The 134,801-nt window shown below is 40.2% G+C and overlaps 5 protein-coding genes and 1 pseudogene across 7 annotated transcripts; 4 read left to right on the top strand and 2 right to left on the bottom strand.

Annotated features, from left to right (window-relative positions):
- Positions 1–2,796: 2,796 nt before the first annotated feature.
- Positions 2,797–3,967, top strand: LOC122638708. Its single transcript, XM_043831562.1, has 2 exons — positions 2,797–2,800; positions 3,564–3,967. The coding sequence occupies exons 1-2, from the start codon at positions 2,797–2,799 to the stop codon at positions 3,965–3,967; spliced, it is 408 nt and encodes a 135-aa protein (XP_043687497.1).
- Positions 3,968–31,687: 27,720 nt separating this feature from the next.
- LOC122640519 (disease resistance protein L6-like) lies at positions 31,688–33,098 on the top strand. Its single transcript, XM_043833732.1, has 2 exons — positions 31,688–31,849; positions 31,997–33,098. Exon 2 carries the CDS (start codon positions 32,055–32,057, stop codon positions 33,081–33,083), a length of 1,029 nt encoding a protein of 342 aa, XP_043689667.1. The 5' UTR covers positions 31,688–31,849; positions 31,997–32,054; the 3' UTR covers positions 33,084–33,098.
- A 582-nt stretch (positions 33,099–33,680) lies between these two features.
- Positions 33,681–34,297, top strand: LOC122640913 (disease resistance protein RUN1-like). The gene is made up of 2 exons (XM_043834196.1): positions 33,681–34,102; positions 34,188–34,297. Exons 1-2 carry the CDS (start codon positions 33,728–33,730, stop codon positions 34,233–34,235), a joined length of 423 nt encoding a protein of 140 aa, XP_043690131.1. The 5' UTR covers positions 33,681–33,727; the 3' UTR covers positions 34,236–34,297.
- Positions 34,298–50,416: 16,119 nt separating this feature from the next.
- Positions 50,417–54,641, top strand: LOC122639534 (annotated as a pseudogene).
- A 5,511-nt stretch (positions 54,642–60,152) lies between these two features.
- Positions 60,153–112,499, bottom strand: LOC122641111 (tRNA dimethylallyltransferase 9). 3 transcript variants are annotated; one of them, XR_006329810.1, is made up of 12 exons: positions 112,140–112,499; positions 111,947–112,000; positions 111,269–111,311; positions 110,482–110,602; positions 101,988–102,186; positions 97,812–98,037; positions 84,655–84,749; positions 76,513–76,607; positions 63,192–63,267; positions 60,649–60,788; positions 60,382–60,563; positions 60,210–60,233 (listed from the first exon to the last, which is right to left on the bottom strand). XR_006329810.1 is itself a non-coding variant. In XM_043834433.1 (11 exons), the coding sequence occupies exons 1-11, from the start codon at positions 112,428–112,430 to the stop codon at positions 60,500–60,502; spliced, it is 1,392 nt and encodes a 463-aa protein (XP_043690368.1). In that variant the 5' UTR covers positions 112,431–112,499; the 3' UTR covers positions 60,153–60,499. The 3 variants fall into 3 exon arrangements, 2 of the variants coding, with proteins under 2 accessions (XP_043690368.1, XP_043690367.1); XM_043834433.1 differs by having other exon boundaries at positions 60,153–60,563; positions 110,482–110,590; XM_043834432.1 differs by having other exon boundaries at positions 60,153–60,563.
- A 3,941-nt stretch (positions 112,500–116,440) lies between these two features.
- LOC122638709 (secreted RxLR effector protein 161-like) lies at positions 116,441–117,380 on the bottom strand. Its single transcript, XM_043831563.1, has 2 exons — positions 117,270–117,380; positions 116,441–116,938 (listed from the first exon to the last, which is right to left on the bottom strand). The coding sequence occupies exons 1-2, from the start codon at positions 117,378–117,380 to the stop codon at positions 116,441–116,443; spliced, it is 609 nt and encodes a 202-aa protein (XP_043687498.1).
- Between the last annotated feature and the right edge of the window lie 17,421 nt (positions 117,381–134,801).

Consider the following 134,801-nt stretch of genomic DNA (forward strand, 5'->3'; position numbering starts at 1 on the left):
ATTTATAAGCTGCGGATAGAATACAGTAACTTCAAAAAGCTACTGGATACAATGGGTTTTGGGTGGAATTCTATGACAAGGATAGCCACAGTTGATGATGAGTCAGTCTGGGATAGAGCAATACAGGTAAACATATATAGACATTATTTATGAAAAGTTTAGATATAAATAATCATCTACAGCATTAATTAATTATAATTTTTTATGTAATTAATCTTATTATTGTTATTATATTTTTCAGTCAAATCCAATATGGTCTAAATTTAAGAAAAATGGATTATCCTATTGGCCAGAGTTGTGTATCATCTTTGGAGACTCGTATGCGCTAGGGAACATACGATCGTGCAACACCGATCCTATTATTGACATGACAGAGGGTAATGAAGATAATATAGATAGAGTGTATACACCTCCCCCCACTGAGAGATTCCATGATGATATAGATGGTTTTGAGGAAAACGAGAACTCGAACAAAAGACCCCGTGATAGTACACTGCCAGCCCGTAGAAAAAAGAGTCTAACTAGAGATGCAGTAACTTCATTGAACCAACTTGGTAGATATATGAATTGGAAAATGGAGAAAGCGACGAGTACTTTTGCCACATCTCCAATTCGAGGTGCTCGTGCTACATCAGAATATAGTGCTAGTGCTTGTCAAGCTATACTGGACAGCATTGATGATGCTCCTAAGGACCAGTATGTGAAGGCTATTGATCGTATGTGTGTTGATCCAGTATGGAGGGAGATTTTTATTACAGATAAATCTGAAAAAAGGGCTTGGATACTTGATGGTTTAAAGTAGTGCCTGTAGCTTTGCAGATGATGTTTTATTTGATACTATTTGAACAAGTGTATTTGTCTTTTTAATTTTTTTATTTCGTACTTGGATTTATGTTTGAATGTTGAGATTGTTTAAGTTTTACTATATAGTCAATATCTTCAGATAATTTAGATGATTCATCCAGTGATGAAGATATCGTACTTTTTCATACAATTCCGTTGTTGAGTATGTTGATTCGTGATAGGGAACCTTGTAGAACTAGTATATACCAAGGCTCTGTGTTTGTTAATGAGATGTTGAATGGGCACCCAACCATATGTTATGAAGAATTTAGGATGGAGAAGCATGTTTTTGAAAACCTATGTTCATGGGTGACTCATAGGGGTTGATTGGAGGACACACGTTATGTACGTGTTGATGAACAAATTGCAATGTTCCTTTGGATGGTTGGTAAAGGTGCAAGCAATAGGGATGTATAGAATAAGTTTCAATACTCGGGAGAAACAATTAACCGTATTTTCTAAAATGTATTGGTTGTGATGCGGAACTTAGCTAAGGAGAAGATCAAACCATCAAATTTCAATCGAGTATCCAAAGAGATTGACCAGAATCCCAAATACTATCTGTACTTTAAGGTAAACTTGGATAGTATATATATGCTCAAATCCCAGACACTGTCAATTATATTCATATGCAACTTCTTTTTTTTTTTTTGGGTTTTTTACAATTACCACCCCAAAATCTTTACTATCTACTATTACCCCCCCAAAAACTTTCAAACAACTGTTACCCCCCTCTGTTGCATACTAATAACTAACTGACCCCCACCGTTACATTTCTGTAACGGAGAGGGTTAGTCGTGACAGTGTGCCGTTGTCACGAATTTTTTAGGACCAAAATAACCTTTTGGGGTTTTGGGGTGGTAATTGTAAAAAAAAAAAAAAAAAACCCATCACCGTCCCTTCTCCTCCTCTTTCTCGTCCTTCTTCTTCTTCTTCCTCCTCTGCATAAAACCAGTTTCATTGGATCAAATTCTTTCTAGAACAACCTTTACAGAAATCAAATAACAAAAATATGGAAAGAGAAATCTCTCTCCCTCTCCCTCTCGTTTAAATGATGAGATTTCGTTTAATTTCTTTTAACTCTCATGAAAAAGTAGACCTACCTACCAAATCCCATTCAGCATTGAGCATCTCTTTTCTGATCCTATCTTGTAACTACTCGTCTTCCTCACTAAGTCGGTCAAATGCCCACGAAAGGGTTCGACTCAATTGGTACTCAAGAGTTTCTTCCTCATATAAATCCTCTCGTTCCTTTGTTCCAGTACTCCTTTCCATAAATCCTCTCTCTCTCTAATTAAAAGGGCACAAAACACATAAAAGAAGCAGCAGCAGAACACATAGAAGAGAGATAGACAGATGGGTCGTTCTCTTTGCTGTGAGAAAGCCCACACCAACAAAGGTGCATGGACCAAAGAAGAAGATCAGCGCCTCATCAACTACAACAGAGCCCATGGCGAGGGCTGCTGGAGATCTCTCCCCAGAGCCGCAGGTAACCCATTTAGGATTAACCTAACCCAAATCAGCCAAGCTAGAGAAAACCCATCGTTACTTCCTCTCTAACTCTCTTTCTCTCCATTTATGTGTGTGTTTCAGGTTTGCTGCGTTGTGGAAAGAGTTGCAGATTAAGATGGATAAATTACCTGAGGCCTGATGGATAAATTACCTGAGGCCTGATCTCAAAAGAGGCAATTTTACTGAAGAAGAAGACGAGCTCATCATCAAACTCCATAGTTTACTTGGAAACAAGTAAGCCCCCTTCTCTTTCCTTCTCATCAATTCTTTTCGATTACACATTTAATTGAGAATCTGAAAGCACTTCCAGTATGAACTCATTTGGGACTTTTTTCAAATATTTAGATGGTCTCTAATTGCTGGTAGATTACCCGGAAGAACGGACAATGAAATCAAGAACTATTGGAATACCCACATCAGGGTACTCCAGACGCCACTTATATGGGTGAGAATTTAATTGGGTTTTTCAAATGGGCCTGAAAAAAACCTGAATTTTCTATCGGTCCAAGGTTTTTGATTTTGGTTTGATGGCAGCCACATTTTGGGGTTGGGGTTGCAGAGGAGGAAGAAGAGGAAGAAGAAGAAGAAGAAGGAGAAGGAGGAGGAGAAGGGACGGTGATGGGTTTTTTTTTTTTTTTTTTTTTACAATTATCACCCCAAAAGGGTATTTTGGTCTTAAAAAATCCGTGACAACGGCAAACTGTCACGACTAACCCTCTCCGTTACGAAAATGTAACGGTGGGGGTCAGTTTGTTATTAGTATGCAACAGAGGGGGGTAACAGTTATTTGAAAGTTTTTGGGGGGGGGGGGGGGTAATAGTAGATAATAAAGATTTTGGGGTGGTAATTATAAAAAACCCTTTTTTTTTTTCACTTTTTCATTTTGCTTCTGTCTTAGGATTGCATTGGTGCCATAGATGGTACTCACATTCATGCGATAGTCCCATGGGGAGATCAAATCCGATATAGAAATCGGAAGGGGATTACTACACAAAATGTGATGTGTGTATGCACTTTTGACATGCGATTCACATTTGTGTATACGGGCTGAGAAGGAAGTGCGAATGATTGCAGAGTCTTTGAAGCAGCAAGGAGTAATCCAGATTTGAGATTTTCTCATCCGCCTCCAAGTATTTTTGGGAACCATTTCAGTCATACACAATATATTTGTGTATGTTGTGTAATAATGTAAATACTTCTACTTGTAGGAAAATATTATGTTGTCGATTCCGGATATGCAAGTCAAACTGGATATCTCATACCATTTAGAGGTGAGAGGTACGATCTACCAGACTACAGAGAGAACAGGAGAAAACCAACAACAGCAAATGAATTATTCAATTATAGACATTCATCTCTTAGGAATGTCATTGAACGTACATTTGGAGTATTGAAGAATAAATTCAAGTTGTTAAGACAAATGAATGGTTACTCCTTGCAAGACCAAGCTCACATTGTGCTAGCATGTTGTGGACTTCATAACTTCATCAGAGATGAGCATATTGCAGATGAAGATTTAATGAGATTAAGTGATGACCTAGCAGAGGTAGATCCTGATGAACTTAACCCCGTTCATAAAGACTATGTCCCTTCAGTATCACAGATAAGTTAGCGTTATTGGGCTAGAGAGATTAATGAAACTAGGATTCGAATTGCTAATGTACTGGCAAGGGAAGTTGGAATGTCATAGTTAGTAGATAGATGATTGTCTTATGTAATAGGGAGTTTAACAATTCTTTCTATGATTGTGATCATTTTTTTTTATATATTATTTTATCTTAATCATGAGAGTTTATTTTTCATTTCAATATTAACTTGGGAGTTTATTTTATCAATTCAATATGCTGTATTTATTTTTAATATTATATAGTTTATTTTAACATGATACAAAATATACAGATAACTTCTAAAGTGCCATCACACGCATTAACAAAATGCGAAATATACAGTAATGATTGTGTTATTTATAAAATAAAGCAAGGGAAGAATATGGGAATGGACTTTTTCAAATGTCCAAGGCACTGTGATTTTTTCATGTAGGTTGAACAACTAAGATTTTTTAAATGTGGAGAATATCAATGTAAGGTTCGAACTGTGAAAATAATTTCAAATAATGGACGATGGTTTTGGTGTTACCCTAAATTGGATGGGGTAATGTTTATTGCCCTTCTTAATAAGTAAATTTCATTATTCTACTTACATATATATTCAACTATGTTAATCATGTTTAATTTTTCAATAGGCTAACAACCGTGGGTGTGGTATGTACGCATGGATAGACGAGACAACACCTAGCTCTTCCATACAACATACTCCTCCTACGTCACCATGTTCGAAAACATCAACATCTACGCTTCCTTCTCCTGCATCATATTATATGAAATGATATTTTGAAGGTAAAATTAAAGGGACAGAGGATCATATGAAGAGCTTGAAAGATGTTCTCAGTGCAATGAAGAAATTGGAGTTAAACGAGAAAGAAGATTGATGCAATTCATATGATTTTGTAATAAATTAAAAATACTGTTTGAGGATTTAGAAGATTGTAGTTTTAAAAATGATATTTTTTTTCTTAGGCTTTAAATTTTTATGTGTAATGCATCTTCAGATATTGTCATCATGGTGAATGTTTTCATTTTAATTTTAAATAAGTTTAATCAAGTAATGACATTTCTATAATAATTCATTAATTTAGTAAAAAGTATTTCAAAGCAGATTTTACCAAATGAATTTGTGTTGTTTTTCTGTTCTATAAACGTTTTTGGAATAAGTTTACCAAACACCATTTTAGAGTCCAGAAACATATTTTCAGCACAGAAATAGAAAAAAATGATAAAGATAAAAAACATTTGTTCTGGAACAGAAGTGTTACCAAACGTGCTCTAAGAACTTGGTAAAAGGCCCAAGGTATTGATTAACATCACCACTTTTTCCATAATACTCTCCACCCTTATCAAATCTGACAGACTTTATATTTTTATAATGAAAAACTTTCACCTCAGCCTTAAAGAATTTAAAGGCATCCAGGGCACTTGACTTATCACGCAGCAGAAAAATATACCCATTATGCGACCAGTCATCAATGAAGGTGATAAAGTACTACTGATTTTCAAGTATTGGAGTTGGAAAGGTTCCACATATGGATAAGGTCCAAAACTCAATCACACCGGGAAGCATCCTTCTTCCTGGAAATAGTCATATTCCCTTTGATGTAGTCAATACATATACTCATGTCCTTAAAGTCAAGGTTATTCAGTATTCCTTCCTGTACTAGCCTGTCCATTCTCTTCCTAGCAATGTGACCTAGCCTCTTATGCTAAAGCAAAGAGGACTTCTCATTAAATTGAAGGCGTTTCACTCCAATATTCATAATCATAGAAGAAGCTAAATTTAGTCAGTAGAGACCCTCAGACACATAACCACATCCAAGATAAACAAAATTATAAAGTAATGTGAAGCCATTCTTATTGAAATTAGCAAAATAGCCATCCATAGTCAATCTAGATACTGAAACCAAGTTCTCCTCATTGAGGGAATGAAAACTACATTCTTCAAATCAATAAAATGTTCAGAATTAAAAAGCAGTTTAATAATTTCTATGGCTTCCACATCCACTTACGCTCCATTTCCCACGAACATGCTCACCTCACCCTTGCTTAACACCCTCCTGTTTAGAAACCTTTGCAAGAATGAATGACGTGAACAGATGAGCCAGAGTCCAACCACCAAGAATCCAATGATGCATCAATAAAAAAAGATTTAAAACAAATATAAGAGAGATCCATACCTGTGCCCTTCTTCTTCTCTAAGAAGTTCTTTCTCTTGTAACAATCCTTCTTCATGTGCCCTTTCATCTTACACCAGAAGCACTCAACATTCTTGAAATTCTTTTACCTTATATTTTCTGTCTTTCACTTACCTGCCTGATGAGTCTTCTCCTTAGCATAAGGAGTATATCTGCTCTTCTTTGAGAACCTTCTGCCATTTCTGTGGGATCCCTTTGAAGATGCACCCTTATGATGATGGATGAAATGAGCACATTTTTTACTTTATTCCTGTTAATCATCCCTTCCTCCAGAGTTACTACTTTAATCATCTCATCAAGATCCCATTTGTTTTGCAAAGCATTATAACTAGAGCGGAGTGACTTATATGCTTCAGAGAGTGTTTCAAAGCCAGTGTCACCAGGAAATCATTATTGAACTTGATATCTAGTCCCCTGATCTTATTTCCTAGAGAAATCATTTCAAGAATATGCTCCCCGGCACTGTCATTACCATCAAACTTGGAAGAGGTCAGCTTGCTTATTGAATCCCCTGCCTGAGCTTTCTTTGAAGAATCAAATTTAGCCCTGATGGCCTGTAAATACTCCGTGGCAGTTTCAGGAATATCAACACTGTTCTTGATTGTCTCAGTCAGTGCACTCTTGATTACTACTATAGATTTTCTATTAGAAGTTTCTCTAGAAGCATGTTCATTTTTCTCAGGTGAAGTGCTGGAAGCAATCAGGTCTGTAGGTTTCTTTTCCTTAAGACAGAGATCCAAGTCCTTGAGGCATAAGTAAACTTTCATTTATTCTAACCATCTCTTGAAGTTATCACCAGTCAGTAAGGGCATATCTAAAACACCAGTACTATAGGATTTGGAAGACATCTTGGTTGATAAAATTATCTAATTAATTACTAGTGTTTATCAAACAAAAAGGATAATAATAACTTAGTATTTAATTAATACCAAATTCCATGCTAGTTATAAGAAGACAAACTAGCTGATAAATAAGAGTTATAACTATGTCCACATTTCTAACCTATGGGTCTTGAAATGTTATGATTCTCTCAAAACTTTGATGACATCACCTTTGGTTGATCAACCACCTACTTGTAAATCCTGCTTCATAACCTTGATGACATCACCTTTGGGTGATCAATCATCTACTTTGCAAAACTGCTGGACAACTCTAACCTTAAGAGGGACCACCGCCTTTGAGTGACTAGTCACTTTTAAGATTAGGGTTTTTCCTACCTTGTATGCATTTAACTTACTTTGATGACATCACCTTTAGGTAATCAACCATCTACTGTGCTGCCCTTATTTTAAACCATGGATCATATGTGTTACAGTCGAAATGGACCTTACCACTTTGGTGGGTTTAGTCTTATTCTACCATAAGCTAATATGACCCTATAAACCGTAGCTAAATGGGGAATTTACATTCAGTATAAAAGAATTTATAATTTTAACCATGCACACATTCAGTTTTGTACTCCACACTACGTATCATATTAGCCTAGCTACTGTTCTATGCTCATTAATGTTAAAGAAATAACCCAAAACAGACATTAAAGTACTAGAAATGACACAAAATCATCGATTTAGAGCAAAATTGAAACAAAAACGATGCTTTTATAGTCCCAAAACAGAAAAACCAAAACAGTTCTGGAATATTTTTCTGTTTTGGAAAAGAAATATGCTTCGAAACAAAAACTGAAATAATGAAACTGAAATCAGTATATAAACTAAACCAAACTGGTTTTTATTTCTATTTTTTTTTTATTATTCAAACTTGACCATCGCTAGTCAACAGTCGAAGATGCTGCCGCCGGCAACAGATTCTGGTGGATCATCGACAGACCCGATGGGTCAAACTTTCGGGTCATAGATCGGGTATTCGGGTTAACAGGTCGGGTCATTGGGTTGGTGGGGCATTGATTGAACCGAGTCAAAATAGGATTGTCTTTGAACCGGTTCAATTAGACCATCCTGGACCGAACCACTTGGGTTCAAATATTGGGTCATCCAAACCAGCATGACCCGGTTCAGTTTTGAGCAAGTCAAAAAGACCGTTTCAAAAACCCCCTTTTTTAGTTTTTATTTTTTAAATAACAAACATTTAGAATATTCCTTGGAATATTCAATCTTCTTCAACAAATAAACTCACAACTCATAACTCTTTATCGTTTTGTTAGAAATAAGCCACAAACAACAGCAACTGTGGTGACGTGTACCAAGCCATCGTCGGCCACGCAACTACCCGATGAAAAACCAACGAACTCTGAAGACCTTTCTGGCCATCTAATGCCTAGAACATCCCTCTCCGGTCGGCTAAGAATCCAAAACGGCCTTTGTTTTTTTTTTTTTAAAAACTGTTATAACCGACGATTACCTTGTTCACTGCAGGCCTTGCCATTTCGAAGACCAATTACTAGCCGAAAAATCCCACCTATCGATCGAACCTTCTTTCATATTTATTTATTTATTTTATTTTTAATACTTCTGGTTTGTAGCGGTATCGGCTCAAACTCTTTTTTTTTTTTTAATTTTAAAAACTTTTAAAATACTGAGACTCTAAGAGAGAAATCAGCTTTAGAAAAATAACTTAATGGATTCAAATCAAACATTGGTTTCAAATCCAAATCAAACTATTATCAACGATTCAACAAAAGTAAAAAATACATCGATTCTAACATGTAAAGGTTTGGCTCTGATACCATTGTTAAATTTAACAATCATTCACATAATAATATGATCACTTTAATCTTCACATGGATAAAATACAGCAATGATAACAATAGAAAGTGGAACAATGTTCATACCTATTCCTCTCATTTGTAGAAGATTCGAGCATTAAGAATAGATCTCCAAAGATCAACCCTCTTTCTAGTTAAGAGTCACACGCTTTATCACGCCCTAGATGACTCCTGTCTTTCTCAAAACAATGATATCCCTTTGTCACTCCGTGAGTAAAGTTACAAAAATGAATTGGGTGACGGCAGGGACCTAATCCATTCCCACAATGGACGGTCTGGATTAAATTTCCTTTTAAGTGATTAATATGGGCCTAATAAATCAAGTCATAATAATTGGGCCCAAAATCCAACGGTGGGAATCAACTTCTTCTTGCAATTAGCCTTCAAATAGTTATTCCACATGGGTCCTGTAGCTTTAATACTCTCTTGCTTAGGTTTGGAAGGATGCTAAAAAAACTTTTGTTCCTAGTGTTCCATATCTGCAAATAAGGGCATGCCCAATTTAACATATATTCATTATGATTTCATACTTCCTTAAAGAGATCTAGTATTTAAGCAAAGGTAATCTATAAATATGGAAAGTTTAAGTGGCTTGTCTGAAAGTCAAACTGAGAACATGTCCATGGTTTTTCAGCATGGCTTCAGTTGAAAATTGCATGAACTATAGATACCAACATTGGATTCACATATAAGACATATACCATTGATTACTAGGTTCCTTTGTGCCAAAGATTCCATCATTGCTGTAGCATTAGGACAACATTTCAACAAGTGCTTCGGCTTTGGGTTGATTGGGAGCTTTTCAAATATCCTTCCATAGGTTCAGATTAGAAGACTTGGATCCATTAAGTTGAGAAGATTGAAGAGCAGAGTGAATAAACCAAATGATGATATATATTGTTCGCCTAATAAAGTTTTGAAGGTTAAAAAAAATCAATATTTAGAAAATAATTTTAAGAAGACTAAACAGATGATAATACAAGTACTGTAAGAATCCAATGTGAGCATTGTGTTCTATCTCTATCACATGTTTTCTTTTTATTTTATTTTATTAATAAGAACACAAAGTAAGGTCTATGGAGGTGTTGATAATTTCAGCCTTGAGAATCATCTATAGCCACATGAATCTTCATGAGTTATATTCATGTCTGTATCTATAGTGAAATCTCATATTGTTTGCACTTGAGCATATGGTAGGAATCTTCATGAGTTATATCCATGACTGTATCTTTGGATTGTCAACTTACCCCTAGGACTTGAATGGATTCAATTCAGATAGACGTGCTATTTTGGAACATCATTGATTTGTGTTCATGAACTCTTGATTGTTTCTTTTATGTTGAATGAAATTTTTATGATTTGATTCTGATCAATTATCCTGATTCATGAAGTCTGTTAACAACACTCATATATCCTACTTTAGTTTGTGTAGAAAAGGCATTGGAATTTAATTTCATGTCCTAAATTGCTACTGTGAATGTCTCAGTATGGTTAGATGGTGATGCAAACCAACTATTTGTTATATTGTTTACATTAGTTAAAGATGACCAATGTGGATGATGAAGATCTTCAGAATGACCCTAAGGTGGGCATGATTTTTAATACAAATGATGAGGCATATCTTTTTTACAATGCCTATGGGGGAAGGATGAGTTTCAATATTAGGAAAGACAGACAAGTCAAAATTAACTTTGAGGAGGTTTTTTTATAATAAACAAGAAGTGAAGAAAAATGACTTACGAGTATCTGAAACAAAAATCCTCGAGAAGAAACAAAAATCAATTGTCTTACATGGATGAGAATTAGAATAATGGATAATAGACAATATTGGTGTCATGATTTTGTTGAAAATCATAATCACCCTCTTCACACACCGGCTATTTCATATATGATGAGGTCACAAAGAAAAATTTCAGATGAACATGTTTTTAAGATCGATTTGGCCGATGATTCTAGTCTTATACCTAAGGCTATATTTGATTACATGGGTAGGCAGGCAGGTGGTATAAAAAACCTTGGGCACACCAAACAAGACCTAAAGAATTATCTCTGGACCAAATGACAACGAGACTTAGTTTACGATGAAGCGGAGAGTTTGTTAAGGTACTTTGAGAAACAAATATGAGTAAATCCTTCTTTTTAAATCAATGCAGTTGGATAGTGAGGAACAGATTACAAATATATTTTAGGTTGATCTAAGGATGATTATAGACTATGCATTGTTTGGTGATGTGGTTACGTTAAACACTAAATTTGGCATCAACAACGAATACATGCCATTTGGTGTATTTATTGAATTTAATCATCATAGGGGAATTATAATATTTGGGGCTGCGTTATTATATGATGAGACTACTGATTCATTTAAGTGGTTGTTTGAGACATTCCTTGAAACACATGGACATAAAAAATGATAACAAATTTTACTGACCAGGATGCTACAATGGGCAAGGCAATCCAAGAAGTGTTACCTGAAACATGGCATAGATTGTATACTTGGCACAATATGCAGAATGAGATCAAACACCTAGGTCATTTGATGAGGGATGGTTCAAGGTCTTTAAGTGATTTCAAGGTTTGTATGTTCCAATACAATGATGAAGTAGAATTTGAAAAGACATGGGAGAAACAACGTATTGATTATGAAGTGAATGATGGTTCATGGTTAGATCGTATCTATGAGCTAAGACATAAATGGGCTAATATAAGGAAAACACAACTTAGTGAAAGTTTAAATGAGAGTTTAAAGGGCTACCTAAGATCCAGTTTGGACATTCCTCAAATTTTTAAGTATTTTGAAAGGGTGGTAAATGACAAACGTCACAATGAGATGATGGCAGAATATGAGGTAATGAATAAAATTACAAAACCAAGGCATTACAGTCATCCACTACTTAAACAAGTAGCAGAAGTTTACACTCCTAAAATAACGTATTCCACAAGGAGTTCAACTAGGTTGGGGATTGCTACATAAAACTGAGAAATGAGAGAAGTGTCTTTCGTGAGTATGTAGTTGTCGTGGAGGATGTGGATGGGAAATTTAATGTCGTATGTAACCCATCTGAGCCTATGATTGTTTCCAGTTGTAGGAAATTTGAGATGTATGGTGTTATATGTGCCAGGCTCTCAGAATTTTAGATGTACTAGATATCAAGTATATTCCTGCACCATATGTTTTGAGGGATGGACTAGGGCAGTGAGGAATATTGAGGTGAAGGACAATCAAGGGAAAATAGTTGAGGACGATGTTCAGTTGGATTATACACAACATTACAATGTTCTTTTTTCCTTTGTATGTTAAAATAGCTTCACAAGCATCGACTTCAGCTGAGGGATACATTTTGGCTCACAAGAATGCCCATGAGTTGTGTAAAAACTTCAAGATATTCAATGCAATGACCCAAAACCAGATGACAGTGGTGAGAGTCCCATTGTGCAATTAGAGAACAAAAGGTTGAAGAAGAAAAACAAAAGCCACTGTGGAAAAAGAATGAAGTCTAGGGTTGAATTGTAGAGTACCATAAAGAAAAAAGCGAACACTCCTAATTCTCATTCCCAAGGTGCTCATCAAAGTCAACCAAGTGTAATCTCCTATCTAGTACAATTGGATCCACCTTATATATGGCATGATTTAGAGAACACATCTTCCTTTACGATACCATTAATGGTATATTTTATGCAAAAATTTGACATTTCTTTATACATATTTCTTTCCCTCCCATCTTAATTGCATTATTGTGGTTGTGTAAGGACATATTGGTTATTCACAATCTTCAATGTACTCCTCTCAAGGCTTAATATCAGTGCTCCACCAAACTCAAAGCGAGGAAGGAAATGGCACAAAAAATTTAGTAGATTTATTGTAAGTTTTCTTTAGAATGTGAATTCATATCTTGACAATGAAAGTTTATATAATGTCTAATTGAGTGCAATGTCTAATGAAATGCAGGCAGAGATTTAGTGGAATTTGAAGTTGGCTAATGACAGATCTCTCAAGTTTTGTGTTTCAATTAGGGTACTTTTGAAAATATGTGTATTGTTGACCTATATGTGAATACTTATGTAAGCTTGGATCTTTATTTGAACAATTTCTCTTCAAATTATGGGATGTTTAAGGTTTACTAGTCAGGGGTGGGATAGTGGACCTTGTTTCTAGGGCCATTACTCGGGGTATTTGGCAGGGCACAATGAGAGAGAATTTTCGATAACTATGTTTTTCTAGTGTATTCAATCTGTAAAGAATTAAAAATAGATCTATATGCTATAGGTTTGTTTTTTCTTGAACATTCAAATGTATTCAATCTGAAAATTTTGCATTGTTGGTGATGGAATGGTTAAGTTTATAGATGGAGGTTTGTTCTTTCTTGAAAGCCATTGCTGTTCTTGTTCCTTTTACTGCATAGGAGGCCTCTTCTTTCTCTGTACCAATAAAGAAAGTTACTGGGAAGACTGGAGAGGATTCTTGGTGGGGTAAATACCTCCTGCACATTTTCACAAATGGGTTCTTTAACCCCCACAAACTATTGAATGGTTTCTTGTCGGTTTTCACATCAGTTTGAGGTAGTCCTAGACATTATAATTTACAGACATAACAAGGTACTCCTTAGTTCTATAATTTTTATAGATAGAGTGTATGATATGTGCTTAACTTGGTTCAATTGGGTTGAGAATATAATTGCTAACTAGGGTGGTGCAGATGGTTAATGATATGGGAGAAGGAACTTGAGTGCACATGAGGTGTTGTGCAATAACTCCCCCATGTTAGAAACAAGAGTTTTGTACTTTCCCTTGAAGCATTTGGAAGAATCGAACAGCTAAACCGATATGAAGAACTTTGGCTGGAAATGAAGTCAAGGAAACAATTGAGGTACACTGACCAATACAACCCCATTACATCTGTATATTGTAAACATGGGCTTGTTGATAAAGCATCGGAATTGTTCAAGGAAATGGAGATCCATGTGTGCAAAGCGAATGCAATAACCTATCGACATCTCAGACTCGGTTGCTTGAAAGCAGGAATGGGTCAAACAACCACTACCAGAGGCTCGTCTGGTTGCAAATAAAACTACATTTAAAGAAAGGGAACTAATTTGAAAAGAGGAAATTTTAACCATCTACACCAAGTTAAGCACATATCATACACTCTTATCTACATAAATTGGGTTGTAGATATGTTCTCCCATATCTACTAATTTGAAAAGGGAACTAACTTGGTGCATTGGGTTGTATGATATATTCTCCCATATAGTGGTGGATTACCTTGTATTTTTAACTATCTATTTCTTTCTAACAAAGTTATATTTTTTCACTGAATTTTCAAAGCTTTGTTTTACTATATAGTCAAAACTAGATTACTTGGAATTAAATCATCTCTCCTCTATCAATTCCCTGTTATAATAGGAAGAAATACCTTAATAAAGTTCTAATTATGAGGATTTATACAAAAAGAAGTTTGAAAACAACATATCCCAATATATCCTTCCCTCTAAAAAATATAACTATTTATTTATATCCACTCCTTTTAGAAGATCAAGAACATCCGTCAGTCCATTAAGTTGTCCATGCACGTATCCTTCAATAAATTCGATGGATTTTGTTTGCTTTGCTTCCGTACCCAAGTCTGTAGTCCTCCCACTGTGAGATGAACTTCCCATATCTTATGTTGAAAAGGTAGGGCCCCATCCTCTGTCAATGAGTTGTGTTCAATCCACTTGAACATTCCACATCTATGGTTGCTATCCTGCATGCAAGTTAGACTTAAAAAAAAGAAGAGTATATTCATAGACTAATAGTTACAAATAAACCACAAAAAATATTGACTATTGGATTCATGGTCGTACCCTCTTCGATGTTGGGCAGCACCAAAATGGTCACTTCTTTGAGTACCTAAGTGATACATCCAATATTCATCGGGCCAATCAGTGGCCGCCACGTGTCACAGGGCGACCCGCTCCAGAACCAAGGGAAATGAACCAGGGTCCCAATACCCGAGCGCGGCCAGCACCAAGGCGTGGCCTCCACTCGGGCGCAGCCTCACCTAGGCGTGGCCAAACCCAGGAGGCCTCTCACCTAGGCGCGGCCACACCCAGGCGCGGCCTGCACCCAGGCGCGGCCACCACTCAGGCGCGGCCTCACCAAGGCGTGGCCACACCCAGGCACGGCCACACCCAGGCGCGGCCACACCCAGGCGCGGCCTCACCCAGGCGCGGCCACCACTCAGGCGCGGCCTTACCTAGGCGCGGCCACATCCAGGCGCGGCCTCTCACCCAGGCGCGGCCTCACCCAGGGGTGGCCTCACCCAGGCGCGGCCTGCACCCAGGCAAGGCCACCACTCAGGTGCGACCTCACCTAGGCTTGGCTACACCCAGGCGCGGCCTCTCACCCAGGCGCGGCCACACCCAGGCGTGGCCTCACCCTGTCGCGACCACATCCAGGAGTGGCCTCTCACCCAGGCGCGGCCTCACCCAGGCGCGGCCACCACTCAGGCGTGACCTCACCTAGGCGCGGCTACACATCCGGGCACGGCCTCACCCAGGCACAGCATCGTGGGCACAAACGTGAGGTGGGGGCCACTCACCTATGACCCGATCGTATCGCTATAAGACTCATGTCACCACCAGGACTCTAGGCCACCGCTTAGAAGTCACGTCATCCAGACGGATTCAAGCACCAAGGACGTTATCACCATACGCGGGTATCTATCCACCAAGGATCTTGATACCACCAGGACACTCCCCCCCGCAGGGAGATGATCAATCAAGATAGAGCCCCGTCACCCAGGGCCTCTATCCACTCAACGGCACAATTGCCATCAAACTGGGACTCTCCACACCGCCATACGCTACTATAAAAGGCAAGGTACATAACCCCATAGGGGACATCTAAACTCATACTGAATAATCACTATTCATCTATTTGCGCCAGGAGATCTAACTTTGGCATCGGAGAGCCCTGGGCCGGGACCACATCGGTTCTCTCTATTGACCCCTTTGGTCCACTTGCAGGTGACGGCACTCGCAGGACCGCTCGACGATTTCTTGACGCAACAGATTGGCGCCGTCTGTGGGAACGACGCTAGCCATTACAGCTACTAGGCCGCTCCCATACTCATTCAATGGCACGAAGGAAGACTACCACCACTAACAACCGAGCAAGGAATGGATCCCCACCCCCAGAGTGCTCTCGTCGCAGAGCCAACGACCAGGACCATGTCCCTCTAGAAGAAGAGATCCCCCTTAATGACCAGTTCGTGATCGCCGAGCCCAACAATGATGAGGCCGACGATGTGGTGGTGGAGGTGACACCTGACCCCAATGCTCCAGCCACTGTGGGTCAGATTAATGACCTGCAACGACAGATCCTCGATGAACAATGACTCTTTCGAGAATACTTGACGCAGCGTGCGACGTCTCACCATCGAAGGACTTCACCATCAGCAAGGGTGGAGTCCGTACCTCGACAAGAGCCGAACCCTAGGAGATCATCTCCCAGGGGCGTGAGATCAGAGAGACTAGCGCGACGAGCGACCCCCACTCCCAGCGGGGGGAGCCTTCCCAGCATCCCAGGAGAACAAGGGACCTCTCGCCACGGTCAGAACGTGGGAGGACGCCAACACCCAGGGCGAGGGTGTCTAGCCCGCAGAGATCAATCCGGAGGTCTGTGTTCGACGAACGACTGGAAGTAAGTCACATACCACGATGAAGCCGGACCTACAGAGAAGAAAGCCCCTCACCTTCATGACAGGATTCATCACGGCGTGACCATTCCCCATCCCACCAACACTCAAGGCGGGAGGGGACATTCAGGAGAGAGCGTGAACGGGGTCGCAGCGAACGTTCGGCCAGGCGTGGGGGGCAGACACGGGACGAGGAGCTCGATCAAAGACTCCGCGACCTGGATGAGAAGCTGAAAGGGTTGAAGAAGCAGACCAAAGGCGAGATGCATTCCATACCCGGGCAACACCCCTTCTCGGCAGAGATCATGTCAGCCACACTACCTTCCAGGTTTCGACTACCCACCTTTGAACTCTACAGTGGTACCACTGACCCCAATGACCACATCAACTACTTTAATAGCATGATGACGCTGTATGGGGGGTCGGACGTGGTCTCCTGTCGGGCATTCCCGGCATCCCTCAAGGGAGCAGCCACATCATGGTTCTCCAGGCTACGATCGAGATCTATAGGCTCGTTCGCAGAGCTATGCGAACAGTTCGTCACCCGCTTCCAAAGCAGCGTCAAGCAGAAGAAGACCACCGTCAATTTATCGAACGTGGTACGAATCCGGGAATCTCTCGGGGAATACGTTACAGTGTTCACCAAAGAGTCCCTGGAGGTTTGAGACTTGGATGACCAGACACAGCATGCAGCCCTAGCAGGAGGTATTAGGGACCTGGACCTGGCACATCATGAGACCAGGACTATGAAAGAGCTCTTGGAGCGGTGCAACGAGTTTGCAAATATGGCCGAGGTACTACAAGCTAGAACGAAAATAATCGAGGCCAAGCCACAAGACAACAAGAGGTCAGCACCTGATGATCGCAAAGAGGGTAAGAGGTCGAGGACAGAGCACCGATAAGAGAAGGGCGACCGCCCATCTAGGAGGATAAACCGCCGCCCAGAGAGAAGTGAGAGGGCAAGCACCCCCGAGTTCACACCACTGAACACCACCAGGTCCCAGATACTCATGCAGATCCAGGACCGTGACTTACTCCATTGGCCACGACCCATGCTAGTAGGACCAGAGAAGCGGAACCCTAACAAATACTGCCTCTTCCACAAAGAGAATGGGCACGACACAGAGGAGTGCTATCAATTGAAGAGGGAGATAGAGCAACTGGTAAGAGCAGGAAGCCTGAACAAGTATGTGAAGGGGAGACGTGACAACCGCTCAGGCCAAGGAGATAGAGGTCGCGACGGAGACAGAGTGGAACCGAGACGAGAAGAGAGAAGAACAGATCGAGAGAGAGACCGCCCAGAAGAGCGGAGAGATGCAACAGAACCTAGTGGCACCAAGGGACCTCCTATCCTCACCATACTTGGAGGACCGGGACAAGAGTCCACCAGAAAAGCTAAAGCTCATGCCAGGTTCGTGGGAGTAGCAGAGAAGCCCAACAAGATAGCCAAGACCGAGGCGGTGATCTCCTTCTCGGATGAAGACTTGGAAGGACTAAACTTCCCGCATGAAGATGCCCTGGTAGTACAGGTGGAGGTAGCCAATCGACCTGTACACAGGGTACTGATAGACAAGGGGGCGTCTGTTGACGAACTCTCCTTAGACGCCTATCGACAGTTCGGGTTCGGGGACGACCAGCTCAAACCAGAGCCCACTTATCACCATGCATTCTCAGGTGCCACCGCCTCCATCAGAGGTACCATAGAGCTACCCGTCACCTTCGGGGTACACCCTCAACAAGTAACCATCATGGTGAATTTCATGGTAGTCAAGTCCGTGGTGTCCTTCAACGGCCTCTTAGGGCGACCTTCACTGATAGCCCTTAGAGGAGTCATATCACCACTTCACCTGAAGATGAAGTTCCCCACCGAGAATGGGGTAGGCGAAGTCCGAGGAGATCAGAAGAAAGCAAGGGAGTGCTATGCCACCTTCATGAAAAAGAATAATGGCAACACCGTGGAATGGCACTCGCCTAGAGAGCATGGTCGGTGACCGGAGAGATGAACCGACAGAGAGAAGGGGAAGGCCAGTGGAAGACCTCATCGCCTGGCCCCTCAGCCAGGAAGACCCCTCCAAGGTCGTTCAAGTTGGCTCGCTGCTAAACAAGGAACAGAAAGAAGGGCTTGGACACCTCCTCTAAGCGAACATGGATGTCTTCGCATGGTCGACCTCCGACATGCCGGGAATACCACGTTCCATAGCAGAACATCGACTACATGTCGACCCAACCAGGAAGCCTGTTCAACAGAAGCGTCGTAACTTCGCCCTCGATCGACAAGCAGCAATCAAGGAGGAGGTCGAGAAGTTAAGCCAATCAGGGTTCATCAGAAAGGAGAAGTTCCCAACCTGGCTCGCCAACGTGGTCATGGTACTAAAGCCAAATGGGAAGTGGAGGATGTGTGTCGACTATACCGACCTGAATAAGGCATGCCCAAAGGATGAGTACCCACTACCCAGGATCGACCTACTGATCGACGCCACCGTCGGCCATGAGATGCTAAGTTTCATGGACGCCTACTCCGGATACAACCAGATCCTCATGTGTGAGGATGATGAGTCTTACACCGCATTTCGGACGGACAAAGAGAACTACTGCTACCACGTCATGCCGTTCGGGTTAAAGAATGCAGGGGCCACCTATCAGAGGATGGTCAACAAGATGTTCGAGGAGTAGATCGGGCGCAACAGGGAGGTATATGTGGATGACATGCTCGTAAAAAGCATCCACGCCAGCCAACACCTGACCGACCTAGAGGAGGCATTTGCAGTACTGAGGAGGAACCAGATGAAGCTAAACCCTGCAAAGTGCGCCTTCGGCGTAACGTCAGGAAAATTCCTGGGGTTCATGGTCTCAGTCTGTGGAATAGAAGCCAACCCATCCAAGATCAAGGCCATCCAAGAAATGGCACCTCCTCGAACGGTCAGGGAAGTGCAGAGGTTGAATGGAAGGGTCGCCGCCCTTTCCAGGTTCGTGTCACGATCAGGTGATAAGTGCTAACCATTCTTCAAAACATTGAAGAACCTCCGAAGCCCTAAAGATTTCACATGGACGGAAGAGTGCCAGAAGGCGTTCAAGAATTGAAGGAGTACCTAGAGAGCCCACCACCGCTTGGGCGACTGTAACCTAACGAAGAGTTGCGCTCTACCGCCGCCACCCTGCCGCGCGGTCGTAGATCGTCTTGAAGGAAGAGGACAAAGTCCAGAGGCCCATCTATTACGTCGCCATGTCCCGATCGATGCAGAGACCAGGTACACTAGGATCGAGAAGGTAGCCTATGCATTGGTAATGGCAGCCAGGAAGCTACGACCATACTTCCAAGCCCATACCATCATAGTCCTCACAGACCTACCCCTGAAGAAGATACTGCACAAGCTGGATGTCTCCGGGAGATTGATAGCATGGGCGGTGGAGCTAAGTAAGCATGACATCAGGTTCCAACCAAGGATAGCCATCAAAGGCCAGGCTCTTGCAGATTTCATTGCAGAGTGTACCCTGTCTGAGATCGAGTCAGAAACAGGAGACCCGGAAGAGAAGGATCACGGATCATGGGACATGTTCGTGGACGGGTCGAGCAATGCGGTAGGAAGCGGCGCGGGTCTCATATTAACCAGCCCCGAGGGATTTCGTATCCAATATGCTCTCCGATTCACCTTCTAAGCATCCAATAATGAGGCAGAGTACGAGGCATTACTAGCTGGACTCTGGGTGGCCAAAGCCATCCAAGTCACACACCTATCCACCCGGAGCGACTCCCAGCTCGTGGTGAATCAGGTGAATGGAGAGTACGAGGCAAAAGATGAAAGGATGGCATCATACCTAGCATGTGCTCAAGCATTGATCGAGGGTTTCATGAAGTTTGAGATGGTTCGAGTTCCCAGGGAGGAGAACGCCGCCGCTGACGCCCTATCCAGGCTAGCCAATGAGGAACTCCAAAATTTGGCCAGCGCAGTCTATGTTGAGATCCTGCATGTGCCAACGTATAAGGAAAAGCAGGTTAACGAGATCATGGAGGGACCTAGTTGGATGGACCCTCTACTCAACTACCTCCAGACCGATGTCTTACCAGAAGACAAGGCCGAAGCAAGGAAGATCAGGATGAGAGCTGCAAAGTACACCGTCCTAGACGGGGTACTGTACAAGCAGGGGGCAACAACACCACTACTCCGGTGCCTAGGACCCAAGGGGGCAGAGTACGCCCTAGCCGAAGTCCATCAGGGGATATGTGGAAGCCACATGGGGGGACGAGCCCTAGCCTACAGAATCCTCCGCCAGGGACTATACTGGCCACGAATGCAAGAGGAGGCCATCCAATATGCCAAGAAGTGCGAGCAATGTCAGTTGTTCGCCCCAGTACCCCATCTACCCGCCACCAAGCTGACATCAATCCTCAACCCCATACCTTTTGCCATGTGGGGACTTGACATCTTAGGCAACTTCACTGCAGCACCGAGAAACAGAAAGTACCTGGTCGTCACGATTGACTACTTCACCAAGCAGGTCGAAGCTAAACCCTTGGCCAAGATAACAGAGACAGAGATGGAGAAGTTCGTCCGCGACGACGTCATCTACAGGTTCGGGGTACCACGGATCCTCGTCTCAGACAACGGCAAACAATTCAACAACCCCAAATTCTAAGCATTCTGTCACAGCTACAACATCGACTATCGGCCTGTGTCGGTAGTATACCCACAGGCCAATGGTCAGGTGGAGGTCACCAACAGAACACTACTGGAAGGAGTCAAGAAAAGGCTAGAGGGAGCCAAAGCAAAGTGGGTCGAAGAGCTACCAAGCACCCTGGGGGCATACCGAACTACAGTACGGACGCCCACAGGAGAGAGCCCCTTCCGCCTAGCATATGGCACTGACACATTGGCGCCAGTAGAGGTCTACACCATGTCCCATAGGGTTCTGCACTTCAACGAACGTACCTATCTCGACGGACTACGGGCGAACCTAGACTTTATAGATGAGGTCTGTGAGAGAGCACTATTAAGGAACGTCGCCTACCAGCAACGTACTGCCAGGTACTATAATGCCAGGGTCAAGGAAAGGCTATTCCACCAGGGAGATCTAGTCCTACGGAGGGCAAGTGCATCACAGCCACTGAAGGTAGAGAAGCTGTCAGCCAACTGGGAAGGACCCTACATAGTCTCCAAGCAGATACGTCCAGGGACCTCCTGCTTGAAGACTCCAGGGGGCAAGAAGGTAGACCGTACCTGGAACTCACTATACTTGAAGAAGTACTATCGCAGAAGTAACAACAGCGGAGTTTGGCACCACCAACAGTAGCAGTAGATGGCATTACAGTTTCAAGGATGAATTGAAAAAAAATTCGGGAATACTTGGCTTCTTCTACTACTCAACTGAGGCTTCATGCCTAAGGCGACATGCCAACACTGAGGCTTTATGCCTAAGGCAACATGCCAACATTGAGGCTTCATGTCTAAGGCGACATGCCAACACTGAGGCTTTATGCCTAAGGCAACATGCCAACACTGAGGCTTCATACCTAAGGCGACATGCCAACACTGAGGCTTCATGCCTAAGGCGATATGCCAACACTGAGGCTTCATGCCTAAGGCGACATGCCAACACTGAGGCTTCATATCTAAGGCGATATGCCAACACTGAGGCTTCATGCCTAAGACGACATGTCAACACTGAGGCTTCATGCCTAAGGCGAGTGTTGGCTTCATGCCTAAGGCAACATGCCAACACTGAGGCTTCATGCCTAAGGCGACATGCCAACATTGAGGCTTCATGCCTAAGGCGATATGCCAACACTGAGGCTTCATGCCTAAGGTGACCTGCCAACACTGAGGCTGTGTGCCTAAGGCGTCATGCCAACACTGAGGCTTTATGCCTAAGGCAACATGCTAACACTGAGGCTTCATGCCTAAGGCGACCTGCCAACACTGAGGCTGTGTGCCTAAGGCGTCATGCCAACACTGAGGCTCTACGCCTAAGGCGTTAACCAACCAAGGTCCGAGGATCACCAAGGCACGACGCCACTACCAAAATCCCATGACTATCAAGGGTCAGAGAGTATCAACGCGCAAACAATCACCAGGAGACAATGCAGTCAAAGAGAAGCAAAAGCGATCACAAAGAAAGAGTCAAGTACATACAAAAGCAAGCATCACAATCCAAAAGTTATCATCCAAAAAGTCAGCATCCAGAAAGAACATCTATAAAATCAGGAGGCATCTAGTGGAGTAGCAGCCTCTGATCCAGAAGGAGACATCATATCAGCCTCAGCCGGACGAGCAACACTCTCCTCTGGTAAGACCGCACCCTCCTCTGTCACCACAATATCATCCTCAGGAGAGACACGAGCCACTATAGCAGTCTCAGGTAGCAGCGTAGTGACCTCAGGGAACCTTGAGAAGTCATAATCACGGGTCTTCTCCAGAATGCGAACCACCAAGTCCGAAGAAGTCAAGACGCTAGGAATGAAAACCAACTTACTCCTAAGGTCACCAATAGAAATAGAAGCTTTGGAGGCCCTACGACCCCTACTAGGGGTGGAATCTCTAGAAACCTCCTCCTCCCCCTCACTAGCAACAGGGGAAGGCAAAGAAGAAAAAGTATCCGCGAGGGAAAAAGACTCCTCAAGGGATCCAACCACGACCACAGTCGGATCAGAGTCATTAGGTGATGACATGGATAAATAATGAAGCAGACTAGCTACTTGCTCAGAGCAACGATCTCCCAGACAAGAAGCTAGCAAGAAAAATGAAATGAAGACCACCTGCAAAGTATAAACAGCTGATCCATCACAGACAAGAAGAAGGAGGGTGGACAAGCATGAGGGTCCATCACACCCACGCCGTGGCCACTATAGGCGCGGCCTCACACCCACAGGTACAGCCATCCCAGGCGCAGCCTCACACCAGCAAGCGGCGGCCACCTAGGCGTGGCCTCACGCAGGCGCGGTGACCCAGCTGCCTCACGCCCGCAGGCGCGACCACCCCAGGCGTGGCCTCAAGCCCCACAAGCGCCGACGACCCAGGCGTGGCCTCACGCCCCACAGGCGCGGCCTCGCTCCCGCAGGCGCAGCCACCCTAGGCGCGGCCTCACCTAGGCGCAGCCTTGCATAAAAAATAAAAAATAAAAAAAAAATAAAAAAAAAAAAAAGAAGGAAAAAGAAAGAGAAGGGGTCGAATTTACCTCAAGGGGAAGGCGATCGCACGGGGAGGCAGGCACACAACGACGCGGCCACACCACTGACACGATCAAGTGACAGAGACCACCAGAGGCAAGGCACTCAAGCCAAGCACCACTGAAGCCCTCCTAGCAAACAAGACGCCAAGTGAGCACAAAGCAAACATAAGGACCCAAAATCAAGCAAAAATGGATGCTAGGCTAGGTGACCCAAAGACAAACACATGATGGGCACCAAAAAGAGGACAAAAAACAAGAAAGAGGAATGAGAAGTGAAAGAAGAGAAAGTGAAGGAGAAGGACATATGTCTACAAAAAACAAAAGATGAAAAAGTGCAGGAGGAAAGGTTTGAACCCCCAACCTCTCCTACCTCATTACTAGAGTTACAGGCAAGCCCCGTAAGGAAAGTCTATTTGCAGCGGACCCCTCACTATGTAAAGGCATCTACTCTCTTGGACATCCTATCCCAAGAGAGTGGGGGGCAAATGATACATCCAATATTCATCGGGCCAATCAGTGGCCGCCACGTGTCACAGGGTGACCCGCTCCAGAACCAAGGGAAACGAACCAGGGTCCCAATACCCGAGCGCGGCCAGTACCAAGGCGTGGCCTCCACTCGGGCGCAGCCTCACCTAGGCGTGGCCACACCCAGGAGGCCTCTCACCCAGGCGCAGCCACACCCAGGCGCGGCCTGCACCCAGGCGTGGCCACCACTCAGGCACGGCCTCACTAAGGCGTGGCCACACCCAGGCGCGCCACACCCAGGCGTGGCCTCACCCAGGCGCGGCCACCACTCAGGCGCGGCCACATCCAGGCACGGCCTCTCACCCAGGTGCGGCCTCACCCAGGGGTGGCCTCACCCAGGCGCTGCCACCACTCAGGTGCGACCTCACCTAGGCGTGGCTACACCCAGGCGCGGCCTCTCACCCAGGCGCGGCCTCACCCAGGCGCAGCCACCACCCAGGCACGGCCTCACCTAGGCGCGGCCACATCCAGGAGCGGCCTCTCACCCAGGCGCGGCCTCACCCAGGCTCAACCACATCCAGGAGCGGCCTCTCACCCAGGCGCGGCCATGCCCAGGTGCAGCCTCACCCAGGCGCGGCCACCACTCAGGCGCGACCTCACCTAGGCCCGACTACACATCCGGGCACTGCCTCACCCAGGCACAGCATCGTGGACACAAACGTGAGGTGGGGGCCACTCACCTATGACCCGATCGTATCGCTACAAGACTCATGTCACCACCAGGACTCTAGGCCACCGCTTAGAAGTCACGTCATCTAGACGGATTCAAGCACCAAGGACGTTATCACCATACGCGGGTATCTATCCACCAAGGATCTTGATACCACTAGGACACTCCCCCCCGCAGGGAGATGATCAATCAAGATAGAGCCCCATCACCCAGGGCCTCTATCCACTCAACGGCACAATCGCCATCAAACTGGGACTCTCCACACCACCATACGCTACTATAAAAGGCAAGGTACACAACCCCATAGGGGACATCTAAACTCATACTGAATAATTACTATTCATCTATTTGCGCCAGGAGATCTAACTTTGGCATCGGAGAGCCCTAGGCCGAGATCACACCGGTTCTCTCTGTTGACCCCTTTGGTCCACTTGCAGGTGACGGCACTCGCAGCACCGCTCGACGATTTCTTGACGCAACACTAAGCTTGCATTATCCTTTACCACATGTACACATGAGCAGATGTTCCACCTACATGACAAATCCATGGATGGAGCACTTGTAATATTTTCGTCCATTGTTCTTGGGTGTACTTGGCGTTGTTATGAAGCAACGGACTGTACAAGCCACGCATACGACCATACGATCCAGATCACTACCTCCACCCATCTAATTTAAGAAAATTGCACAAATTGATCATGCTATACTATTTCAGCCCATGTTTTATTAGTGTCTCAAAATTGAATATCTTAGGACTTGGACTGGATCTTTTCAAAAAAGTTGATTTATTTTCATTCAACTAAAATCCACTTAGAACAACTAATGTAATAACAAAATCGTACAAACAAATATCTATTTGAAACTTCAAGTACAAGAGGTAAAATAACAATCTCAACTTTAGGTTTTCAATGTTCACAAAGGCTCCGTCTAATAGCAAGTAAAAGGAAAGGAGGGAAGTGAATTGATTTGAAAAAGGAAAAAAGGAAAAAAGGAAGTTTTGTAATTGAGTTAGGGTAAAATGAAAGAGAGAGAGAGAGAGAGAGAGAGAGAGAGAGAGAGAGAGAGAGAGAGAGAGACGGACACTCAAAAAAGATCGTTCACATTACCTAGATCTGGCGGTGGTGAGCCTCGTCGGAATCCCTTGAAGAAGAGGAGTAATGGCGATGAAGAACAGAGAGGATGTTGATACCTGGTCTTCTTGTTCAGAGGGTTGGAGGTTAGAGGAAGGGATCGTCGTGGGTTCTTTTGGGTTAGGGAGTAACCTAACTTACTAAGGGTAAAAATTGCTCATATGGCTTTCAGACCGTTGAATGTCACTTAGTCCACATGGCAGTATCTAAAGGAGGTGCTGGAGGATCCAGCTCCAGCCACGGCTGGAGGAGAGCTGGATCCTGGTTACACCACCCCTAGGCTAACCCTGGTAAAACCATTAACCAATCCTAACCTAACCCTGGTCACGACCAAGCCCTTCCTCACTCTCCCCTTCGTCTCCGAGTGAGACTCCATCTTCCCCACTGACAACACATAAGACTATTTGGGAACATCTTCTCCGACGATATTGCCATCTGTGGCTCTGCATCTCCCCACGGGGCCTCGATTCAGCTGCCACCATAGCAATCACTTCTAGTACCATTATGACCCCGCTGTTATCAGTGCTGCAACCCCTCCATTATACCCCTGCAAGTACCGCTCCTCTATGCCTTACTGGTTTTAATTTTACTGTTCCGCACTTCTTTTTTTTTCTTCCATTTGGACTGTTCGTCTGTTCGAGGTGATCCTCATATTAGATTTTAATCCTATTATAAAACAATAATGGGACCCAAAAATCCCTGTTAAATCAGTTCTAACTAAAACTATTTGCAACGCCAATTTGGGTCTTCTAATTCATGCTGCGAGGAGGAAGAAGTGGAGCCAAACTCCTGAAATCAAGATATCATGTTTTTTTTTTTTTTTCTCTTTTTCCCCATTTTCAATTCAAGCTATAGGTTTCAAAACTAGTTGCAGAGCCAATTTGTTGTCCAACTTTTTTTTCTCTCCCGTTTTCAATTCAAGCTATAACTTTCAGTCACCTATCCCATTTTATTTCACTACCAACCTCATCAATTTTCTAATTTTTTATTCAATCCGTCAATCCTTCTTATCTCTCCCTTTTTTATTTCAATCTTTAGTGTTTCTTCTATTTTTTGATTAAATTCCTCACTTCTTTAATTTAATCTCTCCGTCATCTTCATCACAGAGGGAGTGAGGAGGTTAGGAAAAACACGGGAGGATGGAATTAGGGAGAGGGAGAGTAAGAGTGCAAGAGGGAGGGCATGTTTGACTGTTCCGCAAGGGGGTGATGAGGATTCTCTTTCTCTCTCATTTATGTGCTAGGGGTGGGGGTTGCGAAGAGGAACGGGGAGAAAGAACAAAGGAGGGTGGGGACTGGGGAGGGGTTGTAGAGGAGATGAGAGTGGGGCAATGTGTTGGGGGAAAAAATGGTCAAACCGGTTTCCCACCTGTGTGTAGGATACCGGAGGAAATACAACAACACATTCTATTACGAATAGTAGTTGTGAATAGTAACTATGCGGGACCCACGTGTACACAAAAATGATGACGTACAAAATAGTAAAAACAAACTCAGACACGAGTATTTACGTGGTTCGGCTATGCCTACATCCACGGGTGTAAATGAGAGTTCTTTACTATAAGAGAATGGAGAGAATAGCAGTACAAGTAATAACACTTTGGATCTTGACCCAAACCCAACCCTGTATCCAACACCGGATACCCCTTATACACCCTCACCCAACTCACACTCTCCAACACTTGAAGAGAATACCCAATATACCACAAGTTCTGACCCACTCACAACTCACTTGTTCACCTCTTGAACTTTATGATGTTCAGTGTATAGAATTCTTCTCTTCTTCCCTATTTATAGGGAAAACCAATTGAGAGGGAGACTAAGGTGCTTCTTGTAGCACCGGCCTTGTACTCCCCATGTGTAAAACACCAAATTGGTGGTGTGTTGACACATGGTGAAGGGGTCGGCACCCCCCCCCCCCCCCTCTTTTCCTTCTTTGCATTTAATGGCCGAATGGGACTTTGCCCTTATACAAATCAAGTCTTTAGACTTGCCCTTATACAAATCAAGTCTTTAGACTTTCCTCTCTCTCTCTCTCTCTCTCTCTCTCTCTCCCCGCTTCTTCTTCTTCTTCTTGCATTTATTTCTTTGACTTATCCTCTCACCATTTTCTTTGATGGTGGAGTGTGTGTGAAGAAGAGAGAAAGAGAGATTGTCTCTCTTATGGGTCCCTCCATGTGAGGAGGACCCCAACAAACTCCCCCTCCGACTTACAAGGAGGAATCTCTCACAGCTTGCCATGTCAACATCTGTGTATCCATACACAGGCTCGTCACCATGACGATCACCAATCTTCTCATATCGTAGGAGTGCCTATTGTAGCTTACTAATCCTACAACATGGTTTTTTGACTCTACAAATGATTTACAAATTTCATTCTTCAACTTGCGCATCCGCAGTGCGTGTATCATTCTGTGTACACCATCGTCAATGCCCGTACCATTCTGTATTCTCCACTTGTTTGCAATTTTGTGTACACTGCCCATATACAATTCTGTGCAGCGCTAGTCCCTCAAACGAACATCTCTTGATCGTGGTACAAATCTAACTTCACAGCGATCACTTGTGCTTCATCATGCAATTACTCTACTTGCATGGCTTCAACATTTATCGGTATTCCGATTTACCTTCATATACTGATGTGGTGGAACTCTGGTAGGCGGGTATCATCATCGCCATCGACACCATCTACATCTCATCATCTTGTTGTACGTCTCTCCCATCATTAGTTTTATGGGTGAGGATCTGGAACAAGATTAATGAGGCATTTTACGAACACTTGAGGTCTGAAAAGCACTAGATAACATCGCCGTCTGGGTAGACGGCAGTGGTGGTTGTATTTCCATCTGTCTTCTCCTCTTGCTCCTCTCTCTCTGTATCTCTTTTTAGCTTTCTGCACTCCCTCTTCATATGGCCCTCCTTTTTGCAGTAGTGGTATATAATCCCTTTCCTCGGTTGGCTTTTGCTTCTCCCCCTGTTCTCTGTAACAAGTGCTTCCTCATGAGGCTTGTTCAAAGATCCCCTTCTTATCTCTTCATTCAAGAGACTTCCTGTTACTTGCCTCACTGTGAGTTTCCCGTCTGGTGCCGAATTGCTAAGAGACACCAATCAGGTAATGAACTAAGAAGTAATAGGGCTTGCAATTCATAGTCAAACACCATTTTCATCGAGGAGAGCTGGTTTACAATGCTTTGCGCCTCATTCAAATGTTCTGCAACTAAGCTTTCTTCTTTGTACTTCAGGTTCACAAGCTTCCTTAACAAGAAAGCTTTGTTGCCGGCTATCTTCCTTTCGTACATGTCTTCAAGTTTCTTCCACAGTGAATGTGCTGACGTCTCTGTGGATACATGGTGGAAAATGGTATCGTCCAGAAATTATCGGATAAATCCGACGACTTTTCGATCCAGGATCTTCCAATCAGCATCAGACATTTTTTCGGGTTGCGCCGTAACACCCTAGACGGGTGCGTACAAGTCCTTGCAGTAAAGCAAGTCCTCCATCTTCGCTTTCCAGATCATCCAGTTGCCTCCACTCAAGCTGACCATCTTTGTTGAAGTAGTTCCCTCCATTGCCATTACACACGTTCACATGAACCAGGCTTTGATAACACTTGTTGGGGAAAAAAATGGTCGAACCGGTTTCCCACCTGTGTGTAGGTTACCGGAGGAAATACAACAACACAATATATTGCGAACAGTAGTTGTGAATAGTAACTATGTGGGACCCACGTGTGCACAAAAATGATGACGTACAAAATGGTAAAAACAAACTCAGACACGAGTATTTACGTGGTTCAGCTATGCCTACATCCACGAGTGTAAATGGGAGTTCTTCACTATAATAGAATAGAGAGAATAGCAGTACAAGTAATAACACTTTGGATTTAGACTCAAACCCAACCTTGTATCCAACACCGGATACCCCTTGTACACCCTCACCCAACTCACACTCTCCAACCCTTGAAGAGAATACCCAATACACCACAAGTTCTGACCCACTCACAACTCACTTATTCACCTCTTGAACTTGATAATGTTTAGTGTATAAAGTTCTTCTCTTCTTCCTTATTTATAGGGAGAACCAATTGAGAGGGAGACTAAGGTGCTTCTTGTAGCACCGGCCTTGTACTCCCCATGTGTAAAATACCAAATTGGTGGTGTGTTGACACATGGTGAAGGGGTAGACACCTCCCCCCTTTTTTTCTTTCTTTGCATTTAATGGCCGAATGGGACTTTGCCCTTATACAAATCAAGTCTTTAGACTTTCCTCTCTCTCTCTTTCTCTCTCTCTCTATCTCCTTCTTCTTCTTTTCTTCTTGCATTTATTTCTTTGACTTATCCTGTCACCATTTTCTTTGACGGAGGAGTGTGTGTGAAGAAGAGAGAAAGAGAGATTGTCTCTCTCATGGGTCCCTCCATGTGAGGAGGACCCCAACACAATGGTGTTTTGCGAAGAAGGAGAAGGCGAAGAAGGAGCATACAAGGAGAGAACTGCTCGCTCCTTGTAGAGGACCTGAGCCAGACTCGGAGACGAAGGGGAGAGGGAGGAAGGGCTTGATCGTGACCAGAGTTAGATTAGGATGAGTTAATGATTTTACCAGGGTTAGCCTAGGGGTGGTGTAACCAAGTTGAAAGTTAATTTGAAGTTTTTAAATTGTGACCGTTGGATATGTTTCCTCCATGTATCATCCACCCAGGGTTACTGCCAGGGAAATTGTAGATCAACAACTTGAGGGGAGAAAAATCTGGTCGGGTGTGGGTGGATTCTGACTGGATTGATTAAGCATGGGTATGGGATTTGTGTGTGGGCTTGAATTTTGGTGGGTAATAGCTGTTAGATGAGGGATAATGGAAAGAAATAATTTAGACAAATCAGGAGGTAGTGTTTGGTGTAATTGTCCTTCCAAATAGTTTGAAATTATGGAAGGTGTGAGATGGTTATTCATGTTAGATGGGTTTAAGGAAAGAGATAATGAGGAATGGGATTGGTGGTGCAATTCATGGTAGGATAAGTGATGGGTGGTCTGGGTTATTAAGTAACCTGGATTAGGTCCTAGTTCCCCGTACAGGAATACTTTTTATTTCCTCTGTTGCCACTTTCTTCCTCGTACATTTACATTTACAGAGCATCAGGAAACAAAACCGGCACTTTTTTTCCATTAATCATCTATCATCTTCAATCATCGTAAACCAATTCGCACACAAATAGGGAGCTCCTTAACAGATTCTTTATCGTTCATCATCTACCTTCTTCAATCAACACAAATCAATTCGCACACAAATAGAGCTCCTCCTTTACAGACTCACAATCGCATCTATCTATCTATCTACACCTGCTATCTTCATGGAGCCATGGGCTGGATCTTCAAGTACTTATGACGTGTTTATCAACTTTAGAGGCGAAGACACCCGCAATATCCTAGTTGGCCACCTTTACATGGCTCTAAAGGATCGTGGAATTCATGCTTTCATTGACAGCAAAGATCTGTGGAAAGGGAAAGATATTGAGCCGGCACTTCTTGAAACAAAAAAAACCCCAACCCCCGCGGTGCCCGCCAAAAAAAAAAAAAAAAAAAAAAGGGTGGGTCCCCCCCCGCCCCCCCCCCAAAGCCGGGAACCCAACCCCCCCCCCCGCATTTTCCCCATCTTCTTCAAGGTTAAGACATCGGACATCAAGAATCAAACTCGATGTTTTGAGATTTCACCTCAGAGACATGGCAAGGAGGCGCCTGAAACCCTACAGAGATGGAAGGACACTTTGCGAGCGATAGGAGATAAGAGTGGATGGGTTTTCAACAACGGGTAAGTCTTAGTCCCTCAAAAGTACTTTTTATCATTTCAAGTAAATTTCTACAATTCTAGTAAAAAATAAATATATCCTAATAGTAAGTAAGATTTCTTCCAGTTATGTTGTGACTTGTGACTTCTTTTTCTGTGAACTAATTACAGGGATGATTAATCAGAGTTGGTCAGGTCAGTTGTTCAAAGTACTTGGATACGATTGAATATGGTTCCCTTGATAGGTGTTAAAAACCCTGTTGGATTAGAATCCCGCATTGAATCTGTGTTATCTCTACTATTAAAAATCAGTTCTACGGAGGTTCAATTCTTGGGGATATGTGGTCTAGGTGGCATTGGGAAGACAACCATTGCGACAGCCGTATACAACTGCATCTTTAAAGACTTTAGTAAGAGTTGTTTTCTTGAAGACATTAGAGAGCAAGCATCACAACCCAATGGTATAATTTCTTTGCAAGAGAAACTTCTCTACAGTATCTCTCGAGAGGAAATAAAAATATGCAGTTCTAAAGAAGGATCAAGATTGATAAAACAAAGACTTGGAAACATAGATAATCTTCTCATTCTTGATGACGTGGGAGATCGTACCCATTTGGATGCATTGGTTGGTGATTTCAATTGCCTCGGTTCTGGAAGTAGGATAATAATAACAACCAGAGATCAGAGTGTTCTAAGTGGAATTCCTGAAAATAATAGGATAATATACGAGCCAACAGAATTAAATGAGAAAGAGAGTCTTCAACTCTTCAGTTCCTATGCTTTTTCAACAGACCAACCTCCCGATGATTATATGCAGCTTTCAACTGACATAGTACACACTACAGGAGGGCTCCCCTTAGCTTTGGAGGTTTTGGGGTCTGATTTATCAATCAAAAAAGATAAAAAAATATGGAAAAGCTTGCATCGGATATTAAAACAAATTCCTCATAATGATGTCTATGGAAAGTTAAAGATAAGTTATGATAATCTTCAAGATGACATTGAGAAAGCCATGTTTCTCGATGCTGCTTGTTTTTTCATAGGTTGGGAGGAAGAAAAAATAATTTCCATATGGGAAGCTTGTGGCTTTGAACCGAGATACCGTATAGATCGTCTCCATAGAAAATGTCTGTTAAAGATTAATAAATCGAAAAAATTGTGGATGCACGACCAGATTCGAGACATGGGGAGGGCAATCGTCTACAAGCAAAGCCCTATGGAACCTAGTGAACATAGCAGGTTGTGGTCTACATCATGAAGGTATTAAATTGTGGTAAGGTAAGAGATAAAAACCTGAATTATTTTCTTTTATGTTTCTTTGTTCTTTTACTTGGTTATTTATTTTTTCTATTGTAGGGGAATGAAATGGTTGAAGGCCTCGTTCTTAACTTAAGTCCGTATGACAACAATTGTTTACACACTAAAGGCTTTAAGAGGATGCCCAAACTAAGATTACTTCAAGTTGATGGAGCAGCCTTGAAGGGGAGCTTTCATTGTCTTCCTTCCAGTTTAAGATGGCTGAGTTGGAACAACTGTCCATTGGAAAAACTACCTACCGATTTTTATCATCAAGAACTAGTTATGCTCGACTTAAGTTATGGTTTCTGGAGACAAGCTTGGAAGAACTGGCTTGGACATAATGTGAGTAGTATTTTTCTTTTTCTTTCTCTTATTTTATATCCGAGTATTATTATTATTATTTTTTGATATTGATAAACACGCAAACTACATGCTAGTACCCAGAAAGGTTAATTGAGACCGCAGAATGACGGATATACACAATACACATCACACTCACACACCCGATGTGAGACTAAACCCACACACCCAGCGCAAACAGCACAGCTTATAACTGAATATTATTGGACATTAATATTTTATATTCATCTCTTTGTTTAACAGATGTTTCAACAATTGAAAGTTCTGAAACTCAGTTGGTGTGTGTCCCTGTCTGAATGTCCTGACTTTTCAGGAGTTCCTCGCTTGGAGAGGTTATATCTTGATAATTGTTTTGATTTGGTTAACTTGCATGAAACCATTGGAAAGCTTCAGCAGCTCGATTACTTGAACTTAGTCAATTGCTTTTCACTTGAGAAACTCCCAAACAGTATTTGTAGGTTGAGTTCTCTCCAGAAATTTATTCTCACTGGTTGCCACTCACTCAACGAGTTGCCTCAGTCTATTGGTGATCTAAGAAATTCTTTGGTTGAGCTTTACTTGGACAAAACAATGATTAAAGCACTGCCTGATGGTGTTGGACTGTTGAAGAAGGTGGAGGTATTGAATCTTTCATGCTGCCCAGCGGTAGTAAATCTGCCAAGATCACTGGAGAATATGAAGTCCTTAAGCCACATTCACCTAGCTGGATGTGGCAGACTTCGATACATACCAAAGCTTCCCTCGAGTTTAATTGAACTTCGTGTTCTTTGCAAAGCATTGGTAAGCTTACCAGACATGCAAAACATGAAAAAGTTGGAGTTATTTTGCTTTGAACAATTTCGTGTAAAGGTGATGCCCTTTCCCATACTCTCCAATGGTGGGAGCCTTGTGCACATGGAAAGGCTTAAGACATTATTTTTACATTATTGGAACCGTAATTAACAACTGTGAAATATTTGAAAATCAGTAATTAGTTTCCCTTTTTTTTGTTTTTACGGCCTGTGCTGTGCAGACACTAGGCAGTGCGCAATGACCGCCTACCCCCACTAGGGCAAGGCGCTTGGGCAGGGGTAAGGCGGTCATTGCGCACCGCCTTTGTGTTTGTGCAGCACAGGCTGTTGGGGGCAGCCGCATATTGTAGAAGATCTGGATGGGGTGGGGGGGGGGGGGGGAGATAAGGGAGAGGGGGGGCAGTAGGCAAAAGCTTACAATTACTGTTAGGGTTGCAATTTTGGCCCTGTCGGCCTGAACCCGCCCTAAGCCCGAATAGGATCTGGGCTGAGATAATTGGCCCTGAGGGAGGGTTAGGGCTGGAAATTTCTGGTCCTAAGTTAGGGTCAGGTTGGGCCAGGGTTGAGACCTCGGGCTAAGTCTGGCCTGGCCTGGCCCGACTTGACCCTATTTTAAGTTGTACTATAAAATATATATTGATATAATATATAAATTATAAACTTTAAACGTAAAATTGATAATTTTCTCTCGGATCCATTCCAGCCCATCCATTTTCTTCCCCCTCCCCATGATCAGAGCCAATCAGGTTCAGCCCGGCCTGATCCTGAGGGCGGGTCAAGGTTGGATTTTTCAGGCTTTGAGTCAGGTCGGGTTGGGCCTGGGCCCAACTAAAGGGACTTAGAGTTGGGCTAGGGTTCTATAAAGTCTGGCCCAATCCGACTGTGTTGCAACCCTAATACCAGTTATAGTTTCTCAAATTGATCATTGACATGTTTTTTTCCATAATTTCCTCTTACAGGTAAAGCGTCTGCCGGATAACATCCCTAAAGTTTTTAGACAAGTTGGGATACGTTTGCAAGAGACTGGCAAAGGTTCGAGCTGTAAATACATGATTCCTGATGATGAGATCTATTGCAAGTTAATCATGCAAGTTTCTTTCACTGCCTCGGTACATAAACACATTCAATTGAATGATGTAACGCATTCAATACAGAAAGAAATCATTCTGGAAATTGAAGCTTGTATCCATGGCAAAGATAAAAAGACCTATTGCGAAACTAGGTTGATAATTGAGGGCATCAAATTGACAGGTCGACATTATAAACTCTACCTTCACGAATTCGAAGGGCTTGATTGGTTTGGTTTTCAGCTGGAAAGCAGAGATGCTATTGAGATATCACGTATCAACCTAGATTTTGCTCATAAATATGAAGGTGATGAATGGATGATCAGGGTGACACAACTGAACCTCTTCCTAATAAAAGAGGAGCATAACTTGGACTTGTTTAACTATGCATACCTCAATGGTAAGAGACTTGTTGTTGTTGAGTTTGTAAGACATTGATTGTTAAGTAAGGGCTACAAGAATATAAATCAACACAAATCCCTCACACTTACTACCCAAAAACTCGAACTTTTGGGATAACCAATTGTTTGTGCAATGCAATGCCCAACCGTAAAATCATGGGCAGTGACATCTTTTTATCTTTTCAAGTGTTGAATGGATAGTTAGATTCTAAAGTGTGGTGCACTGGGCATTCCATCGCACTTGAAATGATAAATTTCGACCTATATGCAATATTCTATCAAATCTTGTGTTTTTATTTCTTTATGTTCTCAGTTTGATAAATCAGTTACTAATGGTCCGTTTTATGTGAGGCAGACACCATCATTCCGAAATTCTACTGGCCTGGCGAAACATTGGAAATCGAGAGAGAAAGGTAATTCGACAAACACATGAGACTTAATGCAATTCTACCAACAAAAAAGACTTAATGCAATTGGTATTGTAATAATGCTGTCCTCTGCATTTCATGAATGTTGGATGCTCTTTCTTCATTTATTTTTTTTCGGGTAAATTACATGTAAGGTGCCCAATCTTTGTGAAAAGGTCATTTTAGGTTTTCAATTTTTTTAAATTGATTGTTGGTTACTCGTGACTCTAAAATGATGTAAATTTCCAAATTTATCCCTTTCAACCATACCTTTACCTCCACCTCCCCAACTACTGCGGCCATCACCATTGCTTCAAGCCCCTCAAGCCCTGCAACTCCACCCCGCACCATCCCGTGCTGCCCTCCTCTGTCCCCCACCCCACCATGCTCCTGTCCTTGCCCCGCTAGAAACAGAATCCATCAAATCATCAAACCGGATTGCAATCGTGAGTTCTTTTGATGTTTTTTTCTCTGATTCATTAAATAGAGAGAAAATTTGGAATCCAATCAGTGTTATTAATAAGTCATTGACCTCTCTGCATCATCTCCATTCCATTATTGGGGCTTTTTTGATTCCCACTCCTATTTTAATAGGGTTTCAAAGAACTCTTATAGAGAGATTTGGTTCAGGTTTGGTGACCTGTTGTGTTGATTTTGGGGATTTTGCTTGCTTGTTGAAGATGGCTATGGCTGTTGAAAGATATGAAGGAACCGAAGTTAAAGCTTTCGGTGAAAATCCAAAATATGATACTCAGTTTGCTGTTGTATTGTTAATTTTCAAGGTGGGTTTTCTTCAATTCTTCTTTGAATTGTTTTATCTAAGGTAGGACTACAAAAAGGTTATTTGCAATTTGTGTTGGATAGATATATAAGATTGGCCATTTGTTTGGGCAACCTAAACCCTCCACTAGCTTACACTTGTGTGCTGTGGCAAAGCAAGATTCAAACGCTCAAGACGGACACCAGCGGAGATGAATTGAGAAAGGGGGTCAGTTCCCGCCTTGCTTACATCTCAAGTCTTAATTCTACCCCAGGCATGCCTACTGACTGAGCCTTTCTGAGACTTAATAAAGTGGTGGTTTTGGAGGCAACTAACGAGTATCATTCAGAGGCAGAAACAGAAAGTAGTCGTTACCTGCTTCGCTAAGATTTAAACTGGGACTTAAGTGCTAAGATAAGGCAGTAGTTGGGGAGGTGGAGGTGATGGTGTAGTGAGGTGTGGGGCAGTGGAGAGCAGCGCGGGATGGGGCGGGGTGGGATCGTAAGGGTTGAGGGTCTTGAGGCAATGGTGATAATCGCAGTAGTTGGGGAAGTGGAGGTGATTTTGTGGTTGAGAAGGATAAATTTAGAAATTTACATCATTTTAGAGTAGGAGTGACTTAAAAGACATCCCAAACGTCAATTTAAAAAAATTGGGTACTTAAAATGATCTTTTCACAAAGATTGAGCACTTGAGGTTTCTGTTTAATAATGGTGAGAAGATCGAAATCGAAACTTGTTTGGTTTGTTTTTTGTAATTATGGCTGAGTGCATTAAATGTTTTTGTATTTTGCATTTTCTCTTAATTAATTTTTTAGTCACTGATAAAAAACAAAAAAAACAAAAAAAAAATTACATGCACCTCCTAATGTTTGAAACAATAAGAGAACACCTCCATAGTTTTAAAATTTACATATTTTTCCCCGATGACTGACGATGTTAGTAAGATATTAGTTTTAAAAAGTAAAAGACAGTTTTACCTTTTTTTAACATTAGTGACTAAAATGAAGTATCATTTTACCTCCAAGCCAAAAATCCCTGAATCGATTTTTAGGGTGTAGCCACACACAATCTCCGGCGAAGGTGCAGAAGACCAAACCATTTCGGACAGACCTTCCCTCTCCTAACCACCCTCTGGCGAAGATTAGTCTCTGTACCGCCCCTCTTTTTCTCTAATTTCTTTTGTGAAGTTCAAACGCCTACACCTCCAAATCCAACTGAACACACATCCCTGGAACCATTCACCCCTGTAACCATTCCCACCCTTGCTATTCCAGCACATCACACGAAGGATCCACCTTGAAGATGGGAGGATCCAAAACGGTCCAAATCCCATGGTTAAGAGATTGAACTCAACTAACAAAATATCAAAATATTAATAATGGGTTCTGTTTGAAAGACTTTTTTTTTCTTCCTAGTTTTTGCTTATTAATGTTTGTGTCTAATCCTGAGAATTTTGGATGGTGCAGACTCGAATCCACCCATATGGCTGTAACTCCTGTAAGTATTGTTGTGTGGGAAACTTTGCCACCTCCAGTGCCTGAGGCGTATTTCAATGTTGATCCTGATTTAGAGAATCTATTCCGGTCGAAGACGACTGCAGATGCCATCTTCTTCCCTCCTCCAAATTAAGGAACTGGATGTTTCTTTGTTCTACTGTTATTATCTTCTGCAGTAATGAAGGCCTCCATAAGGACTGAATTGAATTTCGTTCTCTTTTGTTGGGCCTGTGGGGTGTTATGCCGAACTTAGAGTAAAATCTCTCTCTCTCTCTCTCGCTCTCTCTCTCTTACACACATACCGTAGCATGGCAAATAAATGAGGAGGGAAATTGCATCTCGGAGGATTAAATAAAGGTTAATGAGATAAACGGCACTTTATCAGTTTGTTGGTACGTTCCCCTAACTTTGCTTAGAAAACGTATCCCATCAATTAAATAAATAAAGGTCAATGAGATATGGAACTACAGTGGGGTGAATCCTCCCTTTCTTTTCTTCAATATCGCTGGCTTGTAGAGTTATAGTAGCAGCAGAGTAGAGCTCCCTCACTAGCAAATCCCCGACGATGATAGGAGGTTCACAGATCGTTGGAGAAAAAAGAGATAGATGGAGGAAGTTGACAATGGAACGCTAGATGCGGGAGATGTATTTGGGTTATGAGTTAAAAGTAATATGATCATTTTCAAATGTTTAACTACAACTAACGGTTTGAATTTAACGAAAAGGGTTTATTTGTAAGCCCCACAATCATCTAGGGGAAGTTCATGTAAATGTTGAAACTATGGTGATGCTCTGTTATTGTTTCAAACACCAAAGGAGTGCATGTAATTTGCTCAAAAAGAAATTATAGCGGAGTGCTTTTACAATCCCTTGAACTTCGCTTCTAGTGTTAAGGTTAATTTTCCTGATCCAAGTTCAAGCTACTTGTTGTTATTTAACCGTTATGTAGGAATGTGAATATCAATTTCTCTAGTTTCTAAAAAAGGAGTTTATATATATACATAAATGTTCTTTGTGCCGGAGGTGTAGGATGCGCCCAGACACATGGGGGTGGGCAAAATGATCGCCTGCCCCCCTGAATGGCCGCTCCATGTATCTAGGTGCAGTCTGCTCCCAGGCCGAGAAAAAACGCTACCTGAGTGTGTGCGGTGCGTTACCCTATGTCCGGACACAGGGACGAGTGAAATGATTAACTATAACTAACAGTTTCAACTTAACGAAAAGGGCTTATTTGTAAGCCCCACAATCATCCAGGGGAGGTCCATGTAAATGTTGAAACAATGGGGGTGTTCTGTTATTGTTTCAAACGTCAGGGGGGTGCATGTAATTTGCTCAAAAACAAATTATAGCTGAGTGCTTTTACAATCCCTTGAACTTCGCTTCTAGTGCTGAGGTTAATCTTCCTGATCCAATTTCAAGCTGCTTTTTGTTATTTAACCATTATGTAGGAATGTGAATATCAATTTCTCTAGTTTTTAAAGAAGGAGTATATATATATATATGGCCAAATGTTCTTTGTGCCGGGAGCGTAGGATGCACCCAGACATATGCATGGGGCAAATGATCGGCTGCCCCCTTGAATGGCCACTCCATGTGTCTAGGTGCAGCTTGCTCCCAGGTAGAGAACAATCACCCTATATATGTATGTGTGTGTGTGTGTGGAGAAAAAAACGCTACCTGGGTGCGTGCGGTGCGCTACCCGCCTATATCCAGACACAGGGGCGAGTGAAATGATCGTCGCGCCCCCATGGAAAGGTGGGAATTTTTTCTCCTTTTTCAAATCCTAAACAATTTGGGGAAGATGAGGGACATTTGGTCAATTTCCCTTTTAATTCTAACGCTGTTAATTCCAAGTGAACGAGATGGGTGCATTTGTCAACTTTTTACAAAAATAGGGGGGCATGCATAATTTTCCAAAACTGACAGGTGTTTTTTTAATTAAGTGATACCTTAGGAGAGGTACGTGGAAATTTCCCTTTTTTAATTGATATATCTCTGATAATCATGTTTAGAAGCTCTAGCATGCTTGTATGCTTTGTTCCTAACAGGTTCCATGCTTTGGATGCTATATATGATGATCATATATGCTAAATGGTAGTTTTATAATTTCCAGCATGTATGTATGTTAGCCTAGCATGTCTATCTTAAGCTTTTCACATTAATTCATGATGTATGCTTTATTTTCGTATATACTAACAATACAACGCGGTTGAATTGAGGTACGTCATCTCTTTCATCCTCTTTGTATTGTGTGCATTAGATTCATGTGTAATTGTCCCTTTCACAATCAACATACCTAGGGTCGAATTCTGGTTTTCACTTGGTGGACTAAAATGCCTAACATCTTCCTCAGACCGCAACCTAACACAAACTGATGTAGGACGAGGGGTGGAGCTTGGTATCGTCCAAGCTAAACGAAGAAGAATTGCAGAGTTGGTTCTATACTGACCAAAGTAGAGAGGAATTATTTTATTTAGTTCTGCCTTTCTGGTTACATTAATGCCTTATTTAATAGATGCTAATGCAACTAATAATGGCAAGGAATCGATCATGATTCAATCGTGGCTGGAATATCTTAATGGATCCACTCATGAATCAATCATGACTAGATTACCATAATGGAGATGAGGAGAATAGGAAGGGAATCCCACGGATGGGTAATGGATATGGACGCCACCTAGGATACATCTTTGCATGGCTAGACTTGGGCGGCACCGACAGTGTTCCACATCATTCCCCCACACCAGAATGAAGGCTCGTCCTCGAGACGATATCTGGGTACAACGGATCATCAGGGTGACAGTCATATAGATCAACGACATTGAACGTAGGAGATATCGTCCGGTCCTATGGAAGGTCCACCACATAGGCATTGTCGTTGATTTTGCGCACGATCCGAAAGGGGCAGTATTTCTTCTGCTTTAGCTTGTGGTATGTTCCAACAGGGATTCGTTCCTTACACAAAAACACCATCACTTGATCACCCACCTCAAACACCTTGAGCCGTCAATGTTTGTCTGCGGTGGCTTTATATTTGGCATTTGACGCTTCTAATCGCTGCTTGACTTCTGATTGGATGGTCTTCACTTGATCAGCCAAATGCTTAGCGGCCTGACTTGTAGTTGGTAACTTTGGTGAGGCGACTATATCCAATGCATGCTTGGGAACAACTTGATACACTACTGCAAACGGGGAATGCCCAGTTGAACTATGTGTGGCGCTATTGTAGGCAAACTCAGCCTGTGCCAGTGCCGCATCCCATTGCTTTGGTTTATCACCACAGATGCTACGAATAATATTACCCAAGGTACGATTAACAACCTCCGTTTGCCCGTCAGATTGCGGGTGAGCCGTGCTGCTATAGTTGAGACTTGTATCGAACTGCTTCCACAGAGTCACCCAAAAGTGAGCTAGGAATTTAGAGTCACGATCAAAAGTAATCGACTTGGGTACCCCATGAAGACGCACGATCTCTTGGAAAAATAGTCGAGCCATGTGAGATGCGTTTGAAGTCTTCCTACATGGCACAAAATGCACCATTTTGGAAAATCGGTCCACGACCACCATCACCAAATCTTGTCCTCGCTGAGTCCTTGGTAATCCGAGCACGAAATCCATTGACAAGTCCTCCCAAATGGTGTCAAGGAAGGGAAGTGGCATGTAAAGCCCTGTATTTTTAACATGCCTCTTCGCTACTTGGCAGATCACACATTTGCGAACCAAGTTCCCTACGTAGCGCTCCTCCATGCTAGCAATGGTTTTGTCTCGCCCCTAGTGACCGCTAAGCCCACCCCCATGCAAGTCTCGAATGAGTTGTTCCCGTAGGGAACTTCGAGGAATACATAAACGATTCCCTTTGAACAAAAATCCCTCATGGATATGAAAGTCAGGTATGGGTTGTCTTGCGATACACTTCCCCCAAGTCGAACCAAAATCTTCATCATCCTCGTAGAGTTCCTTGAGACAATCGAAACCAACCACTTCGCTTTGCATGGTTGTGAGTAAGGTTGCACGCCGGCTTAGAGCGTCCTCCACACGGTTTTGTGCCCCTAATTTATGCTTGATTGTGTACGTAAACCGTTCCAAAAATGTCACCCATTGAGCATGCATCTTATTCAAATGCTTCTAAGTCCGAAAATATTTTAGGCTTTCATGGTCGGTGTAGATGACAAATTTTTTGGGTAATAAATAGTGTTCCCAAGTCTGAAATGATCGAACGATCGCAAACGACTCTTGTTCGTAGGTCGACCATTTTTGCCTGGCCTCACTAACTTTTTCACTGAAAAATGCTATCGGCCGTCCCTCTTGAGATAGTACACCTCCAATTCCAACACCGCAAGCATCACAATCAATCTCAAAGACCTTCCCAGAGTTGGGTAGTGCCAACACGGGAGCCGTGGTCAATTTTTCCTTGATCGTAGCGAAGCTTTGTTCACAATCATCAGTCCAAGAAAATTTACCCCTTTTCAAGCATTCACTGATGGGGGCAACTATGGTACTAAAATTGCGGATGAAACGGCAGTAAAAAGATACGAGTCCAAGAAAACTTTGAACTTCCCTGACTATTGCTGGGGATGGCCACTCGCTTACAGCACGGACCTTATCGGCATCTACGTGGATCCCTTCGCTGCTCACCACAAAGCCCAAAAACAGCAGCCGATCTTCAAAGAAAGTGCATTTTTTGGGGTTTGCAAATAATTGATTTTTGCGTAAGACGGTCAACACTTCCCTCAGATGTTTCATGTGCTCGACAGTGCTACGGCTGTAAATTAAGATATCATCAAAATAAACCACCACAAATTTGCCCATAAATGGTTTGAGTACCTGAGCCATAAGCCGCATGAAGGTGCTCGGGGCGTTTGACAATCCGAACGGCATTACTAACCATTCGTACAAGCTCTCCTTGGTTTTGAAGGCTGTCTTCCATTCATCACCTAGATGGATTTGGATCTGGTGATAGCCGCTACGTAGGTCGATTTTGGAGAATACCTGGGCGCCCTCTAGTTGATCCAGCATATCATCGATCTTAGGAATACGAAATCGATATCGAACAGTAATTTTGTTGATGGTGCGATTGTCGACACACATGCGCCAATTCCCATCTTTTTTTGGCATCAAGAGAGCGGGAACGGCACATGGACTCATGCTTTCTCGGACGTACCCTGCCGTGAGTAGTTCCTCCACCTTTTCCTGTAGGATCCCTGCTTCCCGTGGATTCAGACGATAATGAGGGAGGTTCGGCAAGCTTGCTCCAGGAGCTAAATCGATGTGGTGTTGAATATCTCGAAGAGGGGGTAACTGAGTAGGTGGTTCTTCTGAGAAGAGCTCTCCAAATTCCTTCATCAATATTTGCATGGGCTCGGGTGTTTTGCCTTTGTGGTGAGTGTCATCCTTTACAATTAATGCATAGCACCCCTTGGCCTCTTTGACTTCTCTATGAATGTCTGATTCAGCAAGCACTAATAATGCAGATCCTTCTTGGTGAGGAGAGGTGACCCGAGTCTTGAGAGGTTCCTTAGGGTGTAATGCAATTTTGTGACCTTGCCATTTGAATATATATATGTTCTCCTTACCCAAGTGCTTGGTTTCCACGTCAAATTGCCAAGGTCTTCCCAACAGTATATGGCATGCATCCATCTCAATGACATCACATAGAACCTCATCTTTATACGTCTTGCCGAATGAGAGAGGGACTCTGCAGATCTTTGAGACTGGAATAGCTGATCCACTCTTGATCCATCCAATCTTATAGGGTGTAGGGTGTGGTTCAGTCTTTAATTTTAGGTGTTCTACTAATGCCATTGACACAAGGTTCTCGCTGCTGCCGTTGTCGATGATTGTGTTACAGACTCTTGCATTCACAGAACAATGGGTAAGGAAGATTTGGTGGCGTTGGGAGGTTCCTTGTTGCTTGGGCATGAGCAGCAGCCGACGCACGATGCACGTCACACCTTCACCTTCTTCTTCAGCAACTTCGGCGTCGTCATCGTCGGATTCTTGTTCATCACTTGGATTGCCTACAACCATGTTCACAGATTTTCTTTGGGGGCAATTATTGGATCGATGTCCAGGCTCACCACACTGATAACACTTAATGGGTTCAGCTCGTTCATAAGGATTCTTCGCTGTGGTTGAGTTGGAGGGCACCGTAGCTGGTTTGGTAGTTGACCGACTCCCTTCTCCAATATTGTTTGTGGATCGAGTCAAAGGTGTTGAAGGTTTGATTGGGTCGGTTGAGACTTGCTTCCCCTTGTCGAGATCAGATCGACTTCTAAAAGTTGCTGATTTTCTGGAGAGAGTCCTCTCAACACGAAGAGCCATGTTTTGTGCTTCTGCCATATTCCATACTGGTTGCAACGCCATACGATCTTGGATGGAATATTTGAGTCCATTCACGAAGCGAGCCACCTGCTGATCATCACTCTCTGCCAAGTTGCAACGAGATTGGAGTCTTAAGAACTCATTGATGTACTCCGTTACAGCCCGACTTCCTTGTGTGCAATTCTGGAATTGCTGATACAGGAACTGCTGATGATCAGGAGGGAGGAATCTTGCTCGAAGAAGTTGTCGCATGCGAGGCCATGTTTGAACTGGAGCTTTCCCTTGGCTTCGCCGCGAGCTTTGTACTTGCGTCCACCATGCTGCAACACCTCCTTTTAATTTGTACGCTACTAGTTTAACTTGTCGATCTTCAGCCACGTCCATAAGGTTGAAGAACTGCTCAACCTCATATTCCCAGTCATAGTATCCTTCAATGTCGACACTCCCGTGGAAGTTGAGAATGTCGGCCTTGATGCAATAATTCTCATTACGGACTGGAAATGGGGCGTTGTCTTGTCGATAGTTCGGCTGTCAGCGGGGGTGACGATTCCTAGGATTCCAGTCATCGTCACGGCCAAGAAGATCATGTCTATCTTAAGCTTTTCACATTAATTCATCATGTATGCTTTATTTCTATATATACTAACAATACAGCGCGGTTGAATTGAGGTACGTCATCTCTTTCATCCTCTTTGTATTGTGTGCATTAGATTCATGTGTAATTGTCCCTTTAATAATCAACATACCTAGGGTTGAATTCTGATTTTCACTTGGTGGACTAAAATGCCTAATATCTTCCTCAGACCGCAACCTAACACAAACTGATGTAGGACGAGGGGTGGACCTTGGAATCGTCCAAGCTAAACGAAGAAGAATTGCAGAGTTGGTTCAATACTGACCAAAGTAGAGAGGGATTATTTTATTTAGTTCTGCCTTTCTGGTTACATTAATGCCTTATTTAATAGATGCTAATGCAACTAATAATGGCAAGGAATCGATCATGATTCAATCATGGCTGGAATATCTTAATGGATCCACTCATGAATCAATCATGACTAGATTACCATAATGGAGATGAGGAGAATAGGAAGGGAATCCCACGGATGGGTAATGGATATGGACGCCACCTAGGATACATCTTTACATGGCTGGACTTGGATGGCACCGAGAGTGTTCCGCATCACAAACCCTAACCTTTGGTTAGACCAATTCAAAGTGGAGTCTTAGATTTATTTTATTTAGGTCCTAGACCCAGTCTAGATGGTGACTCTCAAGCAAAAGAGACCAGGGGACCCTTTTCACTCTTCTAGAGGAGGTCCTGAAACTCCCTTTCTCCCCACAATGGGAACATGAGTATCGATGAGAAATATCGTGTTGTATAAAATATGGATCAAATGCTTTATATTTTGCACAATCTAATTGAAAAAATTGGCAATGTGATTGTGAAATTTAATAAAAGTAGGCACACCTCAAAACGATACAAAAGAGGAAAAATCTAAGTCAACTAAATGAAATTATCAATGAACGCAACATAATAATGATAGGCTTCTATAGACGTTATAGGAGCTGAGTCTCAGATGTTAGAGTGGATCAAGTCAACAAAAGATTTAATTAAATGAATAGGGATGTAAAAAGAATTAAGACCAGACATTTCTAGAATAAAAAACAACCAAGAAAGAACTTGGTACTCACCTTTGGCATTGCCATTAGCAGAGAAACAAGAACTCAAAGATTGATTTAGGAATCCACCTTTGGCATTGCCATCAGCTGAAAACCAAGTCAATACATTAATTGACATTTGAAATTACTCTATTTTAAGCAGAAAAAAAATAATAAAATTACAATGCTTTTGTAACCTAACTAGGTGACAATCAGCTTTTCCCTTTCATTTAATGGTTAGGACTTAGGAGTCGATGAAAAATATTTTGATAAATGCAACAACAAAAATCATATTTTGCTGCGGTTCCTCCAAACTTTTGGTTGTTGGATTCAATTCCAAAGGTGTATAATGCCACAACGGACTTTGTTTGGACAAATTTTTTCTACAAACCATCATAGGCGCACGAAATGGAATCACGCTCCGATTAAATGGTGTATTTTTTAAAATACTAAACCTAGGGGGATATTTAGGGCTGCAACAGGGTCGGGTTGGGCTGGGCCTTTTAAAACCCCAACCCAACCCTGAGTGTCCTTAGCTGGGCCCAGGCCCGACCTGGACCTGACTCAGGGCCAGAAAAATCCAACCCCGACCCTGATTGGCCCTAATAATTGGGGGGGGGGGGGGGAGAGATACGCATCAGTTGGCCAAGCTGGGAAAGGAAGATGCATGGGTTGACCAGGCTGATTGACTGAGAAGAAGAAGAAGAAGAATAACCAAAAAAAAAAAAAAAAAAGAATGAAAAGGAAGAAGAAGATAGGGTCAAGCCGGGCCGGGCTTAGCTTGAGGCCTCAACCTTGACCTGGCCCGACTCTGCCAAGGTATCTCAACCCAAACCCTATTCAAGCTCAGGGCGGGTTCGGGTCGTCATGGCCAAACTTGCACCCCTAGGGGTATTTGCAAACCCATAAGGAAAGGGGATTATTCCGTTTTTCGGATGTGAGGACACATGTCCTTTTGCTTCCATAAATGCCTCTTCACACTGCCATTAGGGGTGTTTAGAGGGACATTTATGGAAGTAAAAGGATATGTGTTAGCATAAAATCATACGTGAAGCGTTCACGTACAGGTGGATGATCCGGGTTCATGTAATAAATGACACCTATCTCATTCCTCGCCTCTTGATGATCTTTGTTTGGGATGAAATTTGATATGTGAATAGGGAGCCTTGGAGTCCGGATTCTCTACCCACATGGGGTGCCACCCCATGTGGGGAGCTGATCCCAACTCGGACCTTGGGCCCTATTTCTCTCCTCCCCCCCACCTCCCACCCACGTTTGACTTCTCTTGTGGCAGATATGAGAGCATGCAAGAATGCCTTCTTAAGTGGATTGTCCAGGAAAAGCATTCCTCTTCTTTTTTAATGTCATTTGAAATTAACTAAGCTATCTTTTTATTGCTTTAGGAGCCTGTTGCCTTCGAGTTTGGTTCTTTTGCACGTACCAACAGGTGAAGGTACGTGTGAGAGCCAACCACTTGTCCTATTTTTATCATTTACAAGGGAAGGATGGGTTTTTATAGAAACAATATTAAAATGTTATTGATTCTGATATGTACGTTCACCTGTTGATACGTGCAGATGATCCATTCTCGTAGCCTTCATAGATGGGATATTCACAAGTCTTCTAAGACTTGGTTTGAATGGAGATCCAATTAAAGAATGGCATACAACAACAGTTGAATTGAAGCCTCTGAGATTGCAGAAGAAGAAACAAATGTGGAAGGATCAAAACTAGAAGAAGCAGCCCCACAAACGATAGAAATTGAATGAAGGCCAGTTATCTTGGGTTTACACCAACTGTAAATTTCTTGTTTGTATATCCAAGCCATGTACTTGATATTTGGAAAGTATACGAGAATGTATGTTACGTTACTATGTTGAATAAGAAGCTTCTTTTCTGGGAAAAATTAATTTGAATCCCATCGAAGTCCAATTTAAAAAGTAGGTCAGTTTCAGTTAATTGGCCACTCTTGTTCTTTTAATAATCATCCTATTTATCTTTTTTTTTTATTTTTTTTTATTTTTTTTTTTATTTTTATTTTTATTTTTATTTTTATTTTATTTTTTTTTATTGCTAACGAAGGTAGGCAGAAGAACTATTCCCCTGAATCCATGCAAATCCCACAATCACAAGACTGGGTCATTCACGGATTTAAGTGAAAAGTCAATTAAATCTAAGGTGAGTGGCCTCAAGTAGGTAAGAGGAGTCGAACACAAGTCACCTGTCGATTTAAACCAACGCCCATGCCAACTCCTCTACCCCCTTGGGGTTCTATTTATCTTATTATTTTCAGTTTAAAATGTTTATATGCACATGGAAATAGCCAAGAGATGCAAAGGTATGAAATTTAAGCTATAGATCCCTAAGCTCCATCTTCGGCATTGCAATTAGCAGGGGAGAGACCTAACCACTTAAGCATAAATAACAAGTTTTGAAGAAATCCTTAAAAGAAAAGTCCATGTAAAACCTATGGATAAGGGGACCTGGTGGGATGATCTTCTAGGCAATATCTATTGCTGATTGATTAGCCAGAGAAAAACTTCAAAGTTGAAAGCCAAAGTTGCTTCTGTGGATGTAGCACACCATATTAGTGTGTAAACCGCGTTATATCTCTGTGTCCTCTTGCTCTGTTCTTGTTTCTTTTTTGTTTTTGGTTGGTGTTTGTTATAACATTAATCTTAAGGTAAGTCTTCGATGAAGTCCTTAAACATATCTTAGCAACAATTGATGATTATAGTTTTCAATAAAAGTTTACATGGAAAGATAAAAATTATAGTTAACTAATAAATAAGAAATGTGCGAGTTAAAATATACGATGAATTCCAATCAACCTGAATGTTTGCAAAATAAAAATATAGATGGGACAATACATATTGAGTATATTGTTTGTTGACTTGGATCACATAAGACTTATGTATTTGTGGGTCCCATATTGATACATATGGTTCTTACAATCATATAATATGAGCGATCTTATTCAAATTTGTTATAATGACATCTTATATAATTATTTTAGATAATTTTACCATTTCAACATGTGTAAAATTTTCCATTATATGAACAATGTTTGACCCTTATTTCCTATTCTTGTATTGGGCTGCAACTAGACAATGAGGTAGGTGAGAAATGTTCTGGATCCTTCATATATATATGTGTGCCAATACCTAAAGGTGTCAAAGTTCGGTTCGAAGTTCGAACCAGTTAAACCGACAAAATCAATTGGATCAGCTTAGAACGAACCGGCCAAATCCTTATTGGTTTGGTTTTGCATTGATATTTTTATGGAACTTGCAGATACTAAAAAAATAAAATCGGATCAATCGAATGCATTGACTCAATCGAAACTAGGATCAAGCCTGTTTAAAAAAAAAACAAACACAAGATTTTCTCATTGTTTTTCTTATGTATACCTGTAAACTCGAAACTAGATAGCATCGAACCCAATTACAAACTGTTAAGAAAGCAGATCAAACTGGACCAAAATAGAAATGGACCGAAATCAAAAACTTCCTCAATTAATGGTTTGGTTTGAGTTAACTAGGTAGTAGATCGAAACCGATTCAACCCGACCAAACCGACTCATTGACACCCTTACCATCACCTATCACTTGACAACTCAATTAACTTTGTTCAGTTCAACAAGCCATATTTCTTAGGCAATAGGCTTCACTCCAGGTAGGAATAGGATAGAGGTTTCATTTTTCTTCCAAACATCCAATAGGAACGAGCCAACAAGCGGTGAGCCAGACCTGTCAACCCTAAAGATTTCTCCCTTTATACAATGGCAATTCAATTTTAACAAACAATCTAAAGTTTTCCAATCAAACAGCAATGATAAGCCAAATACTTCAACTTCAGGACTTCATCAAACACAAGATTAGAAATGCTACAAGTCAAAATGTCAATGATTTGAAAAGTCAAAGTTTGACTAATTGAATTCTGGCAATTCAGATGGTTTTTGTTCATGCTAACATATATAGTGGATTAGTGGTAAGGATAAGATACCGTTATCTTTAAACCCACAATCAGAATGTATTCTGCAACCCGTTTTCTATTCTTGATCTTAATTCATATTCTTCTTCTCTTCCATGGATCACCAGCAGAGACTGTTGGAGATGAAACCAGAATAGCAAACCTTGGTGCAATCATTGATGAAAATTCGCGTAATGGAAAGGAAGAGAAGACAGCCATGGAAATAGCTATCCAAAGCTTTAATGACTCTAACAGCCAGTTCAAGCTAGCCCTCCATGTACGTGATTCAGCCGGAGATCCTCTCCGAGCAACCTCTGCAGGTGGGTAATTAGTTATTTAAACCAGTCAAAATCTTATTTGTGATTCAGATAACAAGCCTGATCTCAATATAATCCAAGAAGTATTTGTGACTCTTCCTTAATATCATTTTTGAGATTAGGGTTTATCTATATTGTACTATGCGAGACCCTATATATAGGGGTTAATTTGTAATTTCTTCAGCAGAATAGTGGAAGCTCTAACTTATCACTTGGCCGTTGACATAGCCCATGTTGGGTGAACCATGCAAATCTTTATGTTGTGTGCATGTAATTGTCATTTTTCTTTTGCAAATCGTTGTTCTGCTGCGTTGTTAATTCTTATATATTGTTGAGTGCAGCTGAAGAGTTCGTCGGAAAAGAGCAGGTTGAGGCCATTCTTGGAATGGAGACATGGCAAGAGGCCGCGTTAGTAGCTGAAATAGGAAATCGAGCACAAGTCCCTGTATTTTCCTTCGCAAGTACTTCTATCGCAGCGTCATCGACGACCAAGCAATGGCCTTTCTTGGTTAGGATGACAAACAATGAAACCACACAGATGAAATGTATGGCTGCCATTGTTGGTGCATACAAATGGAGGAATGTTATTTCAATCTATGAAGATGATACTTATGGAAGTAATTCAGGAGTGGTCATGCTTCTCTCTGATGCTCTTCGAGATGTAGGCTCTCAGATTGAGTATCGAATGGTTTTTCCGCCGATATCTTCGATTTCTGATCCCAAAGATGAAATTTTAAAAGAGCTGGGGAAGCTAAACAGCAAGCAGTCTAGGGTTTTCATTCTTGTTCAACCATCAATATCATTTGCTGTCCAGCTCTTCACATAAGCTAGAAGAATTGGACTAATGGGGAAAGAGTCTGTTTGGATAACTACAAATACAATTGCCAATGCCCTAGATTCCTTTAACTCCTCTGTTATCTCTTCCATGCAAGGTGTTTTAGGAATTAAGACTCACTTCTCTGAAAATACCTTATCCTTCAAAGATTTCTCTTCTAAATTCAAGAAAAATTTTCGTTCTGAGTATCCTGAAGAAGAGTACTTCGAGCCCGGAATCCATGCAGTCCGAGCATATGATGCTATTTCTACTCTAACAAATGCAATGGAGAATACATCAAAGTTATTGCTAGACAAAATATTGTCAAGCAATTTCAATGGCTTAAGTGGAAAAATTCAATTCAAAGACGGAGAATTATCGAATTCCCCTGTTTTCCAAATTGTTAATGTGGCAGGAAAGAGTTACAAGGAACTAGATTTCTGGACTACTGAGTGTGGTTTCTCAGAGATCCTTGGTGATCAATGTAATGGTAACAATTACAACATGGAAGGATTGAAAGGACCTGTAGATTGGCCTGGAGGTTTACAGAGAGTACCAAGAGGATGGGTATTGCCTAGTGATTTAAAGACCATGAAAATTGGTGTTCCAGAACGAGCAGTGTTTGAGGAGTTCATCAAAGTGGAAAAGAACAAGAACCCTAATTTGCCACCATTGGTTACAGGTTTCTGTGTTAAGGTTTTCGAAGAAGCTGTAAAGATCTTGAGAGAGACAAAGTATGGTATATCCTATGAATTTGAATCATATGATGGACCATACGATGATCTCATTGATAAAGTCTATCACAAGGAATATGATGCTGTTGTTGGTGATATAACGATCCTGTCCAACCGATCTGACAAGGTAGAGTTCACTCAGCCCTATACAGAGTCAGGGTTGTCATTGGTAGTTCCTGTGAAGAAGGAATCTCGAGCATGGATGTTCATGAAGCCTTTCACAACAGAGATGTGGCTAGTTACTGGTTTGGTCTTGTTCTACACCATGTTGGTGGTTTGGTCTGTGGAACATCAATCAAATCCAGAATTCAGAGGCCCTTGGAAGGATCAACTTGCCACTGCCTTGTGGTTCACCTTCTCAACTCTCTTCTTTGCCCACAGTAAGTAAATGTTCAAAATCAAATTATAGCGAAATTATCATCTATCTCTAGCTAGACATCTCATGAAATGATGTTAATTTCACATGCTGCAAATTAATTGTACCAATCTGTCATCTAATGTAGGGGTGCAAGTTTGTCCCTGTCGGCTCGAGCCCGCCTTGGCCCGTCCTGAGCTTGAACAGGGTCTAGGCTGAGATACCTTGGCCCTGAGAGCAGGTCAGGGTTGGGAATTTCTGACCTTGAGTTAGGGCTGGGCTGGGTCAGGGTTGAGGCCTTGGGCTGAGCCCGACCCTGTCTACTTCTTCTTCTCCATGGCCTCGCCCAACCTGCATCCCCTTTCCCCCTTCCCCCTGGTCAGAGCCAATCAGGGTCAGCTAGGCTTAGCCTCGTCTTCTTCTTTTCCTTGGCTTGGCCCAGCCCTTGCATCCCCCTTCCCCCTCCCCATGGTCAGGGCCAATCAGTGTCAACCCGGCCCAACCTTGAGAGTGGGCTAGGATTGGATTTTTCAGGTCCTGAGTCAGAGTCAGGCAAAGCTTGGGCCCAACTAAGGTGACTCAAGATTGGGTTGGGGTTTAATTTAAAAAGCTCGACCCAACCTGACTTTGTTGCAGCTCTAATTTAATGATGTCCAACCCAAAATTTAGAGTTTCAAAATGGAGAGGCCATTCCCAAGGTCATATGTCCAGTTCCATTCCTCGCCGCCATGGAGTGCACTACTAAATCAGCTCCCCTCAGCTTTGGGCCATGGGTATTCACATGGTCTATGAATGGATAACCTGCTTTGATATCACTTAATGACGTTCAACCCAAAAGTCCAAGGTTTAGGGTGGAGAGGCCGATCCCAAGCTCATATGACCAACAACCACATACTATTCGACCAATGTGGGAGTAAAACCCTTCTCATTCTTGACCATAGAGTACACTCATTGCATTATCATTAATTGGTATGCCATGCTTATATGTATTTTGGTTAATTTATACAGGGGAGAAACTTCATAGCAAATTCACTCGGGTTGTAATGGTAATATGGCTGTTTGTGGTGTTAATCTTGACCTCTAGCTACACTGCTAGTCTCACCTCTATGCTCACAGTCCAACGACTCAAACCTATTGTGTCCGATATCGAGTTTTTAAAGAGTAGTAATTCGATTGTAGGATGTGATAGTGACTCATTTGTTAAGAATTACTTGGTGAATGTACTTGGATTCAAGACGGATAACATCAGGCCTATTACAAGTAAAGACACCTATGTTGCTGAATTTGATCAAGGCAACATAAAGGCTGCTTTCCTAGAGCTCCCCGGTGAAAAGGTGTTCCTCTCCAAATATTGCAATAGATATACTACTGCTACTGAAACAATCCATAGATTTGGTGGATGGGGCTTTGTAAGTAGTCACAAACATTAACACTTAACTTCTGTTTTCTTTATTATATGAAAAGATACACAGATGATGATCAACTATATTATTGTTTATTCTACAGGTCTTTCCATTGGGTTCAACTCTTGCTGCTGACTTTTCCAAAGCAATTCTAGAACTATTGGAGAACGGAAATATTACAAAATTGGAAGAAGATTGGTTCGGTGGAGATTCAAAATGTTCAAAATCAGGAACTGAAGTTGACAATGAGAGCTTGGGCCTTGATAGCTTTTGGGGTCTTTTTGTTCTCACTGCTGGCACATCTACCATTGTCTTTCTACTCTTTCTCATTAACCTATGGAGGAAACATCGAAGTAATAGAAATCGGTGGAATCGGGTGAAAAAAACATTGTTACACCAGAATGGGCAACATCACTTTTCAGTACTGGGAGCTCCAGCTTCTGCACAAATAGCACCCGATAAGGATTGGGTTCTGAGTGAGTACAACAATCCAGGGTATCATCAAGCTTCACAAATGGCTGAAATTGAAATGAGGAAGACATCCATTACCGATGTATAGTGTACATAGCTTCCTAGATATGATATGTTCAATCTTAATTTATTCTTTAGTTCAATTGTGAAGATGACTTCTCACTACATTATAATAGGTTTTAGTATATGGCTAGCTCCATTTGTTTAATGTAAACCATCAATTGTACATGTAAAAAAAATTTTCATTGTAAGATGACTTCTCACTACATTGTAATAGGTTTCAGTGCTTGTTTATCATTGACGAACCCTCAATGCGTCCATGACTCTATGTCCCATGTTCTCTCCTGCTCACACCCCCGCCCCCTCCCTCTCATGATTCTGATTCAATTTGGAATCATCTTACACCGTGACCACCACCACCCAAAACCACCGCACTGTTGGATTATGTCTATCAAACCTGAATTATTTTGGAATAAATAAATTTAATTTTATTATTGCATGAATTTATTTACAGGCTTATAAGTTTGTTCCATGGGTTTTCACCCAAAACAATTATCAACATGGGATAGGACTGGACATCCTGTTCATCTGGTCGTTACATTGTATGTTGCTAGAAATGTTGATTTTAGGGTATAAATGTAAGTACACATCATTTGTGTGTATAGGAAAGAATATGGTACAAATTCTCACATGTGTTATTACCTATCGTATTAAGGAGAGATACATACCTGTCATCACTAGTTGACTCTTTGACCTAAGAAATTCTTATCATTACAGTGTTACATTGTGGTTTTGGTGCACCAATGGTTGATGCCATGTGAGCTATATATCAAGCATTCACAAGTGCAAAAGCCTTTAGCTTGTTCATAGACCCTCCTTGTGTTAAAGAAGACCATTACAAACCCTCCGGTTTTAGAGGATCAAACCAAAAGCAGAAAAGAAGAAGCACGATTGATATATTATCTTCACCTGAAAACTTCACAAATCTAGGTATCTTCTGATTTCTCCCAAATTCAAGTAGATTTAGATGTTCAGGATAAGGTTTTTTGTAGACCGGTCTTGTTATTGGTCTATATGTAGGGTTAATCTGCTCTTGGATTAACCAGGTAAGTTCTCGTCGGTCAATGAGTACCTGGTTGACTGGATTTCCTTTGCCGAAAGCTCGACCATTTTGTACATCGCCATGGTTGAAAGGTTGGCCGATTGATGTTGGATAAGGTCTCCCATTTTGGACCTGATATGACCATTCCAAGGGTACCCAGGATGGATTTGCCCAACCTCCATTTGGACTTTGGTTAAAGCCAGTATTTCTTCGACCATCATTATTAACCGCATTCGCTGGTCCTTCACATGGGGATCAAGTCTCCCATTGTGGACCAGATACGACCATTCCAATGGTACCTCAGATGGATCCGCCCGAACTCCATTTGGACTTTGGTTAAAGCCAGTATTTCTTCGGCCATCATTATTAACCGCATTCGTCAGTCCTTCATATGGGGGTGAATTTGGATATTCCCCAACTGGGACTGTATTTTCTCCCAAAAGAGGTGGGTTAATAGCTTGTGGAACAAACTGCCCCTGAACACCGTATGCATTTATCTTTTGAAGTAGCGACATACTATATGGAACACGAAGTGCCATGCCCCTAGTTGGCTAGAGAGGTTCTAGCATGACTTGTTTGGTTAACAGATAGAACATTACCTCTTCTATATGATCGGAAAACTGAACCATTGGTGTTTGACTTGTGTGTAATTGATTCCAATTATCCGACTGTGATTGAGCAGCAACTAAGGTCATCAACTGATCAAAACGGCCTTGTTGCCCGTTGTTAGATTGGGTTACCCCAACAACCAACTTACGCATATCATCAGTTGCGGGACGAAGAAGTCCTTGCATAGTGGTGACCAACTAACATGTCATGTCATCTCCTGACCCACTACCAATTGCAATTGCCCCTTGCTGGACATCTTCAGCAACAGGACTAGACCCTCTTGAATTCTTCATATCAACTTCTTTAGAGTGTCATGTGCTTCTCCTTGTATTCATTACAGTTACCTAGAGGGTCCCACTGAGTGTGCCAAAAGTATTGGTGACAATTTTGGTCACTAACCTGTTGTTGAATGCGCGGGTGTGCTAGAGTTGCAAAGACTTGAGAGATATGATTTGATAAAAATTGTTAATCTGACTTCTTCCAGGAGAGATGTGAGTCATCCTCTTGCTTCGATTGCTCCAAGGACTTTCGAATGAATATGAATTGTAATGCCAAGTAAATTTGAGGGAAAAGAAATAGGCGAACAAAGGTAATTGAGGATGGAATTGAATTGGTCGTTCACTTGAATGATCGAGTACTTGAAATTGATCCCTGAAAGATTGTTACACTAAGAAACCATGGTTAAGCTAATCTTACTCCTACTCCTAATGTAAAGGTAAAAGATACGTTATTAAAGTGTGATTTTGATGAAGGTCCTCACTACTTCTTCAATTCTCTTATTTATACGGAGTAGTTTACATAATTGGCCGATTCCACATTCTCACAGCAACAGTTGTAACTCCTTCACTAACCGACCGTAATTGCCCATACTGGAATCTGATAGACCGGTCGTAACTGTCTTAACCATAACATGGATAACCATGTTTGTTTGTTTAGGTCGGGTCCAAGTAGACTGACCAACTTGTTTCAGCCCCTTTCTTTTGGCAAGTGCCGTTTTGGGCCCAGATTTTACTGGCCCTGCTCCTTGACCAAATTAGAAATTAAATTCGACCAAAATTATGTAGGGAAAATATCAAACCAGTAAGGGTTCACCTACTAGGTCTCAAAGCTAACACAAGCAGTCAAAATAATGAACAAATTGATAGACCTTCATATTGCATTTTGACTCGAAAATATTAGGTGGAGAGGCTGAACTGATATGAAGTCATCTAACATCTCAAAGTTACCAAAATGAAATTATTTCTGATAGATAATGTTGACGGTGTATTAACATTTAAAAACTCATTGTTTTGACATCTTTGATTTTTTTTTACTACAAAATTTTCTTTCTTTTGGTTCCACATCCCTATCCTGCAATAACAAATTGAGTTCGTATGGGCATTTTGGATGCAACCATTGAAATAGCTTTTCTGATTACATCCATTTCATAAAGTATTTAACTCAGTTTAGCAAGCCTTTATTTCTTGGTTTCAATAGGACTCCTTGCAAGCGTTCTTTCTATCTACTATTATCTAAAAATAATCAAGTTATTAACGACTTGACGGAACCAAGTAATAACCCCTAAAGAGGCTAGAGCAAGGCCTAATTGAAAATAAATCAAATTATTGATTGTGTCATAAAGACCCTTCTGTCCACGTCCCAATCGCCCCATGCAGGAATAATGATTAAAAATATACATGGAGGGCTACATGTTTATGTTTGCCCCCGAACTTGATACATGATTAATATGAGGGTTGTACTATCAATCTAACGATTGATGATTTGACCCAAGCAACCCTTCACATGGCTCAAAATGATGGACTGTGGAGGATCAAAATAGGGTAGTTGTTGTAGTTGCTAAAAAGTGATGTGTACATATTTATAGGGAAAAAAACATATGCTATATATACACAATCAGATGTAGCGATTACAATAAAACGAACATATCTATTAATAACAATAATAACAATAACAATAATAAAAATCACAATGTTGTTCCATGTCCAAGAGCCACATTAATTAACATAACGATTAAGCTAACAGAAGCCAATAGACGTGTAGGATTAGTTAACAATCTCCATGCAAGTTTAAACAAAAAAGCATTATCATGCAAATTAGCAATTCTTAACTCCAACCCTCTAACTCTCTTGGGAGACGCATTTTCTTCCATGAAATCAAATGGGATTTTTTATTTCCAAAATTTGATCCTCACCATAAAATATCTCTTTTCTACTCTATGAAAAATAGTATGCAAACCAACGATCTTAGACCGGGGGTGGAAAATCAGTAACCAAATAAACTGCATCCTCACACATTTTCTGAATCTCCAATACATGAATCAACCGCCTTTTATCTTCAAAAGAGACATTCTAACTAAAAAGAACACCACATTTGTCAAAATTAAATTGTTAGCCTAAAAGATCATAAAAAAGAAAAGTACCGACTGAATGGTTAAAATATCATCACTGATAGCTCTACAGAAAAGAAAAAAAAAGTATCATCCGCAGAGAGCACTTGAGAAATTTCAAGAGCTTATCATGAAACTTTAATACCCCTAAACATATTAAGGTCCTTATATATTTGTAACATTTGAGAAAGAACCTTCATGGTAAACATAAGGACTCAAATGGCACCCTTGACGGATACCCCTAGAAGGATCAATATCACCAAAAGAGCTTCCTTATAATTTAATAGAATAAGAGATTGAAGAGACTAAATGACCAACTAAACCACACCTTGTAGAACTCAGACACAAAAATTAAAAAATAACTATGATAAAATCCCATTCTAATCTATGATATGCCTTTGACATTACTAACTTAATTCACATATATCTTAATTTTCCTTTTTATTTATAAATTAAATAATAAAAAATTTCTTGATTAATAATAATAGTATCTGAGATTTGCCTCCCAGAAATAGAAGAAACTTGAAATGGAAAAATAAAATTCTCAAAAAGGGTTGAAGACTATTACCAAAAATTTTGCCAACAATCTTATAAGGCAAATTATAGAGACTGGTTTGTCTGAAATCTTCCAACAATCAGCACCAGATCTATAAAGGAAGAGCTGGTTATTACTCTTATGTCTAGTAAGGATGTAATTCACAAACATTTCCAAGAAGGAGAATAATGAAACACCAAGCTTCCTTCAGGTTGACTTTGAAAAGTGCTCAAAAAAAGAAAGCATGAGATCCGCCAGCAAGTTGATTCTCCCATTTTAGAGAAGGACAACGTGCCAACTCGTATTGGTATCGATGGAGACTGCACCGATACCTGGCAGATCCCGTGTACAGACCAAGGGTAAAAATATTTTTAAAAATCCAAATTTTTTAAAAAAACATGGGAAAACCTCTGAACCAGAGCCGATCTGATTTGTTATCGACTAATACCGATTACTAAAACCCTGAGTTTAAGTGGTATAACATTTTTTGAACGAAATCCCTTTTCAATCAATTTCCAAGCTCTTTTTATTAAGATGTGGAACTTAGACTAAAACTCAGACACCGTCATCCAAATCAGTTGATTCAAGTCCAAACTCAGGAAAAAAACTGCCCATTTAACATTATAAAATTGCTGCTGAACGCCCACTACAAGAATTTTTCACTGCACAGTTTTCCTCTGCTCCGTTTGTTTCGGTGTAACATGACAAATTTTCCTTGGTAAATGAAAAATCTTACATGTTGAAAATTTCTCTAATGTTTTGTTTCCATAAAAATAAAAAATAAACATTAAAAAACTTTTCAACATTAAAAATTTTTTATTTGAAGCGGAAAGAAATATATGAGAACGGAATTCATTAAGTCTCCGTCATTCAAGAGTTTTGGGAAATCATTTTCTTTGACGCTTCTGTAAAACTAAAGTCTAAAGGATTACATATTGAATTAATTGTACATTACCTTTCCAAAGCAAGATTAAGACAAATCATCTGTGTGTGTGTGTGGGAGGTCTCGGTTTCCAACTCAATGGTCCTCTTTTTTTTTTTTTTTGGTAGAACTCAATGGTCCTCTGAATGCATATAGAATATGTCTTCTTCACTACATAATTTTATAAATAAAAAAGAAAACGGGGTGCAGTTCTTCTCTACAAACCTGCAAGGAATGAAGATTCATCAGATAGGAAAGATGCATCATAGAGCTTCACACTTAAAACAAACAGAATAATGTACTGCAACTTTACCACTTCACTGCAAAAAATAGTGCCGTGCTTATCAGCATGCGTCTCTATCAAATTAACAACCTTTCAAGCTAAGGTCTGAAATGATTTAGTGTTAGCTTGGAAGATAATCCTATTTATATTTGTCGTCTTTGTGGTCAAAATAAAGACGTATTAAACCTTAATGAGCAGAACCCTTGTATCATCCTTGTGTTTTCGAAATCCAATCCAAGATATCAGAACACTCTTCACGATTGATAAAATGTCTGCAATCACCAAGAAACCATTAGATGCTTGGAATAAACATTCACTTATCAAAACTAATTGCTGAAAACATTCACTAATTTCTACCGATTTTTTGTGTGATAAGCCTTCAGTAAAGAGGCTTCCCTGTGACTGGATAAGTCTTTCTTCATTTTAAGTGAATCTGGCACCACCAGCTTTTGAGTTTGCTGGTGGTATGCATCATAAATGAAGTTGAGTACCTTTTCCTGCAAAACATGTTTTTATCAGTCCAGCATAAGCCAGATAAATGTGGTACTGAACTTTTTAACAGATACCACACTTAAACCAAAAAGGCAAATCTTTTTTTAAATGAGCATAGAACATGGGCACTGAATTTTAGAATATCAACTCGGATAACAGTTCCTAAAATTACTTCAATTCATGTTTCGCCAAGATATGTAAGTTTAATAGTGGTCATCCATCCCATTGTCTTAATTCAATGACTAGGAATAAATTCTTTACATAAATTAAGCAATTCAAATTAATGTTTTGAAAATTGGGAGAATGTTAGCCATGTTCCCACAGACTGAGGAAAGCTAATGGCCACAAAAGCCAGAACACATGTTCGGCTTGTAAGGGACTTTGGAGAACAAGTTGGCTAGAACGGATGTGATCCTGACTGCTACGCGAAGGATATTGCGATCACTAAATAAATATGCTGTTGCTCGGAGAAGCTGCAGCTGCACACTAACTGTGGTGCTTGTGCATCCTGCTTAGTTTTTTATGGAAGCACATCATTCTTTTATGTTTTAGTAAAAAATTTAAAAAAAAAAAAAAAACACCATAATAACGAGTCCAAACAATCAAGGTTTACTGAACCACAAGGACAGAAAGAACACTAAATACAAGCAGGAATTTTTTTTTTTTTTTTTGGTGAGAGTTTAGATTAAGCTTTTGGGAAAAGATCTATTAAGTAGGAAACTCCAAGCTCATTCGCAAAGTAAAGTTTTACCAATAATGACAAACAAATCTGTTTCTGTACAAGCGGGGGGGGGGGGGGATTAGATGTTGACAGAAAGGGAGCTCCTGCAGGGTTGATTCAAAAAGAGATCGAGCAAGAGATGGGGCTTCTTGATGGGTAGCTAGAAAGCCTAAATGATTAGGATTCAGAAACTTATAAACCAGGATCACAATGATGTAGCAAATAACCAGAATTCAATACCAATAGATCAGCAACTCGGATGATTGGGAAATTCTGAGATGAAGTTAATAAAATAACAAGGAACAACTTTTCAAAAGATGGGCATAATCCAATGATTGGATCTCAAGAACCAGCACTGTTATAGAATTAAAAACTTAACATCCTGAACACAGATATCTCAGCAAATAATGAACTGATGGTTGTAGGATTCTGGTTAACAGTTCTTAAGCTAGCAAACAACATATCACAATATCAAGCAAATCCGATGGTTAGATAAGGACTTATGCAACTATCTTACTTGAGTATCGATGGAGAAGGAAGAATGAAGAAGATATAAGTAAGTAACCCACCTAGCCTCAACAGGAATCCCACAAGCCACTATGGCTTTCCCACCAACATAACACTGTATCTCACAGCAAATCTGAATCTCATAGAATAAAGAAAAGGATGAAGCCACAAATCTCATTAGTCAAATTCGTGTCCAAGGTTGGACCCCCTTACAAACTTATATAGAAGATTCAAAAACAAGATCTAACACTAAAAAAGAAGGGCCTAAACCAATCATTAACCAATAAGATAACATTAACTGACTAGGAAACTGACTTAAAAAACAAGACTGGACTAATAATCCACCCTAACTAAAACACTTAATAACAATTAAAATAAAGACGTAACCTTCCCAGTTGTAGTAGAGATTGGAGTGAGGAGCACCATGCCTTCGTGGATGAGAAGACCAGTGTATCCATGTCAGTTTCACAAAAAAGTAGGGGGGGTACCTTACTTTAGATTCTTAGGTGATAGTTTTATGACAATGATTTAATTAACATGGTTTGAGGGAACCATAAAAAAATAAGAGAAGCCAACAGGTTACATGTGGTTTCAGCCTATTAGGGACCCTTGCATTTTAAGGGATAATTAAGCCTCCAGCTAGACCCAATTCAATCACCCAAATTCATTCTAGTTTTAGGATTATGACTACAACAATGAGGGGCGTAACTATTAGCTTTTGCTATTCTCAGTTTTCCTGTATGATAAGGTGCAACTTACAAGTCTCCATCATTTAAGTTTAATGATGTGCACATTTATAATCATCTCCATTTCTCTGTTCACTTGGATAAACTTCTCATAAGAGCCAACATGGTGAAGACTGCATCCAATATAAAGCTAGAATTTGGGATAATTAGCTCACCATTAAAAGAAAAACAAGAAGAACGAATCAGCAAGAGTAATTGCAAGCAACTATCCTTAAGACTCAGTTCCTTGATTCTATAACTACTGCAAACATACCCATGCATGTCATCATGAATATGAGAGTACACCCATCATGACACCTACATGCACAAAGGCATGCACGGATAACCTGATATGCACCTGCAAGCATATTCTTTGAGCTAACAACTTCTCACAGCAGCTCTAGCAAAATAATCCATACTGGGAAGACCTACCAACCAAAAGCAAATTGACATACCAGTGGCTGTGAAGCATCAATCCAGTGATAAATAAGTTCATTCCTGAACCATGTCAATTGCCTTTTTGCAAAGTTTCTGTACAAAAGGACACAGTAAATGCAAGAGGAACTCATCTAATGGAGATAATAGCAGATGTAAGTTTACAAAGCAAAACGAGTGGATATGTACAGAAATGCAAATTGTCAATTGCACATAAGCATACTATTAAAATGAAAACAGTAAATTACGCTTGAAGAACCTAAAGTTTAAGGGAACTACGTTTAAGGTACCTAACATTTTAAGAACTACATTTGGGGTACACAAGCACAGTAGTGATAAGGAGCTGTTAATATAAAATGATGAAATGACCAAAATGTCCCAATTTCATACATCTATTAAAAAGATTTCAATGGAAAGGATATAGTTCAAAATCATGTTTTTTCATTTCTTTTAACCTTTCATTTGGATCATGGTCGTTCATATAACATTTTAAACCAAGGTACAGTCTGATCACACCATTAATAGTTTCAAAAAGATTGTAATTGGATTGATATGATTCAACCATAATGTCTTAACATTTTAAATGTTTGATTTGGATCATGACCGTTCAATTAGCATTTTAAATCACGATAAACACAATTGTACAACCTGATCTAAGATCAGAGCATAATAAAATTCTGAAAGGAAATGATACAATTCAACAATTATATTTTGGTATTTTCAGACCTTTAATTTGCATCATGGCTATTTATTTATCATTTTAATTCATGAAAAATATAATGGTAAAGTTTGATATATGATTGGATCATCAGAAGCATCCAATCACATGATTAAAATATTGATTGCAAGATGCAAGATTAAATGCTTTTAATGATCCAATCATAAATCAGCGTTTACAATTGTGTTTATCATTACTAAAAATGTTAAATAAATGACCATGATGCAATTCAAAGGTGTTAAAAATTATTTATCCACCGATGATATACATATTGTTTCCTCCTTTCCTAAAAGGTCCCCCTACATGGTTGGATAGCGTAGAAGTCCCGGAGCGGCAGTGTTGTTATTTAAAGCTCCCCTGTTAAAAGCTCCGTATGATATACATATTGTTTCCTCCCTTTCCTAAAAGGTCGGTCTTTTAGAGGAAGCGGTTTCTACAGTCTGAAAATGCCAAAATATAATGGTTGGATGGCATCTCTTTCAGAATTTTATGACCGTCAGATTTTAGATCAGGTTGTACAATTATGTTTGTCGTGATTTAAAATGCAAATTGGACAGTCACAATCCAAACCAAATAGTTAAAATGTTAAAACATTATTATTGTCTAACTTTCCAATTAGAATTCTTTTTAAGTTATTGATAATGCAATCTTCAATCAGACTGTACCATGATGTTTGACATGATTTAAAATTCTATATGAACAGTTGTCATACCGTGGGGGTATTCTGAACTTATTCTTCTTCTATTATGTTTCTTGTATGTGGGTTTTAGTCCCACATTGCTTAGTTGTATTTTTGTCATGATTTCAATGTTATAAATAGAACTGCTTGGGATGATAATTAATCATCCAAGCCTTACTCTTATTCTGAATCTGTCTACATGGTACCAGAGTAGATTTTGAATTAGGGACCACCTCCCTTCTAATTTCCGATTTTTGTCTCTCTCTCTCTCTCTCGATCTTCTCCTCTCTTCTCTCTCTTCTTCCTTGTTCTGCATTCTCACATAGGGCAGCACTAATGAGGTGATCATTAGATCCAGTTGCTGCCCCCATCACCTCATTACAATGATACACAATTCTGCTCGATAGGAACCAGCCACACCTGCTTGCGATATTTGGATCTTCAATTTTTCTTTGGATTGCTTCTATTACACTTACAAGGAATCAATTCCTCCCTTTGAAGGCCACGAACTGCAACAGGATTGCCCCTTTTGGTTCAGTTCTTATCTCACAATTTTTGAAGACCTCCTTGAGATCGATTCCACCATCACAGGGTTTTTTTCCAAAACCCTGACACCTATCGATCTTGGGGTTGCTGCTGATTTTTTCAAGGGTGCTTCTCCAATCATAAAGGCTATCTCGACTTCAGTTCCAGCCACTTCCCTACAGTTTTTTGGCTCATTATCCTCTACATCGATTTCAGCAAATCAGGGTTTTTTTCAAAACCCTGCCAATATCGATCTAGGGGTTCTACTTGGCTGCTGTTTCTGATTTTTTGAGACATATATACTACCATTGAAAGGGGATTCTCCTCCAATTTTCAGCTCTTAACTTGAAGGAATATTATTGGGTTTCTCTGCTGCCAGTATGGATGATTCTGCCAAGTCTACAGCTACTTCGGATCAGCCACTTCATGATGGCCAAAGCAAAACAGACTACCACAATTTTCCACCCAATCCTATTAAACTAGATGGCTCAAATTACCTTCTATGGTCCAGATCTGCCTCCTTTGCTATTGCTGGCCGTGGTCTCACCAGCCATATTAATGGCACCAGTGTTATGCCAGATGAACAAGGACCTGATCAGGAAAGGTGGCTTGCCAACAATAGTGTTCTCATGTCCTACCTGATTGGTTCTATGACTTTAGATTTGCAGCATAATTTTCTTCTCCTTGACATAGCCTCACAGATTTGGGCTGCTTGCAAGGAAATCTACGGGGAGCTTGGCAATGATGCCTAAGTATATAAACTCCGGAAGAAGGTCCTTCACACCACTCAGGGAGAACTTTCAGTTTCCAAATACTATGCTACTCTACGCAGTCCGTGGCAACAATTGGACCAGTTCTCTGACTTTCACCCTACTACAGATACTGACATTGCTTCCTATAAGAAGCATGTGGACAAGATCAGGTTATATGATTTTTTGGCTGGCTTAAATGTGGAGTATGATCAGATTCGTGTTCAAGTGTTGGGCCATATGCCTTTTCCCACCCTTAAACAATCTTATGCCTGGGTGTCCTCTGAGGAAAACCGTAGGGCTGCCATGCTGCACCCACCTATTACTGACAGATCAGCCCTCAAGGTTGCTGCCCCAGCTACTCCTGCACCTGTTGGTACTGCTTCTCTTGGTGATTCTACTACAGGGACTGTTGTTTGTAAGCACTGTCACAAACCCTACCACACCAAAGAGAAGTGTTGGAAACTTCATGGGAAACCAACTGACTTTGAAGCTAAAAGGGCTGCCAAGACAAAAATAAAGACAAAGACCAAGGCCCATCAAACTGAGACTGTTACTACAGCCCCTGCTACTGACACTGGTCTATCCCAGGATGATCTACAGGAACTCCTACGTGTGCTAAGGTCTTCTGCTGCTGCTGCCTCTACTACATCAGCTACTGCCAACTCTTTTGCTCCTTCAGGTTCACACTTTGCCCAGTCAGGTATTCCATTTGGAGGTCATTGTGCTTTTGTAGCTTCCCATCCTTGGATCATAGATTCTGGAGCTACAGATCATATGACCGGTTCCTCTAGTCTGTTTCACAGATATTCTCCCACTTCTGGGAAAGACAAGGTCGAAGTGGCTGATAGTTCCCTTTCTTCCATATCTGGAAAAGGAATCATCAATTGCACTTCCTCTCTTCCCTTGTCTTCTATTTTGCACATTCCTAATTTTACTACTAACCTTCTTTCAATTAGTAGTATTATTCGTGATCTTAACTGCAAAGTCACTTTTTTTCCTTCTCATTGTGTGTTTCAGGATCTGGAATCTGGGAAGACGATTGGATTGGGTAAAGTGCACGGTGGACTGTACCTGCTTGATGACGGTTGCTTCTCTCCACCACCATTACCTTCTCTGCTACACCAGAACTCCTTGGTCTCTTCTGAACTCTACCAGTGGCACTCTAGGTTACGTCACCCCCTTTTAGGAATTTTAGCACATTTATTTCCTAGTTTGGTTACCCTACATACTAAGGATGACTTTTTTTGTGAGGCTTGTGTTCTGGCCAAACAGACACGTTCAACTTATCCAATTTCAAATAAAAGGAGTTCTTGTTTTCAATTGGTGCATTCTGATGTTTGGAGCCCTAGTCGTAAGACATCTATTTCTGGTCATCGTTGGTTTGTCTTTTTCATTGATTGTCATTCTAGGAACACATGGGTGTATCTTTTGCAGACAAAAAATCAGGTTTTTTCATGTTTTCAGCATTTTCATAAAATAATCCAAACTCAATTCCAAGCTACTCTCAAAATATTGAGAAGTGATAATGGAACCGAGTATACAAAATCTCAATTTCAAAAATACTTGGTTGATCATGGCATTATTCACCAAACTAGTTGTGTTGATACCCTTACCCAGAATGGTGTAGCAAAACGAAAAAATCGTCACTTGTTAGAAATGGCCAGGGCTTTTATGTTTGCTAGGAATGTCCCATCTCAATATTGGGGGGATGCGGTTCTCACTGCAGCCTATCTCATCAATAAATTACCTTCTCGGGTTCTTAACTCCCATAGCCCGACTGATATTTTATTGGGGAATACCTCCTTTATTATGCCTCCAAAAGTGTTTGGTTGTGTGTGCTATGCTAGAAATACAAAATCTCCAGGCAAACTTGAACCCAGGGGGTTACGTTGCATATTCTTGGGTTATTCTCCAACCCAGAAAGGTTATAAGTGTTACCATCCCCCTTCCCGCCGTACTTTGGTTAGTATGGATGTTGTCTTTCATGAGACCCTTTCCTATTATTCTTCACCACCTCTTCAGGGGGAGAATTCTAGTGAAAATGTGCTGTTTTTTCCTCCTTTTGAGGTTCCTCCAATTTTTAGCCCTACGGTTGCTGCCCAGTCTCCTACGACTGTTGTCCAGCCTCCTTTGAATGCTGCCCAACCTTCTTTGATTGCTGCCCAACCTCCTCTGGCTGTTCCCCCCTCATCCGAAGGGAGTCCTTTACAGGGGGAGACCATGGAAAAGAGTGTTGTTAATGTTCCTATTAAGGGGGAGCTGACTCCAGTCCAGAGAACTATTGGTGAGGTTTAGAAGAGGATTGACAACTCCAATATACTCACCTATCAAAGGGGTGGGACCAACAGAAGGCAACTTCAATCCACTATAGCACCAATATCCATCCAGTTGCCGGCTCAAGATCCAGATCCTTCCTCTCCTGGTAAGCCCTCTTCTCCCGACCTACCTATTGCTCATCGCAAAGGTACTAGGACTTGCACTTTACATCCCATATCTCGTTTTGTTTCTTATAGTTCTTTCTCCTTCTTTTCGTGCATTTGTATCTTCTCTTTCTTCTGTTTTGATTCCTAAAAATTGGCAGGAAGCATCTACAGATGGAAAGTGGAAGGCAGCAATGTTGGAAGAAATGAGAGCACTACACAAAAATAATACGTGGGATCTTATGGCTCTTCCTCCAGGGAATAAGCCAGTGGGATGTAAATGGGTCTTTGTAGTCAAACAAAAGGCTGATGGTACAGTGGATCGATATAAGGCACGTCTAGTTGCAAAGGGGTTCACTCAAACTTATGGAATTGACTATCACGAGACCTTTGCACCAGTGGTGAAACTCAACACCGTAAGGGTGTTATTATCTTGCACTGCAAATCTTGGGTGGGACCTTCAGCAGTTGGACATAAAGAATGCCTTCCTTCATAAGGAGTTTGAGGAAGAGGTATATATGGACATTCCACTAAGCTTCTCTGATGACAGGACCAAAGGCAAGGTCTGTAAATTGAAGCGTGCCCTTTATAGGTTGAAGCAGTCACCTAGAGCCTGGTTTGGCAAATTTCACAGGGCGATGATTTCAGCAGGTTATAAGCAAAGCAATGTTGATCACACTTTGTTTATCAGACGAGTTGGTGACGAGGTAACTCTTCTCATAGTCTACGTGGATGATATTGTGGTCACTGGTAATGATGGTGATGCTATCAAGAATTTGAAACTCTTCCTTAGCCATGAGTTTGAAGTTAAGGATCTGGGACCCCTGAAATATTTTCTAGGGATAGAAGTTGCTCGGTCTTCAAAGGGCATCTTACTTTCTCAACAAAAATATGTCCATAATCTGTTGTCTGAGACTGGGTTGCTAGGTTGTCATCCTTCAGATAATCCTATGGAAGCTACTACAATACTTAAAGGAGAAAGAAGGTGAACCGGTTGACAAAGGTCGTTATCAGCGGCTAGTGGGCAAACTAATCTATCTCTCTCACACACGACCTGACAAAGCCATTGCTGTAAATTTGGTGAGCCAGTTTACGCATGATCCCTATTCTTCTCACATGGAGGCAGTCTTTTGTATTTTGCGGTATTAGAAGTCTGCTCCTGGAAAAGGTATCCTTTACTCTCCCAATGGTCATCTGAAGGTTGAAGCTTATACTGATGCCGATTGGGCCGGCTCCATTGACAGAAAATCAATTTCTGGCTATTGTTTGTTTGTGGGTGGTAAACTTGTCACATAGCGTAGCAAGAAGCAGAATGTTGTGGCAAGGTCCAGTGCTGAAGCAAAGTTCTGTGCAATGGCACAAGGAATTTGTGAACTTCTATGGCTTAGAGGATTATTGTAGGCATGGTTCAAAATCTCGCGATATTTCGCCGAAATATCGCTTAATTTCGTATATCTCTAGCTTACCGAGATGCGAAATCAGGTCGAAATGAAAAAATACCATATTTCCTCGATATCTCGTGAGATATCGACGAAATATGGTGTTTTGGCTTAAAGTGTCACGTGAAGGGGGGCTTTAATACAATATTTCGCAGATTTCGGTCCATATTTCGACCGAGAGCTGCATTTGCTAAGGAATTTCAGTCTTTTGCCTATTCTTCCACTCTTCCAAGCTCTCATCCAACACTCTAGCCATTGTTCAAGCACATTGTTGTCGGATTTTCGCCGGTAAACTCATCGGAGGGTCATCTAAGCTCATCATCCAAGCCTTTTTCCACTATTTAAGGTAAATTCTATTTCTCTAAAACTATTTTTTTGAAAAGACTATGTACAAATTTTGTTGGATGGTGATGATATTAATATATGTTAGATACCGGAGGCCGATCTATAGCCTCACAGTGTTGAAATTTTTTTTCCATATGTATTTTTTTTTTTTAATTTTCTGGTTTTAAAAATTCATTTTCCTACAATTAAAATAGGAAATAATTAGGGGTAATATGACTTAGATGGTAATGAATTAAATATATGTTAGACACCAATGGCCAATCTACGGCTTCACGGTGTCGGATTTATTTTTCTGCTCTTAAATAATTATTTTAATTTTTGAAAATTAAGAAAAATATATAAAATAAAATTAAAAAAAACAGAAATAAATAAGGAAAAATATGAGTTTTAAGTTTAAAAAATAATGAAAAAATATGAATGTTATTTCTATATGTTTTGAAATGCATTACATGTATATTATGTTTACTAATTTTTGGTTTTGTTGTGTTAGGTCAATACTTATATTAACATTATATATAAAAAATTGGTTTTAATTATGTGAAAAATATAAGGGTTAGGGGGGAAATATTAAATAACTATACAAGTGTATTAGTAATCTAAAAGTGTCAATTGAAGTGCATCTACATTAAGTTTTTTAATTATTTGTGTTACTTACATTGCAGTAAACAAGTATCATTATGGCGGATCGTGATAGTCAACGTGCGAAGGACAAACAAAAGGTGGGGGAAAGTAGTCAACAAAGGGGGCGGAGGGAACAAAGAGAACAGAGGGAACAAGAGAGACCAGCCAGCCAACATAGGGGTGACATTGCATGGTTACATGGCACTCCCATTGATGGAGATAAGAGAAAATCTATATGTAACTATTGTCATATGCAATCTATGGGAGGTGGGTCCAGTAGACTTAAACAACATCTGACTGGAGGATCTAAAGATATTGTAGGTTCTCATATGGTCCCTACTGAAGTAGTCAGGGAGATTGGTGATAATATGAGGGGAAAGAAGAAGAGGAAGGCTGACAAGCAAAGGATAAGAGAACAACTTGAGGATACAGTGAGGAGTTCGATGGGAGGAGGAAGACAATACAATGATGATGATGATGATGATGACATTGTAGTACCGATGACATACAAACAAGCAGAGAAGGCTAGGGATTTTAGGCGGACTGTTTCAAGGAGTAGAGTAAGTTTTCAAGATGATCGCGAGACAAAGAGTAGGGGTAGTAGAGAGAGCGGCGAGTTCTAGAGGTCCTAGATCTTTGAATCCTTTTAGAAGATCACAAAGTGTGAGGGCAGCCCCAACACCTCTACCAGATGCAGTACCACCATCAACATCCGATCCTAAATTGCATAAGAAGAAAGGAAGCAGTCAACCCAGAATCAAAGGAGCATGGAAGGGGATGAAGGGATTGGTTAAAGAATCAATAACTAAGTTGATGTTATACCATACCATCCCAGCAAACACTGCGCAAGGCCCCCATTATGATACCATGATAGATACCATTGCAGAGGCTGGCCCAGGATTCAAGGACCCTACCCCATATGAGGTAATTAATGTTTATCTACCTCAACAAAAGAGTGAGATTGATGAGTACATTAGTGAGATGAGGAATATGTGGGAGACATATGGGGTGACTATAATGGCAGATGGATGGACTGGGCCTCTACAAGAAAGTCCATCATCAATTTCATAGTTTATTGTGATGGGAGGACAGTATTCCTCAAATCTGTGGATGCATCCAAAGAGATAAAGGATGCAAAATATATTTACAGATTATTAAAGGAAGTAGTGGAAAAAGATGTGGGTATTGAGAATGTTGTCCAGATTGTAACGGACAATGGAAGTAACTTCAAGCTGGCCAGTGAGAAGATGATCAACAATAGTAAGTACCGGCTCTTCTGGACTCCTTGTGCAACCCATTGCATTGACTTAATGCTAAAAGATATGGGAAAGTTAAAGTTGGTGAAGACTATGGTTGAAAGTGCAAGACAAGTCACCAACTTTGTATACAACCACTCCTATGCACTCAATCTATTGAGGGAAAAATGTGGGGGTAACTTGGTTAGGCCTGGCATCACAAGATTTGCCACCAACTACATTGCCTTCAAAAGCATTAAGACAAAGAAGGCCGGGCTGAGAAGCATGTTTGCTTCTGAGGAGTGGTTTGAATGGAAGGGTTCCAAGACTGCAAATGGGAGGGAAGCACAAGCAACGATGTCATCTGAGGACTTCAAGACCAAACTAAGCAAAGTGGTGAAAGTTTTGGAGCTAGTAGTTAAAGTTCTACATGTTGCTGACTCCGCTCTGAAGGGCCCAACCATGCCAGTCCTATATGCTGCAATAGACTTGATGAAAGATAGTGTCTATAGTGTGGCTCCTCGCAGTAGCAACCACTTCTTAGATATCATAAATGCTCGCTGGGATAATCAACTTATGCATCCATTGCATATGGCTGGTGAGTAAATTTGTTTTATGTTTACTAATTCATAGTATTATTATTTACTAATTACCTATGCATTTGACAATACCTCTATTCTATATGTCATATTTCAGCATACTACTTGAACCCTAAGTATCAATATAACAATAGGCTTGGGTTGGAAACTCAACTTATTGATGCTGTGAAACAAGTAGTGAAGAAGTTGGAGCCAGATGGTGCACTATAAACAATTTGCAACAATGAGGTGAGTTCATTTGGAAACTCAACTTATTGATGCTTTCAAATAAGTAGTGAAGAAGTACTTACTAATTTTCCACATGGGTGTAGATCAAGGTATTTAGGGATGCATTGGGAAGTTTTGGAACTGAGGCTGCGATACAAGGCAGAGCACGTGGTGATGCTGGTAATTCTTTTAAGTTTTAAATTACATATGTATTGAAATTTGAAAGTTGAAACAACATTTGACACATGTCTTTTTTGTTGTAAACTTGTAATGCAGCTGAATGGTGGGTGTTGTATGGGGAATCGGCTGAAAACTTAAGAAGAATAGCAATTAAAGTCCTTGGCCAAACATGTTCTGCATCTAGTTGTGAGAGGAACTGGAGTACCTTTGCACTCATCCACTCCAAGAGGCGCAACAGATTGGGGTCTCAACGTTCATCTGACATGGTGTATGTGCACTATAACTTGAGGCTGAAACTGCAACACATACGCATGGGACATGAGGGACAGAGGGGCACCATTGATCTAGCTGACATCTTTCAAGTTGACTCAGACGATGAGGACCCTATTGTGGATTGGGTGAGGGATAGAGGTGAGCCAGTGTTGGATGAGAGGAGGTAGGATGGTGCGGGAGGTAGGCCCCTACATGAGACAGTCTAACAAATGATGATGGTGATGAGCGTGATTGGTGGTGATGGTGATCTATGGTACGGTGGTGGTGATGTGGTGGTGGGATCAAACACGATCGCTGTAGAGCGAACCTGATCACATGGACATTGATAACCTGGACATTGATAACCTATCTAGCTTTGTTGGTGGTTTGAGTATGGGTGATAGGGAGGGAGGACCGACTGGACATTGGTGCCCCATCTTTTGATGCACATACCACTCCATTGGCATCGGATTATGGTACATCACAACCTTACGGTGGATATGGATATGGATCATCATCATATGGGCAGTTTAGTGGGGTAGGGGACTATGACTACCAGTCCCAGTCCCAGGGATATACTGGATCATCTTTTGTAGATAACATCTTTGCATACCTTAGCGGACCTAGCTACCAACCTCACCAGCCATACATGCAGCCAATGCCATCGTCTCTTGTGCCGGCGCCAACATCATATCACAGTGGATCATCTTCTTCACGGACTGGATCGATTGGTAACCCTAGCTTATATCCTAGGATAGGTTACCTACAGTATATTGATGATTCCATTTACTACACTCGTTTCTTCTCCAATTCTATATCGTGGTCCACATATGTCCTTCAAACAGAGAGCAATGGACGTCTACTCCAGCGAGGCATGAGTGGGATTGATCCAGGGAGGCACAACAACTACTATTAGCAGTTTAGCACTTGTAATTTGTAACTTAAGTTGTGATTTCATTGATCTATGAACTTGTGAGTTGTGACTTGCGAGTTGCGAGTCTTGTGATTTACTGACTTTGACACTTAGTGTATTGCCTTTAAGGCTTTAAGCGAGTTATTGAATATTATGGAGTTTATGAGAATCATGGTACTCATCAATGTGTATTGGCTTTAACTTGATATGTGATGAAGTTAAATACTATTATTAAATATTAACTACCTAATCTATGTGTATTTAACTATTTATACATTAGGGTCGATGACCGTATGTCAATCAAGGGTGCAAGCCCAAAACACCAATTTGAATTCACATTTTTACAATTTTATGGTTTAAATGTGTTTATTAAGCTTAAATAAGGCTGTCCATGAAGTTTCAGGCCTAGATATGGCCAAATACCCCCCGAGATGGACCCCCGAAATATTGCAAAAAAAAATGCAATATTTCGATCATATTTCACTATATTTCGGATATCTCAGATATCTCGGTAGGCCAGAGATACCGAGATATCGCGAAATATTAAACCTTGGTTGCAGGATATCGGTGTGGTTGTCCATCTTCCAATGATGCTTTATTATGACAATAAAGCAGCCATTAGCATTGCTCATAACCCTGTCCAACATGATCGCACTAAGCATGTGGAGGTTGACCGACATTTCATCAAGGAGAAGCTCGAAGCCGGACTCATCTGTGTTCCCTTTGTGAAGTCTGCTAATCAGTTAGCCGATGTGTTCACTAGGGGACTAAGTGGTAGAGTGTTTCTTCCTATCTTAGTCAAGTTGGGCATGCATGACATATATGCTCCAACTTGAGGGGGAGTGTTGGATTGTATGGGCCAGAATACCATGGGGGTATTCTGGACTTTTTCTTCTTCTATTTCTTCTTCTATTATGTTTCTTGTATGTGGGTTTTAGTCCCACATTGCTTAGTTGTAATTTTGTCATATGATTTTAATGTTATAAATAGAACTGCTTGGGATGATAATTAATCATCCAAGCCTTACTCTAATTCTGAATCTGTCTACAACAGTCATAATCCAAATCAGAGGTTAAAAAATGTAAAATGTGATGTTGAACTAGATCCTTCCAATTAGAATCTTTTAGATAGATATAGAAACCTAGGGCCTTTTGGTCATTTGATCATCATATGTTTACACCTCCTTAACACCATTTGTGCTTGGGTACCTTCAACAAAATTTTTAAAACGTTAGGTACCTTAAATGCTATTTCCTTTAACGTTGAGTACTTCAGGTGCAATTTTAAAAAAAAAATTAAGGACACAAAAGGCAAGCAAAGAAAAAAAAAATACAATAGCAAAAAACACCTTATATAACAAACGCCACCACCATAGAGGAAGACCAAGATGCTTGCAGCACAGCATGGCATGGAGAAGAATGAATCAGTGAAGTAGAGTACCATAGTTGTCAAGGCACCTAGGTGACCCAAGGCTTTGAAGGGCCACCTAAGAACTTAGGCAACAAGGCCCTAGTACAGCAACAGAAACAACATTACAGATTGAATCTATGCACTAATTTGCCATTATATCTAGCAACATCAATACTGCAAACCCAATGAATATATACTACTCCATTAGCAACAACATTACAGAAATATCAAACCCAATAAATATATGATACTATTAGCACTAACAACATCAACAGCAAAAATAATGAAACAAAAACAAAAACAAAAACAAGAAGAGGAAATAGAGAGAGGGCATCGGGGGACGACATGGGAGAGAAGGAGGGAAGCAGGGAGAGGCAGAGAAGGAGAGAGAGAGAGAGAGAGGGTTTAGCTTTATGTCTGTTGAAGGTGAAGAAAAAGTGGCCATGTGACTCATACATCATGCCTCCATCACCCATAAAAGAACATTTTCTTAATGATGCATTTTAGATAATATATATAAATAGGCATAAATGGTTAACCAGGGACTATGTCTAAAACTATGAAGCCTAGCAGAAAATCAACTGTTGTCATAAGGATGCCTGATGTAACAAGGCGACTGCCAAAGCACCTAAGCATCCAGGCAGCTGGACATTGCCTTGGCCCATCTTTCTGCCATGACAACTATCCGTAAACAAATGTGGATTGTAGCAAAATATATCTAGAAATAGTTTGGTTCCAAGAGCTTCAGTTATGGACTCCTAGAATGCACATTCCCTATTTGTCTTTTTTACAAATGCATTCATATTCAACCATTGTTGCAAATAATAAATTGAAACAAAATCTTATACTGTTATACCCAAAGAAATCCATACTCAAAGGCTCATTTCGTATTTCTGTTTTTACTTTATTTTTCTAATAGTAGAGTTCTAGGGCTTTTATCTATTTCGTACAGCATTTTTCACCTTTTCCATCAGTTCTTGTATAGCATATTCTCACCTTTCCACATATTTAAGTCTATATTATCATGCACAAACAAAAATATCTTACCTAGATGCTTTCTGAAATTCTGCCAAAAAGGAATAGAAATCTCCTGCAGAGCTCCTTCCCCCTTGTTCCCTACACTTTACCAGGTACTCCATAGCCTGAAGTACTATGATTTGTTTAGCCAAAAGTAACCCCTACCAATGATGAAAGATATCTGAAAACAGCATGCTATTACTTTGTAAAATAACACTAAAAGATAATAGAGATCAAACGAACTGTACGTGAGTAAAGAGAAGACGGTTCCATAAAAAATTGTCCCACGATATGAAAAAGAACAGATTTAAGACCGCTAAATCAAACAGTATCCAATTGCTAAATATAATAAGTAATATCAATAATAAAGAAAATGAAAGAAAGGAACTTCGGCCTTGAGGTGATAGTCATTAGTGTTTCGATGTTGTGCGCCACCTCCATACACTGTGAAGCCTCCATCTTCTTCCTCTGAATCATCGTCTTCATTATATATATGTTGTCTAGGCGGAGGATCACGAAAATGGTTAGGTTGCAACTGCTGGAAACGTTCACTATGATTGTCCCTATCGTTCTCGCGATCTTCTGGAATATGATGGCCAGCGGGTCGGCCATGGTGAGAGCCCTCAGTGCGATTATTCCCACCTCCTTCTTGAATTCTGTTGAGCCCTAGGTCGGTGATGGCTTTACGGATCTGTCAAAACCCATTCTCCATGGGTCGTTGTTGATCTTCCAGTACTGCCCAGAGGGCGTCAACTCCCCACTCGGCTCCATTTTGATGAGTCATATCCTCTCCGTCGTTAGACATACCAAGCCGCTGAAAAGCTCTGATACCACTTGACACAGTAGAAGGAGGGTTGGGCTAGATATCGTTATAGCACTAATGACCCTTGAATCCACACGGTAGAAGATGAGGACGAAAATGGCAAATTTCAATAGATTTCCAGATCAAGATTACAAACCCTAAAGAGACCTTATATAATAGGTCAAGGTACAATTCGAAATTAAAAAAAAAAAATGGGCAAAATTCAAATTCAAAAAAATGAACCAAAATTAAAAAATAAAAATTTGCTCCCAAACTTAAAAGTCCCGGACGGCCTAGAAAACGAAGGGTTTTTCAAGTGGATGCCTTGGTTGAACCGGGCCCGGTTCACTCATAGATCTTTGCGCGCCATTGCTGAAAAGATATTTTCATGGCGAATCGGACGAGAAATGACAAAGTTACGCCGTCCGGAAGTTGGCCTTGGGTGTTTTAGTAATTTTTGCCAGATCGGTTCACTTTCTATCAGTCCAGAGAATCCAGGAACTGGGCTGATACTTCCTCTACACCAAAGAGTTGAAGAATGACCTGACAGAAAGCTGAATAGACTTCAACAGGGGGCCAAGAAAAATAGAAAAAAAGTATGCCAAGAGAAAGCATGAAATGGAAGAAGAGTTTCATCCAATCCTAGAGGGAGCAGCAAAAAGATCCAACAGCAGAAGAAATCCTAGATCATCATGAAAAGATCTCAATCGAAATCATAAATGACTTGATCGACAATTCAATTGAAGTTGTGGATCCATTTGGAGCGACAATATCTTGTTGTTCATAAGGAGATTGATATGGTTGAATTCTTCCTCCACAAATCTTGGATGTGGGAGGAAGGCAATAGTTGCTGATTTTGATCGTGAGAAGCGTAGGATCATCCCCACCTCAAAGCTGAGGACTTTGGATGCTGATGATGCGGTGAAGGTTATCCCTTACTATAAGACTCAAGGACAAGTCTTTTCCAACCACGGAGGGATGACGCAGAAGCAACCCACGATTCAGATCATGGTTTGGTTCAGAATTGGTATGTCAGGGCAAGATAGTCCTTTGATTAAAGTTTGGGGTAATTATGTAATTTTTTCTTATTTTTTAAATAGAGTTTTAAGGCAAGTTCATGACAGCTATCGATTAGGAGTTTTTAGAGTACAAAATACTATATTTTTTTAGCAGTTGAGTTGCTTGTCAATAGGAAACTAGTTTAGCTGTCCAAGAGTACTAGATTTAGAAGATTTCCCAGTTTTTTTCTATAAATACATGTAACCACCCTCTCCTACGATTATGTGTCAATGTATTGATTTTATTTGATTTTGGCAATGGCCTAGCTGGTTCTTCTCTTCTCTCTGCTCGTGATTTGGTAAAAGAATCTCTCTTTCCTCCTTTTCTCTTCCCTTCTCTCTTTTCCAGATCTCTCTCTTCCTTCTCCACCCTCCGCTCTCCTCCCCCAAGGCTTAATATTTTCTCTTCCTTTCTATTGTTATTGATGAAGATAAGTCATCTAACTATCTAACACCGTGTTTGGTTGCCTAATTCTGTGGGATGTAATTTTCCAGACACATGAATCTTATTTTAAAAAAACTGTTGGGTTGAAAAAAGCGAATTACCTTCCAAAGATTTACAAAATCTAGAGATTCATCATTTTAGTGTAAAAAGTGAAATCTTAAGATTTCACCTCATGAAGTGAACTCCATATTGAAACAAAAATTTGAGACAAGGTATAAAAGGGCATGTATCTTCAGATTCACGACCTGAAGAGCTGCGTTCGAAGATCTTCTGCAGGTACTTCCTTCCTCTCCCTCTCTCACTCTATGTCCGTCTCTCTCTCTCTCTGTCCATCTCTCTGTCTGTTCCTATCTTTCTCAGATTCGTTTGCAAATCTGTTCATTTTTGCAGGATCTTCATCCTGCAACTAGTGTTTCATCCCCACGAAAAACGGAGTTCGCAACCTGCAAACTGAAGCTCAAGAACAGCTCCGCAAATCGAGTTTGTGACCTTCAAATTGAGCTTGCGGCCTTCAAATCGAGCGTGCAATTTTGTTCTTGCCCTAAAGCATCAGATTTTGTTCTTGCTTGCCCTAAACTATGATTTTATTCTTGCCCTAAATCTCAAGTAAAACCCCTTCTTCTCTATCTCTCTGCAACAAATCGCCTCTTCTCCCCCGTCTCTTGTTTCACAGTTCTCCAAGCCAATCAATGAAATATGTTCTCTATTTCGTAACCCTTCGGCTTTGTTTTGTAGAAACCCTACCAAGACAAGAAAGAGAATCAGGGTAACAATCAAGCATCTCACAATAATCTCACGGTTAAGGGTCAGGTAAACTCTCCTTCTCTTTCCCCATCCTATGTTTCAATTTTTGGTTCTGTTCATCAATCTACTGTGAATTAGCTTTTGAGTGATGGTTGTTTGAAACTATTCCCATCCCATATCATAGATCTGTAGACATACACAGATATTTAAACACTTGAACCTAGACCTCTCTAAGGACTAACTATTGCTTCTCTGACCATATAACACTAATTAATCGATCAGTTTAATAGCTAGCAATCTGAGATTATTCCTTCTATAGTGTAGGACAAACAATAGAAACAATTAGAAAAAAAAAAGAGGAGAGACAGAAAACAAAGAAAAGCACAATCAAACAAATGAGATGGAATTTTGAGAAACTCCAACTAGAAAACCCCAAGAAGATAATGATAAATTCCAATATAATTCCTTTCTTCTGCAGATAGACATCACGTGGAAGCAAACTTCAATCCTTTGAACTCCAGATCTACCCATTGGCTCTCCTCAGATTTGGAGGGTGTGATCCTGTCTTAAGTCTGTTCTTTCGATAGTAAGTTCATCTCCATCCAATGGCTAAATGTTGTTGTAGGCTGTAAGTTGCTATTTGTAGTTAATACTTACTAATTTTGAGATACCCCCCTTATATCTCTTGATCCAGCCATCAGAATTGGCTTGGATTTTGAAGAGTTACTCCATCATAAGATCCCTACCCTTGACTGGACTGGTTGCCACATTAGATTTAGTCTGTTGCTAATTTTGTGTCATGTTGTTTTCCTGAGTTTCAGCACCCAGGCTGGTCTGCCGATTGAGAGGGGTACCCTGCTATTCAGTTTCATCTCTTTGGGGGGGGGGGGGGGGGTGATATTTAAGGAGTGTTACAGGCTTGTGCCTCTGTTATTAGCTATTGTCTAGGTGGGTTTACTTTCTGTTGCTGGAAACTGGTAATATTTAGCAACCTAAATTGGCTGCAGATTCAAATCTATGTGATTCCTTAATTCTTTTTAGGTGTCAATAGTGATCATATGATATAATTAGCAGTGTCTGTGCATTCAAGAGTACCATCATCTTGTAATGTACATGTTGTTTCTGGATTGCAACTCAGGACAGGTGAGTCAGGTTACAGACAACCAAAGCTGGACAACACTCCCTCAAACTCAACTCAGCCCAATATGACTAGTTTGAGTCTAACTTGATTCATGTATCAATTCCTACTCATAGTGCATATCTTTGAACTTGCCTTTGCTGTAATATGTGAATTATAGCCTAAACCCAAGAAAAGCAAGCACTAAAATCAATAAAAGACATTGTGAAATGGAACATGTTAGGAGGGTTTCCACTTTCCTCTTACTCACAAGCTCATTCTTTCCTCTGTTTTTTTTTTTTTTTTTTTTTTTTTTGATAGATAATATAAAAATTTCTATGGTTTGAAATAATCAGAGATATGGAATGGCATCGGTTGTTACTATTTCCCATATATTACTTGGTTCGTAAATTACAGTCCACTGAACTATACCTGATTGTATATATTGCATTTTAGAACTTTAGGACTGTGTTTTCCCAACATCATGAATGTCAAGGTTTTGTGGCAAGGTCTCATGGTTATTTGTAAATTCCAAGCTCCACTGGATGGGTCTTTAGCTCAAATTGGTAGAGCACTTGGAACATGAGCATGTTCCAGGGATCGTGGTTCAAATCCACCAAGGCCCTTTTTTATTCAATTGTTCATAGCATAGTTAGTTATGGTAATAATCTACACAATTTCAAGTGGTGTTTTCCATTATCTTTTCTTTCTCAAACATTAATTTCTTTCTTTGGGATATATGGATCACAAAAGATGTCATTGACGTTGTTCAAAAGCTTGACTTCAACAAAGGAGACAATTAAAACCATATATGGGCTTTCTGATGTGTTCAGTTTTCTTTTTTTAGACTTAATTTTACAACTTGGTAGTTGGACTATAATAACTAGTCATTCCGTGGATTACAGTGTTCTTTTTTTTTTTTAGTTGCATCTTTGGGTAATGATATTATCATTATTAGAAGTAAGAATTTAGTGATTGTGACGGACTGTTCACATTTGGTTATTTATGTTGGATTGCAAGGTAATGGCACAATTACATAAGTAGTGGGGTAGTGTTAATAGCAAAGAATGGCAATTAGTTTGTATAGGAGGAGGGAATTAGTCTGTAAGAACTCTTTTTCTTGCATATATTGGGCTGAAACAAGAGTTAACGAATGACAGAAACATGGGAACCAAAAAGTTTTTAAATCGGATTCCAGATGAATCCAACTGACAGACTCAAAGTAACCAACCAGTTTTTTAGGAAGAATCAAGTCACAGAATCAGAGTAACCACACAGTTATTCAGGAAGATTCATGTTACAGAATCAGGGGACCAAATAGTTTATTTTTTCCGAAATACGAATCCACAGAAAGTCCATCTAGAGATCCCCATTCAAAATCAATACATGCTCCCACAGATTTACGCAACCAAACGCGGTATAAGGACCTTATTTTATTGGAACTAAGCTTTGGGTTGGGTTAAGTATGTGTTGGACCTTTGATCCCGTGGGTTTACTTTGTAATTGGCCAATTTAATGAGCCTATAATAAGGGTCAAAAGTAGGAAACCGGGATTTACTTCATTAGTTTAATTAGTCTTATTTTGAGTCTGTTTTTTCTTTAATATTTCACTTTCCTAGCCAATTTAGGTTACCTTTTCAGTTAAGGATTGGGTAAGGCCTTTCCTTTTTAGTGCCTAAGTCTATTTTTGAGTCTTCTATATAAGTTTGTAAGGGGCGCCAACATTGTACACGGATTTGAATGAATAGAAAAGTTGCTTATGCAAATTTGAAATCCTGAGATAGGATAGGTGAGAGGCCTAGGGTGAGATGCCCATTCCATTCCTCCATCCCTTCCATCGGTTCTTGATTCAAAACCCTAGTTCAGTCAAATCGAGTTCACGAGTGCTACAAGCTGCTGGGATTTCCTGAAGATTACCACATCAAGATCATTGCTGCTTCAATAAGTTACAAATTTGTGGGTTTTTATTTGTTACTTCAACCAAGGAAATTGTTCCCTCATTTAAGTTCCCGTTGTTCTGTTGGTTCCCTCATATGATTTCTTGTTTATTGGAGGGTTTTCTATTTGATCCTGCCTGGGATTAGACCTATTCTGGATTTAGTCTTACATTAGTTATCCTTTCTCCTCTAATTTCTCTCCAATCTTTGGACAGCACTCAAGAGAATTCTCTCTCCTCTTCTCTACCCATCAACAACTTTCTCTTCCTTTTCCCTCCATCAATTGATAGTTCAGATCTTAAATTTTAGGATCTAAAATCCCTACTTTGTCTCTTTACAACTTACCCATTGATCACCCTCTTTTCTCTCATCAATCCATCCCATCAATATCTCAAATTCTGGTTGGATATTTTTCATTTATATCTGAAATTTCAGGTATTAACATCAGGTATTACTAATTAAATCTGACCCTAGATCTGAACAATCATAACCATTAGATCTGTTCAGTAGATCTAGCCAATTTCGGCCCTTGAAACAGAATCTTGGAGATTGGCCCATCACCTGCAGATCCATATTGATCAATCTGCATAAGATGTAGTGCCAGGCGCAAGGCAATGAGGCTAAGGCATACACCTCTTGCCTGAGGTACAAGGCCACAACTGAGACACGACTTAATAACAATGGAGATAATAAATTGAAGAGAATTACTTGGACACCCCCTAGACTATGGTCATTTTGCTTATTCTCCCCAACTTTTGAAACAATTACTTGAACACCCCCTGCATTTTACCATTTCTTTCAAGTAGGTCATGTCCGTTAGTTTAGTGAGGATGTCATCAGTTAAATTTTTTTGTAATGCCTAAACTACCCTTACAGGGTACTGAAGTGACAGATTTACCCCCATCTTCTTCTTCTTCTTCTTCTTCCTGCAACCTACCCCACTCCTACCACCCCCACATCAACAGCGTCGGGTGATTCCGATCGAAACATTGGGGGATTCTGATTCAATTTCTGAAACATTGGGTGACAAGCATCAAAAACCCATTCCTTCTGCCCTAAATCCAGTAACTACTAAGCTGTGCCAAGTCCCATGCCATTATCCCAAGTTTCTCCATGACCCATCATCTTAATACCAGAAAAAACCAGAAAAAGACGAAGTGAATAGAAAAGACCAGTGCAGTGATGGACCAAAGACCAACCACATGTAAACCCTTCAGTATTACACGATTTCATGCCCCAAACCACACAGAAAAGCCAGCCTCTAATTTGAACTTGGACACAGTCAATGGGGTCAGCCATCATATGAAGACATTAATGTCACACATTGAAACAGATCTTAAAAACTATAGAAGGAATAAAATAGCAGAGCCGGAAACAGGAAAGTAAAAACAAACAAAAGAAACCATTAGAAGAAATTGACAAATGACAACCGTTCACTGCAAGGGGCAAATATATTTACAAGCTGAAATTGAAACTTGAAACCCACACCCAATAATGGGAGCTCCTCTTTTTTACACATTTTCTTCTCCAAAAGCCGCAAAGGTAATCTCTCAACAATCTCACCATCAGAGCCTGTGATCCCATCCCGCATTTTCAATTCTGAAAATGCTGTTCTTCCACCAGCTGAGTTAGGGAGAGCTTCGAGCCCCATGAGCCAGGCAATGACGCTAGGCGAACGAAGCTGCTTCTCATTATCCTCCGTTGTGGGTTGCAGCAGGAAGAAGAAGGGTAAGTTGGTCATTTAACTTTCTGTTGTTTAGTTCTAATTGCAATTCCAAAATATCTTTTCAATCGATACTTGAAATACTATGATTTTCAAGAAGAAGAAGAAGAAGGGCAAGTTGGTCATTTAACTTCATAAGTTTCAGTTGAGTAACTCATAAGGGAAAAATGGACATTTTCATTTAAACACTAACAGCAGACTAACACCGTCAGGTTTCAGGGGGTGTCAAGTAATTGTTTGAAAAGTTGGTGATCGTAAGCAAAATGGCCATAGTCTAGGGGGTGTCCAAGTAATTTTCTCTAAATTGAAAAATATATAATAAAAGCAATAAGAATTCGAGGAATACTTGTCTATAACCAATTGCTCGAGTGGCAGAGTTTGAATTTGGAAGTAGACCCATATCAAGAAGCCATCTGGCTTCAGACAGTATTCCCTCGCTTCCTACAGTCAAAAAGTGCTGTCAACAAAAACTACAACACACATTTCAAATATTAAACTTTTTTAAATGATTCAAGTGTGTTTAAACTTGATTGATTCAAGAAACATCAAACTTTTCAGTGGGCACATCACTCCTTAGGAGGGGTTTCATGTCAGACCATCCAAAACCGACATTTTCAGTTTTTATGGGATCAGATTGATCAAATACGTGAGGATTGAGAGACATGACTTACCCAAACATAATGTGTAACCTGCAATCAACTAAAAGACAGAAAGTAGATGTAATACTCCCAATTCTAAACTCAGATCATATGTGCATGGTAACATGTGGATACATGTGACTTTCCCGATACATAATGCGACACCTTAAGTCAAACAATGAATAGATATAGATGCAATATTACCTTGTCAACATTTCTTACTTGACCAATAGAGAGATGATTGGGTCTTTTTGAATGTAAAGTAATAATCAACTTATCCCTCAAAAACAAAACTATTTGATTCAGGGCACTTGCAAATCACTGTAGTTCTGATTGGGTCAACCATGTTTCCCTCCGGGTTGGGCATATTTAAATATGTCCGTGGAAGGATGATGCATCAATCAGACCATTGGATGTCCAAGGAACAGTCTGGATTGTACACATGTCAAATTTCAATCCCAAATTCAGTCATTTACCCTCTCATGTATGTCCATGCATCCCCTGAGTAATCCATGCACCCTCTTGATAGTACAGAAATTTTTTGGTGCTTCATTTTGCCACATGGAAAAACAAATTTGTGCTGAAACTTGACGTGTGAGCAGGGAACCTTGGTGTCTACCCATCCACCAACTTTCAGCCCCATGCGACTTGCCATGTGGTAGAAATAGGTCTTCCAACCAGGATTCCTTCCTAGTAGGGCCAACCAGAAAATCTTCTCCCTTATTTAAATTGTGCTTCTAGTTGTGTAATAAATTTCTTTTACAAGCTACGCAACAAAGATGAAGAACAAATAGGTCTCAAAATAAAGTACAAAGAATCAAGTAAACCTTGGGGCATATAACATGTTCAATCGTTCATAAAGTATGCAGCACCACCACCAGCATGCAATTCCCGAATCCCCTGACACTAAGAGAGGTAGCAGGTAAACATAAACAAGTCCCCATGGATTAGGAAGCATCATTGATGATCACCATGCCACCCCAACATAATTTCAATAAAGATAACACTAAGATGCAACGTTTCGAGTATCAGGAGTGGATTTGTCTGACAGGCCAATCTGGATTGGGATCGGCCAACACCGATCCATCCTATTCTTGCTAATACCTCACAGTAGCAGTCAAAGATTATGCGGGATAGGCTGACCAAAATCAGGATAGGCACATCCCGATTCCATCTCTGATACTGAGCTTTAAATTTTTGGCATAATGCCTTATCAGCTGTGTAGCTTCTCGAGTTGACTGAACCCAAAAGCTTAAACCACCATAGAAGTCAAAAGATAAGCCCTACAACTCAATGCCTTCACTGCCTTATTCTCTGTTTGCCTTACAACTCAGCTGCATACTGTCTCCGGAGTTGATTACCCAATAACTTAACAGCCCTAGAATACCATCACTGCCTTCAGTGCCTTGTACTCTGTTCGTGCAAATGACAGAAAAGGGAAACTTTTATAGATGATTTGACTCAGAATCCCACACAACAACAGGACTTGAACTTCTCATTAGCCATTGTTATATAAGATCAGCTAATATAAGTTCCACCGTCAAAGCAGTGTGGACTGTGGAATGATGTAGACCCTTCCAACAGTACCCTCACACAAAAATCTAACCGTTGCAAAAAAGAGGAAAAGAAAAAACAAAGTCAAAGTCCAGATACCATGAAAGATTTCGACCACTAGATGTGGGATCTTTTCCCCAGGTATTTCCTTTAAAACAATTGGAAATCAAGCAAGGATCGATTCAAGACAAGAAACAAAGAGGTGAGAGCTGAGAAGAAAAGCGAAGAAGAGGAGATGTGCCAAACCGTGGGAGAGAAAAGCGACTTCTCTCCCCTATATTCTTTACTAACCAACTCCATAAGAATTACATACACCTCCATAGGGAGGTAAAAGGTAAAAAGGTAAAAAAGAGAAAATTACAACTGAAGATTACAATACAATAAACCAATAACTAAAGTACCCCTATTACATAAACTCTAACACTCCCCCCTCAAGCTGGAGAATAAATGTCATACATTCCCAGCTTGCACAGAAGGGTACTGACCTGGTGAGGAATGAGTCCTTTGGTTAAGATATCTGCCAATTGATCATCTGTCTTCACAAAAGGAGTACAAATGCAACCAGAATTAATCTTCTCTTTGATGAAATGTTTGTCTACTTCAATGTGTTTTGTTTGGTCATGTTGCACGGAATTTTGAGCAATACTATAGCAGTCGTATTATCATAATAGAGCCGCATAGGTCCCTCAGTGTCAAATCCCAACTCGTGGATTAACCTTCTCAACCATATGAGTTCACATACTCCATGAATCATTGTTCTAAATTCTGCTTTTGCACTAGACCTAGTTACAACAGGTTGTTTTTTGCTCCTCCATGTAACCAGGTTACCACCTACAAATATACAATAACTTGATGTAGATCGTTTGTCAGAAACTCAACTAGTCCAATCAGCATCAATATAGCCCTCTATCCTCAAATGGTTGTGCCTGACATATAAACGTCCTTTCCCTGGAGAGTTTTTCAAGTACCTGATGATGTGATATACAACACATAGTTCGAGATCTCGCCGAGTTTCTCGGTTTTTGGAAAAGCCGAGACGAGACTGCCTACGAGTCTCAAAAGTGCAATATCTCGGCGAGATCTCGGTGAGATCTCGGAGAGATCTTGGATCTCGGTTGGATCTCGGTTTTGACCCATTATTTTAACCCACCTACCACTTAAATACCTTACCTAATTGGACAAAACTCGACATATCTCGGCGAGATCTCGGATCTTGGGTCCAGAACTCGGGTTGACCCAAAGTTGAGGCTTCGAGTTGAAAAAAAAAAATGCACCAACTCGGCAAGATCTCGACTCGTCTCGGTTTTTCCAAGAGTCGAGTTGGTACCGAGACCCGAGTTTTAGTACCTTGATACAACATCCAAGTGCCCACCCTTAAAGGCATACATAAATTAGCTCACTACCCCAACTGCATAGGTGATGTCTGGGCAAGTCAGAGAGAGGTAGATCAGTTTCCTCACTAATCTTTGGTACTTTTCTACATTAATAAGGGATGGACCACTATCTTCACCAAGCTTGTGATTTTGATCAATTGGAGAGTTTGTTGGTTTACAACCCAACATCCTTGTTTCTTTCAACAGATCCAGCACAAACTTCCTTTGGCAAATATTTATTCCCTCCTTTGAACTTGACACTTCAATCCCCAAGAAGTACTTCAAGGGTCCTAGATCTTTAATCTCAAAAAGTTAGGCCAAGTATGATTACAGTCTGCTTATATCAGCCCTATCATTCCTGGTTACAACAATGTCATCAATATAGACAATAAGACTTGTGATACTACTATTACCTCGTCGAATAAATGGAGTGTGGTTGGCCCGACTCTAGGAATACCCATTCTTCAGGATGGCCTATCTAAATCTCTCAAACAAAGCCTTCGGAGACTGCTTGAGGCAATAAAGTACCTTTTTTAGGAGACACTTTCCCTTCAGCTGAAGGAACCTTGAGACCAGGTGGAGGTTGCAAGTACACTTCCTCTTCTAGATCACCATGGAGAAAAGCATTCTTCACATCCAACTGATACAATGACTAGTCTCTATTGTCCGCCACTGATAAGAGGACACTTATCAAGCTGTGTTTGGCCACAGGAGCAAAGGTCTCCTGATAATCAATCCCATACACCTGACTGTACCCTTTGGCCACCAACCGGGCCTTATATCTCTCCACAGCACCATTTGATCGGTACTTAATTGTGTAGACCTACCTGCATCCAACTGGAACTCTTCCCCTGGGAAGATCAACTAGTTTCCAAGTACTATTCTTCTCAAGGTCCATCATTTCCTCATACATGACTTCCTTCCACTTTGGGGTAGACATGGCCTCAATAACATTCTTGGGAACTGAAGAAGAGGAAAGAGCAATAGAAAAGGCAATACCTGTAGGAGAGATAGCAGAGTAGGAAACAAACTTGGCTATAGAGTTAGTACAAGCTCTCTTTTCTTTTCGAATGGCAATGGGAAGATCTAACTCAGAGGGAGGAGAAGGAATGTTACCTGACTGAGGAAGGTGGAAATCAGGATGCGGATCCAAAGAGGACTCTTGGCAGGTCTTCTTTCCTTTTTTATACATAATTAATTCCTTCTCATTGGCAGTACCAACCTTCTCATTTCTAGTACCAACATCTGAATGATTACCAATGTTAACAACATCCACTTCTTTGTGCTTCCCAATATCAAGTAGGAATGGAGAGATAGGCAAAGGTGGAAGAAAAAGGGATGACGTCAGCAGCCATTTCACTCCCATTAGTCTCCCCCTGAAGAGGATGCTGATGAGGAGTAAAGAAACGTATAGATTCAAAGAAGGTGACATCTTTGGAGAGGAGTCGCCTTCAGGAGGAAGGATGGTAGCACTTATACCCCTTGGTAGAGGAGGAATATCCAAGGAAAAGGCATTTGACTGCCTTGGGTCAAGCTTAGTCCGAGCTGATTTACTGATGAAAAAACATATTTGAATTAGGTTAATGCTTGGAGGATTAGTTCATCCCAAGCACATTGTATTTATAACTCTAATGAAATAGTAAAAATAATTACATAAGCAATGTGGGATTAAACCACATAAGAAACTAACAAATAATAAAGGAAAAAAGTCCAGAATACCCCCACGGTATTCTGGCCCAATATAACTAACACTCCCCCTCAAGTTGGAGCATATATATCATGCATGCCCAACTTGACTAAAATAGGATGAAACAGCTTGCTACTCAATCCCTTAGTGAACACATTAGCTAGCTAATCAGAAGACTTCACAAAGGGAACACAAACGAGGCCAGCTTCAAGCTTCTCCTTGATGAAATGTCGGTCAACCTCCACATGTTTCGTGCGATCATGCTGGACAAGGTTATGAACAATACGAATGGCCGCTTTATTGTCACAATAAAGCATCATTGGAAGATGGACAGCAACACCAATATCTTGCAATAACCCTCTAAGCCACAGAAGTTCACAAATTCCTTGTGCCATTGCGCGGAATTCGGCTTCAGCACTAGACCTTGCCACAACATTCTGCTTTTTGCTCCGCCATGTGACAAGGTTTCCACCCACAAAGGAACAGTAGCCAGAGATAGATTTCCTGTCAGGAGAACCAGCCCAATCGGCATCAATATAGGCTTCAACCTTCAAGTGACCATTGGCGGATAGAAGAATTCCCTTTCCTGGAGCGAGACTTAAGTACCTCAAAATACGACGGACCACATCCATATAAGAGGAATATGGATCGTGCATGAACCGACTCACCAAACTCACAAAGAATCGCAATGTCGGGCGTGTATGGGAAAGGTAGATTAGTTTGCCTACTAACCGCTGATAGGCACCCTTGTCAACCGGCTCACCCTCTTTCTCCCTAAGTTTTGTAGTAGCTTCCATAGGAGTATATGAAGGATGACAGCCAAGTAGCCCTGTCTCAGTCAATAGATCAAGGACATATTTTCTTTGAGAAAGAAAGATGCCCTTTGAAGATCGAGCAATTTCTATCCCTAGAAAATATTTTAGGGGACCAAGATCTTTGACCTCAAACTCACGGCCAAGAAGAATTTTCAAATCCCTAATTGCAGCATCATCATTACCAGTGATCACAATATCATCCATATAGACTACGAGAAGAGTAACCTTGTCACCAAGTCATCTGATAAACAAAGTGTGATCAGCATTGCTCTGCTTGTAACCTGCTGAAATCATAGCCTTATGAAATCTGCCAAACCAAGCCCTGGGTGACTGCTTCAAGCCATAAAGGGCACGCTTCAATTTACAAACCTTGCCCTTAGTCCTGTCATCAGAGAAACCAGGTGGAATGTCCATATATACCTCCTCCTCAAGCTCCCCATGGAGAAAGGCATTTTTGACATCTAACTGCTGAAGATCCCACCCAAGATTTGCAGCACAAGATAATAACACCCTGACGTGTTGAGTTTTGCCATCTGCGCAAAGGTCTCCTGATAGTCAACTCCATAAGTCCGAGTGAACCCCTTTACAACCAAACGTGCCTTGTGCACTGTCCACCGAACCATCACCTTCTCTGTTTAACTACGAAGACCCATCTATACCCACCGTTTTTTCCCTGGAGGAAGAGCCACAAGATCCCACGTATTATTTTTGTGTAGTGCTCTCATTTCTTCCAACATTTCTGTCTTCCACTTTCCATCTGTAGATGCTTCCTGCCAATTTCTAGGAACCGAAACAGAGGAAAGAGAAGATACAAATGCACGAAAAGAGGGACAAAGAGAGTTATACGAAACAAAATGAGATATGGGATGAAAAGTGCAAGTCCTAATACCTTTGCGAAGTGCAATAGGTAGGTCGGAAGGAGATGGATTACCAGGAGATGTAAGATCTGTGTCTGGAGCCGGCAATTGGATGGGTACTAGTGCTATAGTGGGATGCAACTGCCCTCTTGTGGACCTTCCCCTTGTATAGGTGATCATGTTGGAGTTGTCAATTCTCTTCTGAAATTCACCAATAGTTCTCTGGACCGGAGTCTGCTCCCCCTGAGTAGGAATATTAACAACACTATTTTCTATGGTCTCCCCTTGTAAAGGATTCCCATTAGGTGAGGGAGGAACAGCCAGAGGTTGTTGGGAGGTCTCCAAAGTAGGATGGGTAGCATCCAAGGGTGGATGGGAAGCATCCAAAAGGGCTGGACAACAACCGTGGGTGGTAAAGAGGGCTGAGCAGCCAGAGGCTCCTCAGGTAGAGGAATCTCGAAAGCCACATCTTCACCAGCACTCTCCCCCTGAAGAGGTGGCGAAGAATAATAAGAAAGGGACTCATGGAAAACAACATCCATGCTAACCATGGTACGGCGAGAAGGGGGATGGTAACATTTATAGCCTTTCTGGGTTGGAGAATAACCCAAGAAAATACAACGGAGTCCTCGAGGTTCAAGTTTGCTGGGAGATTTAGTATCTCGAGCATAACACACACAACCAAACACCTTGGGAGGCACAATAAAGGAGGAATTACCAATTAAAACATCAGCGGGGCTACGGGAGTGAAGTACCCGAGATGGCAGCCTATTGATGAGATAGGCTGTCGTGATAACCACATCCCCCCAATATTGAGACGGGACATTCCTCGCAAACATTAATGCTCTGGCCATTTCTAACAAGTGGCGGTTTTTCCTTTCTACCACACCATTATGGGCAGGGGTATCAACACAACTAGTCTGATGAATGATGCCATGGTCGGCCAAATATTTTTTAAATTGTGATTCTTTATACTCTGTTCCATTATCACTTCTCAATATTTTGAGAGTAGCTTGGAACTGAGTTTAGACCATTTTATGTGCAAGAGATAGACCCATATGTTCCTAGAATGACAATCAATGAAAGATACAAACCACCGATGGCCAGAAATAGAGGGTTTACGATTAGGGCCCCAAACATCAGAATGCACTAACTCAAAACAAGAATAACTTCTTTTATTTGAAATAGGATAATTTTAACGTGTCTGTTTGGCCAGAACACACGCCACACAAAAAAAGTCATCCTTAGTATGTAGGGTGACCAAACTAGGAAATAAATATGCTAAAATTCCTAAAGGGGGGTGACCTAACCTAGAGTGCCACTGGTAGAGTTCAGAAGAGACCATGGAGTTCGGGTGTAGTGGAGAAGGAAATGGTGGTGGAGAGAAGCGACTATCATCAAGCAGGTACAGCCCACCGTGCACTTTACCCAATCCAATCCTCTTCCCAGAGGCCAGATCCTGAAACACACAATGAGAAGGAAAGAAAGTAACTTTGTAGTTAAGATCACGAGTAATACTACTAATGGAAAGAAGGTTAGTAGTAAAATTAGGAATGTGCAAAACAGAAGTTAATGGAAGGGAGGAGGTGTAGTTGATGATACCCTTTCCAGAGATAGATGAAAGAGAACCATCAGCTACCTTGACCTTGTCCTTCCCAGAAGTAGGAGAGTATCGATGAAACAAACTAGAGGAACCGGTCATATGATCTGTAACCCCAGAATCTATAATCCAAGGATGGGAGGCAACAGAAGCACAATGACCGCCAAAAGGAATACCTGACCGGGCAAAGTGTGAACCTGAATGAGCGGAAAAATTCAGCAGAATCGATGTAGTAGAGGCAAGAAGAATGAAGACCTCAAAGATTCGCTCGAAATGCCTGTAGCTCATCCTGGGATAGACCAGGGTCAGTAGTAGGGTCTGTAGTAATAGTCTCAGTCTGATGGGCCTTGGGCTTTGTCTTGGTCTTGGTCTTGGTCTTGGCAGCCCGTTTTGCTTCAAAGTCAGCTGGTTTCCCATGAAGTTTTCAGCACCTCTCCTTGGTGTGATATGGTTTGTGACAATGCTCACAAATAACAGTCCCTGTAGTAGAATCACCAAGAGAAGCAGTGCCAATAGGTGTAGGAGTGATGGGGGCAGCAGCCTTGAGAGCAGATCTGTCAGTAATAGAAGGATGTAACATGGCAGCCCTATGGTTCTCCTCAGAAGAAACCAATGCATAAGATTGTTCAAGTGTGGGAAAAGGTATATGGCCCAACACTTGAACACGAATGGGACCATACTCCATATTCAAACCAGCTAGAAAATCATAGACTCTGATCTTGTCCACATGTTTCTTATAAGAGGCAATATCAGCAACTGTAGAGGGGTGAAAATCAGAGTAATGATCCAACTGTTGCCATAGGCTGCTGAGAGAAGCATAGTAGTCTGAAACAGAAAGGTCTCCCTGAGTAGTGTGAAGGACCTTCTTTCGAATTTCTTAAACTTGGGCATCATTGCCAAGCTGTCCGTAGATCTCCTTGCAAGCAGCCCAAATCTGGTCGGCAGTATCCAGAAGAAGAAAATTATGCTGTAAAGCTGAAGTCATAGAGCCTATGAGGTAGGACATGAGAACACCATTATTGGCCAACGACTTAGTCTGATTAGGGCCTTTATCACTAGGCTTAACAATAGTGCCATCAATATGGTCAGTGAGGCCATGGCCAGCAATGGCAAAGGAGGCTGATCTGGACCACAGAAGGTAATTTGAGCCATCCAGTTTGATGGGGTTAGGTGGAAAGCTGTGATAATTTGTCTTGTGATTGCCATCATGAGCAATAGCGATGAGAGTTGGTAGAGTCACCCATACCGGCAGCAGAGAAGGCCAAACAACTTCAAGTAAAGTCCCAAACAAATAGAACCAGCAGCCAAAAAGAACCTTGATCGATTATGGTTTTTAGGGTTTTGAACAAAACCCTAAAGTGATGGAATCGATGGATGAGCCTAGGCTGCAATAAATAATATCAAAGTGGCTGAAAGACTGAGGTAGAGAAGTCCTTAATAAGAGAAACACATCAGCAGAAAAATCAGATCCAAAAAAACAGGTGCAGCAGCCCAATATCGATAGAGTTAGGGTTAAAAAAACCCTGTAATGATGAGATCGATCTCAAGGTCTTCACACACCAAAAAACAGATCTGTAGAAGCTGATATAGCTGTCGAAGGAGCCCTTATAAGTGAAGAAAACACCTACAAAAAATCAGCAACAATGGGCAGCAATAACCCTAAGATCGATAGATGTCAGGGTTTTGAAAAAACCCTGATAATGGAGGAATCGATCTCAAGGAAGTCTTCAATCTTGAGGAATAATTTCTGAACCAATAAAACAACAATTCTGCAGCAGCTTCTGGTCTTCAAAGAGAGGTGAGGAGCCCTTGTATCTGATGTAGAAGCAATCTCCAAGAAGGAACTGAAGAACCAATATCGCAGCAGTGTTGATTGGAGTCTATCGAACAGAATTATAAGTCATAAATGAGGTAATGGGGGCAGCAACTAGATCGCATGATTACCTCATCAGTGCTGCCCTATATGGGAATGAAGAACAAGGGAGAAGAAGGAGAGAACTAGAAGAGAAGAAGATCGAGAGAGAGAAGAACAAAAATCGAGAAAAATTGGTGTCCCTAGTTCGAAATCTGCTTTGATACCATGAAGAAACAGATTTGAATTAGGTTAATGCTTGGAGGATTAGTTCATCCCAAGCACATTATATTTATAACTATAATGAAATAGTAAAAATAATTACATAAGCAATGTGGGATTAAACCACATAAGAAACTAACAAATAATAAAGGAAAAAAGTCCAGAATACCCCCACGGTATTCTGGCCCAATATAACTAACAACTAACATGGACATAGCAGACATATCCTAGGCCTCTCCCCCCACCTCGCCAGTCTCTATTGGAGCTAGATGCAAGTGTGGATCTCTCTAGGGATGGTGCAGTATGCATGGCTACTCTCCTGGTCTTCTCACTCTGTAAGTAGCTACATACCTCATCTAAAGATGGAAAGGGTAACCGCCACAAAATTTGCAGCCGAATTGGCTCATATTCTGGGTTTAGCCCACCAAATAAAATAAGAACACATTCCTTCTCAAGTGTTTTATAGACCTTTGCCTCATCCTCGGGGTTAGAAAGCTGAAGGCCCAACCCCTATAATGATCATACTCCTCTCAGAGACCAATAACAGTGTTGTAGTATTTAGAATACTTCAGTCACCTTGCTTCATTGTGATGACTTTTTCAAGGAGTTGATAGACTTTTGCCGAGTCACCCACTCGATCAAATGTCTTGGAGACATTGTTCCAAATCTCTTTGGCAGTCTCTTTCCTCATAAACCCTTTACCAATCTCAGGTTTCATAGAGAAGATCAACCAAGTCATAACGGTTAAGTTCTCAGTCTCCCATTTCAGCACGTAGGATAAGTTTACTCAAGAGCCTTAATGGAACTAGTAATATACCCCAGTTTCCCCTGACTTTGTAGAGACAACTTCACAGAGTGAGCCCAGTCCAAATAGTTGGTATTGTCCAACTTCACAATGGATATTTGGGTATCGGGGTTCTCAAAGATACTCATACTGGATAGCAACCAATAAGTCCCACATAATGTAACTCTCCAACCAACAGCAACTATTCAGTACACCACAAAGCATTTCAGATGAAACAGAGATGAAAAGCTGAAATTGGTGGTACCTACCAAGCTAGGAGAGAATGAGTTGTGCTTCCATAGCACATCACTTCAGCAACCAAGAGCCCAGCCACACTTCAAATGGTGGCTTGATGAGAGAGAAAAGTAAACATGAAGGGAGGACTGGCGGTAACCTTGTGTTGAGCTCCTTGGTCTTTGATCAACTTTCAAAACCCCCAAACTTCCTCCATTAGTTCTTGTAGTTGACAATAGAACTCCATTAGATCTTCTAATTGTATTAACTTACATGGTATAGCCTCTATTGGAACCCTATACCTTTTTAGGGTTCCAAAGAGAGGTATAGAGGAAATGTAAGCTTGGTTGACTCCACAGTTGTCATAGCGTCTAGGCGACCCAAGGCATTAAAGAGGATCCAAAATCAAGGCGACACCAATCAAGAGGCCAAGGCGTCCAAGGCGCCCGCCTAGGCGACACCTTGAGAACTATGGTTGACTCTCAAACCAAGCTCTGATACCAAGTTGGAAATCAAGCAAGGATTGGTTCAAGACAAGAAACAAAGAGGTAAGAGCTGAGAAGAGATGAAGAGGAGATGTGCAAAACCATGGGAGAAAGAATCGACTTCTCTCCCCTATATTCTTTACCAACCAACTCCATAAGAATTACATACACCTCCCTAGGGAGGTAAAAAGGTAAAAAAGAGAAAATTACAACTTAAGATAACAATACAATAAACCAGTGCAATGACTAAAGTACCCCTATTACATAAACTCTAACAAAAACATCATCCAAAAACTCCTATTGTAGAAGAATAAATTCATGTAACAGGTAATAGTTGTATGCTCAAGCATGGTTTAAAGTATCGACCGATATGATACGATACAGACCGATACGTATCGGTATCGGTCGATACCGATACGCTACATACTGATACGTCTTTTTTTTTTTTTTTAAATGGACTGTCTCGAATTGTATCGAAATGTATTGGCCAATACGGGCCGATACATATCGATACCATCGATACGTCCACTAAAGGGTTTCGTGGGTGGTTCAATACATATCGGTCAATACGGCTCGATACATACCGATACCATCGATACATTCCATAAAAAAGTCATTTTCACTCACAGACTCGATACAAGTCCTAATCTAACGAAAAAAGGAAGGAATACTCTCAACCAAGAGTCTAAAATCTTGCATTTAATCTTGGTTTTTCACACTTTTAGACTAAAAAACGAATCAATGAATGCTACAACATCATGCTTTGCATCATCCAATACTCTTCATGGCTATAGATGATTACAACATGTAAGAAACCTCATCTTTTATAACAATTTCAATTTAATGGACTTGTTTGGTTATACATTATTCACCATTTTAGTGTTTACGCATAACACTTGTTATATATTACTTATTATATTTTTTTTATTCCAAAAGTGTATTTCCATATGTATCTTGACCATTTCTATGTGTATCTATATTGTTCGATATGTATCTCTGATATGACACGATACAATACGATATGTCTCTTAAAATCACCCGACCGATATGATACCCAATAACGATACTTTAAACCTTGTGCTCAAGCACCCAAGAAAATTGTACAGGAAAAGAAGGCAAACACAGAACCATATCCCAAATTCCATGGAGGATATAGACAATACCTTAATGCTACAAGAAGGAATCTGAACAATATGTAATTTTAATCCATGAAAGTAACAAGTTCAATAAAATATATAGATTTAACAACAGCATTTGCCTGACAGGTGTGATGTGTTATTGAAAGCAATTGACTTACCCAAGACGAATTAAGCAATAATTGAAACTTCTAAAGCATTAAACATACAATTTGTAACAATAAATGTTATCAATGATTATAGCTCTATGGAATGGAAATGGATACCTGTAAGCATGTCCTCACAGCGCCAATCAATCATTCTATAAAGATCCAATCTCTGAGTTGAAAGGAAAAAGCAAATGAAGTCATAATCCAAATCCTTTGAAAGATTTTCTTCAACCCCATCAGCAGAAAAGGTGCCAACACCGGATGGTTCTGATATTCTTGAATCAAACCGCTCCTTGAAAGAATCATATGGCACTTGGAAAGTAGATGGAGGCGATCCACTAGACTGATAAACCAAAAGGAAAAACAAACAAATGTTAGAAGTTTACGGAGGTATCCCACCATATTCAAGAAGTAACTAATTAGCACAATGTCACACCCCGCTACCTACACCTAGGGACGCGTGACTGGAATACCCCCGTATTCCACACTAACCCCAAGGACCTACACTTTGTAGTACCATGATCACTGATCCCACAAATCAAATCATAATTCAGAGTTGCAACAGAAGATATTTAATACATAAATGATAATAGTATGTAATAAAGATCGACGCTAAGATGATAATATAAGTATAAGTATTGGCTTAACTCAATAACCACAATGTTTCCAATACCATAAAATATATTTACATATAAGTACCAAAAGTTAAACCTCGCCAATAATTACATGGTTCTCAATTAACATCTAGAAATAAACATAAAGTAAATCAAGTCCATTGGACCCATAGCCCGCACTACTGTGCCCCGTAGGCACTTGCCTCGCAAACACAACCCGCTCCATGATCCTCCTCGCCAGGAACTCCCCAGGCGTCGTATACCTCACCGCCTTGGTATTCCTGGGAACACCTCGATTGGTTCAACTGCACTTGCATCCACATCTAAAAAGAGCGGTCCCTCGAGGGATGAGCTTTCAACTAAGCCCAGGGAGCGATTAAACCATACAAGCAAACGCAGACAATCATGTATGCACAATCCACCAAGAAGCAAGGAATGTATAATGAATTCATTTTATTATTATCCACCTAACAAACAAAATGCCTAAGTCTTTAGGATAAAGTGCTACTGCAACGTCCCTTAGGTGGCATCCCCGGCCTCCAGAGTCCACACAGATAATTATCCGGCAATGACACTCGAGTTGCGGTTGGAAAACTGCGAGACCGGACCCTCTCACCGGGTTGTCCGCAAGCCCCCGATATAACCCTAGCTCTCACCCAAATACTGGTGGTCTATTGAGAATAGCACCCCAGTCCGTCGAAAGCTACCATCGGTTACCCAACACCTTTCCCCCTGTTGGTAAGGGGTGTAGCACAAGGGAGTATGATCCTAACCATATACATCTAAATGTATAAAGGTACATGCATACGTATAGGCCAGAGGTCGAGTCTATAGTGCCGAAATACCGGTCGGCCCACCTATCCTCTCCACCCCTCTAACATACATCTACACATACAAGTAGATTGGGTGTGATACCGAAAACACGGTCGGCCGGTTACATCCCAATCCAAATCCACGGCACCAACATATATCACCAATCACATTCTCACATATCATTCACAATACACCATTCTCACTTACCATTCACATTTCCATCTCATGGCGATCCCAAGTCTGGCATCACTCACGACACTTGGCTCCCATCAATAACATTCATCACATATTCGCATATTCATTTCACCAATTCACAATAACCAACATCACCATAATCCATATCACATGATTCGCAATATTTTATAATCAATAACATGTCCTAATTCTCTAGCATTCAACCTGATACATGTATTCCACCTTCACCCAACGACCTCATTCATCGTTTTATCCAAACTCATAACCACATGTTCCCGCATATTCATAAGCATATAATAATTAACATTTCACATGCATGAATGGCATCCTACGCAATCCACACAAAAACATTCCATAAAATAAGATCAAGTGTCTAACCCACTCACAATCGTCGTAAAGGTATCCTTGGGTTCCGTGTGCGCGTACGTCCTTGCAAGCACTGTAGGTTATCCTAACAAATCATTCCATAGGTGTACAATAGGTGAGATAGGGTTTGGGATCAAATCTCAAAGCCAAAATCTAATTAAAGTTCTGTTTCTGTTCACAGTGGATGATGGGTCAACGGATGATACCTATCGTCCGCTGGCTTGCAGTAGCTGTTTTACAGCTTGGTTTTAGCCCAACCTTAGCTCAAGGCCATGGTACTACAGGGGGACCATTTGGGGAGTGAAAAATAGCCTCATAGAGTGTTAATAGACACAAGCATTCAATTCAAATAGATTCCATAATAGGTATTGGGTTCCAAACCACAAGAATCTCCAAGTTGGAGTTCAATAATGGGGTTTTTTGGTGGTTTGGCCATGGGGTTGGGAATCCATCAATTGGGGCCACCAATTAACATCAATAATACTAAATAGAAGGTTAAATACATTAGAACAAGAAGCCCTATGATTTCGCCAAAGATTGGGTAGGTTCCATCATCAAGAAACCCAAAACTGGAGGTTCTTCAAGAGGGTTTAATGGTATTTAGGTCATGGAACTAATAATCCATTAATTGGGACCATTAATGAGTGTCATTAGCACCCAATAGAAGGTCTAAATACAGTAGGGCAAGAAGCCCTAAGGTTTGGCTAAGGTCTAGGTAAGGTTTCAATCAAATCCAAATGAAAATCACCTAGAATATGAATGAATTAGCTTACTTACAATAGGGTTAGCTTAGGATAGCAAAGGGGACAAGCTTCAAGGCTGTAATAGGGCTGCAACTCTTCTTCCCCACGAGCTCCTAGCTCCAAGCTTGGATCTCCAGCTGGTTGGGTGGTGGTTTGCACCCAAGAGGGGCTCCAATGGAGGTTGGGGCTCCTCCTTCTCTTCCTTCTTCTTCTCCTTCCTTAGTCTCCCACGTTTTCTCTCCTCTCTCTGGGGTGTATGTATATGAAAGGAGGGCATGCGAAAGTATAATTAGTGCACATAGAAGAAAAGACAATGGTCAAGAACCAACCACGCAAGATGGGCATACAACAAGGTACGAAGTCGAAGTCTAAAGCTTACCTAGTCAAAGTCTTCCTCCGGGACTCCGAAGGGCTGTCCAAGCTACGCTATAACATGCACACAAGTACAATAAGTACAAATTGGGGCACAGGTGTAACACACAAAGTAAAATTTAGGGGATGAAACTCAAGTTGGCTGGGCAAGGTGTCACAGTGTTTGAAAACCCAAGCGCCACTTGAAGTCACTTAACCTCATTCCAAGCTTGGCCTTGGCTAACCTCGGTCGAAACGAAATGGCATGCGATACATAGAAATGTCAATGTTTCGGTCGAAATTTCAGTCTGATATTTCGTTTCATCAATATTGCTGTCGAAACATTCCTATGCTTTTATATTAAAAGCATAGCATAGTTTCAAACGAATTCATTTGTTTCAGTAGGTTTTTTTATTTTTTTGGCCAATCACTGACGTACAAGGTTGGAACAAGTACTTGGGCAGTAGAGGAGCGCATTGAAAGCGACGATTTGCTGTGTTGTTGAATGCATTGAACCAGATATGCTGTTTGTTGAACACATTGAACAAGTACTTGCAGCCGAAATTTTATATATTTCGAATAAATTTTCGGTTTCAGTTGAAATATTTCGGTTTCACAAAACCAGGCTCGAAACCGAAATCTTGAACCTTGTGTGAAACCCATGCCAAAATATAAATAAATATTCACTACAAGAGATGCACAAACCCCAATTTGGGAGATGGTAGACAATATGCCTTACTATTGATACACGAGGGTTTCATACATGGTTATCTGGTTATAAATATATATAACAATAGCGTAATTGCATATAAATTGGGCTGGGACAAGTCCAAGGCTTCAACCCTAACCCAACCTGGCCCGACCTAGGGCTGGAATTTATCAACCCTTGACCAGCCCAAGCACAAAAAGATTGGGCGGTCTTCAGGCAGGCTTGGGTTTTTGGACCCAAGTTGCACCTGTATTATAAATGAGTAAATAATTACATTGCAACAACAATAATGCAACCCTCAAAATTCAAGCCTCAAGAAAAAATATGCACACTTGACAAAAGCATCTACTAGTAGTGTAATTAATATAATCTTCAAAAAAAAAAAAATGTTTAGTTAATATTGACCACATGAATCAATCAGCACATAACACAGTTAGACTGAAAATATTCTTCTAAAAATGTAAATTTCAAGAAACTAGTAGGAAAGACAACAAAGACTAACCATGATAATCTCAAGGCTGCGCCTTAGGCGATACCAATCATTGGCAGCCACATATTGAACCCTTGGATCACCTGCTTTAACCACCAATTGCACAGCAGCATCCCAATCCCCATTTTCCTGAAAATCCATTAGCTCCAAATGTGCTTTAGAAGCAATCTCTAGAGATGCTTTTGGAACATCCGGCTTTCCATATACATACCTTTCAGTTAACAAAAGATTTGTTATCTTTATGCACCAAAGGACTAGCGTCCTGATGACCATTAGATCAATAATCCAAATTATGCAATTACAGCTTATGAATGAATCAAAGTTAAAATCACACTGCAAAGTTCAAAATTTATCCACCCCCAGTAGTAAAAATCTAGGGCAACCAATAACAAAAATGGATATCCAAAATAACGTACACTATATTAAAATCAAAGCAAAACAGCACATTTAGGAAAAATACTAATCAGATCCAGTATTGATACAGATAAAACTGAAGATCAAAGATGCCAGGACTTCCCGTATCATGTTATTCTTGCTCAAACACAGGCTCTGAACAGTCTAAGATAAGAGAAAATTTGGAAAGTAACCCTGCAATAGCTTCTAGGTTCCCATGCTTTCCTTATGGTGAATTAATTTCACCGAAACTTTCCAAACTATTGATGAAAAATTAAAGTTTTTAGATGAATTCCAGAAAAATATATCTGATAATTCAATACAACAACAACCATAACCTTATCCCAAAGGCTACATGGATCCAAAGAGGTAATGACAATAATAGAAATAATAGAAGTAGAAGGGAGTAAAAAAAAGTAATAAAAGTAAAAAAGGAATAAAAGGAATTAAAAAAGATAAAAGTAAAATTACTAGGGAAAAAGTCTAAGCAGTAGTCAAAGCAGCATCCCAGGAACATCCCCTTACAAGCATAGTTGTCAAGGCGTCACCTTGGTCGCCTAGGCGGGCGCCTTGTTCGCCTAGTTGGTGTTGCCTTGAATTTTGACCCTCTCCACCGCCTTGGGTCGCCTAACCGCCGTGACAACTATGCTTACAAGGGGTCGGCTACACAGGTCCTCGTCCTCCAAACAACTCTATCCGCGGTCATACTAGGATCGAGCCCTACCACATGCATATTTTTGAAATTTCTTGAATTACTATCATTTTTCTGTTGAAACTAACAAATATATAAATTCTGTTTTGTTTCTACTTTGGCACAGCAGCAGATAAAGAAATGCTTCTAGGCAAAGTAAGCTTTTCCCCTTAAAGGAGTTGGAGGATGTGTCTGATGCAGAATTTAAGTCATTCCAGCTGAAGAAAGCAAAGAAAACAGCTTTTGAAGACTGACTGTGACATCAAAGACATCACAACCAGTTTTGCAATGTCAAAAGCCTCTGTGAGGCCACCATGACAGCCAATGGTATAGGCTCTGTTTTGGGTTTTATTTTCTATTTTCATTGTTTAAGTCAGACTGGGTTAGGTTATTTCATTTCAGCACTGTTTGGTTGCCTTTTTTTTATTATTATCTAAAGTTGAGAGGTGTGTCCGGAGTTCTATATAACCGACGTATTCCTTTAAAGCTTAAAGGAAAATTCTATAGGACTGTTGTACGACCGGCTATGATGTATGAGGCCGAATTTTGGGCAGTTAAGAAGTGTCATATTGGGAAGCTATGTGTGGCAGAGATGAGGATGTTAAGATGGATGTGTGGAAAAACTTGGAAGGATAAAATAAGGAATGAGCGTATTAGAGCTGACTTGGGAGTTGCCCCAATTAATGACAAGCTTCGAGAGAGTCATTTGAGATGGTATGGTCATGTTCAATGGAGGCTAGGGACACCCCAGTAAAAAGGAGTGATATGATCCCGATTGAAGTAGCTAAAAGAGCTAGGGGCAGGCCTAAAATGACCATAGGAGAAGTTGTGAGGAAGGACATCCCTAGTCTAGGTCTTGTACCCAATATGACCTCGGATAAAGCCTATTGGAGGGTAAAGATCCATGTAGCAAACCCCATTTAGCTGAGATTCTCCTGACTTGCTGGGCTGTGCCTCTTTCCTCCTACTTTCATCTTTCACTTTTCTTTTATTTTCCATCTTTCATTTGTCATTTTTCCATTTTTTATTTCTCATCTCTTTTCCCCACGTCTTCATTCCCCTTTTTTTTGTTTAGACCTCAGTTTTCCCTACTTTGTTTTGTTTGGATCCATGTAGCCGACCTCATTACGATGGGATAAGGTTGAGTTTATTGTTGTTGTATCTAAAGTTGTTTGGTGAGATTAGAACTCTTCCTTACCTGGTTAATTGGAAGAGTTAGAGTTAGTCTATTTCTATTTCTATCTTTTTTGGGTCAGGATTGACTTTAGTCTTTCCTTTTTGAGTCGGAGGCTGTCTTACTCAAACTCCATAAGTATATGAAAGGTGCTACAGCCTGAAGTTGATAAATGAAGAGGACGCTTTCTTGCTACTTGGACTATGGATTTCAGGCTATCTCTTGTGGATTCAATACGAATTACTCAGTGGATTCTGAGTGGTGCTGCAGTGGATTCAGTAGCATGATTCAGGTGGATTCCAGGTAAGATTTTGTTGGATTCCAAGCCTGCAATCAGGTGGATTCCTGATTGGTATCTTCTCTCCTTTCTTGTTTCTGTTCTTTTATCAAGTTTGAGGTCAGATTTCAAAACTTAGGCTATCTTTGGCTGGATTTCTATTTCAATTTCAAATTGATTTCTTAAAATAAGTCAACAAATAGATTTTTGGTCAAGAAATTGAAATTGTTTGGTTGCATCAATTAAAAATATTTCGAGAATAAGAAATCCCTTGGTAATTCAATTTTAAGAATAGACTCTCTATTTATGATAATAACACTAGTGTAATAATAATAATAATAATAATGACGATGCTCATAATAATAATAATAATGATACTGAAAATTAATAATAATAATAATAAGAAGAAGAATGATAATGAACAAATAAATAAAATATGAATAATAATAATAATAATACAAGGTGATGTTTCATCCATATGTAGCCAAAACGAGATTTATATAGAAAATCTTGTTGTAACCAAGATTGATTACAACAAGATTGTAACCTTACTTTTTTGCCCCTTGTCTTATTCTCAAAAGTTCTTTTAGTCCCAAGTAAAAAAGGGTTTCCAAAATAAGTTGAAAGTGACTTATAATTATATCATTTTCAAAAGCTGTCGTTGTCCATGTGAAATGACAAGATTACCCCTGCATCAAGTAACTTTTGGGAATCAGACAAGGGGCAAAAAAAAATAGAGTTACAACTTCTTAGTTCACCTACTTGGTGACAACAAGATGCAGCTTATATTATATATATAATATATTGAAATCAATTGGAATAGAAATTGTGAAATAACTCCCTGAAATTTCAAGATGTCTATTCAACTTGATTTCAATTTATCTGAATGAAATTAGGTGCAAAAATCATACTAAACACTAAACAACCTTAGAAATTGAAATAGCTCCCTGAAATTGAAATAGAAATACAACCAAAGAGAGCCTTATTATGCCCTGCGATTTCTATTCCCTCTAGAAAATTTCAGATTCAAGTTTCTGCTTTATTTCAAGTTCAGTTACAGCGCTAATCATTGCTTAAACCCTGCTGCTTCTTGATATCAATTTGCCTTATTATTACTAAAATCAGATTCTGCTTCAAAAGTTGAAGACATGGATTTTCATGATATTGAGTTCTTTAACATTGCCTTATTAGCAAAGCAATATAGGAGGGTTCTAAATAATGAAGAGGCTCTGTAGGTTAAAGTGCTGAAAGGTAAATACTTTCCTCACACCTCCTTCCTTGATGATTCACCTCGATTTCAATGCTCGTGGGCTGGGTGGAGCCTATTGAAAGGGTGAGAGTTTCTGATTAACGGGTTACAGTGGGGAATGGCTCCTCAGTGCATATATATATATGGATTCCTGGGTCCCTACTTTGGCAGGGGGAAGATCCAAAGTGCCCCTAAGAACAGCTAATATCACATGGTCTCTGACCTTATCAATCGGACTGCTAATAAGTGGAACTTCTCAGTGCATTGACTCTTTTCTTCTTCCGAAGCCCAAGCTATAGCAAAAATTCCTGTGTTGAAGCTAAGAACGATGGATGGATCTGGAGCTTCTCAAAAGATGGCAAGTTCTCTGTCAAATCTACCTATTATCATGGCTCCAGTCCAGTTCATCTGAGGCAAGTTATGGTGCACCCTCCTCCCCCGTTCCTCTGTGAAGCAAACTTTGGAAGTTGGAGCTTCTCCCAAAGCTAAAACTCTTTCTGTGGCGTTGCAGCACCAATCCTCTATCTCTAAATCAGCTTCTATTATTTAGGAAGCTGGCTTCTTCCCCGGTATGCCCACTCTGTTCTTCTGAAGAAGAATCAATTACCCACACCCTTTTCCTCTAACCCATGCTGTAGCCTGCTGGTCAGTTTCCCCCTTTCAGCTCAAGGTTAAGCAGTTTAAGAGATTCCAGTTCCAGGACTGGATGGGTTTATTTCACTCTCTCACTATTTCATCTCCTAATATCAAGGGCTGCCACACCCTTTGGCTTTCCCTTCTTTGGCAAATCTGGAAGTCTAGTGTTGGAACTAGAAGGTTCCATTTATTTATTAAGTGTTTTGGATATGAAAACCATTGTATGATGTGTGTTTTGGATATACTAATGTGTGTGCTAAATGTGCTAAGAGATAGATGATACTATGATACCCAAGCTACAGAAGAGGTACAGTTGAAGGAAGAACAACATGTTGATTGAAAAAAGAAGTATTGAAGACGGTCTTCCGTGGAGTGAGGACGGTCTTCCTTGTGCTTGAAGAATCAAGGAGCTGAATGCTACATCAAGTGGAAGATTCCTTCAAGTCAAGCATTAAGATTGGATTTAAATTGGAATATCTTTGTAATCCTAACGTAGATGATCAAACAAGATGTGAAAAGCCCAGATAATGACATCAAAAAGGACGTAAATGGAAAACCCAAAAAACTAGGTGGTTTGACTTAGAAGAGTGTCTAAGCTTCTAAGTCTGCTGTCCACCGTCTTCCGTGAATTGGGACAGATGACTGAGCTATATTAACATATCTAAAAAGTCTAAGTCTAGACTCAAGGACAACTGAGCTTTTATTGAGTAAGTGTCCGCAGACGACCACTGCGATCTTCCATGTGATCTTCTATGAATGTCCAACAGTTTAAGAGATTAAGTCATCTGACTCATTTCAGACTGACGATGTCGCGGTCTTCCATGACCATATTTCGTGCATGTCCGAGAGTGACCATCTCAAGTCCCTGCAGCCACAGTCTTCTGTGACTGTCGTGCGGTCAATAGTAATTAATGGTGTGTGGTCAAGAAGTTGGAAAGACATTGACTATGTATTAATGACCACTAGAGTGAAACTCTTAAACATCTTCATTAATGTTGAGGAGCTCCAACAACTAGTTTTTCTTGAAAATCATTAGTTGATTATAGGAGACCAAAATGGACTCAATGTTTTCAACCAATTTGATGTTTTAGTGGTTCATCAACGGCTAGTTTCTCTTGGGAATGAAAGTTGCGTTCAAATGTTCAAAGAGAAGCTTAGCTTAACTCTAATGGCGAGTCTAACCATTAGTTTGTTTGCCTATAAATGGATGGAGTCACTTGATGTCATGTATCAAATCAATCAAGACAATCTACAGCAAGCTACAAGTGCTCAAATCGTTCCATCATCCTGAGAAGAGCTATGTGCTACAGTGACAACATCATCTTGAGGAAAAAGCTGGTGTGACTGTGCTCAAGTGTAAGATCAACTTGAGGAAGGTCTAAACAAGAGCTGCAACATGTAAAGTGCAATAGAACAAGCATCTTGTATTGACCATAGTGAACTTAAAAGGTTACAGTGATCAAGCTTGAAATAAGAAGTCATATTGTACTGTAAAAGAGAAATCCATGGTTTGTGTGACTTGGGCAGAAAATCCTTTGAGCCTGTGTGGCTTGGGTTCTCTGTGGTTGAGTGTGTAAGGACTTGATTGTTGCCGGGGAAAAGAATCGGATAATGGAGAAATCTTTGGTCCGTGATCAAGGTAGTGAACGTAGGACAGGTTGGTCCGAACCCCTCTAAATTCTGTGTGCATTGGTGTGGATTGCCTCTAGTAATATCCTCCATGGCTCTACCTTTGCTTGTTGCTTTTTTGTTTGTGTGTTATTGTGTGATGGGCTTAGGATTAGTTTTGGGGTTTGTGTTTTATTACCTATATTTTGTTTTATTTGATCACAACCCAATTCAGTCCCTCTTGGGTTGCATTCGATCCTACATCCAGGAATCGGGTCATCTTCAATCATGAGGACCTGTCTTTATCTGGTATCATGGAAGCCTTCAAGAGAACTATGAGGCAAACCACATTGGTCTCCTTCATAATTCTGTTTTTCCTGAGGTACTTCCTCCCCCCTTTATTTTCCTTCTCTCCATCTATCCCACCTCACCATTCCATCATTGATACGATGGGTCCTGGTTTTCTCAAAGCTCACAAGGCGGCAAAGGGATGATAATCAAAATCAGTATGGAAAAGCTTATGACAGCCAAGTGTACACATTGCTTGGGGTTTTCACCATCCTCTATGGAGGCAGAGGCCATTTGAGATGCCCTCCTCCTTGCTCAAGCTTTGAATCTTCAACATTTGACCCTCTTCTCTGGTTGCCAGCCACTTGTCGCTGCTCTTAATAAGGACTGGGCTACTTCTGCTATTGTTGATGATATTAAACTTCTTGCTTCCTATTTATTTCTGTAGCTTTCCTTTCTGTTGGTCGTGATTTCACCAAGGAAACCCATTTTTTGGCTTCCGGTGCTTCAAGGTTGAAGCTTTCTCGTGTTTGGTGGGTAATGCCACCTGTGTTTTCTTGTAAATCCTGATGTTCTCCCCTCTTGACAGAGATTTTCCCCAAGTTTTCTCAACTAAATAAATTCACTTCTGTTGACCCAAAAAAGGATTCTGGTTTCAAATCAAATTTCCAATCGAATTCCGGTCTCCTACTCGCACTCAACTTCTTCATTTCTTGATTTCCTGAAACTGAGCTTTATAATTCTGATACTGAATTTTGGTTACTACATACTCATCACTTTAGATCAATTATTAAATTATGGTTATAAGCCCTAAACCTGTGATACAGTTAAAAGAACAAAAAGGCAGCAACAAACTAGGCCATCAAACTGGATGAAGAATGGACTTATATGGGACACAGGCTTAATATTTTTGGGTTTACTATTGTAATGAGCCAATTCTATAAGCCCAAACATCAGGAATTTAAGTCCAATACGTTATTATGTACTTAGTTACTATTCTGTTAAGGTTCTAGAATAACTTTTATTTTGAATAAGACTTAGGCTCTCTTTGGTTGGATTTGGATTTCGATTACTAAGGGTGAATTCAATTTATGAGAATGTTTGGTATGATTTGTGCACCCTATTTATGGGAAATAGGAAGGAATGGAAGTCGAAATTTCGAAATAGCTCTCTCTCTCTCCAACCCGTATCCCTTCTCTGCTCTGCGTAACCGCCACCCCTTCTCTTCTGCACAACCCCCACTCCACCCCATTCTCTACAACTCCTCAAGAACAGAGCTTGTCTTTGCGGAACCCCCTCTCCCCCCTCCCTCAACACTGGATAACATGAGGTTTTCTCTAGTCCCTTAGGTTATTAGAATACTGCATTACCCCGTCCATTGATTCTGCAGTATTGTTCAAAGCCTACTTGCAGAAGGATACTTCCATTAGTGAAAATCCAGCTAACAGCATTACATCATATTTCACAGACCTGTTATACCTGTAAATTTGAGCATTCAACCTAAATGTCAGGCAGATCAGAATTGATTTGATTGAGTTATTAATTTTCTCCTAATCTGATTTGTTCCTTTTTTCCCGCCATCCTGTGTCTAGGGTATCTCCGAATGGATCTCACTGGTTCAGGATTACTTCTGCATTAGTTCAGGTGCAGGGCCTAAGAAACTTTCCCATATTGCAGCTATGAGGTAAGATGTTCAAGTTCAGGTTACATGTTAAAATAGAAACTTTTCACATCTACTGTAAGAACAGTTGAAGTACACGAATGAGAACTGACACCTGGCTCGTAAAAAAAAGTGACGAAGTTTACACATAGTGTGGTAGACTTCAGCCTCTTGTGATAATGCAAAAAATCAAAAAGGTTCTGGAGAGGAATCCTCTTCAAGATGCCTTTGAGATAATTGACAGTACAATAACATACAATCAGGATGGCCCTCCACATTAATTCACAAGATATTAAAAGGGTTCATGTGCAAGAAAGTCATAATTTAGTGAAGGCTCAGTTTGAAATAGACATCCTACCCACATATCACTGATATACAGGAACACATGCATGTGTGCATGCTAAGTTGTATGTCATTGTGCAAGTATTTATTGAAGGAGGTTAAAGCATAAGTCTTGATGCTCCTGATACAGTAATCGACTTGACAAATGCATCTCATCTCCCTTCCACAAAAGAAATGTGAAAACATACCATCGTAAGTACAATCCAGTCCCACCAGCAACTATTGGAACATGCCCATTATCAAGAATATCTCTTGTAGCTCGCCTTGCATCCTCAAAGAACTGTCCAACAGAATAATCTACAATCGCAACTAATATTATCATTTGAATTTCTAGCAGGATAATTCAAAAAATATAAATGCAGAGTATAAGAGAAAATGCAATTCAAATAGGGGAAAGTACGGCTAGAAAAAGATAGAAGAAATGCAAAGTAAGGAACTTCCACGCTTTAGAATTGTATCTTTTGAAGCATGATTATTGAACCAAATGTTGTTCGTGATAAGACATAGTATTTTTTAACAACTAGTTGAACTTCAAAGAGAAATACCCAGAGCCCTACCATACTATTTACATACGAGCTGCACAGAATCCACAAAACAAAAAAGACAACAGAAAAAGCATATTCCATGCATCTGGAACAGGTATAACCCCCATATCCCTGTAAATGTTTACACTTTGAGGACCAATATAATGCTAGCTTTCTAAGTGATTGCGGTTGCAAAACAAAACCTAAAGCTGACTTTGATGCTGCATGAGTACCAAAAATTCCTCGGTAGAATCTTAGCATCTCGCTTTATGAATACTGAGGGATATGGTATATTAACAATTACAATGTAAAAAAAAACACCTAGCACAAGTTCATAACATCTGTCGATCAACAGAAAGGACTTCAACACCCACAAATGATGGATATATAGACAACATCAGACCTCTAACAGTATAGTCCAATGGCTAAAAACCTACATCATATGTTATACCTTCAGATGGGTGCAATATATCAACCAAATGGTGTGGCACTTCCTGCAAAGAAGGAAAAACAATAAAATAAAAAACAAATACCTTTGTCAAGTCATTGATATCAAATATGGGCTCTAGAAAGACACTTGAGAGCAGCAGATATGCTCAGCTAAAGTCATGATTTTCACACTTCAAAAGTTTTGGTGATTGGTATCATTATACATTAAAGGGGGGGGGGAACAAAGACAATTTTATCGTCAACAATTTCTTAATAGTCAAGAACAATGAAAAGAAGATGAGTATAGTCAAGAACAATGAAAAGAAGATGAGTAAGGGTGCATTCTGCCCAAACAGGTTTGCATTTTACATGCCTCTAAATATTAGAATTACTTAACAGCACAAGCCTATAAAGTTGCTTGAATGTAATAATCATAGAAATATACTTCAATTACTGAAAAGAAAGGGGTAGGATGGAGCTTCAATACTAATTTGAGGTGTTCTTCCATATTAGATGGCATTTAATTGCGATTTGTACATTTGTCAGAAGCATTACTCTCCCGCAAGAGTAAACTGACTATCTCAAATGACATTTTATGAGAAGTATAATCAATACTACCAGAATAAATGATTGAGGATTGTCAATAATTTAAATTGAACTACTAGTTGTATGAGTGAGTATGAGTATAAAACGCAAGCACCTTCCTATCGCTCAATGAAGGCTTTGCAGATCCAACATCGAGTCCTCGGTATACCTGTAACACAGTCAATACCGAAAACTCAAATAACCAAACCTATTTACTTTCAGTTTCTTCTATAGTAGTAACGCCAATTGACCCGTCTTAAAGAAACAACTATTACTTCCCATTTCTCACAAAGACGGGGAATGCAAACCTGGACAGAGTCGGCACTGATGATTTCCCCGTTGAGCCTCTTGGAAAGCTCCAATGCAAGCTTGCTTTTACCGGCGCCGGTGGGTCCAGAGATGACGATGACCTTCTCCTTCTTCTTCTTATTGTTCTTCGTCGTCTTTGCGTCTAAGGTGGAGGAGGTGGAAAAGGTGGTAGTAGCTACTGACGAGCAACGACGACGGGTAAAAGAGAAGGTTAGGTTTGGAAAGAGAGTGCGTTCTGCAGAGGAGGCCAACCTTAAGCTCCATGTCCGCAGCCCAACTCCACTACTCATTTGTGAAAATGCGAGAACGAGAACACTCAGTTTTTGGCGCTTTCAAATATTCAATCAGATTAGAGTAGGTTCCGAAGCATCGCGGGTGTGTAGGCTGGCATGACGTGCCGCTGCCAAGGTAGGGAGGGGAGATATGGCCAGACTCTGTATCGGTGGAGATACAGATTTGAGGAATCCATATCGGATTGGCCGAATCGGCCGCTTCATATTGGTATCGATGAAGACCGATACCGATTCCAAGCTGATCCCATATCAGTGGATCGGTACGGACAAGTGTAAAAATATAAAAATAAATAAATAAATCTCATTTTTTTAAAGAAAACAAAGGTAAACCTAACCGATCCGGATTGATATCAGCAGAGACCGATATCGATACTAATACTGATTACTGAAACCTTGGGCCAGAGTTAACAAAGTCGTATTACCATTTTAAACCAACAATAGGTTAGTAGCCACTAGAATTCCGGACCCTCTCTAGTGTGCATCGGATGGTTGGGTGGTGTTGCGTCAAGAACTGAGAGGGGGCGTGTCGTTCCTGCAAAGAAATAGTAATAGAGGACCGGGCTGAGCCGGTTTGGTCACTTTGATGCCTAAGTCAGACTCTCTAGCAACAGATGATAGTGATTGAAATCAAATGATCATAGAAGGAGGTTACCCAGTTATTTATAGATGATCGAGAGAGGTCTGCAGGCGGTGACGTGACTTAATAGGAAATGGAATCTCCCTAGCGTGAATTTGGGTGATTAGGAGTCCTCTTAGGGTTAGGGATAAGCTCCTCAGCCCATCACGCCTCGTCAGGTAGATTAGTGTGCTAATTTAGGGTCGTTAGGGCCATTCTGCATCGTTTTCGAGGCGTGACTTCATCGCCCTATACGAATTCGGCGTTGGGGCGAGGTCGGCCCCTCATAGGGTCGTTGTCTGCTCCGGGTCAGTCATCCCTCGTTTCGTCCTCATTGGTCGGCCCTCTCAGGATCGGGTCACTACCTGCCCCAGGTCGGTTGTGTCTCGTCTCATTCTCAGTGGTTGCCCCTCTCAGGATCGGGTCGCTACCTTGGGAACACCTCGTCCTAGTTAGCATAAGGTTCCACGTGTCAGTACCCTATTGGGTGCTGATCCTATGACGTATCAGGTGGGTTAGCATGTACCCCAAGGATAGCACCAGCAGTCGGATGCACTGGCACACTGGAGAGGATCTGAGTCCTCAAAATTCCCTCACCACCAAAGATGGTAGGGAGGAAACACAACACAACAGATGGAACCATGGATTTAGTAATCGGGATTGATATTTGGGTTGGTGGTATAGTCAAAAGAGTAGTGACATGTAATATAAAAGATTGATAATTAATAAATACTGTATTAAAAAGTAGGTGAGTTTTGGCGCAACGGTTAAGTTGTGCTATTGCAACCTGTTGCTTGCTGACCCGTGATTGTATTTGCAAATCTAAGTTGGTGTTGATGTTGCAATGATAGGATTATGGAAATTTGGATATAAGTTCAAAAAAAATCCATTACAAAATCCATTGATGTGATCAAACTAAATGTAATACAATAACAGAGCAACAAAGGGTAAAAAGAAATACTCACAAGTATGTTGTTCAGACAAAAAAAAATAAATAAATAACAAAAGTTAGTTAGAGCTTGAAAGGGATTCAGCTCTCCTCCGGCCGTGGCGGGAGCTGGAGGGTCCAGCCCAGAAAAAACACTCAAAAACAAGGGGGGTTTGTCATTTCATAGGGGCCCACTTGGATCCCACCTGTGAAATGACCAAAACCACCCTTGTTTTGCTAGGCTGGACCCTCAAGCTCCTGCCACTTCTGGAGAAGAGCCAAATTGGCTTGAAAGTTAGCTATACAACGGCTCAATGAAACCGTATCTCATGGATGAGGGAGAGAGAACCCAAAAACAAAAGCAGATGAAAATTTTAAACAAGCAAAACGGTTTGGGTTGAAAGAGAAAAAAAAAACCCACTTACAGATAAATAAGTGTGTCATTTGGTTCGGTCGATTTTTTTATTTGGTTCAAGAAATATCATGTTGAAATTGAAACTAATTCGAAACCAAAAGGAGCCTTTTTCCAAACCAAAATCAAACTGATACTTTTTGGTTTTTATTAAGTGTTTGGCCAAACTTTTTACATCTCCACTAACAAATAAAAATCCTTGTTTGTTAAGGCTATAATCCACCAAACTTTTTCAAACATTAGAATTTATCCAGTTCTTTATTCAGTTCTATTTGAACCGAAGATTCAATCTTAAACCCAAAAAACCAAACCGAACTGAAAAAATATTCTAGGTTTTCATACCAAACTAAAATGATTTGTTTGGGTTTGGTTTTAAATGGCCATTTTGATTTTCGATTTCGGTTCTAAGTTGACACCTTTACAGATAATGAAGTAATAAAAAAATCATCTAAGAAATAGAAATTCATTGTCGAATAACTCAAATTCACTTGGATCAGATAGAGAGCTCCCAATCCACCAATCTTCTTCTGCAAAGGGGCTTCTTTGCCTAAATGATTAAATAGTGTAGGAACTTTAACAATAATAATCCTACATACATGATCTTCTTCTCGGATTTAATCTGTCTATCATTCTGTTCCCCCTTAGCTAGTTGTCGGCAAGAAGTAAGTCTGATTCTCGGGGCAAGGTTCAGTACTTCTTTGCTTCTTCTCTTTTTATCTTCAAGCAAATTCTTATTTTCTTAGAACCTACCTACTACTCGTACTCGAAGTAGGCAAAATCAAGCCAATACTTAAATGAATCATTTTAATAAAGGAGGGGAACGACAACATATCATTCATTACCGACATTAATCCTATAGCAGAACTTGATTCAACTATCTTCACGCATGTTTGCAAGACGACAAGTACCAAAGAACAATGAGAAGAATAAGTAATGGAGGACTAGAATTTCGCCCCTTAATATTTTTCTCAATCCACTTCTCAAATGGGTGAGAATAATATGTGTGTACAAAGAGACTCTCCCTTTAATGATATAATGTTAACCTCCCATTGGGCCAATCAATCAATGAGATCTCTCTCATATTACAATCCAATCAATAGGATCTTTCCCAAATTAAATCCAATCAATAGAATTTCTCCAAAATACAACCTTACTGAAATAGAATGGGTATATCTCAATGAATCCAAGTATGATATGGTGATAAAGCAAGAAATCAAATCTCTTGAGTTCATTAATGGAAACGGTCTAATAGGACAATTAATTAGAAATAATAAAAAATTTCTACAATCTCCCACTTGTACCATATGATCGATTCACAATGACTCAAACAATTTTATTTGTAAAACATTTACAAAATATTTATTTATTAAAAACGACAATACTTGGATTCCAACATAGCGGATAAACAATTCACTGTGGCCACGAAACAAAACACCACATTCATCGGTTGTATTCAATAATACCACGAATGAATGAAACCCTTGATGTGGACTATGACAGTTACATGTCATTTATTGAGTCAACATAATCCCTTCCATAATCACAACACCAACAATCTCACCCAAACTGGTCCAAAAGTAGGGAAACAAATAATAAATGGTCCAAAAAACAATAATATCTCCCTAATATCACAATAATTGTATACACAAAGATAGAGATGAGAAATGCTCAGAAACATCCATAAATATGATTACATCAAATAATAGAGGGTGTCTATAACAAAATGTGACCAAGACATCAAACTCTAGTAAGACCCATATCAGATACAAGATCTACAAAGGGCTTAGGTGCCAATGCCTTGGTCAACGGATCTGCAATCATCAGACTTGTCTTTTTATAAGATACTGACATCTTTTGTTCCTGAACACATTCCTTTACAAAGTTGTGCTTCACTCTAATATGTTTAGCTCTACTAGAATGCTTGTCATTCTTGGAGTAATACACGATGGCGACGTTTCACAGTAAAGTCTCAGCGGCTTTAAGATGGAGTCGATAACCCGAAGCCCTGAGATATAATTTCGCAACCAAATCACGATTGATGTGGTCTCAAATCATGCCACAAACTCCGCTTCCATGGTAGAAGTAGAGACACAAGTCTGTTTCTTGGACTTCCAAGAAATTATCCCACCAGCTAATAGAAAGACATAACCAGATGTAGACTTTCTACTGTCAAGGCAGCTAGCAAAATCAGAGTTTGACTGACTAATCACTTCCAACTGATCAGTTGCTCTGTAAGTAAGCATGTAGTCTTTCGTTCCCTGTAAATAACGCATCACCTTCTTGGCAGCCACCCAGAGATTCATACCAGGATTACTAACGTATCTACCTAACATCGCAACTGCATAGCTAATAGCTGGACGAGTGCAAGTCATGACATACATAAGACCTCCCACAGCTAAAGAATAGGGAATGTCTTTTATTGGTTCTCTCTCTAGATCATTCTGTAGACACTGGCTCAAACTAAACTTATCACCCTTAATCACAGGAGCAACACTAGGTCTGTAGGTCTTCATACCATATATCTCAAGAACTTTATCAATGCAGACTCTCTGTGATAGCCCATGCAGTCGGCTAGATCTATCTCAAAATATTTTTATGCTGATAACAAAAGATGCCAAACCCATATCCTTCATTTCAAAATTCTTAGAGAGGAATATTTTCGTATCTTTTATCAAATCAAGATCATTGCTGGCAAGCAAGATATCATCTACATGCAGGACTAAAGATATAAACTTGCTTCCATTGACTTTTAGATATAAATACTTGAGAAAAGTGTTCTCTACAAATTCGAAAGACACAATGATATATGCGGTTAAACTTTAAATACCACTGTCTAGAAGCTTGTTTAAGTCCATAGATTGATTTCTTTAATTTGCATACCAGACTTTCCTTTCCTTGTATACTAAACCCTTCTGATTGATTCATGTAGATTTTTTTCTCTAAATTCCCATTCAAGAATGTCGTCTTTATATCCATCTGGTGAAGCTCCATGTCATAATGTGTCACCAATGCTAAAATGATCTTAAGTGAGTCTTTCTTAAAAATAAGAGAGAAGATCTCATGGTAATCAATGTCTTCCTTCTAAGTGAAATCTTTTGCGACTAATCTGGCTTTATGTCATTCAATTTTATCCTTCGAATCACGCTTGATCTTAAATACCCATTTACAACCACTCACTTAGATAAGCTCCCAGACATCATTGTCGCTCATGGATTTTATCTCATCTTTCATGGCATTTATCCATTTATTAGAATTATTATCATTCATAGCTTGTGAAAATTTTAAAGGGTCATCCTTGATTTCAATATCAAACTCAAACTCCTAAAAATACACTATGTAGTCATTCGGAATGGCAGACCTCCTCACTCTTTGAGGTCTACCCTATATTTTCTTGCTGAGGTGGAGGTAATTCCACAGTGTTATCAATTACAACGTCCTCATGGAGTGGTACATCCTCTATAATTTGTTGTACCACATAATCATCATCAGTAATGATTTGTGGAAGAACAATGCTATCATGATGTACATGAGCCGAAAGTGTTACCTGGAACTCCTCAAATACCACAGTATATGGTTTATCACTCCCATTAATGCCGTCATCCTCTAGGAATCTAACATTTGAAGTTTTCAAAATCCTGGTACTATGATTAGGTACATAAAATTTAAATCCCTTTGACCATTGACAATAACCAATAAAGTGATAACTAATGGTCCTAGGGTCGAATTTTCTTTCAAGTGGATTATACAAATTTGGCTTTAGCTAGACATCCTCATACATGTAAGTATCTCAAACTAGGGTTCTTTCACGTCCATAACTCATAAAAAAATTTTAGGAACCCGATTAGAGATATACATAGTTGTTTTCAAAGCTTCGTCCCACATTAATTCAAATAGCGATGAGTTACTTATCATACTACAAATCATATCCTTAACAATATAATTACGTCTTTTTGCAACTCCGTTCTATTCAGGTGTACCAAGAAGTGTATATTGGGGAGTGATACCCTTCAATTTGAGGAAGCGGGCAAATGATCCCTCAACTTGCCATAGGATTGTAACTGTAATACTCACCCCCTCTATCAGATCTCAAGGTCTTGATATTGCTGTCCAACTTGTTGTTGACTTCAGCACAAAATGTCTCTATAGACACTGAAATTTTGCCACCACCCTTGGTGATGATGACAAATGGGATGTGGATAGAAGGGATTGCACTTACGACCCTTAAAAAGGTCCAAAATACCCTTAAAACCCCATAAAAGGCCCATAAGCCCATAAAAAGCCCAAAATCGGAGTGCTGAGGGAACATCATAGGCGCGGCACCGCAATTGTGGGGTACACCCCTATAAATAGGAGGGTCCCCCACTCCCGAAAATAAGGAAGAATAGAGAGAGGGAGAGGGTCCCAGCTTCATTTTTCAGCCTTTTCCCTTCTTTGGAGCTATCTTTGAGTGATTTTGAGTGAGGATCCTCATAAGTCAAGGGTAGATCCTTCGATTACCCTATTTGAAGGATGATCGCACCCATCCCAGATTAACCCATTATTCCGTTTGCATACGGATAACGAAACTCTCCTTCATAGATGTTATTCCGTTCATGTACGGGTAACGAAAGGTCTTCTTTGACAGTAGCTATTCTGTCCAAAGAACTAGTGACGATTCATCCATCCGTCTCCACCTGAGCCAGAGAACTATCGGTTGTTAGAAGCATTATCATTTTTGCATAGAAGTATAATCGTTGTACTCTATATCGGCATGATGTAGTCTTTTAAGTTTATCGCGCTTAGTGTATTTAATAGTTAAACATTTTCTTTGGTGCATGTTATGATTGTTATGCATAATTATCATGTTAAATTATAAGGAGAGAACATTCAATATTTAACATCTATGATCAAAATATTGATTATAACCAGGTAAGGTGGGGTGTTAATACCTTCCCACTCTTATAACCTGACCCCTTACCCATTCTCTGACCAAACCATATGGAATCACATAACCTATTTGTTATTTCCTTTCAATCACTGATTCACCCCCTCTCAGTGATAGTCAGGACATAACAATTGGTACCAGAGCTTGGGCTCAGTGACAGCTTCACAGACAGCTGAGTGATTCAAGGTCAATATGGCTCCAATTGGGGACAAAATAGAGAATTTACGAACAAGCCCACGTGAAGTGGAAGAGTTGAAAGTTAGCTCATTTAATGTCTTACATTAATGAAGAAGCTTTAAAAAAAGGCTTTTGATTCCATGTGTTGAAATCCTATTGGTGCTCAAAAGATAAGCTTTGTGGAGTGTATAAAGTGTAGTGCAAATTACGTTCAACCTGGTGCTTGCGTGCTAAGCACATGCACCCAAGTGCAGTCCAAGATTCTAAAATCAGCTCTCTTATTCGCCATGTCAGATCTCTTTAGTTTGAAATTTAAAATAAAGGGCCAATATTCATTTTCACCTGAGGAGATAAGATGAATGAAGATCCCTTATTTGAGCTGTACATTCTCAAAAGTCAAAAAGGTGATTTACTTTTTCAAAAAGCAATTTTGTGGCTCATCTTTATGTGTAGCATGTGTGTGGTGCTCTTCATTTGAGATTCTAAATAGAGCCTTATGATTTACTATATTTAAAGCCTTTAATCATGGATTCAGATCTAAAGGCTAAGGGCCTTCATTTCATAACCAATCAGACCCAAGGCTAAGCACATTTTGCTCCTTACGAAAAATGTGGTCAGACATCATGTTTATCTCAAATCCGACGGGAATTAAATGACTGTTCTGCTAGATCTTCATCCAATGGTTAGAATTGGTTTCTACCTGGTACACCCTATGGTCCAATAATTCCATGCATCAGCAGTTCACCATAGACATGCGAGGAAGATTCCATTTGGAATTTTTTGATTGGCCCAACTTTGATTAGCCATATCTCAGCCATCTGATATTGGTTTGAGCTCTACCATATATCAAAATCTTCAGCTCAACGAGCTCTATCACTCTGCAACTCAAGAACAAAATAGAAGTAAACAAAAATTACAAAGCAGAGGGAAGAATGGAGTTTTGGTCTTGAAAAATTGTGTGAAAAACATTGAGTCTTCTTCTTCTACCTTGTGTGACTGTTCTTGAGCATACAATGAAGGTAGATTATGTGAGTAGAAGCTCTTGAAGGACATTATCAATGGCTTGAGTTATTTTGTTGAAGAAGACAAGAAGAGAAGGAAACCAAGGAAGAAGAAGAAGAAGAAAGAGCTAACATCTTCAGTGGTCTTCAGTATATTTCGTAGTCATCTCAGATTACCGGTGTTATCTTAAAACAAGGATCGTAAGCATTTTTCTCCATTATGATTATCTATGCTTAATCCTTGTTATTTTGTATGCTAGTAATAGGTGATGTATTGTGGAATGCCTATACTAGTATATGCATGATTGTAGGGTATTGACTATAAACCCAAAATATTTATATTACTGTAAAAGTGTATTCGGTGGGTACTGGATACTGGGAGTGCGTGCTCCTGGTAGTGGGTGCTATCGTTGTATTGGTATTTTTTTAATGCCCTCTCAGTTCTATGCTGAGTAAACCTGGGTGTGGGTGCTCCCAGCTGTAGGTGGAGCAAAGTTGAGTATTAAGCAAATACAAAACCCATAGTGGCATTGCTCCGTGGATGTAGGTAATCTGCCAAACCATGTATATCTTGTGTTGTACGTGTGGACTTGAAAATTTTTATATTGGTATTTGAAGTGTGTGTGTTACAGGATGGGTGTACACACCTGGTAGAGCCTTTGAGTCTGGCTGGGGTGTGTACACTACTGTGTGATTACTATTCAAGCTCTGCCAGTAGCTACCAGCATCAATGGGGAAGAATTTTGAAAGAATTTCAATCAAGCCCCTGATCTCACCTATTTATGCCACTATAGACATAACTCTTAATGATTTGCAATTAAACCTCTGTTGTACAAAAAAAAGCTCCAAACGGTTACAGAAGCTTCATAAGGAAATGCGGTCAACATTTGGCTAAGTATGGGAAGCTCTTTTAAGCAATGGACTTCAAAAGTGTGGAAAATGCTGCTCTTTTAAGCAATGAACTTCACAGGTGTAGCAAATGCTCTAATTGTTTTCTTCTTTTGCCTACACCATTACCAGGCCACATCACCTAAACCATTTCATTGTCCGACCACTTGGATGCCACCTCAGCCATGCTAGGCACCTTTTGTGGAGTCCACAGTGTGTGGGACCCACCACCTATTTTCTCTCTCCTCTTTCTCTGAAGCCTGTGAACTGTTGCACCACCTCAAAACTAGCCACCTCATCACTGATCTGTACTTGGTTGCCAACAATGACAACCTATATGCAACACCATTTTCACTCATCTCGGATAGGGCTCCACTAATTGGGTCCTAGGCCCTAATCCTAGGTGGTGACTCCATTTTCTTATGAAGCACGATCCCAATCCCCCATGATGATGTATCAAAATGATATGCCATGATCCATCAAAGACCATTTGTCACCATAAGGCCATGAAACCCTAATCGGAATGCCCTCGTGCATCACTTCTCGGAGAGAGACAAGATGTCGGGACCACTGTACTTACAGTCTCATAGACATTTATGATTTCAGACTTTTCCTTCAATAAGTAGACATAACAATACCGTGAGTAATCATCAATAAAGGTGATGAACTACGTCTCACCAGTAATGCAGGGGTCAAATGGTCCACAAATATCTGTGCGAATTAATTCTAACAATGCATCACTCCTTGTGGTAGCAACTTTATTTGTCCTAGATTGCTCACATTTTATGCAATCTATACAACTTCTGAAGTCAGTGAAGTCTTAATTAGGCAATACACCTTCCTTCACTAACATCTCCATCCTAGGTCTAGAGATATGACCTAGATGTCTATGCCACCAGGTTGAGGAAACATTATTGTTGAATTTACGTTTAGTCCTAACATTCACATTCATGGTAAGCAAAAAACTTTCATAATCGGAGTCCAAATTAAATCTATAAAGACCATCGCATAAATATCCAGTAAATACTAGATTATTTGCTTTATAAACTTTAAAAACATTATTCCTAAGCATAAAGTCATATCCTCATAATCAAGTTTTGATAGAAATACAAGATTTGTAGAAATAAAGGGGACATAAAGAGTGTCCAATAAATCTAGCTGGTATCTGGTATCTGGTATCCATAATGAGTTTGCAAGTGTCGATTGCTCGAACTTCAAACTCCATCTAGTTTCAAATGTAAACGATACTCTCATTGGGACTTGGGCTCCCAAGTTAAAAGGAATCCCTAGATGGAATTTTGATATATGCACAGTTATACTAGAATTAATCTACTAAGTGTTACAAGGAACATCAATGATATTGGTTTGAAAACAAACTAGGATAGAATTATTATGCTCCTTTTTTATCTAAGTTCAATGTTTCTGACAGTCTTTATGAAGATGACCCTCCTTGTAGAAAAACATTTCAGTTTGCTGGAGTTTTTGTTGTCAGCAAGTGGATTGGTCTTCTGCTTTTTCGGTGTAGTTTTAAAGTTCTTTCCTTTCTTATGTGTATGTGACACCATGTTGGCCACATGTCTTCCTGCGTGCTTAAATCGTTGCTCCTCCTGAACACACTTGTTCTGAAGCTTGTTAAGATCCCACATATCGTTGTTCGTGTTGTAATAGATCTTGAAAGGTTCAAACTTAGAAGTAAGAGAATTAAGGATCAACCCAACAAGGAAAGATTTATTTAGTTTCTGATCCAACTTGTCCAGCTATGCAACCAAATTTGCCATTTCACATATGTGATCGGCTATGCCACTGCTGCCATATGCATTGTATTCATGTTCACTAGTTTGTCCATGAGAGTACCTACAAGAGACTTGTTTGCTGAAGAAAATCGCTTTTCAACAGAGGTCAAGTAGGTCTTTACATCATTAGAGTCAGGAATTGATCCCCCTTGATAGTCTTACCAATAGTTTTCTTGATAAGCAAGAGACATAACTAGTTTGATTGGGTCCACTTTTTATAAAGAGTGATCTCAACTGTTGTACTCTTATCAGTGAGATCAGCGGGCTTCTAAGTGCGTAAACAATAGTCATGATCATTCCAAATAGTTTGAGTTAGTGAGGATAGGGATAGAATTAGGCACAACCATAGGTGCTAGTCCCACTGAAAGGAAACATATATATAAACAATTACGGAAAGAAAGCATGTTTTTTTTTTCTTCTAGTTTTCAGGTTTTGGTCCGATTTTTATTGTCCAGTGCAGTCTATTTTCAATCGGTTTTATAATACTCAAACCGGAGTTGGCCCGGTAACAAATTTATTCCAATTTGATTATGTTTTTTACTCCCTTAGTTGGAGGGTTGGATGATCCAACCCAAAACCTTAAAGCATTAGGTAGAGAGAGTTTTTCGTGTATATGAGGTCATTAAGGACACAAATAAATCACTATGAGACTATAATTCTATAACTCCCAACATTTCAACAAAGAAGAAAATACTATAATGTTAAATGTGATTGAAAAGTATGGTGGTCCATTTCATTGTCCATTGAAATGCAGGGAAAGAGATAGTGGCATATTCGTGCCCTCATCCACAGCTAGGGAAAGAGACATTGGATTTTTATTGTCCAGTGCAGTCTGTTTTCAATCGATTTTATCATACTCGAATTGGAGTTGGCCCGGTAGCAAATTTATTCCAATTTGGTTTTGTTTTTCATTCCCTTAGTTGGACGGTTGGATGATTCAACCCAAAACCTTAAAGCATTAGGTAGAGAGAGTTTTTCGTGTATATGAAGGCATTAAGGACACAAATAAACCACTGTGAGACTATAATTCTATAACTCCCAACATTTCAACAAAGAAGAAAATACTATAATGTTAAATGTGACTGAAAAGTATGGTGGTCCATTTCATTGTCCATTGAAATGCAGGGAAAGAGATAGTGGCGTAGTCGTGCCCTCATCCACAGCTAGGGATACACTCATATTTGTGTTGTTCAAGCAGAAGGGTGTGTTGAATGAGGTAGCGCAGCCGGGAACTTGCAACAACTGTAGCACCAGGGCTTTCGGCAATAAGCTGGACCTCAATATTTCCATTGCTGCAGTCTACTTTAATGCCCGTAAGGAGCCTGCCAACAAAAGGCGCTTAATATATATATATACATATAGTTGTTGCATTTTTTTTTAGTTTCTTTGGATTGGGTTTCAGAGTCTGTGCCGGTACTGCCAAGGAGAGAACTAGTTAGTTATGTAATTGCTAGGGATTAGAGGGTTTAAGAAAGAAAAAAAAAAGATTTGTTTTGTACCATTTTTCTTTTGTCACTTTACGGATATGTCCTGTGTTTGTATATCATCATCCTCTCAAGTGTATCTTTAACTTTGATCATGTATGAAGGTATTGGTATTTGATCGATATGTATCGGTTTCACCACTACCTAATACTGATACGATATCAATACGGATGAGAAAGTATTGACAAAAAAATGAATCATTTTTTAATTTACGAGTCGATCCATATCATATTGGTTTACCGATACCTATAACCTTGGCTTTGATGGATAAAAGTGTAATTTTGATTATCGTTTATTTATTGTTAGAAACTTTTTTTTAATAGTGGAGTTTTGATAATATGTACCGAATGAAAGAATTATAAATGTGGTAAATTTGATGGTTAGATATCAAGGAAATTCTCTAGATTGGCTACATCTCAAACTTCAGTCTTAAATCTAATCATTTTTTCCTTCCATATATAATGGCATGTCTTTCCATTTATGTTCATGCATCTCCTTATGGTCCCTACAATCTCTTTGTAGTCCTAAATTTATAATGGCCACTTTGAGGGGTGTAAATAAGAAAACCCATTTATACACAAAAGGAATTAGCATTTTTTGACTATAAAGATAAATTTCCAACAAAATTATGTATAAAAGGTAAACTTATTTGCTTTACAAAATAAACTAGTGTTTTGTGCTATAAAATGTGTATTTTATGTCAAAGTTACCCATAAATGTTAAATTTTGGTACTTTAAATTGACTAAAATTTCACACATGAAAAGTACATTTTACTACTTTGCTATACATAATTTAAAAAAAATAAATAAATAAAAATTCATTTTTAGATGGCTGTTTCTTTTTATTGTTATCTTACATATGTAGATTCTTCTTTGATGGTTGTAAATATTTTTGTATGTTTGAAAACTTATGGTAAAGGATCGAGTTTTCTTCCACCCACAATGAGTAGAGATCTTATTCACATACCCGTGAACCTTAGGATGGTGGGTAAACCGTCGTCCTCTATGGGTGGAGGGAAACTTCCTATGGTAAAATATTTTAATCTTGTGAAAAAAGACTATTTAGAAGTGTAATTCCTGCTTCCAGATATAACATTGCACGAAAGAACTACCCTACCCTCATGAAAGGCAGAAATCTCATCCATGTTGATGCTTTCTTGTGTGCTCCCATTGGCCCTCGTGTTGATGAAGGGTCGATGCTCCCGGATAGAAAACTCTTCCCCTTTAATCTTAAATCACTATGTGCCCTTATCAAAATAGATTTTAGGAGAAAGAACGTTGCTAAGTTGTGTATGCTACGATAGTGTCTCCCTGTGTCTATCTCTCTCCTCTCTTCTGTGAAATAACACAACTGTCCCTTGTGTCTATCTCTCTCCTCCCACAATAGGGATAAATTTTTTATTTCATAGAAGGAAGGAGAGATACACATTGGGAAGCGTTGGTGTAATGTACACAGCTAGCCAAACAACATTCTTTCTCCCATAAATTTATTAGGGGGAGAGTTTTCTATTCGGGAGCGTGGCCCTTACACCACATATGAACCAATGGGAGTGCGCATGGAAGCATCAACAAAGGTGAAAATTTGGACAAAAAACAGCTAGCTCAGTTGGATGGAGGCTTGGTAGTTGAAGTGCATGCCCCCCAAGAGTTCAAGGGATCGACTCTCCTGGTTGCATATTTGTGCAAGAAAAATGCATCTCCTTTACCCCTCCCTTGGTAATTGTAGATATTTTTTGTAGCTGGTAATTTTATGAGGGGTCTATGTTTGAGCGCAGGAGACAAGTTCTTTTTCTCAAATTATTATTTGAACTTTTGTTTTTATCGAAAGAAATTTGCACATGATTGAATTCTTTACTCTTTGGCAATGCTCATCTTTATATTAACATTGGGTTCGTGCAAATGCCAAAAATCTGGTTTGATACAACTTATCTGAATCTTTATTACTTAGACAATTTAGTATCCATATTGCACTAAATGGGTATGGGTACACTTATATAGATCATGATTAAAAAAAATGGAATCGTGATCTATCAATTGTTTTTTATTAAGATGATTATTTTTTAGGAAAAAACAGACTACGTCTGGAAGCGTGGCTCTTGTATTAGACATAGGATGGAGCAAAATGATCGCCTGCCGCCATTAAAGGTGAAAATCCAGTTCCTTTTAATTCTTCCACGCGTGCGCTCATTAGACCCCATACTGACGCAGAGATCACGCTCCCAGACAAAAGATCTTTACTCTTATTTTTTTGATAGATTTACCTCTAGTTAGAACTGTACCATTGATGCAAGATCAAACAATTGGTATCAGGCACAAATGATACCAATATGAATATGATCGACACATAAAGGGTTGACTAAAGGTTTTTTTTTTCCATGAAAAGAAAAGATAAAAATAATCAACATTAAAGACGAGAAGAAATAATATCCATAACATTTTCAAAGGCTATTAATCTTTCTCTCTTCTAGCCCTCCTAGATAAAGAATGGACTATACTAAAAGCTTCTCTAGATTGTTTCTTAATTACAAATGAAACATATTGCTTAATAAAATATTGGGAGAGGGATGGGTATCTTAGTGGTATACCGTATGCTAGCACCCTATGTGTGTCTCTCTCTCTTCCACCCTTTAAAATGATTATCTTATCCCTCAAAGAGAGGAAGAGAGAGATAGACACATAAGGTGCTAGCATACGGTATTTCACTAGCATACCCAGCCTTTTCGATAAAATATTTTATATCACACAACACAATAAAGTACTCTAGTGGCCTTGTCACCTTATATGACTTCTGAAACATTTGGGTTAATAGAGTTAAATCAATCGAAGCATGTATGGATTTTCCATCTATGGTCCAATATTTAGAGGTAGAATTATTGAACCTATTTTCTCTTTGTTTTTTTTTTTTTCTGACCGTATTTTTATCAATGATCAAGAAATCAAAATGGTATCAACAAATTAATTCAGAATCAATGGAGATCAATCCAAATGATATTGTCAGCCACCACTATTTTTTTTTTTTTGGGTGAATAATAAATTCATTACCAAAGAAAAAGAGGACTACAACAACCCTCTAAAGAGGGAGAGAGAGAGAGAGAGAGAGAGAGAGAGAAATACACAAATATGCAAAGAGGCCTCAAGAAGAAGAGGAGCCCCGAAGGGAGGAGACAGGGAAACCCCAGGAGGTTACAATATGCCTATTCCTTGGAGAGTCAATACAAGAAAGGGGAACCAAAGAAATTTTGGTTTTGATCTCAAAAGAAATGGAATCTCAAATCTGGCGAAAAGATTGAGAGTTGGGTCAAAGAAATGCCACCACTAATTTTTGTTTTCCTTATGAATAAGACGAGGGTCAAAGAATGCGACCTGGTCGTGTCCAAAGCATGGACACTGTGCCTAGACACAGTTGGACGTGAAATGACCGCCCAACCCCCGCCATGGCGCCTAGAATTTCTGCCTTGGAATGGGGGTTGGACAGTCATTCCACGCCCAACTGTGTCTAGGCGCAATGTCCACACCTTGGACACGACCAGGTGGCATTCTTTCCAATAAGACAAATATTGGCCATATCAGCCGAGTTTACTGAGGATTGGTCAATTCATATCCCTAAATTGTTTTTTTTTTTCCTACATATTTTATTAGATAAATGTGAATGCAAGGAAGTAATTGAATCATAATATACCACCAAGGTTTGTCATCCGTTGTGGTTTTTTTATTTATTATAAAAATAGAACTATTTATTCAAACGAGTCGGGCACCTAGTTGTCGAATTACAAGATTCCACCAACCACAGAGTGGAGTTTGGCTAAACTATCCTACTCGTAGAGGATAGCGCTTTCCTAGCTAAGGAGTTTGCTAATGAGTTGCACTACCTAGGCACATATGGGGAAATACATTCCAAGAAGTATGAAGAAATATGGGAAATAACCTCAAGCACCTGCTGAATAAGAAGTGGGATAGCTGTTTTCATCCTAAGATGTAATCGTAGAGCTCTTTGCAGTCATTTTCTACAACTACACGATCAAAAGTTTCTGAGATCACATCTAACTTACTACTCCGCATTGTCAACGTGCCCCTTCCCCCCCTCAATAAGGCAGATTGAAAATGTAAAGGTTTAGAAATTGCCATACAAACCCACCCTCGATGGGCTCCAATAAGAAACACAATATGTTCATGTTCACCATTGTTCTTCCATGATGCATCTGAGTTAAGCTTATGAAAATGGCTCGAAGGAGCTATCTATTCGTTCCGAACTACATTTGCATGATCCATGTGTTGGAGTATGTCCATTAAACCCGAGTCAATTTAAATAAATGAACTTAATTACTATTATTACATGAATCCATTTACGAGCTTATAAGATTGTTCTATAGGTTTTCACTCAAATCAGTTCTCGACTAGGGATAGGACCAGACACCCTGTTCATATGGTCGTTACATTGTATGTCACAAGAATTGATGATTTCAGGGTATAAATGTAATTACACAACATGAATTTTTTCAGCCTTGGCATCTCACCAAGGTTTCCCTACTACATCCCATAGTAGATTAGTTTTGAATCCCATAAAACCATGCTCCGTCTCTCACAGAACTCACAAGCTCAGGGCTAAATTATTTCTCAAATCAATGGTAGTAGGTATGATCCCCTACTCATTATTTATAACCTCAATAAAATAATCAAAATAGGAAACATCCTCAATCATAGGAGGAGGAACCCCTTACAACCTAAGAATCTGTTCAAAATAGAAGTCATTTAGAACATTACAAAATAGAAACTAGGGTCTGAAATGTGGGACATTTGTCCAACCTTCTCGAAATACTACTAAAATAAAGAATACAACTTATTAAAATAAAATCTAACACTAATCCTGTATAGGCCTTAAATCCCTAATATTTGAGCTTATAGAATTAACCCGTTAAACCTAAAAATACTAAGCCCATGCCCATATAACCTATTGACACTCAAAATTAGGGATGCAAATGAATAGCCGCAATCCATTTCCGTATCCGTTTAGCACTATCCGAATGTGTCCGAAAGCTAAACGGATGTGGATACGGATAGGTTATAGCTATCTGAAAAGCAATATTTACATGTAAACAGATAAAATATCCTATCCGAATCTGTGTCCGTATCCGTTTAGCACTATCTGAATCCGTCCAAAAGCTAATCGGATGCGGATGCGGATATAGCACTATCCGAGCCGAATCCGATCCGTTTACATCCCTACTCAAAATTAAACAAATTGGTCCATTCTTGGTTCAGATTCAGTTTCATGGCTTGGTTTGCTGTTGGCCTTCTTTTCTTTTGAACTACATCACCTTCTCTCATATCGTGGACTTCTTTAGGAAATATCTCTTCCTCTTGGGTCTTATTATTATTTTTTTAATATATATATAGGTTACTCACTGTTTGTGCAGGATTTTGATCTATTCTTTTATCCTTACAGTTTCTGGCTTTACTTCTTATTATGTTTGTTGCTTTGTCATAGTATTTCTTGCAATCCAACCATTGGATAGGGTTCGATGATGCAATCCCGGGGTTTGGAACCCCTATGTGGGTTCGCTTAGGATGTTTGGTTGCAAGGGAAATGGGAAAAGGAAGTGGAGGGAAGGGAAGTGAAGGAAATTTTTTTTCCCTTTTAAGTTGTTTGGTTCTAACGAAAGTAAAGTGAAATATATTTACCTAAGTTGTTTGATTGACTATAAAATCAATGTAAATTTTTTTAAAATTTATAATCCAACCCACTTTACTAATTTGCACTTATTAAGGCTCTTTCTTAATAATTTATTTAAAAAAAAAAAACATACACTAGATTTTTGAAATTCAAAGGTTGACAACTTATCTCATCTCAATGCATAAAATTTCAATTTTATACCGACTGGTGCCAAATGAAAAATGAGCTAAAGATGCCACTGATTCATAATGAAGCCAGTTAGAATACAAGAAAAAGTTGAAATCGCAAAACATAAAACGTGTATTAGCTGCTAAATAGTCACCACCGAATTTAACCACCATCCCAATACACACCAGATGGGAAACAATCTAATCCAAATCTCAAATTTGAAAAATTAACTGAAGATCAAGTTTCTCTATTGGGGATAGTAAGGTTACTAAAGAGGAGTATCGAAGGCAACAAAACAAAGAATTGATAGGTTCCTGCAATCACAACCTTGGGTGCTAGAGATATCTACCACTTTGCACCACATGGCTGGCTGGGGTAGACAGTCTTAACACCCAGGTGCTCTCACATCAACTTGCACGGTCAACTAGTGCTGCACAGCACATTAATAATCATTAATTATTGGGGAAATATCATCCCCCTCCCCTCTAAGTTTCCTTAATATCAACCCAATACCCAAGTTTTGAAAAATGATAATGCCCTCCCCTACTTTTTAAAGATTCTATCAACCGTACCCTAAGTGACTTAACTCTGTTAAAACAGCATATGAACAGTTGATATTACCATTTTTTAATTGGAGTTAATGGGTGGATCCACCAACCCGACCCTGGTGCACATTAGCGCCTTCTCAGCAGTGCACGTTAGTAAATCCCAATTACTTAACTTAAAGAAAACATTTTTTTTAAAATTATAATGAGGGGAATCAGACAGGGAATATTCCCCATCGTCTTCCCCAAATCGACAAATAGAGAAAAAACCCTATTAGGGTTTCAATTCACCCACCACCACCCCTTGTGGTGGCCAAAAGGAGGGCCGGCAGCCTTGAAACTCATGGGCGAACGACAACTGTTGCTGATATTTTGGAGATCAAAATAGAAGGGCTACTCGACAGTAGTTGAAGGCTAGTCTAAGATTACGTTTGGTCTATGCTGATAAATCTCTACATCCGATCCCAATATCAAGAATTGGCATATCTTAGGATATATTCATCTGTTTAACTTGAAATTTTCAGAATTTATCCCTTGATATATTATCTCCACTCGATGGGATTCTTAAGCTCATCCAAGTCTCTTTGAGTGTGTTAAAGTAAATCTCTTGAATCCTGAGTTCAAATCCTAATTCTGTCAAAATGACATACTGATATGTACAAGGGTCCGGGTTGAAAGAAAATAAGGAAGAAGGTAGGGAAGAGACAAGGTAAGGAGATGGAAATGAGAAGCCAAATAGAAGTTGGGTGGAGGGTGAAAGGCGGAAGTTGGGGTGATTGTGGATGGTTGAATGATAAAAGATATAGAAATCAAATCTCCAAAGCTTAATTTCAGTTTTAACAAATCAGCAGATTCTCTGTTTTTCTATCTATTTCAGTCTGATTTTGTAACCTATTCAGCCCCAACTTTTGGGACATCAAAGAGCATCTCCTAGGTAACCTTCGACCTTAGTTTGGTGGGCATCAGATCAATATATTGGCTGCTATATGAAATCACCCAAAACGTGCAAATTTTGGATTCCAAAAATTTGGGTATCGTTTTTTGGGGTTTAGGAAAGGGAGTGGGCCACGGTGTGATGATAAATTTGGTTAATAGAAAGAAAAGAGAGATGGGTTTTGAAGTTTAGTGGAGAGATGGATTCGATTAGGGTGTTTGGAGAAGAAGAAGAAGAACAAGAAGGTGGGAAGAAGATTGGAGATGGAGATGTGGGCTTGGGTTTCAGTTTCATATGGAGAAAAAGATGGGTAATATCCATTCTAAGAGAGGGATGGAGGAGCTGGGTTAGAAGATGGAAATGTGGTTCGATAGTGGCAGTGGTGCTGGTGGTGAAAGCGGATCTGTGGCGGCAGCAGTGGCGATGATGGTGGTGCTGGTGGAAGAAGAAGAAGAGGAAATGGGGTTTTGGGTTGAAGAGGGCAAAATTGGAATAAAATTACATTAAGGGTAATCTAGTTTTAGAAAAATTGAACAAGCCTACGTCATCACTTAATGACGTTTTCTAACGGTTAGGGTACGGTTGATAGAATCTTTAAAAAGTAGGGGAGGGCATTATCATTTTTCAAAACTTGGGTATTGGGTTGATATTAAGGAAACTTAGAGGGGAGGGGCCCTTATTTATTTCATCCTTTAACCTTCCAAGTTCATCACTTCACTAAAATAAAAAGAAAGAGGTGAAGAGAGAGAGAGAGAGATCAACATGATCGGGCAAAGGCACTACAAAATTTACAACTCTATCAACTCCCAATTGTTTCTTTAGTGTGCTAAACATCAAAGACCCCAACATAACAATAATGTTCATGTGGGATAACAAAGCTTATAATTAATTCAAGTTAAACTAAAGACCAGTGAGAACTCAAAGTTCAGCCACTAAGAAATGTATGCAACTAGAAACAGTATAAACTTAGAGCTAAGAGAGAAAAACTGAAAAAATTAATTCAAGTTATGTAAATACCTCCTCCGCAAGGGAGTGGAGGGAAAAAATAATGAGATCAATATAAAGGTGTATGAGCATGAAAATCATGAATCTCATTCGATTAAGAATAACAAACAAAAATCAAATTATCATGGCAAAAAGTCCGAAAACAGAAACCTATTTAGTTTTGATATAGTCCAACAAGGAGTTTTGATATAAAATAAAAAGAGTGTTGAATGGACAGCAAGGAGATCTAATTTGGAGTAACTACTACTATAAAAAAAAATCATAACAAAGAGTTCCAATTCAGCTGGAACCCGGGACCCTATCTCTTTGGAGATTCTATGATTTGACTACATGTGATCAAAAAAGGGAAACTCCTATCTCTACCCATTCAGCCCATAGGATTACAGCAAGTGTTTCTGTAATATAAAAATCTTATGTGATAAGGTCTATGTGTGAAATCAAAGTTGCAATTGGTTAACATGAAGTACCTGGACAGCAAGCACATAAGTTGTTACTTCTATTTACTTCTTAGATAACGTAACACCTTATTAATGTACCCTATAGTCCAAGACAAATTGATCACAATAGAGTATTTCCATGCACCGAGTGGATCATCATATCAACTTAAATCATTTGACAGCACAAATTCATTTATTACCTGGTCAAACTCATTCACTAGAATTAAAAGAGAGGTTGCTGCCTATTCCATCTTGCAATATAAAAGCTATCAAGGGTATCCATTAATAATTATGTAAAACATAGTTTCTTTTTATGAGTAATTAACGTGCCTTTGAACAGCTTGATCATCATACATTAGCATGAAAATCATGAATTTCAATCAAAGTTCATGTACATAACTCTCTAGGCATGAGAGTTTTAGGAATAAGCCTGCAAAAAAGAACCCATCAACCATATTGATGCTTCAGTACCACATCCAGTATCATACTTCTCTTACAAATGAAGAATTCGATAGAAAGAAGTTTAAAAAAGAAAAAAGAAACATTTCAGTACAAAATAAAATCAATCATATTGTTTTGTATTTATCTTACCGCATCATTGGCCTTGATCAAGAAACCTCAAGATCCACCTCTTTCGTTGCTCCATACTCCTAACTAAAAATGTCTTTGCTCGAGGTTCATTTGTCATGAGGAACTCAAAGATGTGGTCAAGTATATCTTCACTAAAACCATCTACTTCTTGTATTGCATCCAACAATAATTTAGAAGTACATAATCAATGCCTCTCTTAGACCACAGTAACCAAACAGTCTATGGAGGCAGCGACAGCAGATATTTGATCACCTAATGCTATCTTTGCTCTCTCTCTCTCAAGGCACGTCATGTGATGCACCAGCACTACTCCCCTCTCAGCTTGCAATGTGGACATTGGGACTCGGGTGTTTAACCATTCATGGCCACTAATGTCACCAATCTCCATGTGGTCTATTTGATGGATGTATGACCCAGATTCTTCAGAAGTCGTTCCCTTATCTTTTGTATGGCGTGAAGGATCTCTATTCGAATGAGAAAACAAATAAAGTTACATTAAAGGAAAACAGTACATAAAAAATCTGAAACTTCAAGCCTATGGAAGCAATACAATCCATACCCCAAAACATGAATGTCTGATGGATCTTCCACCTGAAGAAAATCACCAAGATTCAGGTCACCGTGATACATGGATACATGGATTCACCACTGAAGAAGAACATAAAGAAAGCTGACGATATACTACTGATTTACAAAGTAAAGGTACCAAGAAGTGCCTATTTACCCAATTGGATGGGTTTTCTTTAAGCTCACTTGCCATCCTTCCTCATTCCCTGTACAATTTTAGTAGCATT

Source organism: Telopea speciosissima, chromosome 9, assembly GCF_018873765.1.
Source record: "Telopea speciosissima isolate NSW1024214 ecotype Mountain lineage chromosome 9, Tspe_v1, whole genome shotgun sequence".
NCBI classification, from domain to species: Eukaryota; Viridiplantae; Streptophyta; class Magnoliopsida; order Proteales; family Proteaceae; genus Telopea; species Telopea speciosissima.

Excerpts from the sequence above, each read along its gene's own strand:
- LOC122640519 (XM_043833732.1), top strand. The coding sequence starts at position 32,055 with ATGGTTCCCTTGATAGGTGTTAAAAACCCTGTTGGATTAGAATCCCGC.
- LOC122640913 (XM_043834196.1), top strand. The coding sequence starts at position 33,728 with ATGTTTCAACAATTGAAAGTTCTGAAACTCAGTTGGTGTGTGTCCCTG. Across the intron at positions 34,103-34,187 it reads GACTGTTGAAGAAGGTGGAG|CTGGATGTGGCAGACTTCGA; the intron begins GTATTGAATCTT and ends ACATTCACCTAG.
- LOC122641111 (XM_043834432.1), bottom strand. The coding sequence starts at position 112,430 with ATGAGTAGTGGAGTTGGGCTGCGGACATGGAGCTTAAGGTTGGCCTCC. Across the intron at positions 112,001-112,139 it reads TCAGTGCCGACTCTGTCCAG|GTATACCGAGGACTCGATGT; the intron begins GTTTGCATTCCC and ends ACTGTGTTACAG. Across the intron at positions 110,603-111,268 it reads TATATTGCACCCATCTGAAG|TTGCGATTGTAGATTATTCT; the intron begins GTATAACATATG and ends TGATAATATTAG.
- LOC122638709 (XM_043831563.1), bottom strand. The coding sequence starts at position 117,380 with ATGGAGCTTCACCAGATGGATATAAAGACGACATTCTTGAATGGGAAT. Across the intron at positions 116,939-117,269 it reads TACAAGGAAAGGAAAGTCTG|AGAGTCTGCATTGATAAAGT; the intron begins GTATGCAAATTA and ends GGGCTATCACAG.